At 43.7% G+C, this 144179-nt stretch overlaps 4 gene segments (V, D, J or C); all 4 read left to right on the forward strand.

The window, feature by feature from the left end:
• Nucleotides 1-4992: 4992 nt before the first annotated feature.
• LOC129339982 (Ig mu chain C region secreted form-like) lies at nt 4993-23433 on the forward strand. The segment is given in 6 exon segments: nt 4993-5106; nt 6636-6729; nt 18465-18770; nt 19879-20196; nt 22410-22742; nt 22948-23433. Coding segments are annotated over 6 exon segments (1560 nt in total).
• Nucleotides 23434-30065: 6632 nt separating this feature from the next.
• Nucleotides 30066-63291, forward strand: LOC129339983 (immunoglobulin heavy constant gamma 3-like). The segment is given in 7 exon segments: nt 30066-30179; nt 50252-50486; nt 51224-51550; nt 52264-52596; nt 53284-53613; nt 59205-59341; nt 63259-63291. Coding segments are annotated over 7 exon segments (1509 nt in total).
• Nucleotides 63292-93286: 29995 nt separating this feature from the next.
• LOC129339984 (immunoglobulin heavy constant gamma 3-like) lies at nt 93287-104413 on the forward strand. The segment is given in 7 exon segments: nt 93287-93638; nt 94182-94508; nt 95222-95554; nt 96253-96582; nt 97515-97526; nt 102116-102252; nt 104327-104413. Coding segments are annotated over 7 exon segments (1578 nt in total).
• A 21704-nt stretch (nt 104414-126117) lies between these two features.
• On the forward strand, nt 126118-139526 carry LOC129339986 (immunoglobulin heavy constant gamma 3-like). The segment is given in 8 exon segments: nt 126118-126190; nt 126640-126942; nt 127431-127757; nt 128472-128804; nt 129515-129844; nt 130777-130788; nt 137151-137287; nt 139440-139526. Coding segments are annotated over 8 exon segments (1602 nt in total).
• The last annotated feature ends 4653 nt before the right edge of the window (nt 139527-144179 follow it).

The following is a 144179-nucleotide window of genomic DNA, read 5'->3' on the forward strand; positions in this document are numbered from 1 at the left end:
TAATATAGATTTGGTGTTCCGTACAACGATTCTTCCAGAGCAAATGTATGCCGTATTAAGTGTGGACAGAATTAAGCGTGGACAGCAGCATCTATGTTCACATAGGGGCGTGGTTTGATCCCCCCTCCATGGGGAAGGCACCGCCTGGCGTCAGCCATATGACTGGCGTAATAGCTCCATCTTGCAGGCCCGGCAAAATGCAAGCAAATCTTGCCGGGCCCTAGTCTTGTAAGACAGAGCATTCCACCAGGCGGGGGCCAGGACCGAAAAGGCCCTGGCCCTGGTCAACGCCAGGCGAACCTCCCTAGGGCCGGGAACCCTTAAAAGATGTTTTCCACCAGATCGAAGAGTCCTCCGGGACTCATATGGTGAGAGACGGTCCCGCAGATACGTCGGTCCCAGTCCGCCTAGGGCTTTATAGGTTAACACCAAAACCTTGAACCTGATTCGGTACTCCACTGGTAACCAATGCAGCTGGTGAAGCACTGGCGTAATATGCTCCCACACAGGTGCTCCAGTAATAACCTGCGCCGCTGCATTCTGTACCAGCTGTAACCGCCGGCTCAGGCCCATGGGAAGCCCAGCGTAGAGCACGTTACAGTAGTCCAGCCTAGAGGTGACCATTGCTTGGACCACTGTATTCAGGTCGTGGGGGGACAAATAAGGGGCAAGCTGCCTGGTCTGCAGAAGATAATAAAAGGAAGACCTGGCAACTGCAGCGATCTGGTCCTCCATCTTCAAGGAGGAATCCAGAATCACCCCCAGGCTCCTAACTCTCGGGGCCAGTGTAAGTACTGCCCCATCAAGTGTAGGAAGCCAGGGTCCCGAAGCCATCTCCCCATGGCTCAAGTACAGGATCTCCATCTTCGTGGGATTCAATTTCAGCCGACTTTGTCTCAACCAACCAGCCAAAGCCTCAAAAACACGCTCCAGGACATCAGGGGTCGATCCAGGCCGTCCGTCCAACAACAGATAAAGCTGGGTGTCATCCGCTTATTGGTGATGCCCCAGCCCGAAACTCCGCACCAGCTGGCAAGGGGAGCGCATATAAAGACTAAATAATAATAATTTAATATAAACATAATAAATAATAATAAAAATAATAATTATTTCATATAAACATTAAATAATTATTAGCTTTATATTAGGGAACTGAACAGAAAAAAAGCTCACTTGCTGAAACCGTTAAGACTCGCACAAACAGGCAAACACTTGTGTCTTCTAATGTCTTTGGCCACATTGCAACTTCCACCATCCCTATGGAGAGAACTGCTGATTCAAAGACTCACAGAAAAGATGGATGGAACTCTGAAATGCTGCTACTTTAACTCCCTGTTATAAGCCTGACTGTTATATTCCCAAAATATCCTTGACAGATATATATCAAGAAATTTCTTTTCCATCATCTTGGCCATAGGGCGGTAATCAGAGTTAAAGAACCGTTGAGGTTACTTTGATTCTAGGAGAAGTCATAGAGAGTTGAAAAACTGAGATGCTCAGCTGGAGTATTAAGTCATCCATGTAACATACCTTCTTTCTTCTCTTCCAAACCACAGTCATTTATTACAATAAGTTTGTCAGGCTTTAAGGTACCACAAAACTCTTCTTTGTTTTTCCCAAGGCACATAAAGTTATGTTTGAATAGAACAAAACTAAGCTAGTCCAGCTGTTTTATTGACGAACCATTAACCTTGCTTGAGAAATGATAATAGGCCTAAAAGTGTGACTTTTCTCCTCTACTGTCCTAGCAATGCACTGTGCCAATTCCTAGAGCACCATGGAGCACATACAAAGTTATACCAGCCCTTCTCCTCCTTCTCTTCCAAATCCAGAATCAATCTCCATTTTTATGTTAAAAGCAAACTATAGAAATTAAAGCAAATAATGTGACTCTCGTCTCCACACTCTGCCCAAGCCAATTCACCTGTTCACCCTATTCTTTCTCTCCACCCACACACATTCACACATGATCTGCTGGCATGTTGAAGGGGATAGAGTGCAGGTATAATTAGGGGAATTCCAAGTTCAACTGCCTCCTCAGTCATAAATCTCAGTAACTGGCTTTCAGTAAAACATTATGTTTGTCTTCCTAACCTACCTATGGTGAGGATAAATGAGATACAAGTTCGAACCACCTTGTAAGCTAAAAAGCGAAATTGCTGCCCATGTCTCCTTTTTGCTAGAAAATTCCACTTAAAAACCATGAGTGTGAGAGAAAAGAACTCACACACAAGGAAGTATGAGATATCTTCTCCCTCTCTGAGTCATGATATTGTGAATAGCCACAGAAGGGCCTGATATGGATTGAGGCCATATTTCTGACCTAGGGTTGCCAGTCCCCCACCTGGCACAGGGGATCCCCCGCTTACCTGGCCAGCGGGGGAGGCACGACCTCCTGGAGGCATACTCCCCATAAGAGTAGCACGATCCCGTGGGCCAATCCAGGCTAATTCAGGAACAAATTCACCCAGATTGGGCTGCTAAGGAGCACAGGGTGCTGCCACACTTAGCAGTGGCCCATTCCAGGCTGATTTGGGCCTGATCCAGACCGATTCGGCCTGAATTTGGCCCAAATCAGGCCACTGTGGAGCATAGGAGTGCTCCCACACTCAGCAGTGGCCTGTTTCAGGCTGATTCGGGCCTGATCCAGGCCAATTCGGGCCTGAGTCTCCCCCCACCCCCCACCGCAGAGCACAGGAGTGCTCTTAGGGCTGCCGTGGCCTGTGTAATGATGTCACTTCCCGGAAGTGACATCATCACATGGACCCAGGAGTGCACGTGCACTATGTGTGCGCACAAGTGAGAAGAAAACAAGGTAGGTGCTAGGACCCCCACCTCCCACCTGGAGGACAGGGGTACCTGGAAACCCTATTCTGACCTCTGGAAATTTCTTTAATAGTATTCTGCTGCCAATTATAATTATAAATTTCCCCAAGACACCAACCACAGTGATATAGAAAAATATTAGTTCTATTGTTACACAAAACTCAGACGCATGAGGTTCCTAGAGCCTGGTACGTACTGAGCTACTTTATCCTTATGCCTAAATACTTTAATGCTAAATTGTTTACAGAACAAAATGAATCAAAAGATCAAAATGGTTATTACAAACAGTTCACTTAGGTTTTATTTTAAAAAGAATGATGGTACTATTACTTTGAGTGACAAGATACAATCAAAATAATTAATACTAGTAAGAATCCTTTCTGGCTCAGCCGGAACATAAACAATCTGCAATATGAAGTCTCCAAGGCTAAATATGGAACCCTTATTCTAGGTAAAAATTGCTTATGTATTTACAAAGTTGTGTAATGTCATACCGACCTGCAGCATAGCAACAATCGCAAGAGACATGGAATGTGCTGTTTAGGTATTTTCCATAATTTTTGCTTGCCTGGCAAAGTTTTATGCTCACCAAACTAAAATGGTAGAGGTGTTTATTAAAAATTCCTTAACACCTCTTCTGAAAATACTGAAATAAAGGAATGGAGAGCTGGCACACTTATTCTTTCCAACTCTTCAAAAGACATAAAGCTTCAATTCTCTTGAAGATCAATAAATCTTACATGACCTACTTGTACCCACTGATCAAAATTCCAAAATCTTAGCATCGCCTGCAATCACTTAGCATATATCCAAGTTTTCTAGGGAGAAACATTGGGAGGTTTTAGCGTTTTGCTGCTTGGTATAGCATCTTGCCCCTATTTTCTTAATTCCCTGTAATTGGTGGTTTGCCCTTACCTGCCTCTGCAACCCTGGTCTTCGTTGGAGGTCTTCTATCCAATTAATAACCAAGGCCAAACTTGCTTAACTTCTGAGATCTGATGAGATCAGGCTCACCTGGGCTATCCAGGTCAGGAAGATTAAATAGAGGGAGTAAAACAAAAAAGATTGAAGACAAGCCTGAGAGTGGAAACACACGAGTGCATGCTGGATTCTGCAAAGATCCCTGGGAAATGTAGTGTTGAAAAAAAACAGCCGCTCGATGTGATTCTCAGCCAGGGAGAATCGCAACTGGTGGGACTCTCTCTCTCTCTCTCTCTCTCTCTCTCTCTCTCTCTCTCTCTCTCTCTCTCTCTCTTTCTCTCTTTCAAAAATCCCCTGGGAGCTCAGGATACGGGGGTGGGGAATGTCGTAACAAGAGGCAGGAAAAAACCCAAGGTTTTTTGCAAGCAAGAGAGAAACCCAATCCATTTCAATCTTCATCTCCCAGCATGGAATCGCAGTGTGGATTCCTTGCCCCCCTGGCTGCCCCGTCTCTGAGCTCCTAAAGGAAAATTGAAGTGAGTGGATTTTTGAAAGAATCTCTCCAGTTATGCAGCAGTTCTTTGTAAGAAAATCCACTCGGCTCAGTTTTCCTCCAGGAGCTCGGAAAGAGGTTAGGGTAAGACTGCCGCTCCCAGGGAATGAACTGAAGTTTCTCAGCTCAGAAACTTGGTACACACTTGGTAAACCGCTCTGAGTGGGTGTTAACTTATCTTGAATGGAAGTATATACATTGACTATTATTATTATATTATTAAGAAGCCTGTCTGAGAATGTAAGTAGGGCAAATGAAGATATTGGCAGCATTGAAACAGGTCTGGAAGCTACAAGATTGGAGTGGTGGTGATAAGTATACATTAAATGAATCCAACAGTCCTGTGAGTTGGAAATTGTTAAGATTCTAGTAAATAGATATTATGAACTAGCTGGGTGCCGTGGTATGTTACTGTCTGCTGTTTTCTATGGGTTGGATCCAACCTGTTTTTCAGCAGGCGAAAGAAAGGGGAATCCATTTGAACACCAAAAAAGGCTACTGGAGATCGTGGGAGCTGCATGTCCAAAATCAATGTGGCATGTGGCTCTAGTGAGGATGGGAAATGGGCAAGACTAGGTGAAAAGCCGGCAGGATCCAATGTATGTCAAGCTACAATAAGACCTCTCTTTTTTTTCCCCCAAACTTCTAAAGCAATCGATTGCTGTTTCTCGTCCAAAGTTTACCTTAACGGGATGGTGATGGTTGATGATGACGAAGGACTCCTAAACATTTCATCAATCCTTTCTACCTTCATTGTCCTCTTCCTCGTGAGCATCTTCTACAGTGCCATTGTGACTGTCATCAAGGTAAGATAAATGGGAGGGGAAGGCATGGATATTGAATGAAATAGACAGACACTAGGTCACCTCGTTCAAAACAGAAGTTACCAAAACTAACTCCTAAATCCTCATCTAGAATTTAAAAAAGACTTTTCATACCCTTGGAAAACATATTGTTTTACCAAATGGTGACAGAGATCACAAAAGGGTGGGTAGGTTTTTAACATTTTGCCTTTAAGATCGCACTAATTCTTATTCTTCTTTCCCCATTCAAGGTGAAATAACAAAGACAATGGACTTCAGACAATGGCCAGTGAGCTCCCTAAAGAAGGCAGATTCCACTTTCTATCATTTTCTTTGATCACCAGCTCGATAAAGGAATTAATACCTCTCCGTTCTTTTTTTAAGAGGATTTATTGGACGTGCTACATTATCCACTTTATTTATCACAGTCTTAAGACTCCATTTGTAATTTGATACAGCCGTTTACATTTTAAATCCATTGAGCATATATAGTACTATTGTGTGTATGTGTGTGTGTGTTTCCTGTGCTTCTCTGGCAGACATATTTTATTTCAGTTTTTGTCTTATATCTAGCTTAAAGTCATAAAGAGGATACTTCACATTTAACAATAAACAGAACATCAATGTGCTCAGAAACTAGAGCATTAGTCATATTTATTGTGGTTGCATGTACAATATTGTAGTAAAGTTGTATTCCTAATTAATTCATTTGTTTCCTTGTGAATTCTTACCTTTGCTTGTTACCTGAGGTTCGTTTATTTTATTTATTCCACAGAATAAATATTCTATAGAAAATTCAAGGTCACTCCAAGTCTAAACAGAAGCTATCAAAATTCACTCCTAACTCCAAAATTAACTCCTAACTCCAAAAGTTAGCAAAATTAACTCCAAAATAGGAATGATGCTCAAATTATAGGGAGAAACTCTTCCCCTGTGCTAAGGAACTAGCCTCAATACTCATCAGTAATAGAGCATAGCTCAGTTGATTGTGGCGAGAAACAAATGGGTCAAATGCAGCAGAAGTGTTCACTGAAGGAGTTAGCAGAGTGGATCTTTTCTCACCTTCCCCATCTCCAAGCAGCTCACCATGTAACTTGGAATTCTTCAGAGTAAATGCAGCTCAGGTGTGACTTTTTTAAACAAGAGGAAAGTTTTTAAAAGGCCATTGTTCCATTTATCATCCAAAGCTTACCTCGATTGGATTGTAGTCACTGAAGAAGATGATGAAGGACTCCTAAATATCTCTTCAAATCCAAGCCGGTTCGGTGTTTGTGAACCGGTGGGTCATGGGATGCCTGTTTTCCACGGACCCCATGGACTTTTCACTAGTTCGTTGGTCCGTGGTCCGTTAAAGCCTCCCCGTCCCACTGGCAAGTGGTACCAGGAGCACTGTAACATTTAAATCCCCCCTTACTCCAGCTGACTGACAGGCCCAGGGGGACCAGGGGGGTTAGAGCTCCCACCATTGCTCCCACCATCGCTGGCAAATGGCACCGGGAGCGTTTTAATATTTAAATCCCCCCTTGCTCCAGCTGACTAGCAGGCCTGCTCTCCCAGTGCCAGCCGGACCGATGAACCAGTCCGTTCACGAACTGGCACTGGACTGTGAAAAGTTTGTTGTCTATGGTCCGTGAAATGCCACAGACCACGGACCCACAGCCTGTGGGTTTTTTCCAGTCCGTGCCCACTTCTATTGTGAATAAAGAGGAATAGCCCATTCATCATGGAATTTGCCAACACTGACCCCACCCCCCAACCCCTCACCTGTACTTTATGAATGACTTCTAATGCCACTGGGACCTATTGGCAAAAAGTGACAGTGAGCCAGATGAAAGAGAGGTTGCAAAGAAAATTCTGTAACATTTTCCTTATTAATAGTCTTCTTTCCCAATTCCAGGTGAAATAGTAAATCCAACAATCTTCAAATAATGACCGATCCTAACTAAAGGAGCCAGACTCCATTATCTTTCATTTTCTTTCATCATCAGCCGAGTAAAGACCCTCTTCATTGATTTTTCTGAGAAAATGGATTTTCATTATTCTCTTGCTTCTTTTCATTGCCAAATTCCATAGGAAATAGCAACACTGAAGATCTATGGACAAAGGAATCACATTCTACGCTTACAATTTCTGTCATTGGTGTTGTAATCAAGGCTTATACCTCTCTTTCTTCTACTGTGAGATGATTGGAGAAGTTGCATTATTCATTTGCTTTATCTCTTAGTACTATGAAGCCATTTTGTATAGAAATAGCTTTTGATAGGTATTAACATTTTAAATCCATCCAACTTACATCGTGCAATTTTGCTTCTGTTTTGTTCATTTGTATTTCTCTGTCTCTCTGGTGGTCATATTTTATTCTACCTTTTGGTGTGTGCCTAGTCTAGAGCTATAAAGAAGACATTTCTCTTCTATATTCAGGAACAACCAACGTGGGGTCACTGCACACAGCAACTAGAGGACTGGACATATTTACTGTGATTGAATGTATCATAATAAAGTTGTATTCTTGATTAACACATTACTTCCCTTGTTAATTCTGTTATTTTTAATTGTAACTTTCTTATTACAGCATTTTATATAGCTTTTGGATTCAAATCTCTTGTACATTTCGGCTGAAAGATACATGACCAAGATGTAAATTATAAATGAACGCCAAATTTCTCAAACAGCCAGGGGCAACAATGCCTGTTATTTATGCATCATTATCATTATCATTATCATTATCATTATCATTATTTATAGTTCACCTTTCTCACTGAGGTCCAAGGCAGGTTACAAAGTATGAGTGGAAATATAATACAATCAACAGCTACAACATAATCAAGGCAGGTTACAAAGTGGGTGTGGAAATACAATATAATGAACAGCTACAACATTCATTGAGCAAAATACAAATAATGGACAACAGTCGGGGCATTCAGGGAAACAGATACAACAGGGAACGGTAGCACAAAGTTTTTAAACAAACATAAAGCCAAGCACAGAGATGAAATCTATCTGAAACAAAGCATAACTAATTTCCATGGCATGTTTAGCAGTGTGGAAACTCCCTAGAGGGCACATATCTACATCAGCAGACAGTACCCTATAGCATATCATTTAGTCCCCCTATCTCTACCATGGCATTTCTCTGAGATATTTCTTATGATATAGTCAACAGTGCTGTCCTAAGAACACTTTCCTGTGTAAGACCCATTGAATAGACTTAAGGAGTCTCTCTACATGTTACTAAGTACCTAAGGATGCTCAAGTTCAGCATTGTATGTCTAGTCCTCAATTCATGATCAGGCTGATCATGCTCAATGCACATGAGTGCCGATTTCACGGGAGCTCCCTTTTGTGACTGTATCTGCAATTGATTCCAAAGGGCTAAGTGCCAATTCCACTCTGTTTTTGCTGCGAGAACAAGTAATGTAGGCTCCTTTCAATTGCCAATTTGCATTTCTTTAAGGTGTGAGAAAGTGTCAAGATCTGCATTTCAATGAATGGATGTGGGAGGTGGGGGAAATTGGGGTACATTTAGCAGTTCAGGAGGATCTGATATCAAACATGTGATGCGTAATGTGTAGAGAGACTCAAGTAGACCTGCTTAGAATTGCTGCCCGCTTTGTCTTCATACATGAAGGTTCAAATAGTTTGAGAGTTCCGTGCAGTCTGTTCGTTCATTCGTTCGTTCCTTCCTTCCTCCTTCTGTAAACCTCAGACACACAATGAGTCAATGTGGACTGGTACAAGAAAAGAGCATTTAACCATCTTCCCAAACTGAATGTGTAACAGAGAGCTATTACTTGTCTTGTCTCATTAAGAAAACAATCTTACACTAATACAACCTTACACAAAATTTGTTCTAGGGTTGCCAGCCTCTAGGTAGGGCCTGAAAATCTCCCAGAATAACAACTGTCTTCCAGAGTACAGAGATCAGTTCCCATGGAGAAAATGGCTGCTTTGGAGGATGAGTTCTCTGGCACTCCTCCCCACCATCCAGGCTGTACACCCAAATTTCCAGGAATTTCCATACCTATTTGTTATACTGGGGCCAACAGGAGCTCCACATGGCCATCTCATATCAGGAAGGTGGCATGGAGGGCAAATCTTAATCCTCTTCCCCTCACGCCATGATCCCTATCCAATTTAGGCCCCAACATGCCAAGTTTTGGGGGGAAACAGATACTGAAAGCTCCATTAACAGAACTTGCAGCATCACGATTGTTTTAGACCATTGCCCTGAAGAGCAGAAGATGCGGCCTCCACTGGCTTCCAAACCTGAGGAAGCTAGACTAAATTTCTTTTATAGTCTGGACTTCTCAATGCTTTTATGACCATTGAGTGTCATCGGAAAGAAGTGACAGATACATTTAGAGCACAAACACTAATAAGATAAGCGGTGGGTGTTTGGTCCAACAAATCTCCGCCAACTCTGGTAAGTCCATTCCCTTGTGCATGTGTGCGAATGCATGTGTAGTTTTTTCAAAAACTGATTTTGTGGATTTTGAAATGAAGCAAACAAGTAAAAAAAAAACAACAGGAGAAAAAGAGGAAGTCCAGTGTGGGCACAGGTTGCCCCTTTTGAAGCTCAATTATAGCACCCCTAAAACCTCAGTCAAATCATTCAGACTTTCCCGACAACAATAAGCACATCAAAAACTGCAATCTTCTTTCTTTCAATGCCATTTTTGAGACCACAACGAAGGGTCTCCATAGGTCCCCTTAAAATACAGAAATCTCTACAGACACAGCCAGCAGAGGCCTAGTTTCTTCAGTCGACTACAGCCTTTCGCTTGGTGAGTAAAATAGGATTTCATTTTGTATTTCTTGTGCATTGGGAAGATAGAGACAAAGAGAAGGTGGAGAGGAACAGGTTTCTGTAATAAGCCCCTTTTGCAGAAAGGGAGGGGATGAGACCCACAATTTCTACTTGTGTTCTGGTTTCGTGTCCTGATTTCTGACTTCACAGCATGAGTCTTGGCTTACAAGAGACTTTGGAAGGTGGGGGAAAGTGGGTGTCCTGAGTAAGAACTTGTTCATGTAAGGACTGGAGGAGACAGGGAGATAACTTAGCAGCAGCTTCCCCAGAGAACAACCCCAGCTGAGCTCTTCAGGAAAATGAAGAAGTGAAAAAGCTGGATATCAAATAACTAGTGGACCTCTTTGAAATACTTAGGGAGAGGGGAATCACTTTTAATTAACTGCCTAATTATATGAAGTAAGCTCGTGGCTCAAGAAGACTTGCATCATTGACAGGATAATGATTTTGTTTGTTGTACAGTTCACTGGCTTTTTAACAGTGATAATGTACATCAAATTAATTTTCTGAACCGACAGTACAGTTGATTCCAAAAGTGAGAGGAAGGGCGAAGGTACAAGTGACGAATGACACTTGAACAGCAAGTGTATTTCTCCCTGTTCACTTGCGCTCCACTCAATCCACTTGCTGTTCAAGTGTCATTCGTCACTTGTAGCTTGGCCCGAAGTCTGACACCAAAGGCAGGGAACCTGGGAGGAGAAGCTAGCATGGAGCAGTGGTTAGAATATCAGAGCCTAGGACCTGGGGGACCTAGCTTCAAAGCCCCCGCTTCGCCATGCTAGCTTAACCCTAATGTAGGGGTATGCCACCTTGAGCTCCTTAGAGAAAAGGCAGAATAAATATACATCAAAATAAGTTCCGGACAGCACCCTGCTCAGCTCAGAGGGAGGCAGTCCCTGTCCTTTACAGGTGACGCAGAAGGGATATGCAACATGGATGCCTTGAACATCTTGGGACCCAGAACTCCAAGGAGAGGCACCCATGTCCACAGCAGCAGGATGGTTGAAGGGTCTACTTGAGTACATCCCATCCTAGCCCCACTTGGCATCCACCATTCTACTGGGGAAACTGCACAGCTCTTAGGTGAACTGAATTGTGTGAATGCATTGTTTGTTTCCTTGGAAGGTGATGGAGATTTTAAGCAGAAGCTAGATGGCCATCTGACAACAATGGTGATTTGGTGAACCTAGAGTGATCATGAGAGGGAGGGCAGGAAGGGTTGCATCAGTGCTTAGTTTTCCTGGCCCCTTCTTACATGCCCAGGGTAATGCTGATTGCCACCTTTGGATCAGGTAGCAATTTTCCCCAGGCCAGTTTGGCTAGGGATCCTGACAGTGTTTTGCCATCTTTTGAGCATGGAGCAGGGGGCACTGGGGGAGAGGAGGTATTTGTGATTTTCCTGCATTGTGCAGGGGGTTGGACTAGATGACCCTGGAGGTCCATTCCAGCCCTATGATTCTATGATTTTATTATTGTATGAATGCTGGTTTGGGGTTGGATGGGGACTTTCTCTGTCCCAAGTGTCACCCACCACTCACTCAGATGAGAGCAGGAAGTTTTTCAAGTCTACAGTAACTTTGGGTCACTTATAGTTGAAGCAGAAGGGTTTAGAGACCCTTTGAACCCCAGCGCTGGCACTCGGGCTATTGTCTTTGAAGACCAGCTGGGAAACAAGCTGGCAAATTTCTGGCATCCATCCTAAGTTCTGGACAGCACCCTGCTCAGCTCACAGAGAGGCAGTGTCTGTCCTTTACAGGTGAGGCAGAAGGGACATGCAATGCTCAGACGGGAGGGATGCAAGCTTTTCAAAGCTTTAGATCTATAGCAGCAAGAGATCAGGTGAGAGAAGCGACCACAGCTGTGCTGAAGCCAAGTGCTCAGCTGGGGGAAAACTGGATGGCTTGTTTGTTCCACAAAGCACTTGGCCAACTAGCTCAACATTCAGTTGATAGGGAACCTAATTTGGCATCCAGCCCAAGTTCTTACTTCCCATATGACCAAATCCAGGTGAGTTGGCTGGGAACAAAGGGGTTCCTGAATGCCTGAGCTGAGCCTGGGGCTAAGCTAGGAGGTTCCTCATCTCCTAGATGAGCACCAAGAGTGGGAAAGCTGGTGGGGGGGACTGCCTTAAAGGCTGCATCAAGCCAGGGAGGTTTGCCAACTCATAGATGAGTTGGCAAACTCATATATGACAAGGAGTAAGAGAACTGCTTAAAAGCCGGCTGCAAGTCAGATTTTCTGCTGAGACCCCCTGGTTTACATGCTAAGCAGCAAAATACAGGGAAGCTAGCAGTGAGGTAAGGCAGCACTGCCCACAGCCTGAGAGGTCCCCTCATCACTCAGATAAGCTCAAGGATGCAGTGAAGCTGGAAGGGAGTCTGGGAGCTATCTGAAAGCCCATCCCAAGCCTGGAGCTCTGCTATGAGGTTCCTCACCTCACAGATGAGCAACAAACTCCAGGGGAGCCAGCCTTCAGCAAGGGGGTCCTCAGAGCTTAGTCTGATGCTCAGCTGGGAGGTTTTTCAGCTCACACATGAGAAGAAGCTATAGAAAAGCTAGTAGGAAGTAAGCAGGGCTCCTCGAAGCCTAGGGGCTCCTCATCACCCAGAGAAGCTGCAGGTTATAGAGCAGCTAGCATGGAGAAATGGGGCTGCATAAAAGCCCATCCCAAGGCCAATGCTCTGCTAACAGGTTCCGCAGCTCCCTGTTGAGTAACCAACTCCAGAGGAATTAGCTGGGAACAAGGGGATTTCTGGATGCTTACTCTAAGCCTGGTGCACAGCTAGGGGGTTCTTTATCTCTTAAATAAGCACCAAGCTCCAGGAAAGATGGCAGGGGGCTGCCTGAAAGGCTGCTCCAAGCCTGGGAGGTTTGCCATCTCATAGATTAGCAGATGACTCCAGAAAAACTAACAGAGAGCAAAGCATCTACTTCAAAGTCTGTTCCATGCTAGATTATCTGCTGGAAGCCCCTGGCTTTTCAGCCAAGCAGATCAGAGGAAAGCTAGCAGTGAGCTAAAGGTCCAGTTCAAATCCTGCCTGCAGCCTAGGAGGTCCCCTCATCACTCACATAAGCTACAGGTTGCAGTGGAGCTGGAAGGGAGTCAGGGAGCTATGTGAAAGCCCATCCCAAGCCTGCAGCTCTGCTATGAGGTGAGGTCTCTCTCTCCTCACAGTTGAGCAACAAGCTCCAGGAGAGCTGGCCTGGGGCAAGGGGTTCCTGGTAGCATAGTCTGGTGCTCAGCTGGGTGGTTTTTCAGCTCACACTTGAGCAGAAGTTATAGGAAAACTACTAGGGAGTGAACAGAGCTCCTTAAAGCCTGGTGGCTCCTCACCACCCAGAGAAGCTGCAGGTTACAGGGCAGCTATCAGGGAGAAATGGAGCTGCACGAAAGCCCATCCCACAGCAATGATCTACTAAGAGGTTCCTCACCTCCCAGCTGAGCAACCAACTCCCCAAGAGTTAGCTGGGAATAAGGGGGTTCCTGAATGCTTACTCCAAACCTGCTGCTAAGCTAGGAGGTTCTTCATCTCCTAAATGAGGGGGCTGCCTGAAAGGCTCCTCCAAGTCTGGGAGACTTGCCAGCTCATAGATGAGAAGCAGGCTCCAGAGAAACTAGTGAGGAAAGGGAACTGCTCACCCGCCTGTTCCAAGCCAGATCTTTCTGGTGGGAGACTCTGACTTTCCAGCTGAAAAGCAGACGCCAAGGAAGCTAGCAGAGCATTTTAGAGGCTATCTAAATATTCTTCACTTCCCCAAAGACTGGCAAGCTCCTAGGAAGCTACTGTAAAGCAAAGGAGCCACCTGAAAACCTGTTCCAAGACAGATTTTCTGCTGGGAGCCCTTAGCTTTCCATCTGAGCATCAGGCCACAGCTAGGGAAGATTTCAAATCCTACCCACAGCTGGGGAAGTTCCTCATCAGCCAGATAAGCAGCAAGCAAGCTCTAGGGAGCCAGGAGCTACCTGAACACCTGCTCCAAACCCATCCTCTGCTAAGAAGGTTCCTTGTCTCCTAATAAGCAACAGCCTCTCAGAGTCTCTCTAAACGAGACGCATTACATGAGGATACTCAAGTGAAGGGAGACGCATCGTTAGCCAGGAATTGTAGTGTAAAAAGTCAGATTGGAAGGCTCTGTCATTTGTACCTCTTCAGAGCCAGCAGGGTTTCTTCGTAGAGAGGCTAACATTGCGTCTCCCCTCACTTGAGCATCCTTACATGAGAGGTCTCGTCCAGGGAGACTCTACGAAAGCCAGGGTGGGGCGTGATGCCTGGAAGTACATTCCAGCCTGAATCTCCACCAGGAGCCTCCTGACTGTCAAATCCAAGCTGAGCATGGGGCTCCAGGAAAGCCATTGAGCCAATTTCCAAAGGCAACTTCCAGAGTGGTTGCTTTGAAACTCAGTTGCTGACCTTCTTGTCTCCCAGAGCTGAGTGTCTACCTTTGGGGAAGCTGTTAGGTACCAACATTTCCAAAACTTTGCCGAGGACTGTTAACACTCCTTGGGGGCTTCATATCTGAGACCTGATGCAGTAGGCAGAGATACAAAACAAGCCTCGAAGTGTTTGCAGAACCCAGATTCCTGGGTTCCTTCCTTTTCTTTGAAAGTCAAGAGCAGCAAAAAACCCCTCCATGCTTTGCAAAGGATAGGGGGGAGTAATGGAGGGACAGAGAAAATATGTCAGTAGGGCTAATCAGGGCTTTTTTTTCTGGGAATCTCAGTGGGTTGCCTGCGGAGAAAATGGTCACATGGCTGGTGGCCCCGCCCCCTGATCTCCAGAAGAGGGGAGTTTAGATTGCCCTCTGTGCCGCTTGGCAGCATGGAGGGCAATCTAGACTCCCCTTTGTCTGGAGATCAGGGGGCGGGGCCACCAGCCATGTGACCATTTTCAAGAGGTTCCGGAACTCCTTTCCACCACGTTCCAGCTGAAAAAAAAGCTCTAGGGCTAATCTGGTTAAAGCACCAAGTCCTTAGTCAGATACACGTAGTACGAGATTCTCTGCTGCTTCCAGAAAGACTTCTAGGAAGCTCACTTTTCTGGGTTCTCTTTTCAGCTCAGAAGGATAGTATAGCCTGGAAGCTACTATATGTATTCATCAGTGGAGAAGTGGAGGAATAGGTCTGTTGGATGTCACTTGCTAATTTATATCAGGTTGCTTCTACATGCATAGTAGTTAGACCAGTAGATAAACCTGGCGTTGTACTAATGGTACTTTGTTTCTAGCACCAGGGGATGTGCCTTAGAATATGTGAGAGAATAGGAAAGGACACAGGGCTTTGGTAGGATTGTCAGCTGTCCAGAAAATCTCTCTGGATTTCAGGATTCGACAGGCATGCACCATGGATTCAGTCTAGCAGATTTAGGTTGAGCATTAGTGGTGGATCTGAGATCATTTAAGAGGGGAAAAAAGAGATACCAGCTGCCTGGCTGCATAGGGACGCTATGGGTATGAGGAGACATTAATCTGAGGCCTTGGAAAGTACACCATGTGGTGATAAAGGTATTTATGGACCTGACGTAACAACCAGAGGTCTTGGAAAGTACAGTTATTCTTGCCAGTATGTAATGGCCCTGACACTGGTAATGACGTGCCTAGGTGGGAGGGTTGATGATTTCTTGTGATATGTATGATAATATATCTGACATGTCCTACTTGCACACATTATTATTCTTTCACTCAGTTAATTTCCTCGGTCCAATTTTACAGTCTTATTGTTTAAATCATATTCATACACTAGAGATAATTCCCTGTAACTTTAAGTATGATGTATTATGTAAAATCAAGAGTTTATCATACTGTGACAACAGTCGTGGGGCAGATAAATGAACGCCTATTATACATAGTATGTAATATGTCATACGAGGATGGGGGAAGACTTTGGCTTAGATCTGCAGAAAATTAGCACGTGAAGCATTTCATGGCACGGACATGGGCAATATCACCTGTTAATGCGTGCAGAATATGCTGGTGTTAAGGGCATAACCGCAGGGCCAATTGAAAACTTGAACACCCACTAAACTTTACTATACAAGCATAGACAGAGGCTATCCAAAGACCCTGTTGAACTGAGATGGGCCAACTTGTTCAGAATTTAATTTAATTTATTAGATTTGTATTCCACCCTCCCCACGACAGCAGGCTCAGGGCGGATTACAATTTACACACAAATTAAAATTACAGCAGAATGATGGATAAGAGAACAGAGCTGGAATAGTTCTTGCCAAATTTTTTTGCCTATGTAATTAAATTTAAAGGTTTTTAAGTGTGGTAAACGTTCGGTCATTTTAAAATTGTTTGTTTGTTGCTCTATTTAGGGTGGCATTGCTCAAGGCCCATTGGCCAAATGAGCAATATCATTGAAGTAAAGAGCTGGAATGGTTTGGAGAAGGTATGGTGGGAGAGGGCAATAGATGATAATACTCATGTCTATACTATGTAAAACTTCACTTACTGATAAATGACAAAAGATCCTGTTAAAAGCACAGGAGCAGGCTGGGGTGTTATTTTGGCCAGTTGGCAACCCTGGCTAGGGTAGAAGAATCTGGCGTTTAAGGCCACAGGGCATCAGCAGGGACATGTGAGAACCCACCGTAAGTTAAGACTTAGGGCCAAGCTACACATGACGAATGACACTTGAACGGCAAGTGTATTTCTCCCTGTTCACTTGCCCTCCACTCAATCCACTTGCTGTTCAAGTGTCATTCGTCACTTGGAGCTTGGCCCTTAGAGACCTTGGGAGAACAGTAATCCATGGCACCTACAGACTGAAGGACTGAGGAATTCAGGTGGGCAAAAAAAAAAAACCCCTAAGAATGAAAGAGGGGACATGTGGACTGGAGGTGGACACAAGAGCCAGCATTTTATTGCTCCTAAGCTTTTGGCAGCAGATAGACACTCAGAAATTCAGCAAGTGAAGCTTTTCATTCCCTGGAGGTAAAATGGTAGGAAAAGCTTCTCCTGGCTAATCTTCTCTCTGTCAAGCTGCTTCTCTGTGGGAACTGGGCAGCTGAAGTTTTTATTGGCATAGAGGCAATAACATTCCATTAAGCCTCTGTTAATGGGACACAATGTGCGTGCACATGAGTAAAGGATTTTTGTGCATAGAGGAGCTTTCTAGCCTCTGAGCCCTCCACTGCTGGGTTTACCAACTCTGTGACAGCTACCCTGGTCTCACTTCAGTAGCAGATAGTGTTGCCCACCTTCTCCAGTCCCCTCCTATATCACAGTCTTCCTTCCTCTTTGCCACAAAACCATGCTCCTTTCTGATGTTGCTGTAAGCTCCACCTAACCACCTCATTCATCACTGAGGTTATGGCATGCAAAATAAATAACCTCCTAGGTAAAAAAGGTAAAGGTAGTCCCCTGTGCAAGCACTGAGTCATTACCGACCCATGGGGGGGACATCGCAGCCAAATGTTTTCTTGGTAGACTTTTTACAGAGTGATTTGTCCTTGCCTTTCCCAGTCATCTACACTTTACCCCCAGGAAACGGTACTCATTATACCGACCTTGGAAGGATGGAAGGCTGAGTCACCCTTGAGCCGGCTACCTGAACCTGACTTCTTCCAGAATCAAACTCAGGCCATGAGCAGAGCTTGGGCTGCAGTACTGCAGCTTACAACTCTACGCCACGGGGCTCTTAAATGATCTCCTATCACACTACATTTTCAGTTTCACATGCAAGTACTATCTGATTGATTTGAAATTAATTGAATTAGGATGAAAGGGCAGTTCATGCATAGGAGTAAAGTCAAGAGCTTACGAATTAGACAAAATTCAAAGAGAATCAGTGTGGCAAGAGCTGCCGTGAGGGCCATGGATATTCTGCAGAGAAATCAACGTTGTACAACTATCAGTTGTCACTTTTTTTAAAAAAACCACACACACACAAACATATAAGTTTCTACATCCTTGTGATTGTGATAATAAACCTTTGGGTGATATTTATGTACTTTTAAACTATTCACCTGTCTCATGGAGCCTAACTGATGCCCAATGAAAATGGCCCCTCTATGCCCTTACAATTGCTAAAAGACTTATACTACAGCATTGAGAAGAGACAAGCCCACTTCCCATAATTAATTGGATTGAGAATCTTATAAACTTGTCAGCATTTGAAGGTATTGAGTATAGACGACAATTGCTTATGGACTTATTATTAGATATTAGGAGACCATTTAAAGACACGTAAGTATAGATTTGCCAGCATTGGTGTTTGTTTGTTTGTTTTGCTTGGCACAAATAAATTTTAAAAAAATAAACCTAAAACGTTTGGACGATACTTTGTACAGTTCAGTAGTTTCCATGCACAAGCTACCTCTTTATGAAAAGCAGCAGTGAAAATTTTGCAGTCCTCTTAATTCCAGGTAGATTTGAATGCTTTCGAGCAGAATTCTGCAGCTATTTGTGCATGAAAGTTCTCTCGTTTCAACCTATCCTACAGAGCAGTTGTGGAGATGACAAAATGCTGTCTGGTAAGCTACCTTTAGCTCTTGGAAATGTGTACATACCTATATGGGTAGCACATCGACGCCCTGTCTCTTTCTTTCAGAACCCCCACCAACATCCACAGCCCCATCTGTGTTCCCATTATCCCCATGCTGCCAAGACCCCACCTCAATTAAGACCGTGGGCTGCTTGATAACGGGTTACTTCCCTGAACCAGCCACAGTGCAATGGAATTCAGGAGCTATCACCTCCGGCATTCAGAACTTCCCTGCAGTACGGCAATCATCCAGTGGCACCTACACCTTCACTAGCCAGCTCACCGTCCCAGCCTCCAGCTTGCAGTCCCAGACTTTCCAATGCAATGTTGAACACGCGGCTACCAGCACCAGAATCAACAAACAGATCGAAGGTGAGCCTGGCAGGATCCTTGTCGCTTCCATTCACCTTCTTTTAAGGAGTTATAGATAGGCAAGAAGGAAGATGATTGTATTAATGGTGAGATAGGAAATAGTTACAGTGGAGGGCATCTAAACATCCTCCAAACAGCTGTCCACCGAATTAAGTGACTCTTCCTCAAATAGAAGAGGAACTTAAGTTGGCAGAAGCTCTGTAGACTGGAGGAAGGCTACAAACATGAGCCAAATGGAAAAGTGGGGAGGGTTCCTATTTTAATTAATTAATCACTTGATTTTGCTCAACAGAGTGGTAGAATGGGGTAGGGTCCACCAAACCATTTCAGATAGTGCTACCTAACTGTTGTCTGTTACCAGCAGCAAATTAAGCACTGCAAGCCCAAGTAACGGTCCCTGCCCCATGTGGCTTACAATCTACACGAGGTACTAGATAAGAACGGAAGCATCAGGACTGAGCCTGGAGCCAATTATGTCTGAGTAGTACCAAGAGAGCCATTTCAAATTTCACTGCAGGCGGAAAGTTTCAGTAGTACTCAATGGCTTGAACTGGAATACATTTGAGGTTTAATATTTTTGTCCAGATTTCTTTTGTCTTCTGTTAAGTTTTATAATTCCTATACAGAATTATACTATGCTCACCAATGCACATGCTTGCACTTAACATTGAAGCATTTATACTATTTGAGTCAAACTGATGGACGGCTGTGTTGTGCAGGAGCATTCCTTAGCCCAAATTGTCTTGCATGCAAAATGTGGGGAGCCACTGTCCTGCCCTTCCTTGGGTAGGAGTAAACAAGGTGATGCTTCACTCTTTTAGAGCAAAGGCAGCTTTTGAGGAAAGAGTCACAGCAGAAAAGTGAGTCCGATGAGCACAGATGGTGAGGATGTTCCAGGCTTGAGCAGCATTGTGGCCAAATCAGGAAGACACAGAAGGAGGCATCGTGGCCTCTCAGTCTGGATGTCCCTTGATCCTGATGCCCCCACATATGTCACAATGCTTTTCCTCTGTGATTATATTAAGCTGGAGCTCAGAGAGTCTGAGGTACACCCTAGATCGTCAGAAAGGGAGCACGCGTACTCCTCATGTACCTCCTTTCCTTTCAGCCTGCTCGCAAGAGACCCCGGACGTCCGCCTCCTCCATTCCTCCTGCAACCGCAACTCAGACGATGCCACTATTCAGCTTGTGTGCCTTATCTCGGGCTTCTACCCTAGCACGGTCACAGTGAATTGGCTGGTAGATGGGCAATCCGGGGTGTTGCCTGCACACACTGAGGCCCCCAAGAAAGACGCCAGCGGGGACACCTTCAGCACCACCAGCACAGCCAATATTACCCAACTAGAATGGAAAGAGGGGAAGACATACACCTGCCAGGTGATCCACCAAGGTTCCACAGTGGAAAGAAATGCCACAAAATGCAGAGGTAATAACTGCTTAGCTGGGGTTTGACTGGGTTCATGCTGCTCAGCATGGATTAAGGAGAGAAAAGAGAAAAGTAGGGGAGAGGTCTTTCAGTGTCATGGAGGTTACACCAGGGTTGTTCATCCAGAAATGCACAACCAGTTTCCATTACGGTCCACTGGGCCTAGGAAGGCCTCCCTCCCCTCTCAATCTGCCTCCACACCCATACCGTCTTCTGGTTGATGGATTCCATCTTGGTTGAAGGATTGATTATCTTGGTTCTGAGCTTCTCCCCAGTGCACTCTAATTTCTATGCAGCCACCGTTAGTTGTCCTGTGAGCACAAGTTACCTCCTCAGCTCCACACCTGAGGTGCATCAGTTGACCAGCACCAAGCTACACCCAAGTGCCATAAAAGCCTACTTTCTTCTTTCAGTCAGCATCTGCAAATGTGCTTTCCTTTATTCTACTGTAAGAAACATCTTATTTTTAAATTCACTAGCAACAGAGCCCGTTTTTAAAAAAACAGCCCCTAGAAAACAGTGCTGCCTCTGGAGGGACAGACTGGTTCTCCTGGTCTTCCCGCCACGGCGCCAGTTTCCATAGGGAAGGGACGGCTCACCTGACCATCCCACCACTGCACCAGCCTCTGGAGGACGTATTGGCCATGACGCACTTTTTAGCCTGGTGCTCCTGCATAGGCGCACCAGGATAAAAGGTGCATCGTCGGCAACACAGTTTGCCTTTTATGTTTAGGGTGCTATCTTCTAAGTGTGCGAAGAACTGGGGAGACACTCCAAGGCATTGTTGATCGTCACAGACTCCTACATGTGTTGAGTATTTGTGTTACTCAAATAATGTCTGCTCCTTGACTATTGGAGCATCCCCCTTTTCGGTGACAAGTACAGACAAATTATGGGATCATATTATTATGTATACCAAATACATCAACTTATTTAAACCAGGGTCACAGATCTGGGCAGTGCCTTCTATCAGAGTGCAGTGATTTCCAGATACAAGTACACAGAAGACAGAATGCAATTAGAATCTTTATTATGAAAGAGATAGAACATGGGAATGGCAAGAGGCACACAAGAATCCAAACAAGCTTGTAAACACACACACACAGAGAGAGAGAATAAAAAAGCTAAACTCAACACCTGACACCTAAAAAAAATAAACAAGGGGGGAAATGAAAGCATATGACCTGTCCTGCAGAGACTGGAAATGCTGAGGCGGAGAGCAGAAGAAGAAATGGAGAGACAGAGATCAGCTCGTATCTCCAAGGAACGTGTGCCACACAGGGGCAATAGCTGGAGAAACTGCTGCAAAGTATTGGGAATTTGTGGGGTATGCTTATAGTACAGATGTTCGTGATCTGGAACGTGCTGGACATAATGTGGGGCAATGATAAGAGAACAGAAGACTGGAAGTGACAGGTGTCTGTCTCTGGGAGGAGGATGGGTCTATGACAAGGCTGATCACCTGCTACATCCTGTTCTGCATTGCAGCTATCAGAAAACCTGATTCTGGAGAACCATCCAAGTTTAAAGTGGGGTGGAGGCTGATATTGAAAATGGGTGTTTTCCTGGACTGCATAAAAGTTAAAAATGCTTCCCAGAGGAGGGTTGGAGAGAGACCTAAAGCTGGGTGAATAACAAGAAATCTTCTTGTACAGTCATTAAGACAAGGGGAGGAACCAGCTGGGGTCAGTCCATTGCTTATTATCTTGGAGAACGGGGTAGTTCATGGGTGGTGGAGAGTGCCCTCAAGTCACAGCTGACTCATGGCAACCCCTAGGGGGGTTTCATGGCAAGAGACTAACAAGAGTGGTTTGCCATTGCCTGCCTCTGCAACCTTGGTCTTAGTTGGAGGTCTCCCATCCAATTGGGTAGTTCAGTATGGACAGATTATTCAGAGAGGAAGCTCCAAAGTCCTCGGGAAGAATGGCCCTCCAGTTTAATCAGCCTGAGAAGGGCTTTATGGAGGAGTGGGTCTGCATTCCATGGCTGCTTAAAGACTCACCACCGTGCCCTTGGCATAGCTCACTGCCACTGCTGTTAGCTTAACTTGCAGGCTCCATTTTCTAGCCCTAAGCCCATGTGAGAACCACAGTGGAAGCCCCCCCCCCTTGAGGCAATGTTCTGCAGGCTACAATTTGAAGCAGGTACACGTTCAGTAATACGCATTAATACAGCACCATGTTCTCTTTTCCATGTTCTCCTCCTTTTTTCAGGCTGTGGCAATGCAGTCCATGTGGAGACCATCCCGCCATCCTTCGCTGATATTTTCCTGACCAAGTCGGCCAAGTTGACCTGCAGAATCTCCAATATACCCGATGAGCAGGACCTTGAAGAACTGAACGTCACCTGGATAAGAGCATCTGACAACAAAGAACTGGAGACCGTCATTGGGCAGCCTAAGCAGCAAGAAAACAGTGAGCTCTTATTTGTGGAAGCAACAGCCACCGTTTGCAAAGAAGAGTGGGACAGCGGGGATACCTTCAAGTGCAAAGTGACTCTTCCCCTTCTCCCCACAGCTGTCATAAAAACACTGAAAAAGGTTCATGGTGGGTACCTATTTTCTATCATGCCTCCCCAAAGATGAAAGAATGCTCGGCGTCATTGCTTTAAGCAGTTGTCTTAGCATGGCACCCTCCAGATTAGACTGGAAATGCCAACTGAATCATTATTTATTTCCTTCATGTGAAACTACATTAAAGTTCTAATTTACTCCATTTTGCTGACTAACCCTTTCTTCTTTTCACCATCCAGGCGGCACTCCCAGAGCTCCCGCTGTCTACGTCCTCCCCCCTCCCCCGGAGCAACTGGCATTGCAGGAAACAGCCACCCTCACTTGCCTGTTGAAAGGTTTCTACCCCGATGAATTCTTTGTGAAATGGCTCCGGAATGACGAGCCCGTGGGAGATTCAGAGTTCTTCACCAGCCGTCCCATACAGGAATCCAAGACCCCTGAGCGGTACTTCACCTCCAGCACAATTAATGTCATTGAGCAAGACTGGAACTCTGGAGACCATTACACTTGCGTGGTGGGACACGAGGCGCTTCCCCTCCAGACGACTCAGAAGACCGTAGACAAGAACACGGGTAAACCCACCCTTGTCAACGTCTCCCTGGTACTCTCCGACACCACCACCACTTGCCACTAACCATTGTTGCTATTTTTCCTCCATCCCCTGGTTTCGTCATCTTTTTCTCCCTTCATTACATCTCGCCTGATTAGCTGTTCATTAGTGCAAAGGATAGGTAATTTTGGATATCTAAAAGGATGCATCTTACACTGAGTTTTTGGTTGGTTGCATCTTTTTGAAATTTACAATAAAGTATGTTTTTCAAACCAAGGGAAGGCCAATCTGCCTTGGTGTGAGAAATTATGTTAGAGGGATTACTTTTCCAATGTACAAATATGGAATGAGGCACACAACTCCCTTGGAATTTAGAGGGAAATAAAGCCTCTTGGCAAATCCTATGCATGGAAAGCTTTCATCTATTAACATATTTTCAAAGGATGCTAAAAGCATTCTTTCCTTTCTTTATCCTTCAAAGACATTTATATCTCCACCACTGATTCCTGAGAAAATATACAAATCCTGACACAAAAATACTGGCTCTATAAAAACAATTCAAACATAATAAATTAAATGATAACATGAAAAATCTTTGAAAGAATTCCTAATAACAATGTTAACAAGCAGTTGAAGCATGGGCTGATAAACAAATTAAATACTAGCAGGTAAAACCAATAAAAATGACTTCAAAACCCAGAGTAGAAATAAAAGATGTCAAAATACAAGAGCAACGCTACAAACCCACACATCAACCGAATTCCTGGGTAAAGAAAACCTGTAGTAAGAAGATATAGAGAAGGAGCTTCACAGCCATGGTGCCACTGCAGAAAAGGCCTTGCCTCATCTGGGCCACCCACCTTACATGAAAAAATGGTTACATACAGAACAGGTAGATGACTGGAAGGCAAGCTTATATGGGAGCAGGTGAACTATATTAGTACAATCTTTATTGTGGCCTACAAGCCATATAAACACAAAAACCATCAACAAATAATAATCTACACAAATCCCAGTTGCATTCTCCAACCACATTTTAAACATTAAAAACCTAAGCAATTTGCACACAGGCATTAACTCGGCTCATGTTTTCATCGCAGAAAGCAAAAACAGCTACAGAGGTGATATATAATTGCCCATCATTGCAGGGCTGGTGTTTGAGATGCAAGTACTGACTTTATACTCCTGTCTAATAATTCTCTACTCTTTCTTGGCCTTTTTCTTGTCCTATAGTCTTCCACCATTTACTGCCCATCTCCTTTCACATACACATCAGCATAGCTATCTTTCTAAATGGTTCTAATTCTGGAATGGTAGTGAGTCATTTGGGGAAACTGGAAATCATTCTTTCTTTCATTCCTTCTCATGGATTTTCTGACCCCAGCACTGTAGAATAATTTAGAGTTCTCCAAAAGCATTTGGATGTTAAACTTTCTGTAGCATCCTATGATGCTACTATGAGATCTAGGGACTGGGACTGTGAAAGGGCATTCAGTTCATCTCTTTTTGAAAGTCTGTATAAGAAAGATGGCGTACTCACTTGGTAAGTACTTGGATAGTACTTACCAAGCGTGTGCCATGCTTACATCCTTTTTACACATAGCAAAGATTTCATGGAGACCACTCATTGAGAAACACTCAGAAATTATGACAACGTAGCTAGAGAGAACGGGTTTCTTTTAACATCAACACATGAAAAATGAATAAGTGTATTTCATACACAAAAGTAATGATCATCAATTCAGTTGAGGTTTACTGCCAAAAATTTTTTTCATCTTATCCCTATTATTGCATTCCCAATTAAAAATCAAAGATACCAAACCAAACTAAAGATACCAACAGAATATACATATATTCTGACTTTTGAAAGCTCATACCTTGGAAATCTAGTCAGTCTTTAAAGTGCTACTGGACCTGAATCTTGCTCTTCTAATACAGATCACCGTGGCTACCCCCCTTAAACAATCATGTCACCTAGCTTGCCCACAACAAAGTAGTTCTTCCATGAGCACCAGATGCTGCTGTTTGGGTTCGTTCAAACCGAACTGGTATTTGTCAAGTAACACATGCACAATATTATAATGCCATCAAAGTTGTCTTCCATGTATCAATGGAAGATGTCTTTGCAGTTGCTTTGCAAACTCTCAAGTACATATCCAGCTATAAAAAACATCACAGCACACTAAAAATGATGAAAAAACAGGACAAGTAACATGTATCTAAGATACATATCAAGTTGCAGGTATTTATGCCATCCCCATAGGGCTTTCAAGGGAAGAGATGTACAGAAGAGTTTTGCCATTGGCATAGCACCCCTGGCCTCTTTGCTTGTACTATCCAAGAACTAACTAACCTGCTAGGCTTTCCAAGATCTGATGAGATAAGGCTAGCTTGAGCTATCCGGGTCACGGCCATGTCATCAACTACTAAACCATTAAAAAATGCAATTTCATTACATTCTAATCATTAGCTTTATATTAGGGAACTGAACAGAAAAAAAGCTCACTTGCTGAAACCATTAAGACTCGCACAAACATAGGCAAACACTTGTGTCTTCTAATGTCTTTGGCCACATTGCAACTTCCACCATCCCTATGGAGAGAACTGCTGATTCAAAGACTCACAGAAAAGATGGATGGAACTCTGAAATGCTGCTACTTTAACTCCCTGTTATAAGCCTGACTGTTATATTCCCAAAATATCCTTGACAGATATATATCAAGAAATTTCTTTTCCATCATCTTGCCCATAGGGTGGTAATCAGAGTTAAAGAACCATTGAGGTTACTTTGATTCTAGGAGAAGTCATAGAGAGTTGAAAAACTGAGACGCTCAGCTGGAGTATTAAGTCATCCATGTAACATACCTTCTTTCTTCTCTTCCAAACCACAGTCATTTATTACAATAAGTTTGTCAGGCTTTAAGGTTCCACAAAACTCTTCTTTGTTTTTCCCAAGGCACATAAAGTTATGTTTGAATAGAACAAAACTAAGCTAGTCCAGCTGTTTTATTGACGAACCATTAACCTTGCTTGAGAAATGATAATAGGCCTAAAAGTGTGACTTTTCTCCTCTACTGTCCTAGCAATGCACTGTGCCAATTCCTAGAGCACCACGGAGCACATACTAAGTTATACCAGCCCTTCTCCTCCTTCCCTTCCAAATCCAGAATCAATCTCCATTTTTATGTTAAAAGCAAACTATAGAAATTAAAGCAAATAAAGTGACTCTCGTCTCCACACTCTCCCCAAGCCAATTCACCTGTTCACCCTATTCTTTCTCTCCACCCACACACATTCACACATGATCTGCTGGCATGTTGAAGGGGATAGAGTGCAGGTATAATTAGGGGAATTCCAAGTTCAAATGCCTCCTCAGTCATAAATCTCAGTTACAGGCTTTCAGTAAAACATTATGTTTGTCATCTATGGTGAGGATAAATGAGATAAAAGTTCTAACCACTTTGTAAGCTAAAAGACTAAATTGCTGCCCATGTCTCCTTTTTGCTAGAAAATTCCACTTAAAAACTATGAGTGTGAGAGAAAAGTGCTCACACACAAGGAAGTATGAGATATCTTCTCCCTCTCTGAGTCATGATATTGTGAATAGCCACAGAAGGGCCTGATATGGATTGAGGCCATATTTCTGACCTAGGGTTGTCAGGCCCCCATTGGGGACAGGGGATTCCCCACTTACCTGGCCAGCGGGGGAGGCACGGCCTCCCAGAGGTGTGCACCCCAGTGGAGTAGTGCGCTCCTGTGGGCCCGATCTGGGCCAATTCGGGCCTGAATTCACCCAGATCAGGCTGCTGCGCACAGGGTGCTGCCAAGCTCGGCAGCAGCACATTTCAGGCTGATTCAGGCCCAATCCTGGGATCAGCTGGGATCAGGCCGCTGTGGAGTGCAGCAGTGCTCCCACACTTGGCAGTGGCCTGTTCCAAGCCAATTCAGCCCCAATCCAGGTCAATTTGGGCCTGAATCTCCCCGCCCCGCCCCCGGCAGAGCGCAGGAGCGCTCCTGGAGCTGCCGCGACCTGTGCCATGATGTCACTTCCCAGAAGTGACATCATCACACGAGCCCAGGAGTGCGTGTGCACAAGTAAGAAGAAAACAAGGTATGTGCTAGGACCCCCACCTCCCGCCAGGAGGACAGGGGTACCTGGTAACCCGATTCTGACCTCTGGAAAATTCTGCTACGAATTATAAATTTCCCCAAGACACCAACCACAGTGATACAGAGATATGAGTTTTATTGTTATACAAAACTCAGACGCATGAGGTTCCTAGAGCCTGAAGCGTACTGAGCTACTTTATCCTTATGCCTAAATACTTTAATGCTAAATAGTTTACAGAACAATATGAATCAAAAGATCAAAATGAACAGTTCACTTAGATTTCATCTTACAAAGAATGAAGGCACTATTACTTTCAGTGACAAGATACAATCAAAATAATTAATACTAGTAATTAATACTAGTAATACTAGTAATTCTGGCGCCTTGTGGTAAGGCCAGAACATAACCAATCTGCAATATGAAGTATCCAAGGCTGAATATGGAACCCTTATTCTAGATAAAAATTGCTTATAGTTATGTATTTACAAAGTTGTGTAAAGTCATACTGACCTGCAGCATAGCAACAGTCACAACAAGAGAAATGAACTGTTTAAGCATTTTCCTTAACTTTCGCATGCAAAGTTTTTTGCTCACAAAACTAAAATGGTAGAGGTCTTTATTAAAAATTCCTTAACACCTCATCTGAAAATACTGAAATAAAGGAATGGAGAGCTGGCCAATTCTTCTTTCCAACACATCAAAAAGCATAAAGCTTCCCTTCTCTTGAAGATCAATAAATCTTACATGACCTACTTGTACCCACTGATCAAAATTCCAAAATCTTAGCATCTCCTGCAATCACTTAGCATATATCCAAGTTTCCTAAGGAGAAACATTGGGTGGTTTTAGCCTTTTGCTGCTCAGTATAGCATCTTGCCCCCTATTTTCTTAATTCCCTGTAATTGGTGATTTTCTATTGCCTGCCTTTGCAACTCTGGTCTTCATTGGAGGTCTCCCAACCAATTACTAACCAAGGCCAACCTTGCTTAACTTCTGAGATCTGATAAGATCAGGCTCACCTGGGCTATCCAGTTAAGGAAGATTAGAAAAAGGGAGTAAAACAAAAAAGATTGAAGAGGAGCCTGAGAGTGGAACCACATGAGATGCACGGGTGCATGCTGGATCCTGCAAGGATATCTGGGAAACGTAGTGTTAAAAAAACCCCATCCGCTCAATGTGATTCTCAGCTGGGGAGAATCGCAACTGGAGGGACTCACTCTCTCTCTCTCTCTCTCTCTCTCTCTCTCTCTCTTTCAAAAATCCCCTGGGAGCTCAGGATACGGGGGTGGGGAATGTCGTAACAAGAAGCAGGAAAAACCCCGAGGTTTTTTTTGCAAGCAAGAGAGAAACCCAATCCCTTTCAATCTTCATCTCCTAGCATGGAATCGCAGCGTGGATTCCTTGCCCCCCTGCCTGCCCCGTCTCTGAGCTCCTAAAGGAAAATCGAAGCGAGTGGATTTTTGAAAGAATCTCTCCAGTCATGCAGCTGTTCTTTGTAAGAAAATCCACTCGGCTCAGTTTTCCTCCAGGAGCTTGGAGAAGGGGTAGGGTAAGACTGCCGCTCCCACGGAATGAACTGAAGTTTCTCAGCTCGGAAAGAGTGGTGAGGTTCTTTTCAATGGGAACCTAAATGATACTTGGAAAATGACAATTTGTAAGTGATAGTTGGGGGACACTGAGGGCAGGAAGTTTCGGAACAGGAGAGGGCTTATATTTCTGATACTAAATAAAGTAAAATCTACCACTTAGAATGGTTAGGAAAAAATGGTTTGATTTGTAGTAATGTCAGCTGGAGGACAAAATGTGTTTATCTTCTGCTTACTTTCACAGTGTTTGACCTTTTTGCATCTAAATAGGAAAAGCTCAGCTTGGTTTACTATTAATAACAATGAACAGTCAACACATGGTGATTTGAATTTTAAAAATGTAGAGATCAGTTTATACAATCTCTATACTTAATGCCTTAGCACACTACCAAAGGGCCAGTTTGGTGTAATGGTTAAGAGCAGTGGGACTCTAATCTGGAGAACTGGTTTTGATTCCCACTCCTCCACTTGAAGCCAGCTAGGTGACCTTGGCTCAGACACAGCTCTTTCCGAGCTCTCTTAGCCCCACCCACCCAACAGGGTGATTGTTGTGAGGATAATAATAACACACTTGGTAAACCGCTCTGAGTGGGTGCTAACTTATCTTGAATGGCAGTATATACATTGACTATTATTATTATATTATTAAGAAGGCTGTCTGAGAATGTAAGTAGGGCAAATGAAGATATTGGCCGCATTGAAACAGGTCTGGAAGCTACAAGATTGGAGTGGTGGTGATAAGTATACATTAAATGAACCCAACAGTCCTGTGAGTTGGAAATTGTTAAGATTCTAGTAAATAGATATTATGAACTAACTGGGTGCCCTGGTATGTTACTGTCTGCTGTTTTCTATGGGTTGGATGTTTTTCAGCAGGCAAAAGAAAGGGGAATCCATTTGAACACCAAAAAAGGCTACTGGAGATCGTGGGAGCTGCATGTCCAAAATCAATGTGGCATGTGGCTCTAGTGAGGATGGGAAATGGGCAAGACTAGGTGAAAAGCTGGCTGGCTCCAACGTATGTCAAGCTACAATAAGACCTCTCTTTTTTTTCCCCAAACTTCTAAAGCAATCGATTGCTGTTTTTCATCCAAAGTTTACCTTGACGGGATGGTGATGGTTGATGATGACGAAGGACTCCTAAACGTTTCGTCAATCCTTTCTACCTTCATTGTCCTCTTCCTCGTGAGCATCTTCTACAGCGCCACTGTGACTGTCATCAAGGTAAGATAAATGGGAGGGGAAGGCATGGATGTTGAATGAAATAGACACTAGGTCACCTCGTTCAAAACAGAAGTTGCCAAAACTAACTCCTAAATCCTCGTCTGGAATTTATAAAGGACTTTTCATACCCTTGGAAAACATATTGTTTTACCAAATGGTGACAGAGATCGCAAAAGAGTGGGTAGGTTTTTAACATTTTGCCTTTAAGATCGCACTAATTCTTATTCTTCTTTCCCCATTCAAGGTGAAATAACAAAGACAATGGACTTCAGACAATGGCCAGTGAGCTCCCTAAAGAAGGCAGATTCCACTTTCTATCATTTTCTTTGATCACCAGCTCGATAAAGGAATTAATACCTCTCCATTCTTTTTAAAGAGGATTTATTGGACGTGCTACATTATCCACTTTATTTATCACAGTCTTAAGACTCCATTTGTAAATTGATACAGCCGTTTACATTTTAAATCCATTGAGCATATATAGTACTATTGTGTGTATGTGTGTGTGTTTCCTGTGCCTCTCTGGCAGACATATTTTATTCCAGTTTTTGTCTTATATCTAGCTTAAAGTCATAAAGAGGATACTTCACATTTAACAATAAACAGAACATCAATGTGCTCAGAAACTAGAGCATTAGTCATATTTATTGTAGTTGCATGTACAATATTGTAGTAAAGTTATATTCCTAATTAATTCATCTGTTTCCTTGTGAATTCTTACCTTTGCTTGTTACCTGAGGTTTGTTTATTTATTAAAATGTATATCTCCTACTATTCCATAGAAAATTTAAGGTCATTCCAAACATTCTAAACAGAAGCTACCAAAATTCACTCCTAACTCCAAAAGTTACCAATATTAACTCCAAAATAGGAATGATGCTCAAATTATAGGGAGAAACTCTTCCCCTGTGCTAACTAGCCTCAAGTGGTCTCAGGGCCAAGCTACACATGACGAATGACACTTGAACGGCAAGTGTATTTCTCCCTGTTCACTTGCCCTCCACTGAATCCACTTGCCAGGCAAGTGTCTTTCGTCATGTGTAGCTTGGCCCTCAGTAATAGGGCATAGCTTCTCCGTATATAGTGATGCAGGAACATCGAGTTCGCCTTTACTTTATCATGCCATAAGTATGCGTGCCATCCAAATATTTTTTTATATCCCTCTAGGGCTAGTAATTTCTTATTCTTTAGCGTCATCCACTCCTTCAACCACACCAAGCAAATTGCGTCATGGTAAAGTCTTAGATTGGGCAGTTGCATTCCGCCTCTTTCCTTTGCATCTTGTAAAACTTTCATTTTCACTCGAGGCTTCTTGCCTGCCCATACAAAGTCTGATATTTTCCTCTGCCATTTCTCAAATTGCTTAGAGTCACTGATGATTGGTATTGTCTGTAGCAAAAACATTACTCTTGGTAACACATTCATCTTAACTGCTGCAATCCTTCCCAATCATGACAAATTTAGTCTGTTCCATTTAATCAAATCTCTCTCTATCTGAGTCCATAGTTTTTCATAGTTGTTTTTAAATAAGTCTATATTCTTAGCAGTCAGTTCGATTCCCAAATATTTCACCTTACTTGTTACTTCACAATCCGTTATTTCCGTTAACAATTGTTGTTTCTGCTTAGTCATATTTTTGCATAGTATCTTTGACTTCTTTTTATTAATATAAAAACCTGCCAAGTCTCCGAACTCCTTAATCTTATCTATCACTTTTGGCATGTTCTCCAATGGGTCTTCTACAATTAACATTATGTCATCCGCAAATGCTCTGACCTTATATGAATAGTCCTTTATTTTAATTCCTCGAATTTTTTCATCTTGTCGTATTTGTATCATCAGGATCTCCAATACCAAAATGAACAGCAGTGGAGACAACGGGCAACCTTGTCTTGTTCCTTTACTTATAATCAATTTCTTAGTCGCTTCATCATTCACCACAATTGCTGCAGTCTGGTCTCTGTAAATTTCCTTAATTGCTCTAATGAATCTTTCTCCCAATTGTAGCTTTTCCATAGTGGCAAACATAAAGTCCCAGTTTAAATTATCAAACGCCTTTTCAGCATCAACAAAGAAGAAACCAACCTCTTTGTCACAACGCTTGTCATAATATTCAATAGCATTAATCACTGTCCTTAAATTGTCTCTGATTTGTCTGTCTGGCAAAAAGCCTGCTTGTTCCTCCTCAATGACTTCCGTAAGCCACCCCTTCAGTCTCTCCGCCAGTATCTTCGCAAAGATTTTATAATCATTGTTGAGTAGCGATATAGGTCTGTAGTTTTTCACATTAGTCAAGTCTTGGCCCTCTTTGGGGATCAATGATATATTCGCTTCATTCCAGGTATCTGGAATCCGCTGGTCCTTTAAAACTCCATTGATCACTTCTTTTAGGAATGGTGCCAGTTCATTGGCCATTACCTTATAAAATTTCGCTGTAAGTCCATCTGGCCCTGGCGCCTTTCCTAGATTTGCAGATTGTATTGCCTTGTTTAGTTCCTCATCTGTTACTTCACTGTTCAGTTTATTTCTCCAAGCTTCCGAAATTATTGGAAGTTTCATTTTCTCCAAATATAACGCTATTGACTATTTATTTACCTCTTTCTTATTATACAACTTAGCGTAAAATTTGTAAAAGGCTCTACTAATGGTAGTCTGTTCCAAATACGTTTTATTATCTTCGCAAATTCTATTTATTATTTTCTTTTCCCTTCTCTTCTCGTCTATATATAATCTGGAAGAAGTATAGAATCTATCTGGAAGAAGGAACCCCTTTGTGGGTAGTTCCATATGAGGTGATAGATCCGAGAGCTGTTGATAATGAGCAACAATGTCTAACTTATAAAGAAATAACTAGAACTGAAGAATCTAAACTCAGAATAAAGACTCAGGAGGAACTATCACCTTATTATGACTGGTTCCAGTATAGACAGATTAGAGATTTATATAACTCGGACTCTGTAAAGGGAGGTATACGAACAGAAAACTCGGAACTAGAGCAGACCCTTCTTAAAGAGGACAAGAAAAGAATATCTAAGGTATACCAAGCACTGCTGAAATGGTATACTGAGGATGAAATAGTTAAAGGACAAATGGTGAAATGGGCCATAAATTTCAACAAAGAAATAACAATGGAGGCATGGGAATACTTGTGGAAGACTACAATGAAGACAACGACATGCACTAGTATTAAAGAGAACATTTACAAAATGATTTACCGTTGGTACATGACACCAAAGAAGATTGCGCTAGGGAATTTGAACACTTCTAATAAATGCTGGAAATGCAGGAAGCATGAGGGCTCCCTCTACCACATGTGGTGGACGTGTGAGGTAGCTAGGCAGTACTGGGGGGAAATAATAAGAGAAATGAGTGAGATTTTACAATTTCAAATTAATAAGAACCCAGAACTCCTGCTACTAAACTTGGGAATGGAGGGAATTCCAGCCCATCATAGGACGTTGATATTTTACATGACGGCAGCAGCTAGACTTTTGTATGCGCAAAAATGGAAAATACAAGAAGTGCCAACCATTGAAGATTGGATCCACAAATTGCTGTATATGGCAGAAATGGACAAAATGACAAGAAAATTGAGAAACCTGGACTTAGGACAGTTTAACACAGACTGGGAGAAGCTGAAACAATATTTGGAGAAGAAATGGGAGGTGGGAGGAGAACTGTGGCAGTTTGAGAACTACTGAAGTACAATAAAATGTAGAGGGGGGTGACTTTACCGGGGAGGAGAAGAGGTAAAAGAGAATTTCTAAGCAGTTATGATATTAGATTGATATATATAGAATAATAAATAGAATATTGATAGAAAATAATTAATCATAAGGGTTAACTATAAGGATTGATTAACTAATAATATTTTCTTTTTGATTCCGTACAGTGTACCAAACTGAATATGTTTATTTGAAGTTGTATATGAGTCAAATTGATTGATATCATATATAGACTTATGACTGAAGGGGAATAGAAATACTAATGTAAACAAATATAATTAAAATAGAAAGAAGAAGATAGAATGAATAACATATAGAGTATAAGTTAAACTGGCTGATTTATATGAATGTATGGTTTACATAGTTTATGATATATAGAAATATTTGAAAGTGAAATAATGAAAAATGGGATAAATTGTTTATCCATTATGGAAAAAGGGACTCATAGTCAGGGTACAGAGTATTAAAAATAGTTAAAGAAGTATTGCTTAGAATAAAGGGAGAATATATATTTGTTAGATAGAGGAATATATAAAGAGTAAGGGAAAAGGGATAAAGGGTTGGAAAACTGTTGGAAGTCAACAAAATGGGGGGGGGAAAGGGAGGGGGTTAGAAATTGGGAAATGGGAATATTGACTGTAATGTGTAAACATTTGATCCTAACCCAATAAAAAATTTTTCAAAAAAAAAAAAGTAATAGGGCATAGCTCAGTCAATTGTGGCGAGAAACAAATGGGTCAAATGCAGGTGAAGAGTTCACTGAAGGAGTTAGCAGAGTAGGTCTTTCCCCACCGTCCCCATCTCCACGCAACTCGCCATGTATCTTCGAATTCTTCTCTGGGGACCAGGAAAGCCTTGAGTAAAATCTGCCACGGGACATGGCATTGCACCAACAAGGTGGAATCTCTTCCCCATACAGCCTCCATCAGCAAAGGAAAGAGGTGGATGCTGTTTCACTTCATTCATCATTAATAACAACATACTTGGTAAACCGCTCTGAGTGGGCATTAAGTTGTCCTGAAGGGCGGTATATAAATTGAATGTTGTTGCTGCTGCTGCTGCTGCTGTCATTGTTCCCCCTCCCCAGTACTATCTCAGTTCAAGTAAAAGCGAGTTCAATTTTCAGCCAGGAGATGTCATAGAATGGAAGGAGTATGGTCACCCCTTTAAAACCATAGCCCTAGATGCTGCTTATGTCAGGAAAATGACTCATGGAAATTACATGGAGCATTTATCCCACAGCCTGCAGAGGCGGGCCCGCCCATTAGCCGGCCCTAGAGCACTGGTGCTGCACCTTGCCAGAATTATTAGCAGACCTGGCAACTCTCGAGCCAGCTGGCCTGTGACTTGGGGAGCACCTGGGCCGACTAGCCTAGGGCATGAAAAGACTGACAGCATGCCACAAACTGAGGGGAAGATCATACCAAAAGGTCAACCCATGAAGTGGTACACTGCCAGCTAAGGGCAGCTAAGTGTTTCCTTCTGCACCAGGCACCTTCCTTTAGAGGAAGAGCCCACTCTACCAAGACCAAAGTCTTCTGGTGCCATAGGAAGACTGAATGGAGTGGCTGGATCCAGCCCTTTGTCTCTGAGCTGTATGTGTAGTATGCCAACCTCCAAGTAAGGCATGGAGATCTCCCGGAATTTCAGTTGATCTCCAGATGACAGAGATCAGTTCCCCTGGAGCAAATGGCCACCTTGGAGGGTGAACTCTATGGCATTATACTCCACTGAGGCTCCTCTTCTCTCCAAACCCTACCGTCCCCAGGCTCCACCCATAAAATCTCCAGGTATTTCCCAGAACAGAGTTGGCAATCCTATGTACATGGCATGTGCAACAGTCCCAAGGAGATTTCATCATAACCCTGCTGGTTTGAGCTTTAAGAAATTCCAGGCTGGGGGTCTCAGAAAACATGGAGTTTTTTCAACTACTGCTATGTTTAAACTATTTCAGCCAGCAGTTTATGTATCGCTGGAAAGAAGCCTTACTCTTTGCCAAGGAACACACAATGCCATCCCACACAGAGTTAAATTTATTTATTTGTTTATTTATTATATTTATATTCCGCTTTCCCTGAAAAGCAGGCTGAAAGCGGATCACATCAGGGTATAAAAACAAGGTAGGATAATAAAACAATTCCAGTTAATAAAAACCAAGGCGCACTCACATAAATCCTTCTAAGTCTATTAAAGTTAATGGGTTAAGAAAGCTACAACTTTGCTTAAGGTGGCACTCTAAATGTAGGGAAATCTATGAATTTCTTTGCCAACCCAGCTTGAGCTGTTCCTCCGTTTCTGTCATTGGAAAGGACCATATGTCAACCCCTTTTTACTTCAATGAGTATGCTGTCTATACAAAAATTAATACTACTTTTTGGGGGGGCCAAGCATTGTGAAACTCTTGCATGAAAAAGGCAAAACATGTTATTGCCAAGCTTGTTATTCACCAACAAACCAACAGTTTGGCACCTTTAGCTGAGTCAGAGCCCATAAGGAAATGAGTTTCTATTCAAAGCCTCATACATCACCGGTGACCATCACCATCCGCCCACCAGAAGTAACCTTTGACTCGAACTGCAAGCGTTTATCCACAAGTGTCAGTGTAAACAGGACACATCTGTTCTCAGGTTGACTTACCAAATTTTTGAGTGTCGTCTTTTTGGTCTCAGCCATCTTTTATCAGCAGCAAGTATCAACAGGAAATTCACGCCATGGATTTTAGCCCTGGGGAAATTAATTAACTTATTTCTGCCATGAAAAACGTATCATAAATTAAAGAGGAGGGTCTATTGAACTTCAGGTTACCAATGGCAAAATTTCTCAAGACAGCTGGGATCTTTTTAATAACTGCTGTCCAGAAAAAGGAAGAGCCGGCAGAACTGACGTGTTTTAAAGGGGCCATTGATAGGTATACAGCAATACAAATATTCACCAGATTTTTTCTGTGATTTAACAGAAGCCTAAGAGACACACATGGGAATGTGAAAATGTTCCCATGCACTCAATCTATTTCTGTTTAACTCGGCAAGATTTGTACAACTCAAAATCAATGTTCTTCTTTGAAAGAAAATACTTTTGTTAGGGCCTCTTTTGCGTTACTGTAATTAAAAATTATTATCCCCACTAGTGTTTCTGGGGAGTGGTGAAAACGGCATACATCTCTACAGCATAGTGGGAAAGGAGAGCACACAAAAAGGCAGCAAATGTCAAAACATTTCAACATCAATACATCAAGAATTAAAACAGCATTTAAAATAAAGCATATATAAAACATTTCCACAATTCAGTAACACACATAAACACACATAACTGCTCAACCAGCGAGGAGGGCCAGTACAGTTAATGGGGGGGATACCAAACCAAACAAAAAAAGTCTTCACCCACTGGCAGAAGACAACAATAGAGGCAAGAGATGAATTTCCCTGGGGAGAGAGTTCCAAAGTTTTGGTGCCACAACCAACAAGGTCCTTTCCCAGGCTGCCACCTGTCAGATGGCTTTCAGTACCCCGCTGGGGGTGGGGGATCCCCCACACCTACCCTCCACCCCCTGCCCCCACTTACCTGGCCGGCAAGGGGAAAGGTGAGGGAACATGCACTCCACGCACCGCAGCAGCCCGATTAGGGCCTGAATCGTCCCAAGTCAGGCTGAATCAGGCCACAGCACAGCACAGCAATGCGCCCATGCACTGCAGCAGTCTGATTCAGGTCACTCTGGAGCACAAGAGCACTCCAAGCCTCCTCGCACCACCCCAGCAGTGCCCCTGCACTCCGCAGCAGCCCAGTTCGGGCCCCTGCAGAGTACAGGTGCACTCCAAGGGGCGGCACATGGCCAGTGCAATGACATCACTTCCCAGAAGTGATGTCATCACACAGGATGGGAGCACATGCAAGGGGACATCAAAAGTAAGTGCTAGGCCTCCCACCTCCCGCCCGGGGGAGGGGGGGTTAGGGGGACCTGGCAATCCTAGAGAAGGCACCCAAAGTAGGACATATGACAATGACCAGTGTGGACACAGGTGGGTTGTTATAGTGGTCCATGTCTTGTTATAAAGAGGAAAACCTGGAAAACCTATGTATGAGCAATCACCTGCTTTCTTGTAACAGAAGGCCTCTTTCTGCAAGGAAAGCCGCAGCCTGTTGGTAAAAAATCCAGACATTATTCAGTGTGAGTTAGAGTTGCCAGTTCCATGTTGGCAATCCCTGGAGATTTGAGAGAGGTTCCTGGAGAGGGTGGAGTTTGGGGAGGGACCTCAGCAAGGGGAGGGGAAGGGAGGGGAAGGACCTCAGCAAAGTATAATTCCATAAAGTCCACCCTCCAAAGCAGCCTTTTTGTCCTGGGGAACTGATCTCTTTGCCTGGAGATCAGTAGTAATTCCAGGGGATCTCCAGCCACTGCCTGGAGGTTGGCAACCACTGTGAATTGACAGTTTGTGGTCAGTCCAACATGCTGCAATCTCTCAGGAATACTATGAGGGTCTTCTTAAAAAAAACAATACATTCTTATTCCAAATAAGTAAAGGGAAGAATGCAAGGCCTAATAGAGTCTTTAGCCAGCTTACCAAGGTTGCCAGCTCTGGAATGGGAAATTCCTAGAATTTAGGGGGCAGAGCTTGGGGAGGGGAAGGTTTGGGGAGGGCAGGGAGTTCACTGTCATAGAGTCCTCCCTCCAAAGCAGCCATTTTCTCCAGGGAAATTGATCTCTGTGGCCTGGAGGTAAGTGGTAGTTCTGGGAGATCTCCAGCCCTCTCCTGGAGTTTAGCAACTGTAAAGCTTACCCAGAGCCACAAATAAAATGTGGTCTGGCACTGCTCCAGATTATCCATAATAAAACATGAAATGAACGTCTGAGTATTGCACTTCCCACCCTGTATCTCCAGAAAATTTCACCACAAATTTCTACAAATCATGCAGGCTGCTGCTGCTGAAGGCCTGGTCAACCTGACATGAATAGACCAGACCTGTAGAAGTTACATGGTTACAATAGGTAGCGTCGCCAGGCTTCCCACTATGATGTGGGACCAACTCATGTTGACCACTGCCACTCCCAACGGGCAGCAGGAGAAAAAAAATTTAATGGCAACATCATGCATTATGTGACATCACTTCCAGGGGGAACCCAGAAATGATATCATGTCCCTCTAGGAATTAACAGAAAATCTGTGGTTTACCTTGGGTAAATTGCCTTCTCTCACTTTAACCTTCCCCATAGAACTGTAAGAGATAAGAAAATGTAAAGTATTTGAGGCAGTGAAATGAAATGGTAAAATTATTCGTGATAATGCTTTAGGTGAGATAGATCTGAGTATGAGGCCTAGTCCTGTTCTCAAGCCCAACAGAGCCACTTAAGATGTGTTTTATTATACTCCAGATTGCTTAATAACTTTCTATACTGCTTTCAGTGTCTTTGGACTAAAATTTATTTTATTATAAATAAATACAGAACTAAGCCAAAATAATGGCCCGTTGAATACTAACAAACTCTGGCATGTTTTTCTAAATAACTGAATTTCTGGATTTTGAAAACAAGTAAATGTGTGAACTAAAATTTATTTTATTATAAATAAATACAGAACTAAGCCAAAATAATGGCCCGTTGAATACTAACAAACTCTGGCATGTTTTTCTAAATAACTGAATTTCTGGATTTTGAAAACAAGTAAATGTGTGAACTAAAATTTATTTTATTATAAATAAATACAGAACTAAGCCAAAATAATGGCCCGTTGAATACTAACAAACTCTGGCATGTTTTTCTAAATAACTGAATTTCTGGATTTTGAAAACAAGTAAATGTGTGAAAAAAATAAGCTAAATAAAAAACCAGTAGAAAAAAGGGGAAGTTCGACTTGGCCAAATGTTTCACGTCACATCTGTTGGATCCCAATTATAGCCTTTCAGCTCCCAATTATAACTCCAGATCTCACTCAACCACGATATTTTTTTCACACCAGAATTAAGGTGTGAAATTGCATTTCTTTTTTAAGGAGTTATTGAGAACATGATCAAAGGAAATCTTCACCAAAGGCCCATTACAACAGAGATGACTCCCAAAGAGAGACAGACGTCCGTGACAGAAGCCAGGTTTCTTCGTTCAGCTGTTGCCTTTGGTTTGGTGAGCAGAAGGGGGTTTTCCCCCCATACTTTTTATGCCCTGGGAAAATAGATGAGTGGATCAGCTGGAAGAAAAGGGATTTTCTTGAGATGAAGTCTTTCTCCAGAACAATAAGGGGTGGTGACAGTTTGGGGCAGTAGGATCAGTATGCTCTTTGTGTTCAGGATTCTCATATTGAAGCTCAGGCCTTCTAGCTGATGCTGAACTGCAAGATTGGCTAGCTGTTACCTCCCAGTTCAGTCAATTTTCTGGCAGGGAGATTTGGATGCATATCAACCTACCTGAGGGTCATGTTTAAGAAAGGTGCCAGGAATCCCTGGCTGTCCAAAGAGTGCCATTCACCTGAGAAACACCTTACTTTCCAGCTAGAACTACCTGTCAGCTTGCTCAAATGTAGATTGATCCACAACAGGGAGGTTTTTGAGTTCCCAGATGAGCAGAAGCTGCAGGAAACCTTAGCAGAGCACAGGAGGTACCTCCAAGACTGCCCAAAGCCTGGGTCATCCCCGAGGAGCAACAGAATTCAGGAAAGCCAGGTCAGAGCAAGGACTTCCAGAAAACTTAGCCTAATCCTCAGCAGGGTGGTTTTTCAGCTCCCAGATGAGCAGAAGCAGCAGAAAAGCTTAGCAGAGCAGAGGAGGCACCACTAAGACTGCCCAAAGCCTGAGACATTTCCCAGATGAGCAACAGAATCCAGTAAGCTAGCTCAGAGCAAGGGCTTCCAGAAAGCTTAGCCTGATCCACAGCTGGGAGGTTTTTCAGCTCCCAGGTGAGCAAAAACTGCAGGAAACCTTAGCAGAGCACAGGAGGTACCTCCAAGCATGCCCAAAGCCTGGGTCAGCCCCCAGAGGAGCCACAGAATTCAGGACAGCCAGGTTAGAGCAAGGGCTTCCAGGAAGCCTAGCCTGATGCACAACAGGGAGGTTTTTCAGTTTCCAGATGAGCAGAAGCTGTAGGAAACCTTAGCAGAGCACAGGAGGCACCTCCAAGCATGCCCAAAGCCTGGGTCATTTCCCAGATGAGCAACAGAATCCAGGAAAGCTAGCTCAGAGCAAGGGCTTCCAAAAGCCTAGCCAGATCCACAGCTGGGAGGTTTTTCAGCTCCCAGATGAGCAAAAACTGCAGGAAACCTTAGCAGAGCACAGGAGGCACCTCCAAGCCTGCCCAAAGCCTGGGTCATCCCACAGAGGAGCCACAGAATTCAGGACAGCCAGGTCAGAGCAAGGGCTTCCAGGAAGCCTAGCCTGATGCACAACAGGGAGGTTTTTCAGTTTCCAGATGAGCAGAAGCTGCAGGAAACCTTAGCAGAGCACAGGAGGCACCTCCAAGCCTCCCCAAAGCCTGGGTCATTTCCCAGATGAGCAAGAGAATCCAGGAAAGCTAGCTCAGAGCAAGGGCTTCCAAAAGCCTAGCCAGATCCACAGCTGGGAGGTTTTTCAGCTCCCAGATGAGCAAAAACTGCAGGAAACCTTAGCAGAGCACAGGAGGTACCTCCAAGACTGCCCACAGCCTGGGAGGTTCCCCAGATGAGCAAAGGAATCCAGTGAAGCTAGTTCAGAGCAAGAGCTTCCAGAAGGCCTAGCCTGATCATCAGCTGGGAGGATTTTCAGCTCCCAGATGACCAGAAACTGCAGGAAAACATAGCAGGGCATGAAAGAGGCACCTACAAGCCTGCCTAAATCCTGGGAGGTTCCTCAGATGAGCAACAGGATCTAGGGAAGCTAGCTCAGAGCAAGGGCTTCCAGGAAGCCTTGCCTGCTAGCTGGGAGGTTTTTCAGCTCCCAGATGACCAGAAATGGCAGGAATGGTTGTTGTGGATTTTCCGGGCTGTATTGCCGTGGTCTTGGCATTGTAGTTCCTGACGTTTCGCCAGCAGGCCAGCAGGCGAAACGTCAGGAACTACAATGCCAAGACCACGGCAATACAGCCCGGAAAACCCACAACAACCATCGTTCTCCGGCCGTGAAAGCCTTCGACAATACAATGGCAGGAATGTTAGCAGGACACAAGAGGAACCTCCAAGCATGCCCAAGCCTGAGAGGTTCCTCATCATCCATATCAGCAGCAGGTTCTAGTGAAGCTAGAGGGGAGAAAGGGGGCTATATGAAAGACCATTCCAAACCTGCTACTGAGCTGGAAGGTTTTCCAGCACACACATGATCAGAGGTTCCAGAAATGTTTGCAGGGGAAAATGGAGTGCCTACAACCCAGGGAGGTTCCTCACCTCCCAGAGGAGTAGCAACTTCCCTGAAAGGTCATGGGAAGTGAGGTGGTTACTTGAATACTTATTCTAAGCCGATGCTTAACTAAGAGGTTCCTTCTCCCCCAGAACTGCAATAGGGTTCAGGAAAGCTAGCTTTGAGTGTGGCAGTACTGGAAAGCCTGCTCTGAGCCAGATTTTCTGCAGGGAGCCCCTGTCTTTCCATCCAGGTCAAGCAGCAGACTGTAGTAATGCTGGCAGTGAGCTAAGGGGACACTTTCAATCCTGCCCACCACCTGGGAGGTCCCCTCATCACTCAGATAAGCTCAAGGATGCAGTAAAGCTGGCAGGGAGTCTGGGAGCTATTGGAAAGCCCATCCCAAGCCTGGTGCTCTGGTAGCACACACGAAGCAAGGGGGCTCCCTGAAATCCTGATCCATTGCTGATCTGGGCAGTTTTGCAGCACCTAGATGACCAGCAGACCCAAAGGATCTAGCAGAGCACTTCAAGACCTTCCTAAAGACTCCTCACCTCCCAGATGAGCAGTATGCTCCAGGAAAGCTAGCCTGGAGCAAGGGGGTGCCAGAAAGCTTGTTCCCAGCCAGATTTTCTACTGGAAGCCTGTGCCTTTCCAGCAGAGCAAAGGGCCACAAGGAAGCTAGCAGGGAGCTATGGGGGTCTTGAAATCCAGCCCACAACCTGGGCTGAGCCTCATCACTCAGCTAAACAAGTGCTGAGGAAGGGAGCTCCATGAAAGCCAAACCCAAGCCCGGTGCTCTGCTGAAATGTTCCTCGCCTCCAAGGTGAGCAGCTTCAGGGGAGAACAAGAGGGTTCCTGAGCAACTGTTCCAAGCATGGTGCACAGCTAGGAGGTTCTTCATCTCCTAAATGAGCACCAAACTCCAGGGAGCTGTCTGAAACCCCCTCCCAAGCCTGCTGCTCTGCTATGGGGTGAGGTCTCCCTCTCCTCACAGTTGAGCAACAAGCTCCAGGAGAGCTGGCCTGGGGCAAGGGGTTCCTGGTAGCTTAGTCTGGTGCTCAGCTGGGTGGTTTTTTCAGCTTACACTTGAGCAGAAGTTATAGGAAAACTAGAAGGGAGTGAAAGGGGCTCCTCATCACCCAGAGAAGCTGCAGGTTATAGGGCAGCTAGCAGGGAGAAATGGGGCTACCTAAAAGCCCATCCCAGCTCTGCTAACAGGTTCTGCAGCTCCCTGTTGGGTAACCAACTCCAGAGGAATTAGCTGGGAACAACGGGGTTTCTGGATGCTTGCTTACTCCAAGCCTGGTACACAGCTAGGAGGTTCTTTATCTCTTAAATGAGCACCAAGCTCCAGGAAAGAGGTCAGGGGGCTGCCTGAAAGGCTGCTCCAAGCCTGGGAGTTTTGCCAACTCATAGATTAGCAGAAGGCTCCAGAGAAACTAGCAGGGAGCAACGCTTCTCCTTCAAAGCCTGTTCAAAGCTAGATTATCTCCTGGGAGCTTCTCAATTTCCAGCCAAGCAGCAGGCCACAGGAAAGCTATCAGAGAGCTTCAAATCCTGCCCACACGCTGGGAGGTCCCCTGATAACAGATAAGCTACAGGCTGCAGTGGAGCTGGAAGGGAGTCAGGGAGCTATCTGAAAGCCCATCCCAAGCCTGCTGCTCTGCTATAAGGTTCCTTGCCTCAAAGCTGAGCAACAAGCTCCAGGAGAGCTATCCTGGAGCACGGGGGTCCTGGCAGCTTGATCTGATACTCAGCTGGGAGGTTTTTCAGCTCATGTCTGAGCACAAGTTATAGGAAAACTAGTAGGGAGAGAGCAGGGCTCCTCAAAACCTGGGAGCCCCTCATCACCCAGAGAAGCAGCAGGTTATAGGGAAGCTAGAAGAAATGGGGCTGCATGAAACCCCATCCCAAGGTCAATGCTCTACTAAGAGGTTCTTCTTCACCTCCCTGTTGAGCAACCAGCTCCAGGGAGGTTAGCTGGGAATTAGGGGGTTCCTGAATGCTTACTCCAAACCTGGTGCTCAGCTAGGAGGTTCTTCATCTCCTAAATGAGCACCAAAGTCCAGGAAGGCTGGTGGAGAGGGGCTGCCTGAACAGATGCTCCAAGCCTGGGAGATTTGTTGGCTCCTAGATGAGCAGCAGGCTCCAGAGGAACTAGTGACAAACTTTTTAAAAGCCTGTTGCAGGCCAGATCTTCTGCTAGGAGCCTCTGGATTTCCAGCTGAGTCTCTGGCCACAGGGAAGCTAGCAAGAAGCTAGGGGGACACCTCAAATCCTGCCACAGAGCCTGGGAGGTCGTCATCACCGAGTGTAGCAGCAAGCAACTCCAGGAGAGCTGGGAGGTACCAGAACACTGCCCCGATCCTGCTCTGCTACGGAGGTTCCTTGCCTCCTAATAAGCTATAGCCTCCAAGAAAGTGAGGTCGGGGTGCCTGGAAGTATATTCCAGCCTCAACTTTTCCTGGGAACCTCCTGACTGCCAAATTCAAGCTGAGTATTGGGCTTCAGGAAAGCTGTCAAGCTGTGAACTTTCCAAAGCTCCCAGGGTGGTTTATTTGAGTCTTCACACTCAGGGCCAAGCTACAAGTGATGAATGACACTTGAACGGCAAGTGTATTTCTCCCTGTTCACTTGCCCTCCACTCAATCCACTTGCTGTTCAAGTGTCATTCGTCATGTGTAGCTTGGCCCTCAGTTGCTAAGTTAACTTGCTTTCCAGAGCTGAGAGTCTGCCTTGTTAACTCTGCTTGGGGGGCTTCGTATCTGAGGCCTGACGCAGCATGTGCAGATATAGAACAAACCTGAAAGTGTTTTCAGAGTCCTCCTGATTCCTTTCTGGACTTTGCTCTGAAAATCAGAAACTGGTGCAGAGAGCAGTAACGGATGGAGGATGGTGAGGCAGGGTAAACAGGTCAATAAAGCTGATAAGGTTAGGGAACCCAGGTTAGTTATAACCCAGGAAGACTGCTAGGAAGCTCACTTTTCTGGGTTCTCTTTTCAGCTCAGGATAGTCTAGCTGAATGATTTCTAGGGCAATCCTATGCAGAGTTACTCCAGTCTAAGCCCATTGACTTCAATGGGCTTAGACTGGAGTAACTCTGCATAGGATTGCACTGTTCATTTGGGAGGCTGAATGAGATGCTGGGGGAATAGTTCTCGCAAACATCACTTGCTAATTTATGTCAGATTGCTCTTAAGTACACAGGAGATGATGGTGGAGAGTGCCGTCAAGTCACAGCTGACTTAAGGGTGACACCTGGCAGGGTTTTCATGCCAAGAGACTAACAGAGGTGGTTTGCCACTGCCTGGCTCTGCAGCCCTGGTCTTCGTTGGAGGTCTCCCATCCAATTCCTAACTAAAGCCGAACATGCTTAGCTTCTGAGAGCTGATGAGATCAGGCTCACTTGAGCTATCCAGGTCAGGGAGCACAAAAGTTAGGCCAGTAGAAAAAGTGGCAATCATACCATGATGAGAAATATGAAAGAATGAAGAAAAAAAACCCTTGGGGGGAATGGTTGGGCACAACTGAGAATTTGTTCAGGTTCTAGATGAGGAAGATAGAGCCCGGGATGTGGTACCCTATCCTTAACTGTAGACATTATTTGTAGTGCATCTGGATGTATCTTAGAATATGTGGGAGACAAGGAAAGGACAGAGGGTTTTGATATGATTGCTAGCTGTCTAAAAGCTACCCTTGCCTTCAATGGCAGAAAATTAGCATGTGACACATTGAGAGACAGTTTGGTGTAGTGGTTAAGAATGCGGGACTCTAATCTGGAGACCTGGGTTTGATTCCCCACTCCTCCACTTGAAGCCAGATGGGTGACCTTGGGCGAGTCACGGCTCTCTGGAGCTCTCTCAGCCCCACTCACCTCACAGGGTGTTTTGTTGAGGGGATAATAATGACATACTTTGTAAACTGCTCTGAGCGGGTGTTAAGTCATCCTGAAGGGTGGTATATAAATCGAATGTTGTTGTTGTTGTTATTCATGGCATGGAGATTAGCAATATTACTTGTTAATGCCTACAGAATATGTTGCTGTTAAAGGCAAGGCCACAGGGGCGAACTGGAAAGTTGGACATCCTTTAAAGTTTACCAAACAAGCATAGACATAGGGCCAAGCTACACATGATGAATGACACTTGAACAGCAAGTGTATTTCTCCCTGTTCACTTGCCCTCCACTCAATCCACTTGCCGTTCAAGTGTCATTCGTCATGTGTAGCTTGGCCCAGAGGCTACCCAATGATCCTGTGGAACGAGCGGTGCCAACTTGTTCAGAATAATGGAGAAGAGAACAGAGCGGGGGCTGGGAAGCAGTACATAATAATGCTCTTTTCTATATTCTGTAAAACTTCACTTACTGAATAAAGACAAAAGCACAGGAGCAGGTAAGGCTATTATTTTGGCTAGTTGGCAATCCTGGCTAGGGCAAAGAGTCGGAGGTTTAAGGCCACAGAGCATTAGTACTGGCATCTAAGGGCCAAACTACAAGTGACGAATGACCCTTGAACAGCAAGTGTATTCCTTCCTGTTCACTTGCCCTCCACTTGCTCTCCACTCAATCCACTTGCCATTCGAGTGTCATTCATTACTTGTAAGTTAAGACTGGGAGACCAGTAAGCGATGGCACTTGGAGGAATTCGGGTGGGCAAAAAAAAACCCTGAGAATGAGAGGGGAGACGGGGATTGGAGGTGGACAGGAGAACCAGCATTTTATCGCTCCTAAGCTTTTGGCAGCAGCCAGATATTTAACAGGTGAAGCTTTTCATCACATGAAGGTAAAGATTTGGGGAAAGCTTCTCCAGGCTAATCTTCTTTGTGTCGAGCTGTTCCTAAAGAAACAAGAGCAGGGCTACGAAGAAAACTGGTAACATTGGCCCCATGAATACATGAAGCGGCTTTATACTGAGACAGGCCAATTGCCTACTGTTACTAGAAATGACCCCTGGTTTCTGGAATCCTTCCCTAATAAATCATTCCCTTTTGTCCCCATTTTTGCCTTTGGGAAATCTCTTGCTAAAATTTTGGCAGTAATAGATTTCCATTCTTGGAAGTTCAACTCCGTCTCAAAGGCCTCCAGGTCTTAAATGGCTAGATAGGGAGTGGAAGCATTTTGCCTTGAATGTATGTGCGTGTACATTAAGTTATGCACAGACTATTTCACATGCTGGAGAGATGTTTGTTGAGCTGTTGGTAACATTGCAGAACAATTGTGTTTTTTAATGCATACCTTTACCCTGCGGGGTTAGTAAATAGCAAAGGACAGGTGACTGCAGAATAAAGGAATAGAGCAGTTCAAATGTAGCATTCAGCAGTGTAGAATGGGGAGAGGCAAGGTTCTCAAGAAAAAAGGGGACATGTTGCCTTTTCATTGTGAATAGTTGGAATGTATAGACAGAACGACAAGAGAAGCAGCAGGCAGCCAAGGGAGTTCTGATCCTATGATGGAAAGGGGAGTAAGACACACTACAGCTGTGAACCAACTTAACAGATATACCTTCAGCCACTAAATCCTTGCAGTTGGTTATAGTACCAATGATTCTTTCACAAAGGGCAAACATTACAATTCACGAAATGTACAGTATATGGATTTAAGATTATTAGCACTGCAACTGCAAAGTATACTCTAGTGCTGCATCTTTACTTGTTGAATTTCTGCCTTGCCCCATTTGTTTCTCCTACACTACTATACATACTTGGCTGGGCTTAACAGCACTAAACATGGGTGTTGTCTGTTCTCTTAGGAAGTATATGGATGATGCACAACGCATGTTTCTGGTTGTGCCCTCTTGCTTCTTAAACCAGTTTTGAGAATGTTGGACAGGGCTAAAGGGCATAATTTATTTCCTAGTGAGTGGTGGGGAAACAGATGGTAATTTGTGGGGCAGGCTAGGCCAACAGACTGCCAGTCACTGAGAATGGACAGTGAGTCTTCTGCATTTAGAAATCAGAGCTAACATTTTCTGTGCAAATATATTTGGCTTTATTTCCACCAGCTAATGAGGTCCATAGATTCTCTGGCACAGCTTGCTCATTTATTACCCTGTTTCTTTCAACCACTGCTTGCTCTCTTAGTTAGTTAAATATATAAGAAGGCAGTAAACCTGTAGCAACTAGGGTTGCCAACCACCAGGTGGGCCCTGGAGATCTCCCAGCACCATAATTCTCCGAACTACAAAGATCAGTTCTCCTGAAGAAAATGGTTGCTTTGGTGGATGGACTCTGTGGCATTCTCCCCTGTTGTGGTCCCTCCCCCCTCCAAACCTCACACTTTCTATGATCCACCCACCAGACCTCCAGGAATAGTCAAACCAGGAGCTGGCAACCCTAGTAGCAACAGATGGCAAAGAAATAAGTGGAAGTGAGAACAGAGAAAGTTAAAAGAGGGCAGAGAATTTTAAGACATGTGGCAACACGCTATGTTGCCTGAGACAGTAAGGGACAGTTTTTGACTCCAAACAAAAGTCAAAGACCACAGTTTAGCACAGTAAAAACATTACCCGTTTTTGTGAGTCTGCTCCCAAAACACAAAATTCTTCTTGACAATAAAGGTCTTTGCATGGTTGAGTCTGTGACTTGACGTTTAAGATCTCCCTCCACAGATAAAGGCTGAATTCTTAGAGAGGGCTACATATTATGCAACTTATCTCCCCAATTTTTCTTCTCTTGCAGCGTGCAACCACAGGGGCTGCAATTTTAAGAGGGAAATATGCAGAGGAGGCATTTATCATTCCTCAGATCCAGTCCCATCCCCACCCCCACCCCAAATGCTACCTCTAATGGCTTTTACTCCCACTTGGGAAAAATGTGTCTATAGACTGCAATTTAGATCTCAAAGAAAATCATATAAAAATCCCCTCCACAAAGGAATATGCCATACCCGGAAGAAGTCGAGGCCAAACCATTCTACCCTGAGATCTTTGGTGTAAAGAATTTTTTGCATGGAGCAACTCACAGTCCCCTGAGCCCACCTTTGCAGTGGTAAAGCACAGGTTTACCAACTCAGGGGCAACTACTCATTTCCCTTAGTCCCACTTCAGTAGTAGATAGCCTTGCCCACTATCTCCGAGCCACTATCTAACTTAATGTTCCCTTTGACACAAATCATGCTCCATTCTGATGTGGCTGTAAGCTCCACCCACCCCACCCTATTAATCACTGAGGTATGCAGAAGAAATTCTTTCCCATAGCACCACATGTTCAGTTTCACACACAAACCCTACGTGATCTTTGAATTGGAGTAAAATGCCAATTCACAGACAGGAGTCAAGAAGAGCTTTTAATGTGAACAGTTATATGGCAATTTAGAAACAAGAAGACAAAATTCAGAGAGAATCAGTGTGCCAATGGCTAGTGTCAGAGCTATGAGTATTCTGCTAGAAGTCACCATTATACAATTGTCAGCTTCTATTTTTCCCTCTTAAAGTAAGTTTCTGCTCCTCACGACTGTGACAATAAACTTGAAAGTGTTTGGGCAATACCCAATCTCACTATATGCTATAAGTGGGGGGTATGGTACAATATGGTACAGTACAGTATGGCCTGATCTTGTCAGATCTCAAAAGCTAAGGAGGGTCAATATTCAGATAGGGAACCACTGAGGAAGGCTCTGCAGAGGAAGGTAAAGGTAAACAACCTCTAGTTCTCACTTGCTATCCAAATCCCTTTGTTCGGATTGCCCTACGTCTGTTGCAGCTTAACGGCACATGCATCCATCCATAGTACAGGTAGTTCAGTGGTTCCAATGTGCAAGGCATCTCCTTATGAAAAGCAACACCAAAAATTATGTAATTGCCTTAATTCCAGGATGCTTTTGAGCAGAACCCTAGAAGTATTAGTGCATGGAAGTATCTCTTGGTTTAAGCTATCAAACAGAGTGGTTGGGGGAATGGCAAAATAGTATCTTGTAAGCTACCATTAACCCTTGGAAGGCATGTGTGGGGAGCACATTATCACCCTGTCTCTTTCTTTCTGCCCCCCAGCAACAGCCAGAGCCCCAGCTGTTTTCCCATTGTCACCATGCTACGAAGACCCTTCCTCCGCCTCCCAGGTCACCATGGGCTGCTTGATCCGCGATTACTTCCCTGAGCCAGCCACAGTGCAGTGGAATTCAGGAGCTATCTCCTCCGGCATCCAGAACTTCCCTTCATTATTGCAGTCATCCAGTGGCCACTACATTTTCAGTAGCCAGCTCACCGTTCCAGGCTCCAGCTGGCAATCCCAGAAATTCCAATGCAATGTTCAACACGCAGCTACCAGCACCAGAATCAACAAAGAGATCGAAGGTGAGTCTTTCAGCTTTTTTGTTGCTTCCTTTCTTCTACCTTTAATGGGCAATAGATGGGCAAGAATGAGGGAAAGTTGACTGCGTTCATGGTGAGATCTGGAATAGTTACATTGGAGTGCCTCGGACCATCCTCCAAGTAGCCTTCCACCAAGTGAAGTGTCTCTTCTTCAAAGAAGATCTCAGCATTCCTTAGGCCTAATCATCATGCATGGGAAACAAGGAGAGCTACTGCTCTACCCTCCCTCGTGTAAGGGTAGGCAAAGAGATTAGTCATTGTTTTAGAGAAAAGATACTTTCTGAAGAAAAAATTCACAACAGGGAAGCAAGTCTGATAAGCACAGATGATGAGGTTGTTCCAGGCCTGAGGAGCAGTGTGGCCAAGTCAGAAGGACACAGAATGAGGTATCAGCAGTGGAATCAGCTGCCTAGGGGTGTGGTGGGCTTTCCCTTATTGGCAGTCTTCAAGAAGTGGCTAGACGAATATTTGTCAGGGATGCTTTAAGCTGTTCTTCCATTGGGCAGGGGATTAGACTAGATGGTCTGTAAGACCACTTCCTACTCTATGATTCTTACTATCATGACCACTGGGATTGGGCGGCTCATGTTCATGATGCAGCAAGGCTCTTCCTCATCCCCAGAAATGTTTTAATATGTGTTATATTGAGTTGGGTTTTAGCGAGAGTGCAATACTCGCTAGAAGCATGCATCATTCTCATGTACCTCCTCTCATTTCAGCCTGCCGTAAGAAGGGCCCAGTGCCCCCGGAAGTCCTCCTCCTCCATTCCTCCTGCAACCGCAACACAGATCGTGCCACCATTCAGCTTGTGTGCCTTATCTCGGGCTTCTACCCTGGTGCAGTCACAGTGAACTGGCTGGTAGATGGACAATCTGGGATGTTGCCTGCATACACTGAGAAGCCCAGGAAAGATACCATCGGAGACACCTTCAGCACTACCAGCTCAGCCAATGTTACTCAAGTAGACTGGAAAGAGGGGAAGACATACACCTGCCAGGTGATCCACCAAGATCGCAAAGTGGAAAAACATGCCACAAAATGCAGAGGTAAATTATAACTGCTTAGCCGGGATTCGACTGGGTTCTTGTTGCTCAGCATGGATTAAGGAGAGAAGTAGGGGAGAGATCTTTCAGTGTCAAAAGGATTACCCCGGGGGTTACTCATTCAGAAATGCATAACTAGTTTTATTATGGCCCATTGGGCCTAGGAAGGGCTCCCTCCCCTCTCAATCTGCCTTCACACCCCTACTGTCTTCTGGTTGATGGATTCCAGCCTGGTTGTAGGATTATCTTGGTCCTGAGTGTCTTCCTAGTGCACTCTAATTCCTATGCAGCCACTGTTAGTTGTCCTGTGAGCAGCAATTTATCTGCTTAGCTCCACACCTGAGGTGCATCAGTTGACCAGCATGCCCTAGATGCCTGCTTGCTTCTTTCAGTCATCATCTGCCAACGTGTGTTCCTTAATCTGCTGTAAGGAACACACTTCTTAAATGGATGCTAACTCCTCAAATTGTGAAGATCTGAGGAGACCCTCCATAAGAGAGCCGTTGCTGTTCCCAGATTTGCTGTTTCATAAGGCTGCCATTAGGGAAGGGGGGGAACAAACAAGCTAGGGTTATCCAGAGGTACTCCTGATCTTGCTAAATTGTAGTGGTGATTCAGAAACAGTGGGGAATGGCAGATTAGACCAAGAAATAATTAACAGAGTGAAAAAAGGTAGGGGGAGACTAGGGACTTAACATGGGTTCTTGCATCCCCAGGTGACAGCGGCGAGTCTACAGCCAATGGTGTTAAGGTCTCCATCTTACCCCCAACTCCGGCTGACCTATACATGAATGGAGAACCCAAGCTCACCTGCGTGGTGTCTCATCTTGAAAGCGATGAGGGGCTGAAAGTGCGCTGGTCCAGGGAGAATGTAGGGACCCTGACCCCCGAACCAGAGGTGGTCACACAAGAATCAGATGGCACCTTCACCATTAAGAGCCCCCTGATCATCTCCAAGCAAAGTTGGCTGGCGGGGAACATTTACACTTGCAAAGCTGAACATTCAAGCTTTGTTTCTCCCTACTCTAAGACAATTGCCAAGAAAACAGGTAAGGAAGGAAACGGGTTCTACTACCATGTGTGACTCTTGGCTTTATTTTCTAGTAGCCCCCTAAACAGGGATACCTGAGCAGAATCGGCATACCTTGAAATAGTTGCATTTTCCCATGAGCAAGGAGGATGGTGGCAGATGTGAATTTTCTTCCACATGTAGGAAGTGGCCTCATAGATATATCGGTGCCTGGGGAGGTCTATACAATCATCTCACCATCTCTGATCATAGGATCTTGTAGTTATCCAAAAGTTTTCTTCTCTGAAGAAGGGAGCTTTGACTCTCAAAAACTCATACCCTGAAAACCTTGTTTGCTTTTGAGGTGCCAGAAGATGCAGATCCTGCTTTTTTAAGGTAGAATTTGTACCTTTGTTTCTGGACGTGAACGCAATGAGAGTAGGGCTTGCTTTATTATTTCCCAGAAAGGCTTAGTACTTCAAGGTAAACACAGAATGCAGGAGGAGTCTAGGATGTCATCAGGTAGCTACAGTGAACACACCCCACCTAATGTGGAAAATTACAAGAAATGTTCTCCTGCACATTGTGTGTGTGTGTGTGAAAGAGAGACAGATAATGAAGGCACATAATGTTGTATAGCTCTGTCAAAATTACCTTGGACAGGCCTTTGTCTTAAACTGAATGATGGTTACCTTTCTCTCTGCTACCTTCTGCTTTTCTTCACAAGGCAAACGTACCCAACCCCAAGTGCTCCTCTTCCGCCCCCACAACGAAGAGTTGAAATCTCGCGATCCAAACGTATCCATTACCTGCCTGGTTAAAGGGTTCAATCCTGAGGACATCTCCATCAAATGGCTTGAGAATCACAACGCCGTGGCTGGAAACAACCATGTTACCACCCAGGTCCAGATGGACAGCGATCAAGATTCCTTTTTTGTCTACAGCAAGCTGACAGTCCCCAAGGCTAACTGGAACGATGGCCATTCTTTCACCTGCCACGTAGTCCACGAAGGGTTCAGCATGAAGTATACCCAAAGGACCATTGAGAAAACTCAGGGTAAAAAATGAAGACCGTCTCAGCATTGTTACCTTCCCCCCACCCAATCCACTGAATTGTCTCTAGCATTGTCAGACTTAACCCTGTGTAAATAATTTCCATGCATTCATGTGTGGTTAACTGCCAAATAAAAGAGAAATCACCCAAAGGCTCAAACACAAATATTCTTTATGACCTCTTCCTGGGGCACCAGTGACTTGTGTGGGATGGGTGGACAGGTTCTTGAACTGAGCTGTCTCAAGGTAGATTGCTCAAAAGCAAAGTGTCAGAGGTGAAATGTCTTTTTCGTAGTCCTATGGGTATCCCTTTTTTCCACCTAGGATCTTAAAGCTGAAGTTATCCCCTTTTAATTTCGCAACAACCCTGTGAAGTAAGTCAGAGCAAGAATGGTCTATCCATGGCCACCCAATAAATTTCATGACCATGTATTCATGGTGGTGGGGGGGAGGTATTTGGGAATTTCCTGCATTCTGCAGGGGGGTTGGACTAGATGACCCTAGACATCCCTTCCAACCCTGTGATTCTATGACTCTATGTAGTGAATTGATCTCCATCCATCACTCTGCCCAATATTCCACACAGACTTCTCTCATTACACACTAAGACTCTCTCCATTTTTTTTTGAGTTGAGGGTGTGATATTCAGGAAACTTATGATATGAAGAAGGGATTTTAATTAACAATTAGCTTACAAGTCTCCCCTCAGAGATTCCATCGTGGCTTCAGCTCCCTCTCTCCCCCCTTATCAAACACCTCTCTTTACCCTCTGCCACCAGGCCTTTAAGTATTTAAACCAGTCAATCAAGTAAGAGCTGTAAAATTCTACACCACAAAAGCCAAGTTCACTCCATCATTCTGTGTCTTTTCACATTTTAAAAAACCCTGTTATATAATACAAGGGAAGGCAGCATGGCAGAGCCTGATTGCGTCAGATGTCAGAAGCTAAGCAGGGTCAGTTGGTGGTTTCTTGGGCAACCACCAAGAAAGACTCTGCAGAAGAAGGCCATGGCAAACCACCTCTGCTTCCCACTTGCCTTGAAAGCCCCTTGCTGGGGTCACCATAAGTCGATTGTGACTTGACAGCACATACGCTCACAGACATATAATACAAGACAGGGAAACAGCATCCTGACCTGCCTGAACTCAATTCACGTTATAGTTGTGGAAGCAAAATATAGGTGTTTTTTGAGATATTAAAGTGAGCAAATATGGATATATAATGTCATGTGCACAGATACGCCACAGGATAAAACCAGAGCAAGTTGACATAACTGTAATGGGAAATAACGAAATGCTTTCATGTCACACTCTCCAAAATAAATAAATATAAAATAACCTTGCCTAAATAACATCAATATGCCCATGTATAACATCCTGTCAATAATAGAAAGATGCAGGGAACTCCCTCTTTTCGTGTCTTAATCCTACACAAAGTCCCTAAATATTGATCTGTAAGTACAAGCAACTCAGAGCTGCCTCATAATGAGTCTCATCAATGGTCCATTCAACCCCCTGACAGCGAGGTCATCTTATAGACAACGTTAAAAAGAGATAAGACAAATAGGCCTATAAGCATCACAGCTTGTAACACAGAGCCTCCATGTTCAGCTGCTATACCTCTTAATCAGTTGGTGAAGGACAAAAATCAGAGGAAAGGCTAATGCATTCGTGTTGTGATTATGGGCTTCCCAGAAGCATCTGTGGGACTGTCGATTGCTAGAAAAGATACAGACTTGGTATTATCCAGCAAGGCACATTTTATCTCCTGATCTCGGACAGATGTCTCTCCCAGCCAGGTTTCCTAAGATCATTTTAATTAGAGGAATGGATCTTATGATGGCACAAAATGCACAAGTGTTCTAGCTATGACCACCTAATGGCAAGTAAATACCATGTCAGGTGGACATTTCGGACTCCTTCCCTTTGCATTTAAGATCACTGCAGACAAATCCATATTGCAATTGTGTTCTGCATTTATCAGGGACTTAGTAGTACCACACTAGAGTTTTCCACAAGTAAAAAGTATCTTAATCGAAATGACTGAAATTGGTGAGCCAAGCCAGCATGGACCATGTGCATGGGTAGATCTAGTGAGTGGATGCAATATAAGGAAGATTGATTCGGGAAAATAAAGAATTCATATGTGCCCCAAAGAAGCATTTATCTACTCGGACAGCTCTAACATATAAGGGGTTAAACTTCTCTGTTAAAGGCGGAGAAGAAGGGATTTCCAGGCACATTTGATCCCTTATTTTGTATAGAAGCATAGAACTCTGCCTTTGTTTTTCTCACATCTACATAACAACGGTAAATTAGCTTCACTGTCATTGTTTCCCCCCCCCCCACAAACTTTCCTAGAAATTATACTGAAATAAGAATACTGAGAATACTTTGTGAGAGATCCCTCGCCTCTTCACAGAATGAGTTTACGGGTGACCTTGTGGGATTACGCTCCCTCTGGAATGCTCATTGGTTAACATTCCTAAAAAAAATGCCTAGTTATACTGTGGCGATGCCATTTTCTCTTCTCAAAAGACTTCTCTGACACACAGTGGATGAAGAGAAATAACCAATGAATGAAAGATAACCAGCAGGGACAAACACTCAATAACAAGTGTTGAGAGCACTGAACACTGAGGGCCAAGCTACACATGACGAATGACACTTGAACAGCAAGTGTATTTCTCCCTGTTCACTTGCCCTCCACTCAATCCACTTGCTGTTCAAGTGTCATTCGTCATGTGTAGCTTGGCCCTTATTTATTATTAAAGAAAATGTATATCCTGTCTTTTTGTCCCCACAATGGCCCCCATAGTAGCTAGCTACCAAATTAAAAGCATACATAATAAAATTACATTAAAACCAATCAAAACAACCACAAATCATCATTAAAACAATTAAAACCCGAGTTAAAACATGCGAAGATATAAACGCAAAACATTTAAAACAATTAAAACATTGGGCGTGAAGCAGCGATCACTGAGGGAATGCCAAGTGAAACAAAAGTCTTCCTCCGCTGACAGAAGATGGCAACAGAAGGGGACAAATGAATTTCCCTCAAGAGACGAGTTCCAGAGTTTCGCTTCAACAGCTGAGAGGGTCCTCTCCTGGTTTGCCACCAGCCTAATTTTAGGAAGCAGTGGTATCCAAAGCACAGCCTCCAAAGATGAGCAGAGACATCGGGTGGGCTTAGAAGGAAGTAGGCACTCTTTCAGGAATGATGGTCCCAAACCATATAGGGCTTTGAAGGTCAACATCAACACCTTCTGCCCGGAAACAAATTGAGAGCCAGTGTAGATGGGCCAAGACTGGAGTGATATGATCCCTATGACCCACTCCACTCAACAGTCACTTTGCACAGTGTGATAGACATGTGTTCACATTCATGCCCAAACCTAGAAAGATCTGAAGCATATACAATAATAACAACAACAACACTCAATTTATATACCGGCCTTAAGGACAACTTAATGCCCACTCAGAGCAGTTTACAAAGTATGTTATTATTATCCGTGCAACATTCACCTATGAGGTGGGTGGGGTTAATAGAGCTCTGGAAGAGCTGTGACTGACCCAAAGTGACCCAGTTGGCTTCAAGCGGAAGAGTAAGGAATCAAACCGTGTTCTCCAGATTAGAGTCCTGCTGCTCTTAAGATAGGGTTGCCAGCCTCCAGGTAGTGGCTGGAGATCTCTCAGAATTCCAGCTAATCTCCAGGCCATAGAAATCAGTTCCCCTGGAGAAAATGGGTGCTTTGGAGGGTGGATTCTCCTAGGAATTTAATGAGGCATATTTTCTCTACCCTCCCTTTGTGAAGTTAGGTTCAAGTTAGAAAAGGATGCGGGAGAAAATTGTTTAGAGCTAATGGTGAAAATAAAGATAATGCATGTGGCACAAAAGCATTCCAGAATAAGCTAATACACACATTTTAAAAAGAACACACGCATGAGAACAGAAGTTATGCTCACTTCACACTGAAAAAATACAGTAATCAAAAATTTTGGAGCAGTGTTTTATTAACTTCACTTGAAAAAGATAGTCACCGGATGGTAAAGGTTATGCCATGCAATGATTTTCTTGGCCTCATGTTTGTCCTCTTGCATTTACACACACACACACACACAAATACCAATTCACAGTTTAATCCCTCATTATTCCTTTCTTCAGTTTCCATTTGGCCACTTAATGTAGTGGTTAATGCTAGGCTTGAAGTCTATAGACCCACTCTCTTCCCTGCTTTGTCATGAAGCTCTCTGGGTGGCCTTTCTTAGTAAATCACTTCCTCATAAAATAGACTCGTTACGGCTGAATTAAGACATTTCTACCCACTGCCCAACTACCACGATACGTCTACAGGATTATTTCCAGTTGTTTTCAATTTCTTGTTGACATAGCTCAATATGGCTTGCTTTTGCCGTCTGGTGAATTAGTCCCTCAACTGTTTTCAACACAACTCATTAAGACCTAGACCTCAGTAGTGTTGCAGAAATTACATGGGAAGTCATAGTGTGGAAACCACTGGGAAAAGGTTACCCAACAAAATCGTCACAAGAATTAAACTTAGAAGAACAGTGCTGCAATATGGTGATACAAGAAACCAAGTTTTCTCTGAGTAAAGTTATTCTGTAGGACTAGGCCAAAAGATCAACGGGGGATAAAAAGGCTGGATCCAACCAACATTTCTGCTCATTCTTGCCCAATTCCCTGTCTTACTGCTGTATTCATCCCTCATGGTTTTTGTACCTACAGATCTCATGAGCCCCAACCCAGCCTTTGTGGGTATTCATTACTTTTTCACCAGCAGAAAAGCTGGTTGGATCCCACCCAAGGTCCCAAAAGATCATGCATCAAACCACTATTCTAAAATGCAGATGACAATATTTACTCACAGGAACACTGCATCATGAGTTTTCCACTCTACAGCAGTCTAAAGAAAGAAGAACGAATGATGCAGAACCCATAATGCAGCGTGTATAGTGCACATGTGTGAGCAAGATTATTTGGTACCTTCATGACACTAAAGGAGGGAAGAGAAAACAGCATGAACAGTACCTGTTGACCCAAAGGAAGTTTGCAGGGAAATCAATGACTTTACAAAAGGCAAGCCAGTTTCTTGGTGGAATTTTGCCTCAGGTTATTATTAATCACTTCGTAAGGATATAGTCAAGATGCATGGACAAGGAAGTTCAAAAGGTTATAGGGTTGGTGGAAATCGGTATGGGTCCTATGGAAAGATTTAAAAGATTGTTTATTTTTATTTCATTTATTCATTTTTTATACCACTTCTCTTCAGTTAAGATCTCAAAGTGGTTCACAAAAATTGCAACAGTTAAAAACAATACAAAAATATAATATTTAATAAAATCACAATAAAACAGCCTAATACAAGTCATTAAAAACACCCTAGTCCCAATCCTACCCTATAAAAGCCTGCAAATAATATAAAAATTACAAGTAGATAAAAATGTACAGCAATTTTCTCTGCCTCACAAAAGAATATTAGATTGCAGAGGTATGCCGAAATAGTTCTGCGTTAGATTTTAGTCTGGGGCAATTCACCTCTGTAAATTGACATCTCTTTTCTTCTATCCCAGAATTCTTTGTATCAACTTATGATGATTACAGTGATGAAAAAGTGGAAGAACTGGACAGCCTGTGGACCACCATCTTGATTTTCTTCATCCTCTTCCTCCTCAGCGTCTGCTATAGCGCCACCGTGACCCTGTTCAAAGTGAGTGAGAGGGAAGTTACAGCCCTACATCTACATCTTGCAATGGGAAGGAGGAGAGAGAGGAAAGAGAGAAATGCAGAATATTTTGTGTTGTGATTGTAAATTGGTATGTGGTTTAGTATTGCCACCTTAGAGTTAGCCGTTGGACACAGCTCCGTTTCATAGATCCAGAGGCAGGGCTTTTTTTCAGCTGGAACACGGTGGAATGGAGTTCCAGAACCTTTTAAAAATGGTCACATGGCTGGTGGCCCCGCCCTCTGTGCCACAGAGGACAATCTAAACTCCCATCTGTCTGAAGATCAGGGGGCGGGGCCACTAGCCATGTGACCATTTTCACCGAGGGCAACCCACTGAGTTCCACCACCGCTTAAAGCCCTGTCCAGAGGAGTTAGCTGTGTTAGTCTGTAGTTGCAAAATAGTAGAGTCCAGTAGCACCTTTCAGACTAAGCAACTTTATTGTAGCATAACCTTTCAAGAACTCCACCCCGGTTGTTCTATAGCTCTTTCATGTATGTATATATAAGCTTTTATACCACCTTTCTCCATAACACGTGGACTCAAAACAGTTTAAAGATATACCTATAAAACACTATAACATCACCTCAGAGGCAATTCAGGAAAAAATAAAGTCTGACTGGAAATAAATGACACAGGAGATTCTAGCCATGCGTAGCTGTTCTCGTTTCAGGTGGAAGGCAGGTTTCTCTGACCTCCACACATACTAACCCGAGGCACTTATCTAAGCCCCAAGAAGGTATTCTTCAAAATGAGCCACAGGCTGAGAGCCAAAGGCTAAAGGTTAAATTAACTCCTGATCAGTCCCATTGTCACCTCCAAATTGTACTATTCTCAGAAAGGACGGGCTGGCAGCCAGCACCCAATCTGTGTGTGTTAGCACACCTGGTTCAGCAGCACTCCAAGTTTTAGCACTTCTGTAGTATAGTTGCGCTAAGTCAATTTGCCTCTGCAGCTCGCCCCAAACCTGAACAGTATAGGCTCAGGGGGTATCATTTCCATATCTCCTGGGATCTGATGAAGGGAGCGTTGACTCTCAACCGCTCTCACCCTGGAAATCTAGTTGGTCTCTAAGGTGCTACTGCACTCGAATCTTGCTCTTCTACTACAGGCCAACACAGCTATCCACCTGAAACCATGGGCAATTCCGCACATCCCAGCATAGCGCTATACTCGCACAATGAGGGCATCTTCCTGGAGTGATTGCTGATGTCATTGTGCCTTGAGGCGCAATGACATCAGAAATCGCACCAGGAAAACGCCCCCAGTGCACAAGTATAGCGCTATGCTGGGACGTGCAGAATCACTCCATCTTTCCCTTGACGTTGCTGTATGGGAGAAATTGGGGAGTGGGGCAAGTTTAACCAACACCACCCCTTTAAGCTACTGGGAAGGAAGGAAAGGGGATCATAGGATATGTGCCTCACAGCACATATTCCCGGACTCCAGTTCCTCTGCTACCCACCACAAAATTCTAGCCTGAAGGGAAACAAGAAGTAGGCTGTTTCCTTCACTTAGGGCCAAGCTACAACTGACGAATGACACTTGAACGGCAAGTGTATTTCTCCCTGTTCACTTGTCCTCCACTCAATCCACTTGCTGTTCAAGTGTCATTCGTCACTTGGAGCTTGGCCCATGGTCAGATAGAGAGTTTGCACCTGCCCTCATACAGCTGGGTTTCAATCCCACACACCACCCTCTGTCTCTCCATTTTAAGGGCTTTTCCTCCTTTTGGTGGAAACCTGTATTTTTATGCCTGCCTGGGGTTTCCCCCAGGTATGTAGGACACCACCATAGTCTGTGATAGTCTCCATTTTATTGCCTTTCTGGTTGGGCACAGGGATATTATAGGGAATGCATCCATTAAAATGTTCCGTTAAAAATAAGAAAAATGAGATGAAGAGAGGCAAAGAGATTTGAATGGTTGCTTTATTGACTGGGTTGAGATGCGAAGGAAGAAAGGCCAGTTAGAACAATATACTTGTGATGGAATTTGTCAATCTTGTCTCATATTAACTCTGCTCTGTGTCTCCCACCATTCTCACCCCCCACCCAACAGGTAAAATGGCTTTTCTCCACTGTGATGCACTTGAAGAACAAGCCAGCAGGTCCCGAATACAAGAATGTAATCCAGGGGATACTATAGGCTCGTGTTCCTGGGAACCTCATCCTACAGGCTTCACAAATGGCATAAGAAGAAAGGGGCATTAAAGAAGTTGGTGGTTACACACCAGTTTTCACTCTGAAAACTTCCTGGTCTTATAATGCAACTGGTTTCCCACTGGCACCCATCACATATAACCACTTCTCCCATCCAAGGAGAGAGACATGTACCTACACTGTTGTGAAAAAAGCCTTCTGACTCAGCTACCTCAACTGACCTCCGTTCTAATTTCTATCACAGAACCGGACCATTGCTTTTGTGCACGCACACACACACCACTCTACCGTGTGCTGAGCCTATGTGTCCTTCATCTCCATCAACCCTTCTCACATACACAATCATGCTTCCAGTTGGAGCTAAACTTGGAAAACTCAGACCTTCTGTGTGTTGAATGTGTGTTAAGTGCCATCGGGTTGCTTTTGACTCACTGTGGTATGAAATAGCTCTATTGGTATTCCATCTATTCCAGATAATTTGTTTCTCCCAATTGCTTTGAGTGCAGCTTTCACTTCCTAAGATTTCTGGTTCTTCGTCAAAAGATTCTTCTTTGAAGGAATCTGTCATCCTTCCATCTCTTCTGTACAGTTCTTCAGTGTATTGTTTCCATCTTTTTTATATATTGTCCAGATCAGATACTGGCAGTTTTCACACATCTTACCAGCTCCAGTGTGTCGCATAAAGCTCCTGCAAGGACAGTGTTTTCCTGCCGCAATTTCACGCGAGAACCAGGAAATCGCGGCAGGAAGACATTGGCCTTGCAGGAGCTTTGCGTGCCGTACCAGAGCCGGTAAGACGTGTGAAAATGGCCACTGTATTTCCGTGTTGGTCTTTCAGCATCCCTAAGTGTGGTTTAATTTTCCTTTTGATTTTCTGGCTCTTGTGGAACAAGTCTCCTTTTCTTTTTTTTTTAAATTTTTATTGGAATTAGAAATATTTTGTCATTTATAACAATCAAAATACTCTAATATTCCAGTTCTAACCCCCTCCCTTCCCCCCCCCCCCGTTTGTTGACTTCCAACAGTTTTACAACCCTTTGTCTATTCTTCCCCTACTCATTTCAACTTATTTTGTCAATTAAACATATACTTTCACACTCTTCTAAGCTAATCTATTATAACACAGTGCTAAGTCAGTTTCCCTTCACTTATCAACTAACTAATATATTCCTGGCATATTATTCAATAGTAATAATACTGGTAATATTCTCAATATCCTGTACTCTAACTTATTCATTCTAATGTCATCAATATGGGACAAACAATTTATCCCTCCCTATACATAACTTGAGTACTCATAAGTGATGAATACATTTATAAGTCAACCAATTTAACTTATACTCTATATGTTACTCTTTACTTCCTCTTAGGAACAAGTCTCCTTTTCCTTGTTCTCTTCCAGTTCTTTGCTCTGGTTTATTAGAATAGATTTCTTTGTCTCTGCGTGCACACAAAGTAAATGTCTCTTGTCTCTTTCTTGATGATTAGTATTCCTCATTATTTTTCCTCCCCTCCCCATGTTTTTCAGAATGATGAATGCTACCAAGGGAATTTCTGTTGGCTTCATATGTTGCATTTTTTTATTATAACCATTGTTTTTACTGAACAACAATAAATATGTACAGAAGTAAATTCATCTCCTGAGTTTGATGAAGTCACCTCTTTCTTCCTTCAGAAACTTTTGGGAAGGAATTTCAGACCATTCTGCCCATTCTCCCTCCCTCTCCCTCACTCCCATTTAGGGTGGCAGTTTCTCGCCAGAAGAGTACCTATAGGGGATCTCTTTTCCATGGCTCACCCTTCACTCCTCAGGTGTGACTTACAGTACACCAGAGGCTGGAGACAAACAATAGTAGGTTTTTCAGCAAGGTGAAAGTTTTCTCCTCATGGTTTGTACACACACACACAAACTTCTAGTTTTAATATTGTTTCAAAAACCTTGTGGATCCAATGCCACAAAAGATGTAAGAAACACTGAGACCATTGCTGCACCTCTCTCTTCAGCTTCAGCTTCCTTCAAGCCAATGGTCTCTCTCCAGCTATAGGTACATGTAGCTACACTAATGGATTGGGTGTATTAGACCCATCTGATGGGCTGCCCCATACTCTGGCCATGTTCTGGAATCTTCTGCTTGGACCACCACTTCCTCCCTCTTCTGTTAACTGGGCATTATTTTTTTAACTCACTGAACAAAATTGTCATCTGTTTTCAGCTTTAGGCACAGGTGGGCAGATGGATGAGGGAAAAATACACAATGCTGCTCAAAAGCACAGGATGGATAGGATAGATAAAGGCTGAATCAGGCCAAATCATGCCCAAGTCGACCCCTTGCGAAGTGCAGGTGCACGCCCAGGAGTAGCACATGGCCTGAGCGATGATATCACTTCCTGGAAGTGGTGTCTTTGTGCAGGCCCGGGAGCGAAAGGTAAGTGCCCGGCCTCCCACATCCAGCCTCGGGGTAGGGTAACCTGGCAACCCTATATGGAGGCACCGAAAGCAAGACATATGAAGATGACCAGAGTGGACAAAGGTAGGTTCACATGGTGGTCTGTGCCTTGTTATAAAGAAGAAATACCTGGAAAATATCCTCTCTGTATGAGCAAGCACCTGCTTTCTTGTCAGATGAGTCCTCTTTCTTCAAGGAAAGCCAGTTTGTTGGTCAGAATCCAGTCATTGTTCAGGGTGAGTTAGGGGTGCCAATTCCATGTTGGAAATTCCTGGAGATTTAGGGGAGGAGCCTGGAGAGGGTGTGGTTTGGGGAGGGGAGGGGAGGGACCTAAGCAAGGTATAATTCCATAGAGCCCACCATCCAAAGCAGCCATTTTCTTCAGGGAAACTGATCTATTTGGCCTGGAGATCAGTTGTAATTCCAGAGGATCTCCAGCCGCTGCCTGGAGGTTGGCAAACACTGGGTAATAACAGTTCCTGGTCAGTCCAACATGCTGCAGTCTCTCAGGAATACTCTGAGGGTCTTCTTAAACAAACATAATGTGTCCTCATTCAGAATAAGGAAAGGAAAGAATACAAGGCCTAATAGACTCCTTAGCCAGCTCACCAAGGTTACCAACTCTGGAATGGAAAATTCCTGGAGATTTAGGGAGCAGATCTTGGGAAGAGTGGGGTTTGGGGAGGGCAGGGAGACCATTGGGATATAATGCCAGCGTCTACCCTCCAAAGCAGCCATTTCCTCCAGGAAAATTGATCTCTGTAGTCTGGAAATAAGTGGTATATCTGGGAGATCTTCAGTCTTCACCTGGAGTTTGGCAACCCTAAAGCTTACCTAAAGCTTACCCAGAGACAGAAATAAAACTGGGTCTGGCACTGCTCCAGATTGTCCTGGAATAGGGGCCTGCACGATGACGTCATCTTCGCTCCTGGCCTCCAACCCCGCCCCAGCTTACCTGGCCAGTGCGGGGAATGCACCTTCCAGGGTGCTCTCCCTGGCTGTGTGGTGAGCTCCTGGACCCAATTTTGCCGAAATCAGGGCTGAAGTAGCCAGGATTGTGCTGCTGTGGATAGCAGCAGTGCTCCCACACACCACAGCAGCCCGATCCAGGCCAAATCAGCCAAAATGATGACTTCCTGGAAGTGACGTCATCGCGCCGGCCAGGAGCAAGCATGTGTGTCTTGCTTGCACACGAACACTGTAGAGCAGGTAAGTGCCAGGCCTCCCAGGGGGACTTGGCAACTCTATCCTGGAACCATAAAAAACATGAAATGGCCATCTTGTATTGCAATGCCCACCCTGGATGTCCATGTCAGGAGAAAATTCCAACACAAAGTTCTACAAATCATGCAGGTTGCCCAATTCAGCCCCCTGCAGAGTGCAGGAGCACTCCCAGGGGTGGCATGTGGTCTGTGTAATGACATCACTTCCTGTAAGTGATGTCATCATGCAGGCCAGGATCACATGACAGGGGATCTCAAAATGTAAGTGTCAGGCTTCCAACCTCCCACCTGGGGGAGGGGGTAGAGGGACCTGACAACTCTAGCCAATATCAGGCACTGCATGACATCACTTCCAGGGGGAACCCAGAAGTGATATGTAACTCTAGGAACTACCAGATACTCTGTGGTTTATCTTGGCTAAATTGTCTTCTCTCACTTTAACCATCCCCATAGGACAGTAAGATATAAGAACTGTGAAGTATTTGAGATAGTGAAATCATAGAATCATAGGGTTGAAAGGTACCTCTAGGGTCATCTAGTCCAACCCCCTGCACAATGCAGGACATTCACAACTATTCCCCCCCCCCGACTGCCCCAGTGACCCTTGCTCCATGCCCAGAAGATGGCAAAATACATCCAGGATCCCTAGCCAAACTGGCCTGTGGAAAATTGCTACCCATTCTGCCCTCTCCCTTAAAATCTAACAAGGTTCACAGAATCAGCATTGCTGTCAGATGGCCATCTAGCCTCTGCTTCAAAACCTCCAAAGGAGAGCCCACCACCTCCTGAGAAAGCCTTTTCCACTGAGGGACCGCTCTTACTGTCAAGAAGTAATTCCTAATGTTTAGCCAAAACCTCTTTTGATTTAATTTCAAGCCATTCAAATTGTCGACAAGGTTATTATGTGGAACTTTATCAAAAGCCTTACTGAAATCAAGATAGACTATGTCTACAGCATTCCCCTGACTCAACAAGGTAGTAACTTTCTCAAAAAAAGAGATCAGTTTAGTCTGACATGACTTGTTTGTGAGAAACCCATCCTGGCTCTTAGTAATCACAGACATCCTTTCTAAATGCTCAAGGACTCTGTTTCCTTATTTGTTCTAAGACTTTTCGAGGTATAGCTGTCAACAGTAGTTACCTGGATCCTCCTTTTTCCCTTTCTTGAAGATGGGGACAACATTTGCCCACCTACAATCTTCTGTCACTTCACCTGATCTTAGAGATGGGCATGAACAGGAAAAAAACGAACATGACGTTCGTTGTTCATTGCCATCCATGAACAGGGACTCACGAACAACCATGAACCAAACATGTTCGTGGTTGGCTGTTCATGGGGACCAGCAGGCTCTCCTCCAGCCATCATCCAAGTTAAAATCCCTACTGCACCACTCCCAGAAACCTGACCTGAGCAGGCACTAGGAAAGGTACTAATAATAAATAATAGCTTGGCCCCAAAGCCTGGCAGCAGCCCTGGAATTTGAAGGGGTAGATCCCTACCACACCACTCCCAGAAACCTTACTTGAGCAGACAGCAGGAAAGGTACCAATAATAAATAATAGCTTGGCCCAGAGCCTGGCAGCAGACCTGGAACTTGAAGGGGTAGATCCCTATCCCACCACACACAAATAAAATTCAAGCTCCAATGCACTCTCTCTGTCAAAATGCCAACAACAACTGTCTCTCCCTCTCCACTGTCTGCAAAACCAGAGCCTCCCTTGTAACAAATTTAGAGCTCCACACTTGAAAGGAAGACCTGCCTATCAAGCTGAATTGGGCTTAGATTATGGTTTCCAGGACAACAGCAGGAGTTCAGAAAGAGTTCAGACAATCCCTGCCTAAATTGCCAAGGGAATTGATTGCAGGTGCCAGACTGTCTGGCTTGACGAGCAACAACGAACAGCAATGAACAAGTCTTGCAACAACCACCTGTTCGCTTAGAATGGGGCCTTACGAACAGCTTGTTTGAGAACAGCACATTGGGCTGTTCGTGTCTTTTTTTTGGTCGTATTGCTGTTCATGCCCATATCTACCGGATCTCCAAGAATTCTCAAAAATAATGGACGGAGGCTCAGAAATTACATCTGCGAGTTCTCTTGGGTGCAATTCATCAGGCCCTGAGGATTTAGTTCCATTTAAAGAAACCAGGTGTTTACGTACTACCTGTATGCTGTTCCTAGACTGTAACTCCCTTCCCCCATCACATGTTCTATTATTGCCATGTTGAGCACCATCTCCCTCAGAGGAGGAGACTGAGGAAAAGTAGGAATTGAGCAGTTCTGCCCTCTCTTCATTGCCTGTTACAATTTCACTTCCCTTTCCCTGCAATGGGCCATGTCCTTGCTCTTTTTCTTACTTTGAACATAAGCAAAGAACCCTTTTTTGTTGTTTTTAGAATCTCTTGCTAGCCTCAGCTCATCCTGAGCTTTAGCTTTTCTAACACTCTCCCTACAAACATTAGTCATGTGGTTATATTCATTCTTGGTTATAAGGCCCTCCTTCCATTTTATTTCTCAATTCATTAGAAAGCTGTTTATGAAGCCACGTTGGCTTCTTTAAGCCCGTCTCATTTTTCCTTCTCAAAGGAATAATTTGTGATTGTGCTTTCAATATTTTGTTTTTTAAAACTCCCACCCCTCTTCAACTCCCTTCTCCTTAAGTATTTCTGATCATGTGATTTTACCCAGCATAGCTTTCAGTTTGTTAAAATTTGCTTTCCTTTTTTTTCAAGAAATTTTTATTTTATTAATAGAATTAAGAGCCCAGTAAAAAGGGCAAAGAAATAAAAGAAAAAAAAAGAAAAGAACAAACAAAAAAAGAAAAGACAGAAATTAAAAATAACAGAAAACAATAATACATGTTTCTTTTTCCATTTTTCTCTTCAACACCTATCATATTTTAACAAACATCATACTTTAAATTTTAATCTCTCCAAAATTTCCTTTTCCACTACTGCCCCTCTTCTATTTATATTTTCCCAAATTTGTCTACTTAAAAATCAAAACCACAAATCGTCAAATCATTTTTCCTTGTTTCACACTGAAGGTCAATAAAGGGTTTCCAGTTATTCATAAAAATAGACAATGTTTTATCTCTGATCAAAGCTGTAAGTTTAGCCATTTCGGCTAACTCCATCATTTTCATAATCCAGTCCTCGACTGAAGGCAATTCTATACTTTCCCATTTTTGTGCATATAAAAGCCTAGCTGCCATAGTCTTATATAAAAATAAAATACCATATTGATTTTTGAATTAATTGAATTAATGAATTAATTGAATTAATTGAGTTAATGATTGAATTAATGGACAAAGTTGTTTGTCCATTAATTCCAACAAAAAGGCTTCTTGTTTGAACTGTAGTAATCTTCAACATTTTTTGTATTATCATATGAATTGGAGACCAAATTTTTAGCTTTATGGCAAGTCCACCAAACATGATAAAATGTTCCTTCTTGTTGTTGCTCACATTTCCAACATTTATTTGACATAACTTTACTCATTTTTGCTAATTTGTCAGGAGACATACCCTGATATATCATTTTGTAGACATGAGGCAGCATAGTATGCTTTCAAGTCCGGTAAGCCAAGGCCACCTCTCTCCTTCGCATCCTGTAGAATTTTATATCTAACTCTTGGTTTTTCCCTTTCCATATAAATGTTGAAATGTCTTTCTGCCACTGTTTAAATGGTACATCTGAAGTTAACACAGGTACTATCTGGAAGAGGAATAACATTCTAGGTAAAACGTTAATCTTAATAACTGATATTCTCCCCAACAAGGATGACTGTACTCCATCCCATCTTAACATATCTTTTTTGATTGCTTTCCATGTCTTAACATAATTATTTTGAAATAGCATACAGTTCATCCTCGTCAGTGTGATACCTAAATATTTTACCTTTTTTCAACCTTAAAACCTGTTATTTTCATCAATTCTTCCTGGTTTTTAATATCTGTATATTTGTTAACATTTTTGTTTTCTGTTAATTTATTATGAAAACTGCCAGAGTACCAAACTCTCTCAACTTCTCCATCAGTATTTCAATTCTGTCTAATGGGTCTTCCAGGATCAAAACCAAGTCATCTGTGATAAAGTATAAATTGATTTCACCAATTTTATAAAGTTCTCCCCAAAAGTAATCTTTTCTAAGATTTCAAACAAGAAAATCCAATTCAAATTATCAAAGACCTTTTCAGTATCTGAGAAAATTAGAGCTGCTTGTTTTTCATTATGTTTATCCAAATATTCCAATATATTTAATACAATTGTGACATCATCTTTCAACTGATTTTGGGAAAAAATCCACTTTGATCCTCATGAATAAAGTTTTTGAGAACATACTTAAGTCTTTCAGCTAAAAGACTGGTAAATAGTTTATAATTATTATTCAGCAATGATATAGGTCTATAATTTTTTGCCATTGTCAAATTTTGCCCTTCTTTAGGTATCAATGTAATATTAGCATCTTTCCAAGTCTCTGGCATCTTTCCTCCCAATAAAATTGACTTCATTGTATTTTGCAAGGATACTAAAATCTCATCTTCTTTTTTTTAAATATTTTTTTTATTGGATGGGTTAATATACAGTCAAATTAAAGACAAATACAATCCCTTTCATTTCTCATAAGTATATATTCCCCACCCCCTCCACTCACACTTTCCAATATTGACTTCCAACAGCACTCCCACCCCCTGTTATTATTATCCCTCTATCTCTATACTATATTTGTTCTTGTATTGTTATTGGTAAAGATCTCAACTATATCTTATCTTACTTAATATCCTTAATACCCTTCCAAAGACCATAATTGTCCTTTAATAGCCCATTTCTTTTCCATACATTTTTTCAGTTTTTTCCAATCTTCGAAAAATGTCTTTGGATCTTGATCTTTCAAATTTCTTGTTAGTTTGTCCATTTCAGCCATGTACAACAATTTTCTTGTCCATTCTTCAATTTCAGGTGTTTCTTCCTTCTTCCAGTATTGTGCATATAATTTTCTTGCTGCTGTTATCATATAATATAATAATATCTTATCCTTTCTATTAACATCCTCCAAATGCAAATATAATAACAACATTTCTGGATTTTTAGCAACATTATAATGAAGTATTAAAGACATCTCAGTACATATTTTAGCCCAAAAGTCTCTAGCCTTGCTACAAATCCACCACGTATGAAACAGAGAATCTTCATGTTCCTTACATTTCCAACACTTATTAGATAGCTGTTTATAAGCTATGGCTAACTTTTTCGGTGTTAGATACCATCTATATAACATTTTATAGCCATTCTCTCTAATACTGGTACGTGTTAATATTTTTAAGGTATTTTTCCATCATTGTTCCCATGCTTCCATCGTTATTTCGTTATTACAATTTATCACCCACTTTACTATTTGTACCTTGACTGCTTCATCTTCTGTAAACCACTTCAATAACAATTTATACATTTTAGAAATTGCTTTATAATTAACGCCTAACGAAAGTTCTTCAAGTTCTAAGTTTTTAACTCTATAACCTGTCTTCCTTTGATCTGAATCAAATAAGTCTTTAATTTGTCTATATTGTAACCAACCATACTTGAATGGCAACTCCTCATTCAGTTTGAGTTTCAACTCTTTATCTGCTACATCTGTTAAGTCTTTGCAGGTAAGCCATTCTCTTCCTTTATATTCTAAATTTGGATTGATCCCCTAAGCTGGTACAATCCACAGTGGTTTCTTTTGATCTATAAATTTTTTATACTTTAGCCAAGTTGACAATAAATTTCTTCTCACATAGTGGTGTTGAAACATTGCATCCATTTTATATTTGTCGTACCACATATATGCATGCCATCCAAAAAGCTTGTTGTAGCCTTCCAGAGTTAACAATTTATGATTGGATAAAGACTACCATTCTTTCAGCCATACCAAACATATTGCTTCATGGTAGAGTCAAAGATCAGGTAACTGCATTCCACCTCTTTCCTTAGCATCACAGAGTACTTTCATCTTTACTCTAGGTTTCTTTCCTGCCCATACAAATTCCTATATTTTCTTCTGCCATTTTTCAAATTGTTTTTTATCTTTAATAATTGGTATTGTTTAAATTAGGAACATAATTCTAGGCAACACGTTCATTTTAACTGTGGCAATCCGACCGAACCACGATAAGTTTAATTTAATTCATTTAATCATATCCCTTTCAATTTGTGTCCAGAGCTTTTCATAATTATTCTTAAATAAATCAATATTTTTTGCTGTCAGCTCTATTCCCAAATACTTAGTAATGTGTACCACTTCACATTTTGTTATTTCACTCAGTTCCTGTTGTTTCTTCTTGGTCATATTTTTGGTTATTATTTTTGACTTTTCTTTATTTATAAAAAAACCTGCCAAGTCTCCAAATTCCTTGATTTTGTCTAATAATAATGGCAGAGTTTGTAGTGGGTCTTCCACTATAAACATTACGTCATCTGCAAAAGCTCTTAACTTGTATGAAAATCCCTTTATTTTTATTCCTTTTATATTGTCATCTTCTCTAATCTGCCTTAATAATATTTCTAAGACCATAACAAATAACAATGGTGATAGTGGACATCCTTGTCTTGTTCCTTTTCTTATTTCAAACTTCTCTGTTAGATCATCATTGACACAGATTGTTGCTCTTTGTTCCTTGTATATTAATTTCACTGCATCTATAAATTCTTTACCTAAGTCCATCTTCTCCATCGATGCAAGCATAAAGTCCCAGTTCAAATTGTCAAAGGCCTTCTCTGCATCCGCAAAGAAAAAGCCAACTTCTTTATCTGGTCGTTTATCAAAGTACTCGATGGCATTTATAACCACTCTCAAGTTGTCTTTTACAGCGCAATCCTATGGCCAGCCCCAACGCCGGCGTGCCTGCACAGACGGAGCAGTGGCGCCACCAGGCCGTATCCTGTGCCAGCGAAGTGCAGCGGCGCCAGCCCCGGCAGCAGCGCAGAGATGCAAATTGGGAGAACCAGAAAGCGTTGTGGGCAGGCTTGATGCGCGGCCACCGCCGGGCACAGCCAAAGGGCGCTGTTCCCCACAAGCAGCAGGGGGAGGGGCCAGGATAGGCGCAGCCAATGGGCAGCACGCGATCCCGGCCAGGCCCCAGAGCAGCAGGCAAATCGCGCCCATGCCGGCAGACCACCCCGGCTCGTGCGTTGGGTGGGGCTCGCAGTCGGGAAGGAGAGGGGTGGGCGTGGTCCGAGGAGCCTTTCCACCGTTTGCCCAACGCAGCGCCAAGTCCATGGTGGCCGTGTCCAGAGAGGTTGGCATGGGACTGGCAGGTGCCCTGCCATGAGGAATCCAGGGCAGCAGCCAGTCCCGGCAGTAGGGAACAGCCACCAAGTCACGCCCAAGGGGAGGGTGGGCCTGAGGCCGCCACCAAGAGGCAGAAACAGCGGGCCCGCCCCATCCCCGTCCCAAGCCAAAGACCACAGACACCCGTTGCACAGAAATCAGCCTTTATTATTATACCATCCCACCTCCCCCAGCAGATGTGAGGAAGGGGAGGCGTGTAGGAGAGGGTGGGTGTCAAGGGACCATGGGGAGGCAGGGCTGGGCAGAGCCCATTTGGAAGGACAGGCAGCCAGGGGCCCATGACCAGGCCCGCGCTGACAGCGCATCCCTTCCAAAAGGGAGGGGGGGAAAGAGAAGGATGCACAAGGACTGGCCAGGGGCCGCTCTGGCATGTCTTCCATATCGCCCTGATGCACCTGCCCTGCCTGGCATGCCGCCCTGAGTTGGGGTGCTCGCGCAACTTGCCATTGGGTGGGCCCTCCCCCTCCCCCTCCCCCTCCCCCTCCCCCTCCCCCTCACGGGGTCTGGGGTGGCCACTCAGCTTGCATGGCCCGGGCGGGGGGGGGAAGCACTGTGGTAGCCAGCCAGGGGACCCCGGGCTTCTGCGTTTCGGCCACTTTGTGCGGGTGGCGTACTCCTCCACTGCCCCTGTGGGCGGGGCCAGCGGCCTGCCCTGCAGGATTGGTGGGGCTGTCAGCCTAGGAGTGGGTCCCCCCCCCCGCAAGGCAACGCAAGCGGCCACGGATGCTGAAAGCAGGAGACGGCGCCGGGCCAGGGCGGAGCCACGGGCAGCCTCGGACACACTCCACCCCTCCCAACAACCATGGCATGTTGGCGTGGGAGGCTGGCAACTGCCCCGCAGGATTGGATGTGAGGCGGGACACCGCGGGGTGGAGGGTGTTAGAATGACCAATGGGGCTGCCGCAGACACCTGAGGGGCTGGACCCACTTTGGGAGGCAGCCGCTCATGGGACTTTGTTGCTGTGGCTGCAGCTGCAACGGGAGCGACCCTCCCCAGGCGCACGAGACCTCCTGCCTGGGATATGGCATCTGTCTGCCGCTACCCTAGTTTCTTCACTGATAGGGCTAGGGATCCAGTGAGCGGACTGTTTCCCGTGCCATCTCCCTCCCCCTTGCAGCAGCACCCCCGGCCACCCTCTCCCTGGCTTATTGGGTGCCAGCTGCTCGCCCTACCAGGGATCGAGTGCCCTCGGTGACTCCCCCCTCCCCGCTGACATGCCCTGCCCCAACCCTCTACCTGACGTTACTGTGAGGGGAGGGAGGGGGCGGGGAGGCAGAACGGGGTCTGTCAGATACATTTGTGGCAATGTGCAGGTGGGGAGATGTGACGGGAGTGTTGGGGGAGGGGCAGAGGATGAAGTCAGGCTCGCAGACACAGAAAGCAGTTGTTTTACGACTCGTTTTATTGCACTGGAACAAGTGGGCTTGTTTTTAGGCTAGCAAGGGAGCCGGGGAATTCTGCACAGCCCTCCTTCCCACTCGGCGGGGCAGGGCTGAGATGCAGGCCGCGGCGCGAAAGTGCTTCCTGGGCTGCAGCCAACCCTCCATCAGAGATGTTTGGGGAGGGAGGGATGCGGGGGAGCAGCCCTGCCCTGGACGTGCCTGCGGGAAAAAAAGACACATGTGGGCTTTGCCTCGTTCCACTGGCAAGGCAAGCCCCACACTCCGCCATCCGGGAGGATGCACATAGTCGAGGGAAACAGCAACCAGCTGATGCACGGCAGTCTGGCGAGGATGCACTCGGCCTTGGCAAGCCTTTACCTTTAAGGGAGGAGTGAGCTGGTCATAACAAACACCTGGTCGCATGTGGTTTCTGGGGCGCCTGCCTCTGAGGCGGCCAGGGGCGGCCATGGTCGCCCCCCCACCCCTGCTGGGCCTCCCCGGAAGCGGCAAGTGAGCGGGTGGGGTCAGGTGAATGGGCGGTTTGCACTAATCCCCCCTCCCCTACCTCCACCTCACCTGTCAGCGCTCTGTCAGTCAACACCAGGCGGGAATACCGGAGTCAGGGTACCTGCAAGGAAACGGGAGAGGCTGCTGTAAATTCGCCAAGTGTCACTCCCTTCTCTCACGGAAGGGTTAATTTGTTTGTGCTTAGTTGGAAGCAACTAGCTTGCATGAGTCCAGTTAGATGTTGAGTTGTTCTTCCTGTCGGGGTAAAAAGGGGGTTAAGCCAGACATTTGCACTTCTTCCCTTTTATGGGAAGTGCGCCCACTTTTTCGCAAAGTCCCCCGAGTGCATTCTGTGCCTGCCACCGTGAATGCCCTCACCCCCGTTCGGTGTTCAAAGGGGCAACGCCATGCAGCACACGGACAGAGCCTCCGGCGACGTGCTCACTTACCTGAGGGTTTTGGCCGGCGCTGGCCGGATGTTTTGTAGGGCGCGGTCGCAGGTGATTGGGTGCGGAGAGGGGGGCTCGTCTACGCCGGGCGCGCACGCTGATTGGTCCCCGGGATAGTTCGCATCCTATGCTCCTTCGGGCCATGGAGGCGGGGCTGGGCGCTCGGAGAGGGGGCCGGTTTTTCGCCGTTCCATGAGTGCCTATGGGCTACGCCTTCTTTTTCCGTGGCGTAGCTTTTTTGCGCCGCTGTGGGCGTTCCCGCTTCTGGAGGGGCTTAGGGAGCGGACTAACTCCGGCCCCACCCTCCCCCCACACCGGCGCAGGGCTCTACGCCACTCCTACGCCGCTGCCCGGGCGCCTGAGGCTTGCGCCAGTGCAAGCCCGCCGGCAGGCCAGCGCCGCGTCCCAGTGCGGGCGGAGGGCGACTTACGCGGGCGTAAAGCCCAGATACGCGGTCGCAAGCCTTAGTTCGGTTCCTATTCACTTTCCCCGCCCTTCTTAGGATTGGGCTGCCAGTTGTCTATTTGGTAGAAATCCAGCCTGGTCCTCTCCTACAAAGTCCATTAGCCATATCTTTAGCCTGTCTGCTAATATTCTTGCAATTATTTTGTAGTCATTGTTTATCAGTGAAATTGGTCTATAGTTTTTGACGTTGGTCAAGTCCTGTAGTTCCTTCAGGATCAAAGCAATACTTGCTTCATTCCATGTATCTGGAAGACCTTTTCCTTGAAGCATATCATTCGTTATAATTTTTAATATTGGTAGAAGATCTTCCTTCATTACTTTATAAAATTTAGCTGTGATTCCATCTGGTCCTGGTGCTTTCCCAATCTTTGTTGCATCAGTTGCTTGTATTATCTCTTCTTCTGTTATTGGAGCATTTAGTCTCTGCTTCATATTCACTGACATCTTTGGTAAGTCTATTTTCTGTAAATATTGATCTATTTTTCCCGGAATTACTGCCTTCCTTTGAAATAGTTTCGCATAATATTTGTAAAAGACATGTTTAATTGTTTGTTGTTCTTTTAATTCTTTCCCTTCTTCAATTATTCTGTTAATTATTTTCTTGTATTGTCGAAGGCTTTCACAGCCGGAGAATGGTGGTTGTTGTGGGTTTTCCGGGCTGTATCACTGAGAGATCTCTGTCTTTTGGTGCTACACCTCTGAAGATGCCAGCCACAGCTGCTGGCAAAATGTCAGGAACTACAATGCTAAGACCACGGCAATACAGCCCGGAAAACCCACAACAACCATCAATTATTTTCTTCTCTTTTTTTTCTTCAGTTGCCAGGCTAGGTACTTTCCTGGTTTATTTGCTCCTTCAAATGACTTCTGCTGAAGTGTTCTTAATTTCCATTCTAATTCCTTATTTCCAATGGCTTTTACTTGTTCCTGCAGTATTTTAATTTCTTGTCTTATTGATTTCCCCCCCGGTTTTTTCTTTAGTTCCTGTTCTTTTTTATATAGTTTCTCCTGTATCTCTTGCCATTTCTCTTGTTTTCTTTTCTTGTCCTTATTGTTTAATGTAATTAAAATTCCTCTTATTACTGCCTTGTATGTGTCCCATACCATCAGGGTTGAAACTTCATTGTTATTGTTAATTCGAAAGAATTGATTTGTTTCTTCTTTTATATAATTCATATTTTCCTGATCTTGCAATAAATCTTCATTTATTCTCCATTGTAGTTTTTTCTGGACCATTGTAGCTTTCCATAATACTGGGTTATGGTCTGAACTCACCCTTGGCAAAATTTCCACTTTTTTTTGTCCATAAAGCTAATTCCTTTGTTGTCCAAATCATATCAATTCTTGAAAATGATAAATGTCTCGCGGAGTAGTATGTATAATCTTTACCTCTGGGGTTTTCCTTCCTCCATACATCTTCCAGTTTTTCCTGATGTATTAATTCAAAAATGCTTTTGGTAATTTTCCAGATTTCTGTTTACCTCCCTTTATCTTTCTATCCATTTGTAAGTCCACAACTCCATTAAAGTCTCCTACCATTATCATCTGGTCATATGAATCTTGATCCAAATATAGGAACTGACCCAAAGACTAAGAGAGAAGAATATCAGATACAGATGGGAACTACCAGAAGGATTAAGTTTCTATTTTAATGGCTTAAGAGTTATAATCAAGACAAGAGATCAAATGGAAAAGTTTTTTGAAGAAAACTCAGGGGACTTTCCCAGATTATTAAGAAAGTAACGAAATGGAGTACAAATTAATATCATGGAATGTAAATGGATTAAACTCAGCCCAAAAGAGAAGAACAATTTTTCATTGGTTAAAGAAACAAAAATGCAACATAATTTGTTTACAAGAAACACATATTAAGGATCAAGATATCAAATATTTAAAAAATAAAAAAGTAGGAAAAGAATATATAACATCATCAAAACAAAAGAAAAAAGGAGTAGTAATTTATATTAAAGAGGACATGGACTCTAAATTAATTTTTCAAGACCAAAATGGACAGTATCTGGCTGTAAAAATTAATGTAAATGTCAAAAAAACATTGATATTAGGTCTGTACGCACCTAATGGCGCAAAGGAGCAATTTTATAGGGAAATAACAGATAAAATCTCATCTTCAATGCATTTATAATATTGGCCAGATAGTCCATCCATTTTCCCCATTTTCCATTTTCCCCATTTTCATCTTTTTAATTGCTTCCACCACTTTTTGAATCATTATTGGGCTGTTCATCAACTGATGTTGTTCCTCCATAATTTGCTTTCCTGAAATCCAACCTATATGTCTGACTATGTACAGCTTTTCCCTTCCCCAAGACTGTAAATGCCACAATTACATGCTCACTGCTACTCAGGGTGCCCACCTCTTTCACCTCATCAACCAGTTCTTCCTTGTTGGTGAGAAGTCCAAGATAGCAGAACCCCTTTGTTTCCCTCTCTACTTTCTGAAAAATGAAGTTATCAGCAAGACAAGTAAGGAATTTATTTGAACTTTCATTTTTAGCAGAGTTAAATGAAATAAAATTGTAAAATTATTCATGATAATGCTTTAGGTGAGGGAGATCTGAGAACGAGGCCTAGTCCAGTTCTCAATCCCGATTCAGCCACGTAAGATGAGTTTCATTATACTCAAGAAAGATTGCTTAATGACTTGCTATACTACTTTCAGTGTCTTTGGACTAGAATTTATTTTATTATGAATAAATATAGAACTAAGCCAAAATAATGGCCCGTTGAATACTAACAAACTCTGGCATGTTTTTCTAAATAACTAAATTTCTGGATTTTGAAAACAAGTAAATGTGTGAAAAAAATAAAGCCAAATTAAAAAAAACCAACAGAAAAAAGGGGAAGTTCTACTTGGCCAAATGTTTCACGGCACACCTGTTGATTCCCAATTATAGCCTTTCAGCTCCCAATTATAACTCCAGATCTCACTCAACCATGATTTTATTTTTTTCACACCAGTATCAAGGTGTGAAATTGCATTTCTTTTTAAGGAGTTATTGAGAACATGACCAAAGGAAATCTTCACCAAGGGCCCATTACAACAGAGATGACTCCCAAAGAGAGACAGACGTAGGTCCGCGACAGAAACCAGATTTCTTTGTTCGTTTGCGATCTTCAGTTTGGTGAGTAGAAGGGTTTTTTCCCCCCCATACTTTCTACGCTCTGGGAAGATAGATGAGTGGATCAGCTGGAAGAAAAGGGATTTTCCTGAGATAAAGTCTTTCTCTAGAACAATAATGGGTGCGACAGCTAACAGGCTTTGGCATTAGGATCAGTATGTCTCTTTGTGTTCAGGATTCTCATATTGAAACTCACGTCTCCTAACTGATGCTGAACTGCAAGACTGGCTAGCTGTTACCTCCCAGTTGAATTAATTTTCTGGCAGGAAGATTTGGATGCATATCAGCCTACCTGGGGGGTTACACTTAGAAAAGGTGCCAGTATTTCCTGATTGTCCAAAGAGTACCACTCACCTGGGAAACACCTTACTTTCCAGCTAGGACTACCTGTCAGCTTGCTCAACTCTAGATGGGTTTAAAGCTGTTTAAAGCTAAAGATCAAACTTCATGGAAACGTGAGGGGAGTAAGGAGGTACCTGAAAGCTTCTCTCAAGGCTGATGCTCAACTAGGAAGGTTTTCCCTGCTGAAATGGGCAGCAGGCTATAAAGTTACGACCTGAAAGCCTGCCTCAAGATGAATTTTCTGCTGCAGTCTCCTGGCATCTGAGCAGAACAGCAGGTTGCAGGAAAAATGGCAGGGAGCAAAGCTCCAAGCAAGGGAAGTACCAGAAAGCCTGCTCATCAACTGGGAGGTTCCTCACCACCCAGATGAACCACAAACTCAAGGGAAGCTAGTGGGGAGGAGAAGGGCTACCTGAAGCCTTCTGCTCACCTCTCAGGTTATTCATCTCCCAGAAGATCAGCGTGTTCCCGGAAAGCTAGCCTGGAGCAAGGCAGTATCTGAAAGTGTGTTCCAAGCCAGATTTCCTGCTGGGAGCCCCTGACTTGCCAGCTGAGAAACAGACCACAGAGAAGATGGCAGGGAGCTAGGAGGGAGCAACTGAATCCAGGAAAGCTAACTCAGACCTGGGGCTTCCAGAAAGCCCAGACTGATACTCAACTAGGTGGCTTTTCAGCCCCCAGATGAGCAGAAGCTGCAGGAAAGCTTAGCAGGGCACAAAAGGCACCTCCAAGCCTGACCAAAGCCTGGGAGGTTCTAGAGATGAGCAACAAGATCCAGGGAAGCTAGCTCAGAGCAAGGGCATCCAGAAAGCCTATCCTGATCCTGAACTGGGAGATTTGTCAGCTTCCAGTTGAGCAGAAGCTGCAGGAAAGCTTAGCAGATCACGAGAGGCTCCTCCAAGCCTGACCGAAGCCTGAGAGGTTCCTCATCACCCATATCAGCAGCAGGTTCTAGTGAAGCTAGTGGGGAGAAAGGGGGCTAAATGAAAGACCATCCCGAAACTGCTACTGAGCTGGAAGGTTTTCCAGCAAATAGAGGATCAGAGGATCCAGAACTGTTAGCAGGGAAAAATGGAGTGCCTACAACCTTGGAAGGTTCCTCACTTCCCAAGGGAGTAGTAACTTCAAAGAAAGGTTGTGGGAAGGGGGGGGGGTACTTGAATACATGTTCTAAGCCTGATATTCTACTAGGAGGTTTCTTCTCTCCCAGAACTGCAGTAGGGTCCAGGCAAGCTAGCTTTGAGCATGATAATACTGGAAAGCCTGCTCTGAGCCAATTTGTCTGCTGGGAGCCCCTGTCTTTCCATCCAGCCAAGCAGCAGACCGTAGGGAAGTTGGCAATCAGCTAAGGGGACACTTCCAATCCTGCCCACCACCTGGGAGGTCCCCTCATCACTCAGATAAGCTCAAGGATGCAGCAAAGCTGGAGGGGAGTCTGGGGACCCATCCCAAGCCTGGTGCCTTGGTAGTTCACATGAAGCAATGGGGCTCCTGAAAAGCTGGTCCCTTACTGATCAGGACAGTTTTGCAGCACCTAGGTGACCAGCAGACCCAAGGGGGCTAGCAGGGCACTTCAAGACCGACCTCCCAGATGAGCAGTATGCTCCAGGAAAGCTAGCCTGGAGCAAGGGGGTGCCAGAAAGCTTGTTCCCAGCCAGATTTTCTACTGGAAGCCTCAGCAGAGCAGAGGGCCACAGGGAAGCTAGCAGGGAGCTATGGGGGACTTGAAATCCAGCCCAAAACCAGGGCTGAGCCTCATCACTCAGCTAAACGAGTGCTGAGGAAGGGGGCTACATGAAAGCCAAACCCAAGCCTGGTGCTGTGCTGAAATTTTCCCTACCTCCCAGGTGAGCAAGCAGCTTCAGGGGAGTTAGTCAGAAACAAGAGGGTTCCTGAACACCTGTTCCAAACCTGGTGCTCAGCTAGGAGGTTCTTCATCTCCTAAAGGAGCACCAAGCTCCAGGAAAGAGGTCAGGGGGCTGCCTGAAAGGCTGCTCCAAGCCGGGGAGTTTTGCCATCTCATAGATTAGCAGAAGGCTGCAGAGAAAATAGCTCAGAGCAAAGCAGCTCCTTCAAAACCTGCTCCAAGCCAGATTTTCTAGTTGGGAGGCCCTGGCTTTCCAGCCAAGCAGCGGGTCACAGGAAAGCTAGCAGAGAGCTAAGGGGCACTTCAAATCCTTCCCACATGCTGGGAGGTCCCCTGATAACTCAGATAAGCTACAGGCTGCAGTGGAGCTGGAAGGGAGTCAGGGAGCTATCTGAAAGTCCATCCCAAGCTTGCTGCTCTGCTATGAAGTTCCTTGCCTCAAAGCTGAGCAACAAGCTCCAGGAGAGCTAGCCTGGAGCACGGGGGTCCTGGCAGCTTGATCTGATGCTCAGCTGGGAGATTTTTGAGCTCACATCTGAGCACAAGTTATAGGAAAAGGAGTAGAGAGTGTTCAGGGCTCCTCATCACCCAGAGAAGCAGCAGATTACAGGGCAGCCAGCAGGGAGAAATGGTACTGCACAAAAGCCTGTCCCGAAGCCAATGCTCCACTAAGATATTCTTCACCTCTCTGTTGAGCAACTAACTCTAGGGAAGTTAGCAGGGAACAAGGGGGTTCCTGAATGCTTACTCCGAGCCTGGTGCACAGCTAGGAGGTTCTTTGTCTCCTAAATGACTACCACGCGCCAGGGAACCTGGTGGAGAGGGACTGCGTGAAAAGATGCTGCAAGCCTGGGAGACTGGTCAGCTCATAGATAAGCAGCAGACCCCAAAGGAACTAGCAGTAGAACTGCTTAAAAGTCTTTTGCAAGCCAGATCTTCTGCTAGGAGCCTCTGGATTTCCAGCTGAACATCTGGCCACAGGAAAGCTAGCTTTTGTGGGTTCTCTTTTCAGCTTAGGATAGTCTTGCTGAATGATTTCATTCTGGAGCCTGAATGAGATGCTGGGGAAATAGTTCTCTCAGACATCACTTGCCAATTTGTGTCAAATTGCTCTTAAATACACAAGGGATTGTGGTGGATAGTGCTGTCAAGTCATAGCTAACTTATGGCAACCCCTGGTGGGGTTTTCATGGCAAGAGACTAACAGAGGTGGTTTTCCATTGCCTGCCTCTACAGCCAGAATGTGGTACCTTGACTATAATCCTAGACGTTGTTTCTAGTACCAGGGGATATGTCTTAGAATATGTGAGAGACTAGGAAAGGACAGAAGGCTTTGATAGGATTGCTAGCTGTCTAAAAGCTACCCTTGCCTTCAATAGCAGTTTGATTGGCAGAAAATTAGCATGTGAGGCATTTCATGGCATGGAGATTAGCAATATTACATGTCAATGCCTGCAGAATATGTTGCTGTTAAAGGCAAGGCCACAGGGGCCAACCGGAAAGTTGGACATCCTTTAAGATTTACTGAACAAGCATAGACAGAGGCTACCCAGTGACCCTGTGGAACAAGCAGTGCCAACTTGTTCAGAATAATGGAGAAGAGAACAGAGCTGGAATGGTTTGGGGAAGATATGGTTGTGGGGGGAGCAGTAGATAATAATGCTCTTTTCTATATTCTGTAAAACTTCACTTACTGAATAAAGACAAAAGCACAGGAGCAGGCCAGGCTATTATTTTGGCCAGTTGGCAATCTTGGCTAGGGCAAAGAGTTGGAGGTTGAAGGCCACAGAGCATTCACACTGGCATCTAAGAATCCACCCTGTAAGTTAAGACTGGGTGACCAGTAAGCAATGGCACTTCGAGGAATTCGGGTGGGCAAAAAAACCCTGAGAATGAGAGTCTTGGATATTGGAGGTGGACAGGAGAGCCAGCGTTTTATTGCTCCTAAGCTTTTGGCAGCAGCCAGAAATTTAACAGGTGAAGCTTTTCATCACATGAAGGTAAAGAGGTGGGAAAAGTTTCTCCTGGCTAATCTTTGCTGTGCTGAGCCGTTCTTAAAGAAACAAGGGCAGAGCCCACAAGATAACTGGTGGCATTGTTTACTTAAGAACATGAAACTGTCTTATGCTAAATCAAAAAGAGTCCAGTAGCACCGTTAAGACTAACCAATTTTATTGTAGCATAAGCTTTCGAGAATCAAGTTCTCTTCGTCAGATGCCTGATACAGAGACTGGTCAAATATAGAAGAGGAGGGAGGAGAAGGGGAGGAGAGAGAAGAGGCAATTAGGGGGGGAGGGGGAGGGTGCAACCAAAACATTCCTTTGCTAGTATATGTAAACATCTCCTTTTAGTGTGTGTATCAGTTGGCTTCAAAGGAGTTTGCCCTGTTAGTTTGTAGCAGCCAAACAGCTAGACCATCCAGTTCCGATGCAGTATGAGCCTTCGATAACCACAGCTCTCCCTGCCAGATGCATCTGACAAAGAGATCTGTGGTTCCCGAAAGCCCACGCCAGGTGCCACTGAGCTCCCCCAGACGCCACCTCTGTAAAGGAAATCTGTTACCTGTGGTAATGTGATAACCATTCATAGTCCCTATTCAGTCCCAGCTTGACAGAGTCAAATTTGCATATGAATTCCAGTTCAGCAGCCTCCCATTGGATTTTGTTTTTGAAAGGTTTCTGTTGAACTACAGCGACCTTTAAGTCTTTGATGGAATGTCCTGGTAGATTGAAATGTTCTCCCACTGGTTTCTGGACGTTTCCATTTCTAATGTCAGATTTGTGTCCATTTATTCTTTTGCGTAGAGGTTGGCTGGTTTGTCCAATGTACAGAGCAGAAGGACATTGTTGGCACATGAGGGCATATATCAGATTGGAGGATGAGCAGCTGTAAGAGCCAGAGACAGTGTAGTTGATGCCATTGGGTCTTCTCTCTCCTCCTCTTCTGTATTTGACCAGTCTCTGTATCAGGCATCTGACGAAGAGAACTTGATTCTCGAAAGCTTATGCTACAATAAAATTGGTTAGTCTTAAAGGTGCTACTGGACTCTTTTTGATTTTGCTACCACAGACTGACACGGCTAACTCCTCTGCATCTATGTCTTATGCTAAGTCAGTCCTGTGGTTGGTATTGTTAACTCTTATCAGCAGTGACTCTCCAGGGATTTTCACATCTACCACAGCTAAGCCTGCATGTGGGGAGAGCGGGTTACGCATGTGATGAAATAAAATAAATACATAAAATTTTAATTGAAGATCCAACCACCTCTGCTCATTGGCAGTAGGGAAGAGTAGATGATGAGAACCTGTCATTCCAGTGGAATGAAGGTGTTCAGGCTTCACAAGAGTAAACTATCCTGTCTCTTTAGTAGAGGCTTAATGTTGGGAAATGGTCCGCTGAAGTGTTTAATGGCATGGTGGTAATAATATCATCCCATTAAGCCTCTGTTAAAAGGACAGAACATTTTTTTCCTCCAGGCAGTTGTCCCCCACATATAGAATCATAGAATCACAGGGTCATCTAGTTCAACCCCCTGCACAATGCAGGAAATTCACAACTACTCCCCCCCCCGACTGCCCCAGTGACCCCTGCTCCATGCCCACAAGATGGCAAAATGCCTCCAGGATCCCTAGCCAATCTGGCTTGTGGTAAACTGCTTCCTGACCCCAGGTGGCAATTGGCATTACCCTGGGCATGTAAGAAGGGCCACGAGAACTTAGCATTGATGTAACCCATTCTGCTATCCAATGGAGAGCCCACCACTTGCCTGCTGGTACTAGAAATGGCCCCCGGTTTCTGGGATCCTTCTCTAGTAAATCATCCCTTTTGTCCCTATTATCACTTTGGGGTAATCTCTTGTTAAATCTTTGGTAGTGTAGATTGCCATTCTTTGGGATTAAACATACGTTCAATGGCTTCTAGAAGTTAAATGGCTGGGTGGGAGTGGAAGCATGTACTTTACCTAATCAAGTGTAGCCTATTTCACAGGCTAGAGAGGCATTTGCTGAGCTGTTGGTAACATTTTAGGGCAATTACGTTTTTTTTACCACATATCTTTACTTGGTTGGCTTGTTAAATAGTGCAGGACAGGTTAACTGCAGAATGAAGGAACAGAGCAGTTCAAATGTAGCATTCAGTCATGTAGAATGGGGAGAGGCAAGGTTAGCAAGAGAAAGGGGAGATGTTGCCTTTTCATTGTGTATAGTTGGAGTGTATAGAAGGAACGACAAGAGAAGCAGCAGGCAGCCAAGGCAATTCTGATCCTATGATGAAAAGCAGAGTAAGACACACTACAGTTCTGAACCGGCTTAACAGATATTACTTCAACCACTAAATCCTTGCCGTTGGTTAGAGTACCAATGATTCTCTTTCATAAAGAGCACACATTACAATTCAGGAAATGTACAGTATTTGGATTTAACATGATTAGCACTGCAACTGCACAGTAAACTTCAGTGCTGCATCTTCATCTGTTGAATTTCTGCCTTGCCCCATTTGTTTCTCTTATACTTCTACACATAGTTAGCTGGGCTTAACAGCACTAAACATGGGTGTTGTCTGTCCTCTTAGGAAGTATATGGATGATGCACAACACATGTTTCCGGTTGTGTTCTCTTGCTTCTTAAACCAGTTTTGAGAATGTTGGACAGGGCTAAAGGGTATAATTTAGGTGCAGGGCCAATAAAAAGGAGAGGGGATGGGATCATAAGTAAAAACATTACTCGTTTTTGTGAGTCTGCTCCCAAAGCACAAAATTATTCTTGACAATAAAGGTCTTTGCATGGTTGAGTCCATGACTTTTTTTTTTAATTTTATTGGTGAGTATACCTTTCAGATTGAATACATATATTCCCTTAATATCTAATTAACCCTATCCCCCACCCTTTTCCTCCCCCCTCCCTATCGACTTCCAACAGCTTTCCAACCCTTAACCCCTCTTATTACATAATAGTATCCCTTACTCTAAGCACATTCTAATTTTTTTCATATATTCTATCATATATATCAAATATACTATCAATATAGTATACATCTATCGGTTATACTATCAATATAGCATAGTATACATCTTATACCCCTCAATATAGCAGACCAGTATAATATAATATAATATAATATAATATAATATAATATAATATAATATAATATAATATATAACAAGAATCTTAGTTTAAACATATTCTATTTCTTTTAAACATATATTCTATCAAATATACTACTATCAATATAATATGTATTATAAAACCCCTACTGTGTGCCATGCCACCAATGTGGCACAGCACACAACACAATATTACACAGTCACATTATATAATATACAGTCTGATCCACTAACGTAATATATTATATATAGTATACCCCATTAGTATATTTATCTAACTATACTCTTATTCATATACTCTGAAAAAAAATTCCCCTAACCCTTATACTGGCTCAGATTATAGTTACATTTCCCCTATATGGTAAGATCCCCTCTCTCTCTCTTATCCTTATTTTTCTTTAAAAATTCTCAAACTGCCACAGTTCTCCTTTTACATCCCATTTTTTTTCCAAAAATTGTTTCAATTTCCCCCAATCAGTAATATATTGCCCTAGGTCAAGATCTTTAAGTTTCCTTGTCATTTTGTCCATTTCTGCCATGTACAGCAATTTATAAATCCAATCTTCCACAGTTGGTATTTCTTGTGACTTCCATTTCTGCGCATACAAAAGTCTTGCCGCTGCAGTCATGTAAAATAACAATGTTCTATACTGCACTGGAACAGTCTCCATTCCAAGGTGCAGTAGCAACAGTTCTGGGTTCTTATTAATTTGGATTTGCAAAATCTCATTAATTGCTTCAATTATTTCTCCCCAGTACTGCTTAGCTACTTCACAAGTCCACCACATATGATATAGTGATCCTTCATGCTTTCTGCATTTCCAGCATTTATCCGACATATTGGTGTTTCCTAGCGCAATTTTCTTTGGTGTTAAATACCATCTGTAGATCATTTTGTACATATTCTCTTTAATGTTCGTACAAGTTGAAATCTTCAATGTGTTTTTCCATAGATGCTCCCACGCCTCCATCGTTATCTCTTTATGAAAGTTTATTGCCCACTTCACCATCTGGACTTTTACTGTTTCATCCTCTGTATGCCATTTCAGAAGTAATTTATAGATTTTAGATATTTCTTTCTTGCCTTCTTGTAATAACACTTCCTCCAGCTCCGATTTTTCCAATCTTATACCTCCTCTCAGGCAGTCCGCATTATAAAGATCTCTGATCTGTCTGTACTGAAACCATCCATAACAAGGAGACAATTCTTCTTCTGTCTTTATTCTCAGCTTTAAATGTTGTATTTGTGTAATCTCCTTGTACGTTAAACATTGCTGTTCATTATCAACAGTTCTTGGATCTATTACTTCATACGGAACCACCCATGAAGGAATTCCATCCTCCATATACGCCTTGTATTTCTTCCAGACCGTGAAGAGGCTTCTTCGAATGTAATGGTGCAAAAACATAGAGTCCGCTTTTACTTTATCATACCACATGTATGCATGCCATCCGAATATTTTTTTATGTCCTTCCAAGGCCAGAAGCTTACGTTTTTTTTAGCATTATCCAGTCTTTCAGCCATACCAGACATATTGCTTCGTGGTATAACCTTATGTTGGGCAGTTGCAGACCACCTCTTTCCTTCGCATCTTGTAGTACCTTCATTTTCACTCGAGGTTTCTTGCCTGCCCACACAAAGTCTGAAATTTTCCTTTGCCATTTGTCAAATTGTTTGGAGTCTCGGATGATTGGAATAGTTTGCAACAAGAACATTACTCGTGGTAAAACATTCATTTTTACTGCTGCTATTCTTCCCAACCAAGATAAGTTCAGTTTGTTCAATTTTATTAAATTCTCTATTTGTATCCACAGTTTCTCATAATTATTTTTGAACAGATCTATATTTTTCGCAGTCAGTTCAATGCCCAAATATTTTACTTTATTAGTTACCTCACAGTCTGTTATCTCCATTAGCTCTTGCTGCTTCTGCTTAGTCATGTTCTTGCATAAAATCTTTGACTTCTTTTTATTCACATAAAATCCAGCCAGGTCTCCAAACTGTTTTATTTTCTCAATTACCTTTGGCATGTTTTCAATTGGGTCCTCTACTATTAACATTATATCATCCGCAAAGGCCCTAACCTTGTAGGAGAACTCTTTTATTTTCATACCTCGAATTGTATCGTCCTCTCGTATTTGAATCATCAGTATTTCCAAAATCAAGATAAATAGCAATGGTGACAAAGGGCACCCCTGTCTCGTTCCTTTACTTATTTTCAATTTTTTAGTCAAGTCCTCATTCACTATGATTGCTGCACTTTGGTCTCTATAAATTTCCTTAACCGCTTGTATGAACTTTTCTCCCATTTGCAGCTTTTCCATAGTGGCAAACATAAAGTCCCAGTTCAGATTGTCAAATGCTTTTTCCGCGTCCACGAAGAAAAAACCAACCTCTCTGTCACAGTGCATGTCATAATATTCAATAGCGTTTAACACTGTCCTCAGATTGTCTTTAATTTGTCTGTTGGGTAAAAAACCCGCCTGTTCCTCAGCAATGAATTCCGACATCCATCCTTTCAATCTCTATGCCAACACCTTTGCAAATATTTTATAGTCATTATTCAACAAGGAGATTGGTCTATAATTCTTAACATTTGTCAAATCTTGACCCTCCTTCGGAATCAGTGATATGTTGGCTTCATTCCATGAATCGGGAACTCTTTGGTCTTGCATTGCTCCATTCATTGCCTCTTTCAGGAAGGGCGCCAGTTCATTAACCATCACCGTGTAAAACTTTGCCGTTAGGCCATCTGGTCCTGGCGCCTTCCCTAATTTGGTTGATTGTATAGTGTCCCTTATTTCTTCTTCTGTCACTTCCTTATTTAGTTTCTCTTTCCATTTTTCGGAGATTGTCGGAATTTTCATCTTCTCTAAATATTCCGCTATTGAACTCTTATTCACTTCTTTTTTTTGGTACAGTTTTGCATAAAATTTAAAGAAGGCTCTACTAATGGCAGCTTGATCCATCAACACCTTATCGTCTTCCAAAATTTTACTTATAATTTTCTTCTCCTTCCTTTTTTTTAATTGCCACGCCAAATACTTCCCGGGCTTGTTAGCACCTTCAAACGACCTCTGGTTCATCCTCTTAAGATTCCATTCTAATTCTTTATTATCCATTGCCGTCAATTGCTCCTGCAAAATTTTAATGTCCTGATATATTTTCTTCTTCCCCGGTCTTTTCTTAAGCTGTATCTCTTTGGCTTTTATTTTATCCAGAATTTCAGATCTCTTTTCCTCCTTTTTCCTCCTGCTCCTTGCATTCAAGTCCATTAGTACGCCTCTTATCACTGCTTTATAGGTGTCCCATACCTTATTAGTCGGCACTTCTTTATTCAAGTTGTATTGTATAAAAAATTTGGTCTCTCTTCGCAGCAACGCAATGTTTTCTTCTATTTGTAACAAATCTTCATTTATTCTCCATCCTTTCCTTTTGAGATTTTTCCCGAATCTCCACATAATTGGATTGTGGTCTGAGCCTACCTTAGGCATTATCTCCACGTCTCTGGTCCATAGTGCCAAATCTTTGGAGGCCCAGATCATGACAATTCTTGATAGTGTAAAATGTCTAGCAGAGTAAAATGTGTATTGTCTATTTTTAGGGTATTGTCTCCTCCATACATCCTCTAGGTTTTCTTGTTCTTTAAGTGCAAAAAAAGTCTTTGGCAATAGTCCTCTTTTTTGTGAGCTGCTTTAGACTGCTTATCCTCTTCCAAGTTTGTAACTCCATTGAAGTCATCTGCCAAAATTATGTGATCATAGGACAGGTCATCTAATTGTTTCTCTAAATCCTTGAAAAAATTCTCTTTTGCACCGTTAGGTGCGTAGATCCGAATCATCAATGTCTTCTTAGAATTCCATATAATTTCCACTGCTACATACCTGGCTTCTGCATCGTTTAACACTAGTCTGGGCTGCAATTCATCTTTTACATATAATACAACACCTCTCTTTTTCTTTTTAGAAGCGGCAACAAATTCTTTTCCCAATTTAGCAAGTTTCAAGTATTTTACGTCTTGCTTTCTAATATGTGTCTCCTGCAGACAGACTATGTTACATTTTTGTTTTAACAGCCAGTGGAAAGTAGCTTTACGTTTACAAGGTGAATCCATTAACATTCCAAGATATGATTTTACACTCCATGATCACTTTCTTGTGCTTTTTGGTAAGTCCTTTTCATTTTCCCTAATAAAAGTCTCCATCTCCTGACCAGAACTGATGCTCTTTCTTGCTCCACCGAACTCAAATGTCAGTCCTTCTGGTATTTCCCATCTGTATCTAATTTTCAGCTCCTTTACCATCTGAACCAGTTCTCTATATTTTTTCCGCTCCAACAGCACCGATCTGGGCAGCTCTTTCATGATTCTCATCTCTTTTCCATCGACTTCTAATGGATCCTGAAATTGTTTGCTCACAATTAATTCTCTTGTATTTCTGGTCGTGAATTGCACAATCATGTCCCTTGGTAGTTTCCTCTGGGCTGCAAATCTGGAATTGATTCTGTACACCACGTCCAGAAGAGCTGCAATCTCTTCCTCCTCCTTTCCCAGGTAGTCTGCCAAAATCTCTGTAATCTGATCTTTGGGTGTTTTTCCCTCAACTTCTGGGATCACACGAAATCTTAATTGCTTTTCCATCTGTTTATATTCTGCAGCGGCCATTCTCCCTCTCATTCCCCTCATCTCAGTCTTATGCACTTCTGCCAGCGTTTCTACTGTTTCCTCAACTACATTAACTCTCTGCTGTGTAACTTGTAGGTCGTTCTGTATTTTATCCATACCTTTCGTCAGTTCTGCCATTTCCGATTTAAGTGTCTCTTTAAAATCTTTTAGTTCTTTCGCCATCTCTAACATCATGTCTTTAAGCTCTTTATTCCCCTCTGAAACTTTTTTGTCCAAATTCTCCATCGTAGTTTGCCACTCTTTCTTCGACATCGTGGGGCTTGCTCTGCTTCGGTCCCACGAGTCTGCCCATTTCCTTAACTCCGTGGCGCTAGTTTATTACTTTCTAATGTTTTTAAAAGTCCAAATCCAATTTATTTTTGTCAAACACTGTTTTAAAGTGTTCAAAATGTCGGGCGTTTTTTCTCTATGGTTTTATGCTGAAGTATTCTCCCTTACCTTCTTCAAAGATGGTCTACTTCCGTTTTAATTGAAGTCTTCCCTTGCCCTATTCCAAAATGGCATCGCCCTACTTCCAGCGTTCCGACAAACACCCTTCTCACCAGTCTCTTTATGGTTTTGACGTACTTCCTGTTCCCCTACGTTGCACAGCAGTTCTTGCGATTTTTAAACTTTCTCACAGTCCATTATCTCTTCCTCGCCGCAGGTATGTAAACAATAGTCCAATTTCCGCGCTAACTTCTCTTACAAAATTACTTTTTCAAAAAATTTCTTGCTGGAATCTTCCCCCTTATGTACCCAATCTGTAGCAGTTCTTTAATCCGCTTTAACCACTTAATTCTTTTTAAAATCTGTCCCATACTGAGAGATAGCGATCTTTGCCTTCTTAGGCGTTTTGCTTGGGTTGTAATCACTGCTTCTTTTGTTCAATTAAATCCAAAACCCTTTGCTGTTTCACTGAAGCTTGGGCATGAAGGTCTTATGCCAGAAATTTGACTCCAGAGCCACTGCAGAGATCTAGGCAACCTTTCTTCGGGTGGGACCTCAAGGGTGGGTGGGAGTTCGTTGCATGGAACCCCCCCTCACCCGAGATCAATGCTCCCTCAGGTGCACGAGCGTACTCACCTGTTCTCCGCCTGAGAACAGGTGGCTATGGGCTTTTTGCGCCCCTCCAGCCTTCCAAACAGCAGCACGGACAGCTCAGCTCTTAGAGCTGCGTTAGACCTCCATGGATCCCAAACCGGAAGTCCAGTTGAGTCCATGACTTGACGGTTAAGATCTCCCTCCACAGCTAAGGGCCGAATTCTCAGAGAGGGCTACATATTATGCAACTTATCTCCCCAATTTTTCTTCTCCTTTTATAGAATGCAACCACAAGGGTTGCAATTTTAAGAGGGAAACATGCAGAAGAGACATTTATCATTCCTCAGATCCAGTCCCATACCCCACCTCCACCCCAAATGCTACCTCTAATGGCTTTTACTCCCACTTGGGGAAAATGTGTCTATAGACTGCAATTCAGATCTCAAAGGAAAACATATAAAAAATCCCTTCCACAAAGGAATATGTCTTGCCAGGAAGATGTTGAGGCCAAAACATTCCACCCTGATATCTTTGGTGTAAAAAATTTTTTGCATGGAGCAGCTCACAGTCCCCTGAGCCCACCTCTGCTGTGGTACAGCACAGGTTTACCAACTCAGGGGCACCCACTCATTTCCCTTAGTCCAGCTTCAACCTTGCCCACTGTCTTCAAGCCCCTCCCATACCTTAATGTTCCCTCCCCTTTGACACAAAAGCAATGCTCCTTTCTGATGTGGCTGTAAGCTCCACCCACTCCATTAATCACTGAGGTATGCAGAAGAAATGCTTTCCCATAGCATCACATGTTCAGTTTCACACGCAAACCCGACTTGATCAAAGTGAAATTAATTGAATTGGAGTGAAATGCCAATTCACAGGCAGAAGTCAAGAGTTTTTAATGTGAACAATTTAAAAACAACAAGTCAAAATTCAGAGGGAATCAATGTGCCAAATGGCTGGTGTCAGAGCCATGGGTACTCTGCTAGAAGTCACCAGTATACAACTGTCAGCTACTATTTTTTTTCCCCTTAAAATAAGTTTCTCCTCTTCACAACTGTGACAATAAACTTGAAAGTAAAGGTAAAGGTGTAAGCACCGAGACATTACTGACCCATGGGGGGATGTCGCATCGCAGGGGAACGTTTTCTTCACAGACTTTTTACAGGGTGGTTTGCCATTGCCTTCCCCAGTCATCTACACTGACCTCGAAAGGATGGAAGGCTGAGTCAACCTTGAGCTGGCTACCTGAACCCGGCTTCCACCAGGATTGAACTCAGGTCATGAGCAGAGCTTGGGCTACAGTACTGCAGCTTACGACTCTGCGCCATGGAGCTTGATGTTGGGCAATATCCAATCTCACTATGAGCTGTAAGCCGGGGGTGGTGGTGCGATGGTACGATACGGTACAGTATGGTATGGCCTGATCTTGTCCGATCTCAAAAGCTAAGGAGGGTCAATACTCAGATAGGGAACCACTGAGGAAGACTGCAGAGGAAGGTAAAGGTAAATAACCTCTGCTTCTCACTCGCTATCCAAATCTCTTTGTTGGGGTTGCCCTACGTCAGTTGCGACTTAATGGCACATGCATACATCCATAGTACAGGTAGTACAGTGGTTCCAATGCACAAGGCATCTCCTTATGAAAAGCAACACCAAAAAATCTGTAATTGTCTTAATTCCAGATGCTTTTGAGGAGAACCCTAGAAGTATTAGTGCATGGAAGTATTTCTTGGTTTAAGCTATCAAACAGAGTGGTTGGGGGAACAACAAAACAGTATCTTGTAAGCTACCATTAACCCTTGGAAGGCATGTGTGGGGAGCACATTATCACCCTGTCTCTTTCTTTCTGCCCCCCAGCAACAGCCACAGCCCCAGCTGTGTTCCCATTGTCACCATGCTACGAAGACCCTTCCTCCGCCTCCCAGGTCACCATGGGCTGCTTGATCCGCGATTACTTCCCTGAGCCAGCCACAGTGCAGTGGAATTCAGGAGCTATCTCCTCCGGCATCCAGAACTTCCCTTCATTATTGCAGTCATCCAGTGGCCACTACATTTTCAGTAGCCAGCTCACCGTTCCAGGCTCCAGCTGGCAATCCCAGAAATTCCAATGCAATGTTGAACACGCAGCTACCAGCACCAGAATCAACAAAGAGATCGAAGGTGAGTCTTTCAGCTTTTTTGTTGCTTCCTTTCTTCTACCTTTAATGGGCAATAGATGGGCAAGAATGAGGGAAAGTTGACTGTGTTCATGATGAGATTTAGAATAGTTACATTGGAGTGCCTCGGACCATCCTCCAAGGAGTCTTCCACCAAGTGAAGCGCCTCTTCTTCAAACAGAAAAGGCACGTAAGTTGGAAGAAGCTTTGGAAGAAGCTTTCAAAAATAAGTCTAAAGGAAAGATATGGGAACAATATTTTAATTAATAAATAAATACACGTTGTTCCATTAAGTAGTAGAACAGGAGTAGGATCCAGCCCACCATCTTTGATACTATTACCTGCTGCCTCTTGCCAATTAAGTAGCAAATTAAGTACTTCCCTTTCCTATGTGGCTTACAATGTACATAAGAAGTACTAGATAAGAATGGAAGAAAAGGGTCCTCATTACCATATTTTTGTATGAGCTATGTTGAGTTGGAACTCAGAGAGAGCGCAGTGCGCCCTAGAAGCATGCATACTTCCCATGTACCTCCTCTCCATTCAGCCTGCCTTATGCATGAGCCAGTGGCCCCGGACGTCCTCCTCCTCCATTCCTCCTGCAACCGCAACACAGATCGTGCCACCATTCAGCTTGTGTGCCTTATCTCGGGCTTCTACCCTGGTGCAGTCACAGTGAACTGGCTTGTAGATGGACAGTCTGGGATGTTGCCTGCATACACCGAGAAGCCCAGGAAGGACGCCAGCGGAGACACCTTCAGCACTACCAGCTCAGCCAATGTTACTCAAGTAGACTGGAAAGAGGGGAAAACATACACCTGCCAGGTGATCCACCAAGGTCACAAAGTGGAAAAACATGCCACAAAATGCAGAGGTAAATTATAACTGCTTAGCCGGGATTCGACTGGGTTCTTGTTGCTCAGCATGGATTAAGGAGAGAAGTAGGGGAGAGATCTTTCGGTGTCAAAAGGATTACCCCAGGGGTTACTCATTCAGAAATACATAACTAGTTTTATTATGGCCCATTGGGCCTAGGAAGGGCTCCCTCCCCTCTCAATCTGCCTCCACACCCCTACTGTCTTCTGGTTGATGGATTCCAGCCTGGTTGAAGGATTATCTTGGACCTGAGTGTCTCCCTAGTGCACTCTAATTCCTATGCAGCCACTGTTAGTTGTCCTGTGAGCAGCAATTTATCTGCTTAGCTCCACACATGAGGTGCATCAGTTGACCAGCATGCCCTAGATGCCTGCTTGCTTCTTTCAGTCATCATCTGCCAACGTGTGTTCCTTAATCTGCTGTAAGGAACACACTTCTTAAATGGATGCTAACTCCTGAAATTGTGAAGAACTGAGGAGACCCTCCATGAGAGAGCCGTTGCTGTTCCCAGATTTGCTGTTTCATAAGGCTGCCATTAGGGAAGGGAGGGAATAAACAAGCTAGGGTGATGCAGAGCTGCTCCTAATCTTGCTAAATTGTAGTGGTGATTCAGAAACAGTAGGGAATGGCAGATTAGACCAAGAAACAATTAACAGAGTGAAAAAAGGTAGGGGGAGACTAGGGACTTAACATGGGTTCTTGCATCCCCAGGTGACAGTGGCGAGTCTACAGCCAATGGCGTTAAGGTCTCCATCACACCCCCAACTCCGGCTGACCTATACATGAATGGAGAACCCAAGCTCACCTGCGTGGTGTCTCATCTTGAAAGCGATGAGGGGCTGAAAGTGCGCTGGTCCGGGGAGAATGTAGGGACCCTGACCCCTGAACCAGAGGTGGTCACACAAGAATCAGATGGCACCTTCACCATTAAGAGCCCCCTGATCATCTCCAAGCAAAGTTGGCTGGCAGGTGACATTTACACTTGCATAGCCGAACATTCAAGTGGCATTGCTCCCTACTCTAAGACAATTGCTAAGAAAACAGGTAAGGAAGGAAACGGGTTCTTCTACCATGTGTGACTCTTGGCTTTATTTTCTAGTAGCCCCCTAAACAGGGATACCTGAGCAGAATCAGCATACCTTGAAATAGTTGCATTTTCCCATGAGCAAGGAGGATGGTGGCAGATGTGAATTTTCTTCTGCATGTAGAAAGTGGCCTCACAGATATATCGGTGCCTGGGGAGGTCTATACAATCATCTCACCATCTCTGATCATAGGATCTTGTAGTTATCCAAAAGTTTTCTTCCCTGAAGAAGGGAGCTTTGACTCTCAAAAATTCATACCCTGAAAACTTTGTTTGGTTTTGAGGTACCAGAAGATGCAGATCCTGCTTTTTTAAAGTAGAATTTGTACCTTTGTTACTGGATGTGAATGCAATGAGAGTAGGGCCTGCTTTATTATTTCCCAGAAAGGCTTAGTACTTCCAGCAGGAGGAGTCTAGGATGTCATCAGGTAGCTACAGTGAACACACCCCACTTAATGTGGAAAATTACAAGAAATGTTCTCCTGCACATTGTGTGTGTGAGAGAGAGACAGAGAGAGACAGTGAGACAGAGAGAAGAAGATAATGAAGGCATGTTATGTTGTATAACCCTGTCAAAATTACCTTGGACAAGTCTTTGTCTTAAACTGAATGACGGTTACCTTTCTCTCTGCTACCTTCTGCTTTTCTTCACAACAAGGCAAACGTACCCAACCCCAAGTGTACCTCTTCCGCCCCCACAACGAAGAGTTGAAATCTCACGATCCAAATGTATCCATTACCTGCCTGGTTAAAGGGTTCAATCCTGAGGACATCTCCATCAAATGGCTTGAGAATCACAACGCTGTGACTGGAAACAACTATGTTACCACCCAGGTCCAGATGGACAGCGATCAAGATTCCTTTTTTGTCTACAGCAAGCTGACAGTCCCCAAGGCTAACTGGAACAATGGCCATATTTACACCTGCCACGTAGTCCATGAAGGGTTCAACATGAAGTATACCCAGAGGAGCGTTGAGAAAACTCAGGGTAAAAAATGAAGACCGTCTCACCATTGTTACCCTCCCCCCCACGCCAATCCACTGAATTGTCTCTAGCATTGTCAGACTTAACCCTGTGTAAATAATTTCCATGCATTCATTTGTGGTTAACTGCCAAATAAAAAAAAAATCACCCAAAGGCTCAAACACAAATATTCTTTATGACCTCTTCTTGGGGCACCAGTGACTTGTGTGGGATGGGTGGACGGGTTCTTGAATTGAGCTGTCTCAAGGTAGATTGCTCAAAAGCAAAGTGTCAGAGGTGAAATGTCTTTTTCGTAGTCCTATGGGTATCCCATTTTTCCACTTAGGATCTTAAAGCTGAAGTTATCCCCTTTTAACTTCGCAAGAACCCTGTGAAGTAAGTCAGAGCAAGAATGGTCCATCCATGGCCACCCAATAAATTTCATGACCATGTATTCATGGTGGTGGGGCTAAGGTATTTGGGAATTTCCTGCATTCTGCAGGGGGTTGGACTAGATGACCCTAGACATCCCTTCCAACCCTGTGATTCTATGACTCTATGTAGTGAATCCATCCATCACTCTGCCCAATATTCCACACAGACTTCTCTCATTACACACTAAGACTCTCTCCATTTTTTTTGAGTTGAGGGTGTGAAATTCAGGAAACTTATGATATGAAGAAGGGATTTTAATTAATAATTAGCTTACAAGTCTCCCCTCAGAGATTCCATCGTGGCTTCAGCTCCTTCTCTCCCCCCTCACCAAACACCACCCTTGATCCACTGCCGCCATGCCTTTAAGTATTTAAACCAGTCAATCAAGTAAGAGCTGTAAAATTCTACACCACAAAAGCCAAGTTCACTCCATCATTCTGTGTCTTTTCACATTTTAAAAAACCCTGTTATATAATACAAGGGAAGGCGGCATGGTATAGCCTGATCGCGTCAGATGTCAGAAGCTAAGCAGGGTCAGTACTTGGACGGGCAACCACCAAGAAAGACTCTGCAGAAGAAGGCCATGGCAAACCACCTCTGCTTCCCACTTACCTTGAAAGCCCCTTGCTGGGGTCACCATAAGTCGATTGTGACTTGACAGCACATACGCTCACAGACATATAATACAAGACAGGGAAACAGCATCCTGACCTGCCTGAACTCAATTCACGTTATAGTTGTGGAAGCAAAATATAGGTGTTTTTTGAGATATTAAAGTGAGCAAATATGGATATATAATGTCACATGTACAGATACGCCACAGGATAAAACCAGAGCAAGTTGACATAACTGTAATGGGAAATAACGAAATGCTTTCATGTCACACTCTCCAAAATAAATAATACCCCATCTTATAAAATAACCTTGCCTAAATAACATCAATATGCCCATGTCAATAATAGAAAGATGCAGGGAACTCCCTCTTTCCGTTTCTTAATCCTACACAAAGTCCCTAAATATTGATCTGTAAGTACAAGCAATTCAGAGCTGCCTCATAATGAGTCACATCAATGGTCCATTCAACCCCCTGACAGTGAGGTCATCTTATAGATAACGTTAAAAAGAGATAAGACAAATAGGCCTATAAGCATCACAGCTTGTAACACAGAGCCTCCATGTTCAGCTGCTATACCTCTTAATCAGTTGGTGAAGGACAAAAATCAGAGGAAAGGCTAATGCATTCGTGTTGTGATTATGGGCTTCCCAGAAGCATCTGTGGGACTGTAGCATGCTGGAAAAGATACAGACTTAATATTATCCAGCAAGGCACATTTTATCTCCTGATCTCAGGCAGATGTCTCTCCCAGCCAGGTTTCCTAAGATCATTTTAATTAGAGGAATGGATCTTATGATGGCACAAAATGCACAAGTGTTCTAGCTATGACCACCTAATGGCAAGTAAATACCATGTCAGGTGGGCATTTCGGACTCCTTCCCTTTGCATTTAAGTTCACTGCAAACAAATCCATATTGCAATTGTGTTCTCCATTTATCAGGGACTTAGTAGTACCACACTAGAGTTTCCCACAAGTAAAAAGTATCTTAATCGAAATGACTGAAATTGGTGTGCCAAGCCAGCATGGACCATGTGCACAGGTAGATCTAGTGAGTGGATGCATGATAAGGAAGATTGATTGGCGAAAATAAAGAATTCATACGTGCCCCAAAGGAGCATTTATCTACTCGGACAGCTCTAACATATAAGGAGTTAAACTTCTGTGTTAAAGGCGGAGAAGAAGGGATTTCCAGGCACATTTGATCCCTTATTTTGTATAGAAGCATAGAACTCTGCCTTTGTTTTTCTCATATCTACATAACAACAGTAAATTAGCTTCACTGTCATTGTTTCCCCCCCCCAAATTTTCCTAGAAATTATACTGAAATAAGAATACTGAGAATACTTTGTGAGAGATCCCTCGCCTTGTCACAGAATGAGTTTACGCGTGACCTTGTGGGATTATGCTCCCTCTGGAATGCTCATTGGTTAACATTCCTAAAAATAAATGCGTAGTTATACTGTGGCGATGCCATTTTCTCTTCTCAAAAGACTTCTCTGACACACAGTGGATGAAGAGAAATAACCAATGAATGAAAGATAACCAGCAGGGACAAACACTCAATAACGAGTGTTGAGAGCACTGAACACTTATTTATTATTAAAGAAAATGTATATCCTGTCTTTCTGTCCCCACAATGGCCCCCAGAGTAGCTAGCTACCAAATTAAAAGCATACATAATAAAATTACATTAAAACCAATCAAAACAACAACAAATCATCATTAAAACAATTAAAACCAGAGTTAAAACATGCGAAGATTTAAATGCAAAATAATTAAAACAATTAAAACATTGGGAGTGAAGCAGTGATCACTGAGGGAATGCCAAGTGAAACAAAAAAGTCTTCCTCCGCTGACAGAAGATGGCAACAGAAGGGGACAAATGAATTTCCCTCAAGAGACGAGTTCCAGAGTTTCGCTTCAACAGCTGAGAGGGTCCTGTCCTGGTTTGCCTCCAGCCTAATTTTAGGAAGCAGTGGTATCCAAAGCACAGCCTCCAAAGATGAGCACAGACATCGGTTGGGTTTAGAAGGAAGTAGGCACTCTTTCAGGAATGTTGGTCCCAAACCATATAGGGCTTTGAAGGTCAACATCAACACCCTATGCCCGGAAACAAATTGAGAGACAGTGTAGATGGGCCAAGACTGGAGTGATATGATCCCTATCACCCACTCCACTCAACAGTCACTTTGCACAGTGAGATAGACGTGTTCAAATTCAAGCCCAAACCTAGAAAGATCTGAAGCATATACAATAATAATAACAACAACAACACTCAATTTATATACCAGCCTTCAGGACAACTTAATGCCCACTCAGAGAAGTTTACAAAGTATGTTATTATTATCCGCACAACATTCACCCTGTGAGGAGGGTGGGGTTAAGAGAGCTCTGGAAGAGCTGTGACTGACCCAAAGTGACCCAGTTGGCTTCAAGCGGAGGAGTGGGGAATCAAACCCTGTTCTCCAGATTAGAGTCCTGCTGCTCTTAAGATAGGGTTGCCAGCCTCCAGGTAGTGGCTGGAGATCTCCCAGAATTCCAGCTAATCTCCAGGCCATAGAAATCAGTTCCCCTGAAGAAAATGGGTGCTTTGGAGGGTGGATTCTCCTAGGAATTTAATGAGGCATATTTTCTCTACCCTGCCTCTGTGAAGTCAGTTTCAAGTTAGAAAAGGATGTGGGAGATAATTGTTTAGAGCTAATGGTGAAAATAAAGATAATGCTTGTGGCACAAAAGCATTCCAGAATAAGCTAATACACACATTTTAAAAAGGACACACGCATGAGAACAGAAGTTATGCTCACTTCACACTGAAAAAATACAGTAATCAAAAATTTCGGAGCAGTGTTTTATTAACTTCACTTGAAAAAGATAGTCACCGGATGGTAAAGGTTATGCCATGCAATGATTTTCTTGGCCTCATGTTTGTCCTCTTGCATTTACACACACACACAAATATCAATTCACAGTTTAATCCCTCATTATTCCTTTCTTCAGTTTCCATTTGGCCACTTAATGTAGAGGTTAATGCTAGGCTTGAAGTCTATAGACCCACTCTCTTCCCTGCTTTGTCATGAAGTTCTCTGGGTGGCCTTTCTTAGTAAATCACTTCCTCATTAAATAGACTCGTTAAGGCTGAATTAAGACATTTCTACCCACTGCCCAACTACCACGATACGTCTGCAGGATTATTTCCAGTTGTTTTCAACTTCTTGTTGACATAGCTCAATATGGCTTGCTTTTGCCGTCTGGTGAATTAGGGCCAAGCTACACATGACGAATGACACTTGAACGGCAAGTGGATTGAGTGGAGGGCAAGTGAACAGGGAGAAATACACTTGCCATTCAAGTGTCATTCGTCATGTGTAGCTTGGCCCCCAGTCCCTCAACTGTTTTCAACACAACTCATTAAGACCTCAGTAGTGTTGCAGAAATTACATGGGAAGTCATAGTGTGGAAACCACTGGGAAAAGGATACCCAACAAAATCATCACATAAGAATTAAACTTAGAAGAACAGTGCTGCAATATGGTGATACAAGAAACCAAGTTTTCTCCGAGTAAAGTTATTCTGTAGGATTAGGCCAAAAGATCAATGGGGGATGAAAAGGCTGGACCCAACCAACATTTCTGCTCATTCTTGCCCAATTCCCTGTCTTGCTGCTGTACTCATCCCTCATGGTTTTTGTACTTACAGATCTCATGAGCCCCAACCCAGCCTTTGTGGGTATTCATTACTTTTTCACCAGCAGAAAAGCTGGTTGGATCCCACCCAAGGTCCCAAAAGATCATGCATCAAACCACTATTCTAAAATGCAGGTGACAATATTTACTCACAGGAACACTGCATCATGAGTTTTCCACTCTACAACAGTCTAAAGAAAGAAGAACTTATAATGCAGAAGCCATAATGCAACGTGTAGAGTGCACATGTGTGAGCAAGATTATTTGGTATCTTCATGACACTAAAGGAGGGAAGAGAAAACAGCATGAACAGTACCTGTTGAGCCAAAGGAAGTTTGCAGGGAAATCAATGACTTTACAAAAGGCAAACCAGTTTCTTGGTGGAATTTTGCCTCAGGTTATTATTAAACTCTTCATAAGGGTGCATGGACAAGGACGTTCAAAAGGTTATAGGGTTGGTGGAAATCGGATTTAAAAGATTGTTTATTTTTATTTCATTTATTCATTTTTTATACCACTTCAGTTAAGATCTCAAAGTCGTTCACAACAATTGCAACAGTTAAAAACAATACAAAAATATAATACTTAAAAAATCACAATAAAACAGCCTAATACAAGTCATTAAAAACACCCTAGTCCCAATCCTTCCCTATAAAAGCCTGCAAATAATATAAAAATTACAAGTAGATAAAAATGTACAGCAATTTTCTCTTCCTCACTAAAGAATATTAGATTGCAGAGGTATGCCGAAATAGTTCTGCCTTAGATTTTAGTCTGGGGCAATTAACCTCTGTAAATTGACATCTCTTTCTTCTATCCCAGAATTCTTTGTTTCAAATGATGATGAATACAGTGATGAAAAAGCGGAAGAACTGGACAGCCTGTGGACCACCATCTTGATTTTCTTCATCCTCTTCCTCCTCAGCATCAGTTATAGTGCCACCGTGACCCTGTTCAAAGTGAGTGAGAGGGAAGTTACAGCCCTACATCTACATCTTGCAATGGGAAGGAGGAGAGAGCAAAGAGAAAATGCAGAATATTTTGTGTTGTGATTGTAAATTGGTATGTGGTTTAGTATTGCCACCTTAGAGTTAGTCGTTGGACACAGCTCCTGTTCATAGATCCAGAGGCAGGGCTTTTTTTCAGCTGGAACACGGTGGAATGGAGTTCCGGAACCTTTTGAAAATGGTCACATGGCTGGTGGCCCCGCCCTCTGTGCCACAGAGGACAATCTAAACTCCCATCTGTCTGAAGATCAGGGGGCGGGGCCACCAGCCATGTGACCATTTTCGCCAAGGGCAACCCACTGAGTTCCACCACCGCTTAAAGCCCTGTCCAGAGGAGTTAGCTGTGTTAGTTTGTAGCTGCAAAATAGTAGAGTCCAGTAGCACCTTTCAGACTAAGCAACTTTATTGTAGCATAACCTTTCGAGAACTCCACCCCAGTTGTTCTATAGCTCTTTCATGTATGTAGTATATATAAGCTTTTATACCCCCTTTCTCCATAACATGTGGACTCAAACCAGTTTAAAGATATACCTATAAAACACTATAACATCACCTCAGAGGCAATTCAGGAAAAAATAAAGTCTGACTGGAAATAAATGACACAGGAGAGTCTAGCCATGCGTAGCTGTTCTCGTTTCAGGTGGAAGGCAGGTTTCTCTGACCTCCACACATACTAACCCGAGGCACTTATCTAAGCCCCAAGAAGGTATTCTTCAAAATGAGCCGCAGGCTGAGAGCCAAAGGCTAAAGGTTAAATTAACTCCTGATCAGCCCCATAGTCGCCTCCAAATTGTACTATTCTCAGAAAGGATGGGCTGGCAGCCAACACCAAATCTGTGTGTGTTAGCACACCTGGGTCAGCAGCACTCCTAGTTTTAGCACTTCTGTAGTATAGTTGCGCTGTCAATTTGCCTCTGCAGCTAGCCCCAAACCTGAACAGTATAGGTTCCGGGGGTATGAATTTCCATCTCTCCTGGGATCTGATGAAGGGAGCTTTGACTCTCAACCGCTCTCACCCTGGAAATCTAGTTGGTCTCTAAGGTGCTACTGCACTCGAATCTTGCTCTTCTACTACAGGCCAACACAGCTATCCACCTGAAACCATGGGCAATTCCGCACATCCCAGCATAGTGCTATACTCGCACAATGAGGGCATCTTCCTGGAGTGATTTCTGATGTCATTGTGCCTTGAGGCGCAATGACATCAGAAATCGCACCAGGAAAACGCCCCCATTGCACAAGTATAGCGCTATGCTGGGACGTGCAGAATCACTCCATCTTTCCCTTGACATTGCTGTATGGGAGAAATTGGGGAGTGGGGCAAGTTTAACCAACACCACCCCTTTAAGCTACTGGGAAGGAAGGAAAGGGGATCATAGGATATGTGCCTCACAGCACATATTCCCGGACTCCAGTTCCTCTGCTACCCACCACGAAACTCTAGCCTGAAGGGAAACAAGAAGTAGGCTGTTTCCTTCACTTAGGGCCAAGCTAAAAGTGACGAATGACACTTGAACGGCAAGTGTATTTCTCCCTGTTCACTTGTCCTCCACTCAATCCACTTGCCGTTCAAGTGTCATTTGTCACTTGGAGCTTGGCCCATGGTCAGATAGAGAGTTTGCACCTGCCCTCATACAGCTGGGTTTCAATCCCACACACCACCCTCTGTCTCTCCATTTTAAGGGCTTTTCCTCCTTTTGGTGGAAACCTGTATTTTTATGCCTGCCTGGGGTTTCCCCCAGGTATGTAGGACACCACCATTGTCTGTGATAGTCTCCATTTTATTGCCTTTCTGGTTGGGCACAGGGATATTATAGGGAATGCATCCATTAAAATGTTCCGTTAAAAATAAGAAAAATGAGATGAAGAGAGGCAAAGAGATTTGAATGGTTGCTTTATTGACTGGGTTGAGATGCGAAGGAAGAAAGGACAATTAGAACAATATCCTTTTGATGGAATTTGTCAGTCTTGTCTCATGTTCAACTCTGCTCTGTGTCTTCCACCATTCTCACCCCACACCCAACAGGTAAAATGGCTTTTCTCCACTGTGATGCACTTGAAGAACAAGCCAGCAGGTCCCGAATACAAGAATGTAATCCAGGGGATACTATAGGCTCGTGTTCCTGGGAACCTCATCCTACAGGCTTCACAAATGGCATAAGAAGAAAGGGGCATTAAAGAAGTTGATGGTTATGCATCAGTTTTCACTCTGAATGCTCCAAGCCTTCTCCCTGTGCTCTGCTCTTTCAACTGTCCTAACTCTTTCGTAACAGATGAATATGAGCCTGTATCAGTCCAGGGTTTTTTCACTGGGAGCAGACAATTTTGCTGGAATCTAGAGCAGGACTTCAGCCATTTGCTAAGACAGACACCATGAGAGAGAAAACTTCCTGGTCTTATATGCAACTGGTTTCCCCACTGGCACCCATCACATATAACCACTTCTCCTGTCCAAGGAGAGAGACATGTTCCTACACTGTTGGGAAAAAAGCCTTCTGACTCAGCTACCTCAACTGACCTCCGTTCTAATTTCTATCACAGAACCGGACCATTTCTTTTGCACGTGCACACACACACCACTCTACCGTGTGCTGAGCCTACGTGTCCATCTGCACCAACCCTTCTCACATACACAATTATGCTTCCAGTTGGAGCTAAACTTGGAAAACTCAGACCTTCTGTGTGTTGAATGTGTGTTAAGTGCCATCGGGTTGCTTTTGACTCACTGTGGCATGAAATAGCTCTATTGGTATTCCATCTATTCCAGATAATTTGTTTCTCCCAATTGCTTTGAGTGCAGCTTTCACTTCCTAAGATTTCTGGTTCTTCGTCAAAAGATTCTTCTTTGAAGGAATCTGTCATCCTTCCATCTCTTCTGTACAGTTCTTCAGTGTATGGTTTCCATCTTTTTTATATATTGTCCAGATCAGATACTGGCAGTTTTCACACATCTTACCGGCTCCGGTATGTCACACAAAGCTCCTGCAAGGACAGTGTTTTCCTGCCGCAATTTCGCACGAGAACCAGGAAATCACGGCAGGAAGACGCTGGACTTGCAGGAGCTTTGCGTGCTGTACCAGAGCCGGTAAGATGTGTGAAAATGGCCACTGTATTTCTGTGTTGATCTTTCAACATCCCTAAGTGTAGTTTAATTTTCCTTTTGATTTACTAGCTCTTGTGGAACAAGACTCCTGTTCCTCCTTTTTTCTTGTTCTCTTCCATTTCTTTGCTCTGGTTTATTAGAATAGATTTCTTTGTCTCTGCGTGCACACAAGGTAAATGTCTCTTGTCTCTTTCTTGATGATTAGTATTCCTCATTATTTTTCCTCCCCTCCCCATGTTTTTCAGAATGATGAATGCTACCAAGGGCATTTCTGTTGGCTTCATATGTTGCATTTTTTATTATAACCATTGTTTTTACTGAACAACAATAAATATGTACAGAAGTAAATTCGTCTCCTGAGTTTGATGAAGTCACCTCTTTCTTCCTTCAGAAACTCTCGGGAAGGAATTTCAGACCATTCTGCCCATTCTCCCTCCCTCTCCCTCACTCCCATTTAGGGTGGCAGTTTCTCGCCAGAAGAGTACCTATAGGGGATCTCTTTTCCATGGCTCACCCTTCACTCCTCAGGTGTGACTTACAGTACACCAGAGGCTGGAGACAAACAATAGTAGGTTTTTCAACAAGGTGAAAGTTTTCTCCTCGTGGTTTGTACACACACACACACAAACTTCTGGTTTTAATATTGTTTCAAAAACCTTGTGGATCCGATGCCACAAAAGATGTAAGAAACACTGAGACCATTGCTGCACCTCTCTCTTCAGCTTCAGCTTCCTTCAAGCCAATGGTCTCTCTCCAGCTATCGGTACATTTAGCTACACTTATGGACTGGGTGTGTTAGACCCATCTGATGGGCTGCCCCATACTCTGGCCATGTTCCGGAATCTTCTGCTTGGACCACCACTTCCCTCCTGCTCTGTTAACTGGGCATCATTTTTTTAACTCACTGAACAAAATTGTCATCTGTTTTCAGCCTTAGGCACAGGTGGGCAGATGGATGAGGGAAAAGACACAATGCTGCTCAAAAGCACAGGATGGATAGGATAGATAAAGGCTGAATCGGGCCAAATCATGCCCAATTCGACCCCCTGCGAACCGCAGGTGCACTCCCAGAAGTGGCACATGGCCTGGGCGATGATATCACTTCCTGGAAGTGGTGTCATTGCACAGGCCCGGGAGCGAAAGGTAAGTGCCCGGCCTCCCACATCCAGCCCGGGGGTAGGGTAACCTGGCAACCTTATATGGAGGCATCCAAAGCAATACATATGAAGATGACCAGAGTGGACAAAGGTAGGTTCACATGGTGGTCTGTGCCTTGTTATAAAGAAGAAATACCTGGAAAATATCCTCTCTGTATGAGCAAGCACCTGCTTTCTTGTCAGATGAGTCCTCTTTCTTCAAGGAAAGCCAGTTTGTTGGTCAAAATCCAGTCAGGGTTCAGGGTGAGTTAGGGGTGCCAGTTCCATGGTGGAAATTCCTGGAGATTTAGGGGAGGAGCCTGGAGAGGGTGGGGTTTGGGGAAGGGAGGGACCTAAGCAAGGTATAATTCCATAGAGCCCACCATCCAAAGCAGCCATTTTCTTCAGGGAAACTGATCTATTTGGCCTGGAGATCAGTTGTAATTCCAGAGGATCTCCAGCCACTGCCTGGAGGTTGGCAAACACTGGGTAATAACAGTTCCTGGTCAGTCCAACATGCTGCAGTCTCTCAGGAATACTCTGAGGGTCTTCTTAAACAAACATAATGTGTCCTCATTCAGAATAAGGAAAGGAAAGAATACAAGGCCTAATAGACTCCTTAGCCAGCTCACCAAGGTTGCCAACTCTGGAATGGAAAATTCCTGGAGATTTAGGGAGCAGATCTTGGGAAGAGTGGGGTTTGGGGAGGGCAGGGAGACCAGTGGGATATAATGCCATAGAGTCTACCCTCCAAAGCAGCCATTTTCTGCAGGAAAATTGATCTCTGTGGTCTGGAAATAAGTGGTAGATCTGGGAGATCTTCAGTCTCCACCTGGAGTTTGGCAACCCTAAAGCTTACCTAAAGCTTACCCAGAGCCGGAAATAAAACTGGGTCTGGCACTGGTCCAGATTCTCCTGGAATAGGGACCTGCACGATGACCTCACTTCCAGGACGTCATCCTCGCTCCTGGCCTCCAACCCCGCCCCAGCTTACCTGGCCAGTGGGGGGGAATGCACCTTCCAGGGTGCTCTCCCTGGCTGCATGGTGGGCTCCCGGACCAAAATTGGCCCAAATCAGGGCTGAAGTAGCCAGGATTGTGCTGCTGTGGATAGCAGCAGTGCTCCCACACACCACAGCAGCCCGATCCAGGCCAAATCGGCCAACATGATGACTTCCTGGAAGTGACATCATCACGCCGGCCAGGAGCAAGCATGTGTGCCTTGCTTGCACACGAACACTGTAGAGGAGGTAAGTGCCAGGCCTCCCAGGGGGACTTGGCAACTCTATCCTGGAACCATAATAAAACATGAAATGGTAATCTTGTATTGCAATGCCCACCCTGGATGTCCATGTCAGGAGAAAATTCCAACACAAAGTTCTACAAATCATGAAAGTTGCCCAATTCAGCCCCCTGCAGAGTGCAGGAGCACTCCCAGGGGTGGCATGTGGTCTGCATAATGACATCACTTCCCATAAGTGATGTCATCGTGCAGGCCAGGATCATGTGACGGGGACCTCAAAATGTGACAGGCTTCCAACCTCCCACCTGGGGGGATAGAGGGACCTGACAACTCTAGCCAATATCAGGCACTGCATGACATCACTTCCAGGGGGGAACCCAGAAGTGATATCATGTAACTAGGAATTACCAGAAACTCTGTGGTTTTATCTTGGGTAAATTGCCTTCTTTCACTTTAACCATCCCCATAGGACTGTAAGAGATAAGAACTGTAAAGTATTTGAGATAGTGAAATTATAGAATCATAGAATCATAGAGGTTGAAAGGTACCTCTAGGGTCATCTAGTCCAACCCTCTGCACAATGCAGGACATTCACAACTACCCCCCACCCCGACTGCCCCAGTGACCCTTGCTCCATGCCCAGAAGATGGCAAAATACATCCAGGATCCCTAGCCAAACTGGCCTGTGGAAAATTGCTACCTGACCCCAAGGTGGCGATCAGCATGTACGAAAGTCCATGAGAACTCAGCACTGATGTAACCCATTCTGCCCTCTCCCTTAAAATCTGACCAGGTTCACAGAATCAGCATTGCTGTCAGATGGCCATCTAGCCTCTGCTTTAAAACCTCCAAAGGAGAGCCCACCACCTCCTGAGAAAGCCTTTTCCACTGAGGGACCGCTCTTACTGTCAAGAAGTAATTCCTAATGTTTAGCCAAAACCTCTTTTGATTTAATTTCAAGCCATTCAAATTGTCGACAAGGTTATTATGTGGAACTTTATCAAAAGCCTTACTGAAATCGAGATAGACTATGTCTACAGCATTCCCTTGACTCAACAAGGTAGTAACTTTCTCAAAAAAAGAGATCACTTTAGTCTGACATGACTTGTTTGTGAGAAACCCATCCTGGCTCTTAGTAATCACTGACATCCTTTCTAAATGCTCAAGGACTGACTGTTTCATTATTTGTTCTAAGACTTTTCCAGGTATAGCTGTGAAAAGTAGTTACCTGGATCCTCCTTTTTCCCCTTCTTGAAGATGGGGACAACATTTGCCCACCTACAATCTTCTGTCACTTCACCTGATCTTAGAGATGGGCATGAACAGGAAAAAAACAAACATGATGTTCGTTGTTCGTTGCCATCCATGAACAGGGACTCACAAACAACCACGAACACGGCCCTGTTCACAAACATGTTCGTGGTTGGCTGTTCGTAGGGACCAGCAGGCTCTCCTCCAGCCATCATCCAAGTTAAAATCCCTACTGCACCACTCCCAGAAACCTGACCTGAGCAACCACCAGGAAAGGTACTAATAATAAATAATAGCTTGGCCCAGAGCCTGGCAGCAGCCCTGGAATTTGAAGGGGTAGATCCCTACCACACCACTCCCAGAAACTTTACTTGAGCAGGCAGCAGGAAACGTACCAATAATAAATAATAGCTTGGCCCAGAGCCTGGCAGCAGACCTGGAACTTGAAGGGGTAGATCCCTATCCCACCACACACAAATAAAATTCAAGGGCCAATGCACTCTCTCTGTCAAAATGCCAACAGCAACTGTCTCTCCCTCTCCACTGTCTGCAAAACCAGAGCCTCCCTTGTAACAAATTTAGAGCTCCACACTTGAAAGGAAGACCTGCCTATCAAGCTAAATTGGGCTTAGATTGGGGTTTCCAGGACAACAGCAGGAGTTCAGAAAGAGTTCAAACAATCCCTACCTAAATTGCCAAGGGAATTGATTGCAGGTGCCAGACTGTCCGGCTTGACGAACAACAACGAACAGCAATGAACAAGGCTTGCAACAACCACCTGTTCGTTTAGAATGGGGCCTTACGAACAGCTTGTTTGCAAACAGCACATTGGGCTGTTGGTGTCTTTTTTTTTGGTCGTATTGCTGTTCATGCCTGTATCTACCAGATCTCCAAGAATTCTCAAAAATAATGAGGCTCAGAAATTACATCTGCGAGTTCTTTTAATACTCTTGGGTGCAATTCATCTGGCCCTGAGGATTTAGTTCCATTTAAAGAAACCAGGTGTTTACGTACTACCTGTATGCTGTTCCTAGACTGTAACTCCCTTCCCCCATCACGTGTTCTATTATTGCCATGTTGAGCACCATCTCCCTCAGAGGAGGAGACTGAGGAAAAGTAGGAATTGAGCAGTTCTGCCCTCTCTTCATTGCCTGTTACAATTTCACTTTCCTTTCCCTGCAATGGGCCATGTCCTTGCTCTTTTTCTTACTTTGAACATAAGCAAAGAACCCTTTTTGTTGTTTTTAGAATCTCTTGCTAGTCTCAGCTCATACTGAGCTTTAGCTTTTCTAACACTCTTTCTACAAACATTAGTCATGTGGTTATATTCATTCTTGGTTATAAGGCCTTCCTTCCATTTTATTTCTCAATTCATTAGAAAGCTGTTTATGAAGCCACGTTGGCTTCTTTAAGCCCTTCTCATTTTTCCTTCTCAAAGGAATAATTTGTGATTGTGCTTTCAATATTTTGTTTTTAAAAACTCCCACCCCTCTTCAACTCCCTTCTCCTTAAGTATTTCTGACCATGTGATTTTACCCAGCATAGCTTTCAGTTTGTTAAAATTTGCTTTCCTTTTTTTTCAAGAAATTTTTATTTTATTAATAGAATTAAGAGCCCAGTAAAAAGGGCAAAGAAATAAAAGAAAGAAAAAGAAAAGAACAAACAAAAAAAGAAAAGACAGAAATTAAAAATAACAGAAAACAATAATACATGTTTCTTTTTCCATTTTTCTCTTCAACACCTACTTAAAAATCAAAACCACAAATCGTCAAATCATTTTTCCATGTTTCACACTGAAAGTCAATAAAGGGTTTCCAGTTATTCATAAAAATAGACAATGTTTATCTCTGATCAAAGCTGTAAGTCTAGCCATTTCTGCTAACTCCATCATTTTCATAATCCAGTCCTCAACTGAAGGCAATTCTATACTTTTCCATTTTTGTGCATATAAAAGCCTAGCTGCCATAGTCATATATAATAATAAAAAACCATGTTGATTTTCCAACTGTTTGTCCATTAATTCCAACAAAGAGTCTTCTGGTTTAAACTGTATAGTAATCTTCAACATTTTATGTATTATCATATGAATTTGAGACCAAATTTTTAGCTTTACGGCTAAAATGTTCCTTCTTGTTGCTCACATTTCCAACATTTATTTGATATAACTTTACTCATTTTTGCTAATTTGTCAGGAGACATACCATGATACATCATTTTGTTAAAAAATTCTTTAAGTATGGAACTCAAAGTACATTTGAGCCCCTTTACCCTCATATTTTCCCACTGATCCATCGGTATGTTATACCCAAAATTTTTAGCCCATTTTACCATTCAATCTTTCACAGATTCTTCTTCCATTTCAAATTTCAATAACAGCTTATACATTTGGGAAGTAACATGTCCATCATTTCAACAAAGCTCTTTTTCAAACTCAGTCTTTTCATAATCACAGCCACATACTTTTATCTAATTTAAACCTTTCTAGAAGTTGAGCATAGAAAAGCCATTGATATTTACAACCTTTAGCTATTAAATCCTCCCTTGTCTTCAATTTACAATCTCCTTGTGAGAATTCTAGTAAGTCTCCGTAAGTCAATCATCCCTGTTTGGAAATCTTCTCCCTTCTATAAAACACTTCCTGTGCTGAAATCCAAAGCAGTGTCTTCTGTGATAATCTCAGTTTCTATTTATTCCAAAATTCTCAGAATGGCTCTCCTAATATAATGATTTTTAAAGTCTATATTGACCTGTATTTTATCATACCACAAATAAGCAAGCCATCCAAATCTCAGGTCATGACCTTCCAATGTCAAGAGCCTCTAATTTCTCAGAAGTATCCATTCCTTCAGCCTCATTAGACATGTGGCAGCATAGTACGCTTTCAAGTCCGGTAAGCCAAGGCCACCTCTCTCCTTCACATCCTGGTTTTTTCCCTTTCCATATAAATGTTGAAATGTCTTTCTGCCACTGTTTAAATGGTACATCTGAAGTTAACACAGGTACTGTCTGGAAGAGGAATAACATTCTAGGTAAAATGTTCATCTTAATAACTGATATTCTCCCCAACAAGGATAACCGTGCTCCATCTCATCTTAACATATCTTTTTTTATTGCTTTCCATGTCTTAACATAATTATTTTGAAATGGCGTACAGTTCATCCTCGTCAGTGTGATACCTAAATATTTTACCTTTTTTCATCCTTAAAACCTGTTATTTTCATCAATTCTTCCTGATTTTTAATATCTGTATATTTGTTAACATTTTTATTTTCTGTTCCTTTTTTTAAAAAAACTGCCAGAGTACCAAACTCTCTCAACTTCTCCATCAGTATTTCAATTCTGTCTAATGGGTCTTCCAGGATCAAAACCAAGTTATCTGCAATAAAGTATAAATTGATTTCACCCATTTTATAAAGTTCTCCCCAAAAGTCATCTTTTCTAAGATTTCAAACAAGAACATCCAATTCAAATTATCAAAGTCCTTTTTAGTATGCAAGAATATTAGAGCTGCTTGTTTTTAGTTATGTTTATCCAAATATTCCACTATATCTAATACAGTTCTGACATTATCTATCAACTGTCTTTTGGGTAAAAAAACCACTTTGATCCTTGTGAATAAAGTTTTTGAGAACATACTTAAGTCTTTCTGCTACAAGATCGGTAAATAATTTATAATTATTATTCAGCAATGATATAGGTCTATAATTTTTTGCCAATGTCAAATCTTGCCCTTCTGTGGTATCAATGTAATATTAGCATCTTTTCAAGTCTCTGGCATCTTTCCTCCCAATAAAATTGAGTTCATTGTATTTTGCAAGGGTACTAAAATCTCAGCTTCAAAGCATTTATAATATTGGCCAGATAGTCCATCCAGGCCAGGTAACTTCCCCATTTTCATCTTTTTAATTGCTTCTACCACTGCTTGAATCATTATTGGGCTGTTCATCAACTGATGTTGTTCCTCCATAATTTGCTTTCCTGAAATCCAACCTATATGTCTGACTATGTACGGCTTTTCCCTTCCCCAAGTCTGTAAATTCCAAAATTACATGGTCACTGCTACCCAGGGTGCCCACTACTTTCACCTCATCAACCAATTCTTCCTTGTTGGTGAGAAGTCCAAGATAGCAGAACTCCTTTGTTTCCCTCTCTACTTTCTGAAAAATGAAGTTATCAGCAAGACAAGTAAGGAATTTATTTGAACTTTCATTTTTAGCAGAGTTAAATGAAATGAAATTGTAAAATTATTCATGATAATGCTTTAGGTGAGGGAGATCAGAGAATGAGGCCTAGTCCTGTTCTCAACCCCGATTCAGCCACGTAAGATGTGTTTCATTATACTCAAGATTACTTAATGACTTGCTATACCACTTTTAGTATTTTTGGACTAAAATTTATTTTATTATGAATAAATACAGAACTAAGCCAAAATAACGGCCCGTTGAATACTAACAAACTCTGGCATGTTTTTCTAAATAACTGAATTTCTGGATTTTGAAAACAAGTAAATGTGTGAAAAAAATAAAACCAAATAAAAAAACCAACAGAAAAAAAGGGGAAGTTCTACTTGGCCAAATGTTTCACGTCACACCTGTTGATTCCCAATTATAGCCTTTCAGCTCCCAATTATAACTCCAGATCTCACTCAACCATGATTTTATTTTTTTCACACCAGTATCAAGGTGTGAAATTGCATTTCTTTTTTAAGGGAGTTATTGAGAACATGATCAAAGGAAATCTTCACCAAAGGCCCATTACAACAGAGATGACTCCCAAAGAGAGACAGACGTAGGTCCGCGACAGAAACCAGATTTCTTTGTTCGGTTGCGACCTTCAGTTTGGTGAGTAGAAGGGGTTTTTTCCCCCATACTTTCTATGCTCTGGGAAGCTAGATGAGTGGATCAGCTGGAAGAAAAGGGATTTTCCTGAGATAAAGTCTTTCTCTAGAACAATAATGGGTGCCACTTTTTTTTTTTAATTTTTATTGGTGAGTTTGAATTTTCCAATTTGATACATACATTCCCTTCATATCTAATTAGTTCTGTTCCCCACCCTTTTCCTCCCCCCTCCCTATTGACTTCCAACAGCTTTCCAATCCTTACCCCCTTTTATTGCTTAATTCTATTTCACTTATATTTCCGTACAACACGTAGATCATAATATCTCTTACTCTAAGCATATTCTTAGGGCCAAGCTACACATGACGAATGACACTTGAACAGCAAGTGGATTGAGTGGAGGGCAAGTGAACAGGGAGAAATACACTTGCCGTTCAAGTGTCATTCGTCATGTGTAGCTTGGCCCTAATTCTTTTATGCATATAATCTATCAAATATACTATCAATATAGTATTTATTATATACTATACCATACAATATAGCATAGCATGCATTATAATATAGCATATCACAACATCCCAATATAGTATGCAATGTGATATACTAACACCATACATCATACATCATAATATATTATATATAGTACATAGTATAAATTTTCTAATGTATCAATTTTACTTTTACTTTGTTAAACTGTATATTCTAAATCAAATTTTCTTAATCATAAAATTAGCTTAGATTGTTGTAATTAAATTTCCCCCTTAATGGTAAAGTCACTTCTCTCCTCCATTTACAGCACCACCCTTTAAAAATTCTCAAAATTCTCAAAATGGGTGCGACTTCTAACAGGCTTTGGCATTAGGATCAGTATGTCTCTTTGTGTTCAGGATTCTCATATTGAAACTCAGGTCTCCTAACTGATGCTGAACTGCAAGACTGGCTAGCTGTTACCTCCCAGTTGAGTTAATTTTCTGACAGTGAGATTTGGATGCACATCAGCCTCCCTGGGGGAGGGGGGGCACACTTAGAAAAGGTGCCAGTATTTCCTGACTGCCCAAAGAGTACCACTCACCTAGGAAACACCTTACGTTCCAGCTAGGACTACCAGTCGGCTTGCTCAACCCTAGATGGGTTTAAAGCTGTTTAAAGCTAAATATCAAACTTCATGGAAACGTGAGGGGAGTAAGGAGGTACCTGAAAGCTTCTCTCAAGGCTGATGCTCAACTAGGAAGGTTTTCCCTGCTGAAATGGGCAGCAGGCTATAAAGTTACGACCTGAAAGCCTGCCTCAAGATAAATTTTCTGTTGCAGTCTCCTGGCATCTGAGCAGAACAGCAGGTTGCAGGAAAAATGGCAGGGAACAAAGCTCCAAGCAAGGGAAGTACCAGAAAGCCTGCTCATCAACTGGGAGGTTCCTCACCACCCAGATGAACAACAAACTCAAGGGAAGCTAGTGGGGAGGAGAAGGGCTACCTGAAGCCTTCTGCTCACCTCTCAGGTTATTCATCTCCCATAAGATCAGCGTGCTCCCGGAAAGCTAGCCTGGAACAAGGGGATATCTTAAAGTGTGTTCGAAGCCAGATTTCCTGCTAAGAGCCCCTGGCTTGCCAGCTGAGCAATAGGCCACGGAGAAGCTAGCAGGGAGCTAGGAGGGAGCAACAGAATCCAGGAAAGCTAACTCAGACCTAGGGCTTCCAGAAAGCTTCCAGGATGCATATCAACCTACCTGAGGGTCACATTTAAGAAAGGTGCCAGGAATCCCTGACTGTCCAAAGAGTGTTTCACCTGAGAAACACCTTACTTTCCAGATAGGACAACCTGTCAGCTTGCTCAAACGTAGATTGATCCACAACAGGGAGGTTTTTGAGTTCCCAGATGAGCAGAAGCTGCAGGAAAACTTAGCAGAGCACAAGAGGCACCTCCAAGCCTGCCCAAAGCCTGGGTCATCCCCCAGAGGAGCAACAGAATTCAGGAAAGCCAGCTCAGAGCAAGGGCTTCCAGAAAACTTAGCCTAATACTCAGTGGGGTGGTTTTTCAGCTCCCAGATGAGCAAAAACAGCAGAAAAGCTTAGCAGAGCAGAGGAGGCACCACTAAGAGAACCCAAAGCCTGAGATATTTCCCAGATGAGCAACAGAATCCAGTAAGCTAGCTCAGAGCAAGGGCTTCCAGGAAGCCTAGCCTGACCCACAGCTGGGAGGTTTTTCAGTTCTCAGATGAGCAGAAGCAGCAGAAAAGCTTAGCAAAGCACAGGAGGCACCCCCAAGACTGTCCAAAGCCTGAGACATTTCCCAGATGAGCAACAGAATCCAGGAAAGCTAGCTCAGACCAAGGGCTTCCAAAAGCCTAGCCTGATCCACAGCTGGGAGGTTTTTCAGCTCCCAGATGAGCAAAAACTGCAGGAAACCTTAGCAGAGCACAGGATGCACCCCCAAGCATGCCCAAAGCCTGGGTCATCCCACAGAGGAGCCACAGAATTCAGGACAGCCAGGGTAGAGCAAGGGCTTCCAGGAAGCCTAGCCTGATGCATGACAGGGAGGTTTTTCAGTTCCCAGATGAGCAGAAGCTGCAGGAAATCTTAGCAGAGCATAGGAGGCACCTCCAAGCCTGCCCAAAGCCTGGATCATCCCCCAGAGGAGCAATGGAATTCAGGAAAGCCAACTCAGAGCAAGGGCTTCCCGAAAGCTTAGCCTAAGCCTCAGCTGGAAGGTTTTTCAGCTCCCAGATGAGCAAAAACTGCAAGAAACCTTAGCAGAGCACATGAGGCACTTCCAAGCATGCCCAAAGCCTGGGTTATCCCACAGAGAAGCCACAGAATTCAAGACAGCCAGGTTAGAGCAAGGGCTTCCAGGAAGCCTAGCCTGATGCATGACAGGGAGGTTTTTCATTTCCCAGATGAGCAAAAGCTGCAGAAAAGCTTAGCAGAGCACAGGAGGCACCTCCAAGACTGCACAGAGCCTGAGACATTCCCCAGATGAGCAACAGAATCCAGTGAAACTAGTTCAGAGCAAGGGCTTCCAGAAAGCCTAGCCTGATCATCAGCTGGGAGGTTTTTCAGCTCCCAGATGATCAGAAACTGCAAGAAAACATAGCAGGGCATAAAAGAGGCCCCTACAAGCCTGCCCAAAGCCTGGGAGATTCATCAGAAAAGCTTAGCAGAGCACAGGAGGCACCTCCAAGACTGCCCAGAGCCTGGGATGTTCCCCAGATGAGCAACAGGATCCAGGGAAGCTAGCTCAGAGCAAGGGCTTCCAGGAAGCCTTGCCTGCTAGCTGGGAGGTTTTTCAGCTCTCAGGGCCAAGCTACACATGATGAATGACACTTGAACAGCAAGTGTATTTCTCCCTGTTCACTTGCCCTCCACTCAATCCACTTGCCATTCAAGTGTCATTCGTCATGTGTAGCTTGGCCCTCAGATGACCAGAAATGGCAGGAATGTTAGCAGGACACAAGAGGAACCTCCAAGCATGCCCAAGCCTGAGAGGTTCCTCATCATCCATATCAGCAGCAGGTTCTAGTGAAGCTAGAGGGGAGAAAGGGGGCTATATGAAAGACCATTCCAAACCTGCTACTGAGCTGGAAGGTTTTCCAGCACACACATGATCAGAGGCTCCAGAAATGTTTGCAGGGGGAAATGGAGTGCCTACAACCCAGGGAAGTCCCTCACCTCCCAAAGGATTAGCAACTTCCAAGAAAGGTCATGGAAAGTGAGATGGTTACTTGAATACTTATTCTAAGCCGATACTTAACTAGGAGGTTCCTTCTCTCCCAGAACTGCAATAGGGTCCAGGCAAGGTAGCTTTGAGCGTTGCAGTACTGGAAAGCCTACTCTGAGACAGATTTTCTGCTGGGAGCCCCTGTCTTTCCATCCAGCCAAACAGCAGACCGTAGGGAATTTGGCAATCAGCTAAGGGGACACTTCCAATCCTGCCCACCACCTGGGAGGTCCCCTCATCACTCAGATATGCTCAAGGATGCAGCAAAGCTGGAGGGGAGTCTGGGGGCCCATCCCAAGCCTGGTGCCTTGGTAGTTCACATGAAGCAATGGGGCTTCTGAAAAGCTGGTCCCTTACTGATCAGGACAGTTTTGCAGCACCTAGATGACCAGCAGACCCAAGGGAGCTAGCAGGGCACTTCAAGACCGACCTCCCAGATGAGCAATATTCTCCAGGAAAGTTAGCCTGGAGCAAGGGTGTGCCAGAAAGTTTGTTCCCAGCCAGATTTTCTACTGGAAGCCTCTGGCTTTCCAGCAAAGCAGAGGGCCATGGGGAAGCTAGCAGGGAGCTATGGGGGACTTGAAATCCAGCCCAAAACCAGGGCTGAGCCTCATCACTCAGCTAAACAAGTGCTGAGGAAGGGGGCTACATGAGAGCCAAACCCAAGCCTGGTGCTGTGCTGAAATTTTCCCCACCTCCCAGGTGAGCAAGCAACTTCAGGGGAGTTAGTCAGAAACAAGAGGGTTCCTGAACACCTGTTCTAAACCTGGTGTTCAGCTAGGAGGTTCTTCATCTCCTAAAGGAGCACCAAGCTCCAGGAAAGAGGTCAGGGGGCTGCCTGAAAGGCTGCTCCAAGCCGGGGAGTTTTGCCATCTCATAGATTAGCAGAAGGCTCCAGAGAAACTAGCAGGGAACAAAGCATTTCCTTCAAAACCTGCTCCAAGCTAGATTTTCTGCTGGGAAGCCCTGGCTTTCCAGCCAAGCAGCAGGCCACAGAAAAGCTAGCAGAGAGCTAAGGGGCACTTCACATCCTTCCCACATGCTGGGAGGTCCCCTGATAACTTAGATAAGCTACAGGCTGCAGTGGAGCTGGAAGGGAGTCGCGGAGCTATCTGAAAGCCCATTCCAAGCCTGGACTTTGTTATGAGGTCTCTCACCTCCCAGTTAACCAACAAGCTCCAGAAGAGTGAGCCTGAAACAAGGAGTTTCCTGGCAGCTTGATCTGATACTCAACTGGGAGGTTTTTCTGCTCACGTCTGAACAGAAGTTATAGGAAAACTGGAAGGGAGTGAGCCTGGGGGCTCCTCATCACCCAGAGAAGCAGCAGGTTACGGGGCAGCTAGCAGGGAGAAATGGGGCTGCATGAAAGACTGCCCCAAGGCCAATGCTCTACTAAGAGGTTCCTCATCTCCCTGTTGAGCAACCAGCTCCAAGGGAGTTAGGAGGAACAAGGGGGTTTCTGAACGCTTACTTCAAACCTGGTCCTCAGCTAGGAGATTCTTCATCTCCTAAATGAGCACCAAGCTCCAGAAAAGACGGCAGGGGAATATCTGAAAGGCTTCTCCAAGCCTGGGAGATTTTCCAACTCATAGATTAGCAGCAGGCTCCAGAGAAACTAGCAGGGAGCAAAGTATCTCCTTCAAAGCGTGTTCCATGCTCGATTATTTGCTGGGAGCCCCTGAATTTCCAGCCGAGCAGCAGGCCACAAGAAAGCTAGCAGAGAGCTTCAAATCCTGCCCACACACTGGGAGGTCCCCTGATAACAGATAAGCTACAGGCTGCAGTGGCGCTGGAAGGGAGTCAGGGAGCTATCTGAACGCCTGATCATCATCAGCAGCAGCAGGCTATCTGAAAGCCTGCTGCTCTGCTATAAGGTTCCTTGCCTCAAAGCTGAGCAACAAGCTCCAGGAGAGCTAGCCTGGCGCACGGGGGTCCTGGCAGCTTGATCTGATGCTCAGCTGAGAGGTTTTTCAGCTCATGTCCAGGGGTGGCGCAAGGGTTTGCAGCGCTCGCAGCCAGCTGGATGCCCCCAGCATGCGCGCACCAGCCTGCGTGATGACGTCACGTGTGACGTCATCACAGGAGTGCACGCGCTGCCGCCAGCCTGATCGCTGTGGTGGGCGGCCTCCGAGCTCTCCCGCTCGGTTGCCTGTGCCGCCGCAGATGCCTGCCCGTGGCGGCTGCGCCCAGCCGGGGCTTGTGCTGGCGGCGGCGGTGTGGGGCAGGAGGGATAGGAGGCTGCTGCTTTGTGGCATGCGCTCCCGCCCCCCGCGCCGCCTCTGGCGCTCCCTCCGGCACCCCACGCCAGAGGCCACCACCTACCTGTCCTCAATGGGCCCGCCGGCCCTGCTCATGTCTGAGCAAGAGTTATAGGAAAACTAGTAGAGAGTGTTCAAGGCTCCTCATCACCCAGAGAAGCCGCAGGTTACAGGGCAGCTAGCAGGGAGAAGTGGTTCTGCACGAAAGCCTGTCCCAAAGCCAATGCTCTACTAAGACGTTCTTCACCTCTCTGTTGAGCAACTAACTCTAGGGAAGTTAGCAGGGAACAAGGGGGTTCCTGAATGCTTACTCCGAGCCTGGTGCACAGCTAGGAGGTTCTTTGTCTCCTAAATGAGCACCAAGCACCAGGAAAACTGGTGGAGAGGGGCTGCCTGAAAGGATGCTGCAAGCCTGGGAGAGTGGTCAGCTCATAGATAAGCAGCAGGCCCCAAAGGATCTAGCAGCAGAACTGCTTGAAAGTCTTTTGCAAGCCAGATCTTCTGCTAGGAGCCTCTGGATTTCCAGCTCAGCATCTGGCCACAGGAAAGCTAGCAAGGAGCTAGGGGGACATTTCTAATCCTGCCACAGTTCCTGGGAAGTTGCCATCACCAAGTGTAGCAGTTGCTAACCAACCTGTCTTCCAGAGCTGAGAATCTGCCTTGTTAACACAGTGTGTGTGTGGGGGGGGGGGAAGGCTTCATATCTGAGGCCTGATGCAGCATGTGCAGATATAGAACAAACCTGAAAGTGTTTGCAGAGTCCTCCTGATTCCTTTCTGGACTTTACTCTGAAAATCAGAAACTGGTGCATAGAGCGGTAAAAGATGGAGGGTGGTGACTAGGCAGGGTAAACAGGTCAATAAGGCTGATAAGGTTAGGGAACCCAGGTTAGTTAGAACCCAGGAAGACTGCTAGGAAGCTCGCTTTTCTTGGTTCTCTTTTCAGCTCAGAAAGGATAGTCTAGCTGAATGATTTCATTCTGCGACCTGAATGAGATGCTGGGGAAATAGTTCTCTCAAACATCACTTGCCAATTTGTGTCAAATTGCTCTTAAATACACAAGGGATTGTGGTGGATAGTGCTGTCAAGTCATAGCTAACTTATGGTGACCCCTGGTGGGGTTTTCATGGCAAGAGACTAACAGAGGTGGTTTGCCATTGCCTGCCTATGCAACTCTGGTCTTCATTGGAAGTCTCCCATCCAATTACTAACCAAGGCCAACCCTGCTTAGCTTCTAAAATCCAATGAGATCGGGCTTGCCTGGGATATCCAGGTCAGGGAGTATAGGAGTTAGGCCAGTAGAAAATGTGACAATCATACTGTGCAATAAAAAAAGTGAAAGAATGGAGCCAAAAAAGGGGGAGAGAATGGGGCGGGGGGTACAACTGAGAATTTTTGCAGGTTCTGGGTGGGAAAGATAGAGGCCAGGATGTGGTACCCTGACTATAATCCTAGACGTTGTTTCTAGTACCAGGGGATATGTCTTTGAATATGTGAGAGACTAGGAAAGGACGGAAGGCTTTGATAGGATTGCTAGCTTTCTAAAAGCTACCCTTGCCTTCAATAGCAGTTTGATTGGCAGAAAATTAGCATATGAGGCATTTCATGGCATGGAGATTAGCAATATTACTTGTTAATGCCTGCAGAATATGTTGCTGTTAAAGGCAAGGCCACAGGGGCCAACCAGAAAGTTGGACATCCTTTAAGATTTACTGAACAAGCATAGACAGAGGCTACCCAGTGGCCCTGTGGAACAAGCAGTGCCAGCTTGTTCAGAATAATGGAGAAGAGAACAGAGTTGGAATGGTTTGGGGAAGATATGGTTGTGGGGGGAGCAGTAGATAATAATGCTCTTTTCTATATTCTGTAAAACTTTACTTACTGAATAAAGACAAAAGCACAGGAGCAGGCCAGGCTATTATTTTGGCCAGTTGGCAATCCTGGCTAGGGCAAAGAGTTGGAGGTTGAAGGCCACAGAGCATTCGCACTGGCATCTGAGGGCCAAGCTACACATGACGAATGACACTTGAACAGCAAGTGTATTTCTCCCTGTTCACTTGCCCTACACTCAATCCACTTGCCGTTCAAGTGTCATTCGTCATGTGTAGCTTGGCCCTAAGAATCCACCCTGTAAATTAAGACTGAGGGCCAAGCTACAAGTGACAAATGACACTTGAATGGCAAGTGTATTTCTCCCTGTTTACTTGCCCACACAATCCACTTGCCATTCAAGTGTCATTCGTCACTTGTAGCTTGGCCCTGGGAGACCAGTAAGCAATGGCACTTGGAGGAATTCGGGTGGGCAAAAAAACCCCTGAGAATGAGAGTCTTGGAGATTGGAGGTGGACAGGCGAGCCAGCGTTTTATTGCTCCTAAACTTTTGGCAGCAGCCAGAAATTTAACAGGTGAAGCTTTTCATCACATGAAGGTAAAGAGGTGGGAAACGTTTCTCCTGGCTAATCTTTGCTGTGCTGAGCAGTTCTTAAAGGAACAAGGGCAGAGCCCACAAGATAACTGGTGGCATTGTTTACTTAAGAACATGAAGTTCTCTTATGCTAAGTCAGTCCTGTGGTTGGTATTGTTAACTCTTATCGGCAGTGACTCTCCAGGGATTTTCACATCTACCACAGCTAAGCCTGCATGTGGGGAGAGCGGGTTACGCAGTAGGGAAGAGTAGATGATAGGAACCTGTCATTCCAGTGGAATGAAGGTGTTCAGGCTTCACAAGAGTAAACTATCCTGTCTCTTTAGTAGAGGCTTAATGTTGGGAGATGGTCAGCTGAAGTGTCTAATGGCATGGTGGTGGTAATAATAACATCCCATTAAGCCTGTTAAAAGGACAGAACATTTTTTTCCTCCAGGCAGTTGTCCCCCACATATAGAATCATAGAATCACAGGGTTGGAAGGGACCTCCCGGGTCATCTAGTTCAACCCCCTGCACAATGTAGGAAATTCACAACTACTTCCCCCCACCCCGACTGCCCCAGTGACCCCTGCTCCATGCCCACAAGATGGCAAAATGCCTCCAGGATCCCTAGCCAATCTGGCTTGTGGAAAATTGCTTCCTGACCCCAGGTGGTGATCGGCATTATCCTGGGCATGTAAGAAGGGCCACGAGAACTTAGCATTGATGTAACCCATTCTGCTATCCAATGGAGAGCCCACCACTTGCCTGCTGGTACTAGAAATGGCCCCCAGTTTCTGGGATCCTTCTCTAGAAAATCATCCCTTTTGTCCCTATTATCACTTTGGGGTAATCTCTTGTTAAATCTTTGGTAGTGTAGATTGCCATTCTTTGGGATTAAACTTACTTTCAATGGCTTCTAGAAGTTAAATGGCTGGGTGGGAGTGGAAGCATGTACTTTACCTAATCAAGTGTAGCCTATTTTACAGGCTAGAGAGGCATTTGCTGAGCTGTTGGTAACATTGTAGGGCAATTACGTTTTTTTTACCACATATCTTTACTTGGTTGGCTTGTTAAATAGTGCAGGACAGGTTAACTGCAGAATGAAGGAACAGAGCAGTTCAAATGTAGCATTCAGTCATGTAGAATGGGGAGAGGCAAGGTTAGCAAGAGAAAGGGGAGATGTTGCCTTTTCATTGTGTATAGTTGGAGTGTATAGAAGGAACGACAAGAGAAGCAGCAGGCAGCCAAGGCAATTCTGATCCTATGATGGAAAGCAGAGTAAGACACACTACAGTTCTGAACCGGCTTAACAGATATTACTTCAGCCACTAAATCCTTGCCGTTGGTTAGAGTACCAATGATTCTCTTTCATAAAGAGCACACATTACAATTCAGGAAATGTACAGTATTTGGATTTAAGATGATTAGCACTGCAACTGCAAAGTACGCTCTAGTGCTTCATCTTTACCTGTTGAATTTCTGCCTCACCCTATTTGTTTCTCCTACACTACTACACATATTTGGCTGGGTTTTACAACAGTAAACATGGATGTTGTCTGTCCTCTTCGGAAGTATATGGATGATGCACAACTCAAGTTTCTGCTTGTGCGTCCTCTTGCTTGTTAAGCCAGTTTTGAGAATGTTGGCCAGGGCTAAAAGGCATAATTTATTCCTTAGGGAGTGGTGGGGTAAGAGATGGTAATTGGGGGGGGCAGTCTAGGCCAACAGACTTTTGAGAAATCAGAGCTGAAATTTTCAGTGTAGATTTATTCGGTGTAGATTTATTTGGTTTTATTGCAGCCAGCTAATAAGGTCCACGGATTCTCTGCCAGTTTGCTCGTCTGTTACCCTGGTTTTTTTCAACCACTGCTTGCGCTCTTGGCTAACTAAATACATAAGAAGGCAGTAAACCTGAAGCAACTAGGGTTGCCAACCTCCAGGTGGGGCCTGCAGATCTCCCAGAACCATAATTCTCCAGACTACAAAAATCAGTTCCCCTGAAGCAAATGGTTGCTTTGGTGGATGGACTCTGGCATTCTACCTTGCTGTGGTCCCTCCCGTCTCCAAACCTCTCGCTCTCCATGATCCACCCACCAAACCTCCAGGAATAGTCAAACCCAGTAGCAAGGAAAAGAAATAAGTGGAACTGAGAACAGAAAAAGTTAAAAGAGGGCAGAGAATTTTAAGACATTTGGCAACATACTGTTGCCTGATACAGTAAGGGACAGGTCTTGACTCCAAAAAAAAAAGTCAAAGACCACAATTTAACAGCCCCATTCCCTCGGTTTTAGCCAGAGGAAACATGAAGGCTAAATAGTATGACTGCTAGGCTGGGTAAAAAGTTAAAGCTGTCGCCTTTTCCCTGAGGTTCTGGGCCAAGCTACAAGTGACGAATGACACTTGAACAGCAAGTGTATTTCTCCCTGTTCACTTGCCCTCCACTCAATCCACTTGCCGTTCAAGTGTCATTCGTCATGTGTAGCTTGGCCCAAGGTGCCTCTCATGCCTTTCCCATTGTTTTTATCTTCATGCTAGGAAAAAACCCATCTGCTAAATGTCTGATTATCAGGCACAGGTGCAGGGCCAATAAAAAGGAGAGGGGATGGGATCATAAGTAAAAACATTACCCGTTTTTGTGAGTCTGCTCCCAAAACACAAAATTATTCTTGACAATAAAGGTCTTTGCATGGCTGAGTCCATGACTTGACGGTTAAGATCTCCCTCCACAGCTAAAGGCTGAATTCTCAGAGAGGGCTATGTATTATGCTACTTATCTCCTCAATTTTTCTTCTCCTTTTATAGAATGCAACCACAAGGGTTGCAATTTTAAGAATGAAATATGCAGAAGAGACATTTATCATTCCGCAGATCCAGTCCCATCCCCAACCCCACCACAAATGCTACCTCTAATGGCTTTTACTCTCACTTGGGAAATTTGTGTCTATAGACTGCAATTTAGATCTCAAAGAAAATCATATAAAAATCCCCTCCATAAAGGAATATGTCATGCCAGGAAGAAGTCAAGGCCAAAACGTTCCACCCCGATATCTTTGGTGTAAAAATTTTTTTGCATGGAGCAGCTCACAGTCCCCTGAGCCCACCTCTGCTGTGGTACAACACAGGTTTACCAACTCAGGGGCACCCACTCATTTCCCTTAGTCCAGCTTCAACCTTGCCCACTGTCTTCAAGCCCCTCCCATACCTTTGACACAAAAGCAATGCTCCTTTCTGATGTGGCTGTAAGCTCCACCCACTCCATTAATCACTGAGATATGCAGAAGAAATGCTTTCCCATAGCATCACATGTTCAGTTTCACACACAAACCCGACTTGATCAAAGTGAAATTAATTGAATTGGAGTGAAATGCCAATTCACAGGCAGAAGTCAAGAGCTTTTAATGTGAACAGTCATATGGCAATTTAAAAACAAGAAGACAAAATTCAGAGAGAATCAGTGTGCCAATGGCTGGTGTCAGAGCCATGAGTATTCTGCTAGAAGTCACCATTATACAACTGTCAGCTTCTATTTTTTTCCCCTTAAAATACATTTCTCCTCTTCACGACTGTGACAATAAACTTGCAAGTAAAGGTAAAGGTAAAAGTGCAAGCACCGAGTCATTACTGATCCATGGGGGAACATCACATCACGACATTTTCTTGGCAAACTTTTTACAGGGTGGTTTGCCATTGCCTTCCCCAGTCATCTACACTTTACCCCCAGGAAACTGGGTACACATTTTACTGACCTCGGAAGGATGGAAGGCTGAGTCAACCTTGAGCCGGCTACCTGAACCCGGCTTCCACCAGGACTGAACTCAGGTCTTGAGCAGAGCTTGGGCTGCAGTACTGCAGCTTACGACTCTGCGACATGGGGCTTGATGTTGGACAATATCCAATCTCGCTACGAGCTGTAAACCGGGGGTGGGGGATGGTACGATACAGTACGGTACGGTATGGCCTGATCTTGTCAGATCTCAAAAGCTAAGGAGGGTCAATACTCAGATAGGGAACCACTGAGGAAGACTCTGCAGAGGAAGGCAAAGGTAAACAACCTCTACTTCTCACTCGCTATCCAAATCTCTTTGTTGGTGTTGCCCTAGGTCAGTTACGACTTAACGGCACACACATAAATACATAGTACAGATAGTTCAGTGGTTCCAATGCGCAAGGCATCTCCCTATGAAAAGAAGCACCAAAAATTCTGTAATTGTCTTAATTCCAGGTGCTTTTGAGTAGAACCCTAGAAGTATTAGTGCATGGAAGTATCTCTTGGTTTAAGCTATCAAACAGAGTGGTTGGGGGGATAATATCTTGTAAGCTATCATTAACCCTTGGAAGGCAGGTGGGGAGAGCACATCATCACCCTGTCTCTTTCTTTCTGCCCCCCCAGCAACAGCCACAGCCCCAGCTGTGTTCCCATTGTCACCATGCTGCGAAGACACTTCCTCTGCCTCCCAGGTCACCATGGGCTGCTTGATCTCCGGTTACTTCCCTGAGCCAGCCACAGTGCAGTGGAATTCAGGAGCTATCTCCTCCGGCATCCAGAACTTCCCTTCATTATTGCAGTCATCCAGTGGCCACTACATTTTCAGTAGCCAGCTCACCGTCCCAGGCTCCAGCTGGCAATCCCAGAATTTCGAATGCAATGTTGAACACGCGTCTACCAACACCACAATCAGCAAAGAGATCGAAGGTGAGTCTTTCAGCTTTTTTGTTGCTTCCTTTCTTCTACCTTTAATGGGCAATAGATGGGCAAGAATGAGGGAAAGTTGACTGTGTTCATGATGAGATTTAGAATAGTTACATTGGAGTGCCTTGGACCATCCTCCAAGGAGTCTTCCACCAAGTGAAGCGCCTCTTCTTCAAACAGAAAAGGCACGTAAGTTGGAAGAAGGTTTGGAAGAAGCTTTCAAAAATAAGTCTAAAGGAAAGATATGGGAACAATATTTTAATTAATAAATAAATACACTTTAATAAATAAATACCAATTAAGTAGCAAATTAAGTACTTCCCTTTCCTATATGGCTTACAGTGTACATAAGAGGTACTAGATAAGAATGGAAGAAAAGGGTCCTCATCACCAGACATATTTTTGTATGAGCTATGTTGAGTTGGAACTCAGAGAGAGTGCAGTGCGCCCTAGAAGCATGCATACTTCCCATGTACCTCCTCTTATTTCAGCCTGCCTTATGCATGAGCCAGTGACCCCGGAAGTCCTCCTCCTCCATTCCTCCTGCAACCGCAATACGGACAATGCCACCATTCAGCTTGTGTGCCTTATCTCGGGCTTCTACCCTCGCACAGTCAAAGTGAATTGGCTGGTAAACAGGCAATTGGCAATTTTGCCAGCACACACCGAGAACCCAAGGAAAGATGCCACCGGAGACACCTTCAGCACTACCAGCACAGCCAATGTTACCCAAATTGATTGGAAAGAGGGGAAGACATACACCTGCCAGGTGATCCACCAAGGTCACAAAGTGGAAAAACATGCCACAAAATGCAGAGGTAAATTATAACTGCTTAGTCGGGATTTGACTGAGTTCCTGTTGCTCAGCATGGATTAAGGAGAAAAGCAGGGGAGAGATCTTTCAGTGTCAAAAGGATTACCCCAGGGGTTGCTCATTCAGAAATGCATAACTAGTCTTGTTATGGCCCATGGGGCCTAGGAAGGGCTCCCTCCCCTCTCAATCTGCCTTCACACCCGTACTTCTGTCTTCTGGTTGATGGATTCCAGCCTGGTTGAAGGATCATCTGGGTCCTGAGTGTCTCCCTGTGCACTCTAATTCCTATGCAGCTACTCTTAGTTATCCTGTGAGCAGCAATTTATCTGCTTAGCTCCACACCTAAGGTGCATCAGTTGACCAGCATGCCCTAGATGCCTGCTTGCTTGTTCTTTCAGTCAACATCTGCAGATGTGCTTTTCTTTATTCTGCTGTAAGGAACACAGACATATTAAATGGATTCTCTCCCTCCTCAAATTTTGAAGAACTGGAGATGCTCTCCATGGGAGAGCTGGGGCTGTTCCCAGATTTGCTGTTTCATAATTTGGGAAGGGGGTGAACAAACAAGCTATGATGATCTAGAGCTACTCCTGACATTAAGTTGTAATGGTGATTCAGAAAGAGTGGGGAATGGCAGATTAGACCATGAGGCAATTAACAGAGTGTAAGAAATGGTAGGATGAGTCTAGGGGCTTAACATGGGTTCTTGCATCCCCAGGGGACAGTGGCAATTGTACAGCCAATGGCATTAAGGTCTCCATCTTACCCCCAACTCCGGCTGACCTATACATGAATGGAGAACCCAGGCTTATCTGCGTGGTGACTGGTCTTGAAAGTAATGTGGGCATGAAAGTGCGCTGGTCCAAGGAGAAACCAGGGACCCTGAACCCTGAACCACTGGAGCCCGCACAAGACTCAGATGGAACCTTCACCCTTAAGAGCCCCCTGATCATCTCCAAGCAAGACTGGCTGGCAGGTGACATTTACACTTGCACACTTGAACATTCAAGCGGCATTGCTCCCTACTCTAAGACAATTGCTAAGAAAACAGGTAAGGAAGGAAACGGGTTCTTCTACCATGTGTGACTCTTGGCTTTATTTTCTAGTAGCCCCCTAAACAGGGATACCTGAGCAGAATCAGCATACCTTGAAATAGTTGCATTTTCCCATGAGCAAGGAGGATGGTGGCAGATGTGAATTTTCTTCTGCTTGTAGAAAGTGGCCTCATAAATATATCGGTGTCTGGGGAGGTCTAAATAATCATCTCACCATCTCTGATCATAGGATCTTGTAGTTATCCAAAAGTTTTCTTCTCTGAAGAAGGGAGCTTTGACTCTCAAAAACTCATACCCTGAAAACCTTGTTGGCATTTGAGGTGCCAGAAGATGCAGATCCTGCTTTTTTAAGGTAGAATTTGTACCTTTGTTTCTGGATGTGAATGTAATGAGAGTAGGGCCTGCTTTATTATTTCCCAGAAAGGCTTAGTACTTCCAGGTAAATAGCAGAATGCAGGACGAGTCTAGGATGTCATCAGGTAGCTACAGAGAACACACCGCACCTAATGTGGAAAATTACAAGAAATGTTCTCCTGCACATTGTGTATGCGTGAGAGAGAGAGAGAGAGAGAGAGAGAGAGAGAGAGGTAGATAATGAAGGCACATAATGTTGTATAGCCCTGTCTAAATTACCTTTGACAGGCCTTTGTCTTAAACTGAATGATGGTTACCTTTCTCTCTGCTACCCTCTGCTTTTCTTCACAAGGCAAACGGACCCAAGCCCAAGTGTATCTCTTCCGTCCCCACAACGAAGAGTTGAAATCTCGCGATCCAAATGTATCCATTACCTGCCTGGTTAAAGGGTTCAATCCTGAGGACATCTCCATCAAATGGCTTGAGAATCACAATGCCATGACTGGAAACTACTATGTTACCACCCCGGTCCAGATGGACAGCAGTCATGATTCCTATTTTGTCTACAGCAAGCTGACAGTCACCAAGACTAACTGGAACAATGGCCATATTTACACCTGCCACGTAGTCCACGAAGGATTCAGCATGAAGTATACCCAGAGGAGCGTTGAGAAAACTCAGGGTAAAAAATGAAAACCGTCTCAGCATTGTTACCCTCCCCACCCACCCTAATCCACTGAATTGTCTCTAGCATTGTCAGACTTAACCCTGTGTAAATAATTTCCATGCATTCATTTGTGGTTAACTGCCAAATAAAAGAGAAATCACCCAAAGGCTCAAACACAAATATTCTTTATGACCTCTTCCTGGGGCATCAGTGACTTGTGTGGGATGGGTGGACGGGTTCTTGAATTGAGCTGTCTCAAGGTAGATTGCTCAAAAGCAAAGTGTCAGGGGTGAAATGTCTTTTTCGTAGTCCTATGGGTATCCCATTTTTCCACCTAGGATCTTAAAGCTGAAGTTATCCCCTTTTAACTTTGCAACAACCCTGTGAAGTAAGTCAGAGCAAGAATGGTTCATCCATAGCCACCCAGTAAACTTCATGGCCATGTATTCACTTGGGGGGGAAGTATTTGGGGATTTCCTGCATTCTGCAGGGGGATAGACTAGATGACCCTAGAGATCCCTTCCAACCCTGTGATTCTATGATTCTATGCAGTGATTTGATCTCCATCCATCCCTCTGCCCAGTATTCCACACAGACTTCTCTCATTACACACTAAGACTCTCTCCATTGTATTTGAGGGTGTGAAATTCAGGAAACTTATGATATGAGGAAGAGATTTTTATTTATAAGTAGCTTAACAGTCTCCCCACAGAGATTCCATTGTGGCTTCAGCTCTTTCTCTCTGCTCCCTCACCAGACACCACTCTTGATCCACTGCCGCCAGGCTTTTAAGTATTTAAACCAGTCAATCAAGTAAGAGCTGTAAAATTCTACACCACAAAAGCCAAGTTCACTCCATCATTCTGTGTCTTTTCACGTTTTAAAAAACCCTGTTATATAATACAAGGGAAGGCGGCATGGCATAGCCTGATCGCGTCAGATGTCAGAAGCTAAGCAGGGTCAGTACTTGGATGGGCAACCACCAAGAAAGACTCTGCAGAAGAAGGCCATGGCAAACCACCTCTGCTTCCCACTTGCCTTGAACGCCCCTTGCTGGGGTCACCATAAGTCGATTGTGACTTGACAGCACATACGACACAGACATATAATACAAGACAGGGAAACAGCATCCTGACCTGCCTGAACTCAATTCACGTTATAGTTGTGGAAGCAAAATATAGGTGTTCTTTGAGATATTAAAGTGAGCAAATATGGATATATAATGTCACATGTACAGATACGCCACAGGATAAAACCAAAGCAAGTTGACATAACAGTAATGGGAAATAACTAAAATGCATTCATATCACATTCTCCAAAATAAATAATACCCCATCTTATAAAATAATCTTGCTTAAATAACATCAATACATCCATGCATAACATTCCAATCTATTCTGTCAATAATAGAAAGATGGAGGGAACTCCCTCTTTCCGTGTCCTAATCCTACACAAAGTCCCTAAATATTGATCTTTAAATACAAGCTATTCGGAGCTGCCTCATAATGAGTCACATCAATGGGCCATTCACCCCCTGGCAGTGAGGTCATCTTATAGACGATTTTAAAAAGAGATAAGACAAATAGGTCTATAAGCATCATAGCTAGTTACACAGAGCCCCCATGTTCAGCTGCTATACGTCTCAATCAGTTGGTGAAGGACAAAAATCAGAGGAAAAACTGATGTATTCATGTTGTGATTATGGGCTTCCCAGAAGCATCTGTGGGACTGTAGCATGCTAGAAAAGATACAGACTTGGTATTATCCAAGCAAGGCACATTTTATCTCTTGATCTCAGACAGATGTCTTTCCCAGCCAAGGTTTCCTAAGATCATTTTAATTAGACATTTAATTAAACATTTTAATTAGAGGGATAGATCTTATAAATGTACAAGATGTGGTCTAGCTATGACCTCCTAAAGGCAAGTAAATACAATGTCAGGTGGGCATTTTGGACTCCTTCCCTTTGCATTTAAGTTCGCTGCAAACAAATCCATATTGCAATTGTGTTCTCCATTGATCAGGAAGGAGTTGGGACGTGATGCCACACTAGAGTTGCCCACAACTAAAGGGTATCGGGTTCCAACCTCACCGCGTGCCAAGGACAAAGCTAGAGTGCGCGCTGGCAGCTGGCTCTCCTAGTCTAGGCGTGTCGGTCGCCACGTTGGGCTGTTGAAACCATTCCAGTAAACGACATGGCTGTGGTATAAGTTTCGATTAGGAGCAACCGAATTTTTAAAACAAGCCTTTGAATAATTCAGAACTCTTCCTCAGGGTAAGTGTTCGCAGTGCAAAAAAAAAGCCACCCCCTAATTTCATTATGTTAACAACACCTTCTGGTGTCCCTTTCAAGAAAACTATAAACAACCGAGCTTGGATCTTCCTTGACCACTTTTTTTTTTTTTACTGAACATTCAGATTGATGAAGAGCTCGGGGGCGGGGGGGCTTGTAAGTTTGCTGATTGTTTTGTAACAATTTGATTGAGTCTGTTAGGAAGGTATCAAAGGTGACACTTATTTTAAGTTTTGGGTAGGTAGCCATGTTGGTCTGCAATAGAACTGCAGTATTTGAGTCCAGTGGCACCTTAGAGGCCAATAAGATTTCCAGGGTGTAAGCTTTCAGAAGTCAAAGCTCCCTTCTTCAGATGGCGCCACTGTACTCAAAATCCTTATTTTAAGAATTCAGGGCAGTATACATGGTTCTTTCTTCCTCTCTTTTACCTGCAAGCAAAACAGTGAAATACATTAGTTTAGATATGGTGACGACCCCAAAGTCATCATCCCCTGAACTTCATGGAGGAGTGGGAACTTCACCTAAGGCTCCAAAGTTACATTCCTAATGCAAACCACAACACCACATTGGGTCTCCGACATGCATCTGAGCAACAGCTCCACCATCACCACCTTCTGGAACTGGGCGATCCAGTAAGAGCAGAAGAACCAAAGCAAAGTGCCCCATAATCCCAATCCAGCCAGCCGCTCCAGAAGGATAATAAATCCAAGAAAATCAGCAGGGATGCACTCCCCTGTTATTTACCAGGGGCAGATAATCTACTAGAGAAACCAAGGCAGATCTGAACAAAACCTAAGCCTGATTAAAATGGGCCTAAATACTCTATCTCCTCCAAGACATCCTGAAGCTGCATAGCCACCATCCCCTTGAGCTCTTTGCCACTAGGTGGTAGATGTTTAGGTCATTGGGATGCAGGATGCCTTCTGGAGGACAAAGTATCATGACTGCCTCTTTCAAGGAAGTTGGAATTTCACCTTCCCACAAGGAGGCATTTGTAGCCTGGGCCCATTTACCAACCTAGCCTGGCTTGATTCCAACTAAAGGGTATATTAATCAAAATGACGGAAATGGGTAAGCCAAGCCAGTGTGGACCATGCGCGTGGGTAGATCTAGCAAGTGGATGCAATATAAGGAAAATTGATTGGGGAAAATAAAGAATTCATACGTACCCAAAAGGAGCATGTATCTACTTTGACATCTCTAACATATAAAGAGTTAAACTTCTCTGTTAAAGAAGGAGAAGAAGGGATTTCCAGGCACATTTGATCCCTTATTTTGTGTAGAAGCATAGTACGCTCTGCTTTTGCTTTTCTCACATCTACATAACTGTAAATTAGCTTCACTGTCATTGTTTTCCCTCCAAATTTTCCTAGAAATTATACTTAAGAATACCAAGAATACTTTGTGAGAGATCCCTTGCCTCTTCACAGAATGATGGTTCACAGGTGACCTTGTGGGATTATTCTCCCTCTGGCGTGCTCGTTGGTTAACATTCCTTAAAAAAACCATGCCCTAGTTATGATGAGGGGGTGCCATTTTCTCTTCACAAAAGACTTCTCTGACACACAGTGGATGAAGGGAAATAATCAATGAATGAAAGATAACTAGCAGGCAGGGACAAACAATCAATGGTGGGTGTTGAGAGAGTACTGAACACTTCTTTATTATTAAATAAAATGTATATCCTGCCTTTCTGTCCCCAAAATTGCCCCCATGATAGCTACCAAATTAAAAACATACATAATAAAATTACATTAAAACCAATCAAAACAACAAATCATCATTAAAACAGTTAAAACCAGATTTAAAATATGCGAAGACATTGTCGTCGTCATCATCATCATTATTATTTAATTTTCAGCCCACCCTCCCCGCAAGTGGGCTCAGAATAGGTTACAGCAATACATAAACACAAATTATTTAAAACAATTAAAACATTGGGAGTGAAGAGGGAATGCCAAGTGAAACAAAAAAGTCTTCATCCACTGACAGAACATGGCAACAGAAGGGGACAAATGAATTTCCCTGGAGAGAGAGTTCCAGAGTTTTGGTGCAACAACTGAGAGCGGAACCACAAGTGACAAAAGGCACAGGTTGGACACTTGTCAGCTTCCCTCAAGTTTTGATGGGAAATGTAGGCATCCTGGTCTCGCAGCTTCGCTCTCTGACTGCTGTCCAATGGACTTTTCAACTGTCACTTGTCCAACATTCCGCCAAGCTGCCTACATTTCCCATCAAAACTTGAGGGAAGCAGACAAGTGTCCAATCTGTGCCTTTTGTCACTTGTGATTCTGGTCTGAGAGGGGCTTCTCCTGGGTTGCCACCAGCTTAATTTTAGGAATCAGTGGCATCCAAAGCAGAGCCTCTGAAGATGAGCACAGATGGCATAGAAGGAAGTAGGCACAGAAGGAAGTAGGCAGTCTTTCAGGAATGTTGGTCCCAAACCATATAGGGCTTTGAAGGGCACCATCAACACCTTGAATTATGCCCGGAAACAAATGGAGAGTCAGTGTAGATAGGCCAAGACTGGAGTGATATGACCCCTATGATCCACCCCACTCAACAGTCACTTTGCACAGAGTGATAGACATGTGCCCCCATTCAAGCACAAACCTAGAAAGATCTGAAGCATATGCAATAATAATAACAACAACATTCAATTTATAGACCACCCTTCAAGACAACTTAATGCCCACTCAAAGCAGTTTAAAAGTATGTTATTACTATCCCCATGACAATCACCCTGTGAGGTGGGTGGGGCTGACAGAACTCTGGAAGAGCCCGTGACTGACCCAAATGACCCAGCTGACTTCAAGCGGAGGAGTAGGGAAACAAACCCAGCTCTCTGGATTAGAGTCCTGCCACTCTTAAGCACTATACCAAACTGGCTCTTATGACACTGGCCGATAAAAACAAACATAAACATTTGATGCTGGCAACAGTCATAGCTCGGTTCCAGGCTCCTTGGAATGTAATTAGGCATATTTTCTCTACCCTCCCTTTGTGAAGTCAGGTTCAAATTAGAAAGGGATGTGGGAGTAAACAGTTTAGAGCTAATGGTGAAAATAAAGATAATGCTTGTGGCAGAAAAGCATTCCAGAATAAGCTTGTTCAAACATTTTAAAAAGGACTCACAATTTTACACTGGTGAGCATGAGAACTGAAGTTCATTATGCTCACTTCATACTGAAAAAATATGGTCATCGAAATTTTCGGAGCTGTGTTTTAGAAACTACACTTGAAAAAGATAAAATCAAGGGATGGTAGAGGTTATGCCATGCAATGATTTTCTTGGCTTCATGTTTGTCCTCTTGTATTTACACTCACACAGGGCTTTTTTTCGGGGAAAGGAGGTGGTGGAACTCAGTGGGTTGCCCTCGGAGAAAATGGCCACATGGCTGGTGGCCCTGCCCCCTGATCTCCAGACAGAGGGGAGTTTAGATTGCCCTCCACGCTGCTCCAGCAGTGCGGAGGGCAATCTAAACTCCCCTCTGTCTGGAGATCAGGGGGCGGGGCCACCAGCCATGTGATGATTTTCAAGAGGTTCCGGAACTCCATTCCACCGCGTTCCTGCTGAAAAAAAGCCCTGCACACATACAAATATCAGTACACAGTTTAATCCCTCATTATTCCTTTTTACAGTTTCCGTTTGGCCCTTAATGTAGTGGTTAATGCTAGGCTTGGAGACTAGATGTACTCTCTTCCCCCCTTAGTCATGAAACTCACTAGGTGGCCTTTCTTAGTAAATCACTTCCTTGTAAAATAGACTCATTAAGGCTGAATTAGGACATTTCCACCCACTGCCCAACTACCACGACACGTCTGCAGGATTATTTCCAGGTTTTTTTCAACTTCTTGTTGACATAGCCCAATATGGCTTGCCTTTGCTGTCTGGCGAATTAGTCCCTCAACTGTTTTCAACTCAACTCATTAAGACCTAGACCTCAGTAGTGTTGCAGAAATTACATAGGAAGTCATAGTCTGGAAATGAGCGGGAAAAGGTTGCTTAACAGGCTCATCACATAAGAATTAAGAAGAACAGTGCTGGGATATGATGATACAAGTTTTCTCAGAGTGAAGTTATTCTGTAGGACTAGGCCAAAAGATCAACAGGGGATAAAAAGGCTGGATCCAACCAACATTTCTGCTCATTCTTGCCCAATTCCCTGTCTTACTGCTGTATTCATCCCTCATGGTTTTTGTACTTACAGATCTCATGAGCCCCAACCCAGCCTTTGTGGGTATTCATTACTTTCTCACCAGCAGAAAAGCTGGTTGGATCCCACCCAAGGTCCCAAAAGATCATGCATCCAACCGCTATTACAAAATGCAGATGACAATATTTGGCGTTATAGTTCCAGGTATCCTCTTTACTCACAGGAACACTACATCATGGGTTTTGCCCTCTACAACAGTCTAGAGAAAAAAGAAATAATAATGCAGAATCCAAAGTGCAGAGTGACTGTGAGTAAAGTGCACGTGTGACGTGAGCAAGATTATGTGGTACCTACATAACATTAAAGAATGGAAGAGAAACCAGCATGAACAGTATCTATTGGGCCAAGGGAAGTTTGCAGGGAAATCAATGACTTTACTAAAGGCAAGTTAATCACTTCATGAGGGTAGAGGAAGTTCAAAAGGTTACAGGGTTGGTGGAAATTGATACATGTTCTATGGAAAGATTAGAAAGATTGTGTTTATTTTTATTTTATTTATTCAACTTTTATACTGCTTCTCTTCAGTAAAGTTCTTGAAGCAGGTCATAACAATTAACAAGGGTTAAAAACAGTACAAAAATATAATATTCAATAAAACAGCCTAATACAAGTAATTAAAAACCGCCCCAACCCTAGCCTATAAAAACCTGCAAATAACATAAAAATTGCAGGTAGATAAAAATGTGCAGCGATTTGCTCTGCATCATAAAAGAATATTAGATAGCAGAGGTATGCCAGGATAGTTCTGCCTTAGATTTTAGTCTGGGGCTATTAACCTCTGTGAACTGACATCTCTTTTCTTCTATCGCAGAATTCTTTGTTTCAACTGATGATGATTACAGTGATGAAAAAGAGGAAGAACTGGACAGCCTGTGGACCACCATCTTGATTTTCTTCCTCCTCTTCCTCCTCAGCATCTGCTATAGCGCCACCGTGACACTGTTCAAAGTGAGTGGGAGGGAAGTTACAGCCCTACATCTACATCTTGCAATGGGAAGGAGGAGAGAGCAAAGAGAGAAATGCAGAACATTTTGTGTTGTGATTGCAAATTGGTATGTGGTTTAGTGTTGCCACCTTAGAGTTAGTAATTGGACACTGCCTCGAACACAAATGCTAGTGTGTGCTGACTGTATCGTATTTCTGGTCCTTGCAGCCTCTTTAGCATTGTTCGCTCTCGAGTCTGGGGAGATAAGGTGGGATATAAATTTATTTATTTTGTCATTTATAGTCTACCTTTCTCTCTGAGACTCAGTGCGGATTACACAGTATGAGATTAGTACAAGGCTATGCCTCCCCACCCCAGTTGGCCCCTATGGCTCTTTCATGCATGTATATATAAACTTTTATACCACCTTTCTCCATAACATGTGAACTCAAATCAGTTTAAAGGTATACATATAAAACACTATAACATCACTTCAGAGGCAGTTCAGGAAAAAATAGAAGAAAATCTTATTGGAAATAGATGGGCAGGACAGTCTAGCCACCCTTAGCTGTTCTATTTTCAGGTGGAAGATGGGTTTCTCAGGCCTCCACATATACAGGGCTGTATTATTCACAAGGCTGACTAGGCCAAAACCTAGGGTCCCCTCAGGGACTAGGGGCCCAGCATTTTTTTTTTTTGCTGAGGCACACTCCCACATAAATTACAATAACTGCTTCCCTATTGAAGTGAAACAAATTGTCTCTTATATTAAAACAATTATCCATAAATTATATATATATATATATATATATTAATAAATAATAAAAATGATATTCACTTCAACATATTACAGTATTGAACAATTATACCCCCAAAATATGCTTTTCTGAAGAGGTCTACCCGTGCAATAAAAATATTTTTAAAAATTGTGAATAGAATGTTTCAGGAGACCTTCAAAGTAGATATAGGGCTATGTACTCCGGCCTAGTACCTACTGTACCAGAGTCAGGCTGTCAGCTGTAGTGGGGTGAAAGATTAAAGTGCCAGAGGGGGCCCAAAATACCTGAAAGCTTAGGGCCCCGGGCATGGGTTAATATGTCCCTGCACACATACAAATCCAAAGCACGGATCTAAGTCCCAAGAAGGTCTTCTGAGCTGCAGGCTGAGAGCCAAAGGCTAAAGGTTAAATTAACTCCCAATAGCACCATTGACATCTCCGAACTGTGCTATTCTCAGAGCTAAACCACACAAAACGAATTATATGGGGACACTCAAGTGAAGGGAGACGCAATGTTAGCAGGCAAATGTAGTTTGAATTTCACCTCTCTCTACAGAGATGGCAAAAAAGTTCCTCAAAGGGTTTGTTAATAATTGACAGAGCCTTTGGGGAGGCAAAGAGGAAATTAACAATTTCCAATCTTTGCCTGCTCTGTAGAGAGAGGTGAAATTCAAACTACGCTTCCCTGCTAACATTGCAACTCCCTTCACTTGAGCGCCCTCGTATAATCCATGTCGTATGATTTAGCTCTCAGAAAGGGTGAGCTGGCAGCCAGCACCAAATCTGAGCGTGTTAGCACTCCTGGTTCAGCACTCCGAGTTTTAGCACTACTGTAATATAGTTGCACTAAGTAAATTTGCCTCCTCAACTAGCCCCAAACCTGGAGTCCCTGACTCCAGTTCCTCTGCTACCCACCACAAAACTCTAGCCTGAAGGGAAACAAGAAGAAGGCTGTTTCCTTCACTTAGATAGAGGGTTTACACCTGCCCTCATACAGCTGGGTTTCAATTCCACACCCAACCCTCTGTCTCCAAATTTTAAGGGCATTTCCTCCTTTTGGTGGAAACCTGTATTTTCATGCCTGCTTGGGGTTTCCCCCCAGGTATGTAGAACATCTTCACCTTGTCTGTGATAGTCTCCATTTCACTGCCATTCTGGTTGGGTGCAGGGACACACATGCACTATGACAGAGAATGCATCCATTAAAATGTTCTGTTAAAAATAAGAAAAATGAGATGAAGAGAGAGAATAATTTGAATGGTGGTTTTACTGATTGGGTTGAGATGTGAAGGAAAAAAGTTAGAACCATCTTCTTGTGAGGAAATTTGTCAGAGTCTTGTCTCATGTTCAACTCTGCTCTGTGTCTCCCACCATCCTCCCCAACCCCCCGCCAACAGGTCAAATGGCTTGTCTCCGCTGTGATGCATTTGAAGAACAAACCAGCTGGTCCCGAATACAGGAATGTAATCCAGGGGATACTATAGGCTCCTGTCCCTGGGAACTTCATCCTACAGGCTTCAGAAATGACATAAGAAGAAAGTGGCATTAAAGAAGAAGTTGGTGGTTATGCATCAGTTTTCACTCTGAATGCTCCAAGCCTTCTCCCCGTGCTCTGCTCTTTCAACTGTCCTAACTTTTCCGTTAGAGATTAATATGAGTTTGTATCAGGCCAGGATTGTATCACTGGGAGCAGACCATTTTGCTGGAATCTAGAGCAGGACTTAAGCCATTTGCTAAGACAGACCATGAGAGAGAAAACTTCTGGGTCTTATATGCAACTGGTTTCCCACCGCCACACATCACATCTAACCAGTTCTCCTATCCAAGGAGAAAGATATGCACCTGCACTGTTGGTTAAAAAAAGCCTTCTGGCTCAGCTACCTCAACTGACCTCCGTTCTAATTTCCACCACACAACCAAACCATTTCTTTTGCACACACACACACACACACACACTCTAACATGTGCTGGGCCTACCCATCCATCAACTGCACCAACCCTTCTCACATTCACAATTCTGCTTCCAGTTGGAGCTAAACATGGAAAACTCTGATCTTCTGTGTGTTGAGTGTGTGTTAAGTGTCATCAGGTTGCTTCCGACTCACTGTAGCAATAGATAGCTGTATTGGTATTCCGTCTACTCCAGGTGATTTGTTTCTCCCAATTGCTTGGAGTGTAGCTTCACTTCCTAACATTTCCAGTTCTTTGTCAAAAGATTCTTCTTTTGATTTTAACAATCCATGTAGCACACAGTTGTATATTTGTCTTGGTCGTCCCCCTTCCCCCGCCTTTTTTTCTGTATTTCCTTTTCGTTTTAATTCTTTTAAAAACATTAATTTTTTTTAAAAAAAAATCTTCTTTGAAGGAATCTGTCCTCCTTCCATCTCTTCTATATAGTTCTTCAGTGCATTGTTTCCATCTTTTTTATATATTGTCCTAATCATAATCTGTATTTCTGTGTTGATCTTTCAGCAACCCTAGGTGTGGTTTGAATATCCTTTGGATTTTCTGGCTTTTGTGGAACAAATCTCTTGTTCCTTTTTTGGTTTTGTTCTCTTCTATTTCTTTGCACTGGTTTATTATAATAGATTTCTTTGTCTTTGCGTGCACACAAAGTAAATGTTCCTTATCTCCTTCCCAATGATGAGTATTCCCCATTATTTTTCCTCACCTCACCATGTTTTTCAGAATGATGAATGCTACCAAGGGCATTTCTGTTGGCTTCATATGTTGCATTTTTGTGATAATCACCATTTTTGTTGGACAATAATAAATATGTACAAAAATAAATTCATCTCCTGTGTTTAATGAAGTCACCTCTTTCCTTCCTCAGAAACTCTCAGGAAGTAATTTCAGACAACTCTGCCCATTCCCCCTCCCTCTCCCGCACTCCCATTTATGGTTGTAGTTTCTCCGCAGAAGAGCACCTATAGGGTACCTCATTCTTCTCTTCCTCCAAAGGCCTTTTCTGTGGCTTACTGTTCACTTCTCAGATGTGACTGAGAGTACTCCAGAGTTTGAAGATAAACAATAGTAGGTTTTTCAGCAAGGTAAAATTTTCTCCTCATAGTTTGTACACACACACACACAAACTTCTGATTTTGGGAAACAGGGTTGGTTTTAACATTGTTTCAAAAACTTTGTGGATCCGATGCCACAAAAGATGTAAGAAACACTGAGAGCATTGCTGCATCTCTCTCTTCAAGCCAATGGTCTGTCTCCAGCTATAGGTACACGTAGCTACATTTATGGATTGGGTGTGTTAGGCCCATCTGATGGGCTGCCCCATACTCTGGCCATGTTCCAGAATCTTCTGCTTGGACCACCACTTCCCTCCTGCTCTGTTAACTGGGCATCATTTTTTTAACTCACTGAACAAAATTGTCCTCTGTTTTCAGCCTTAGGCCTAGGTGGGCAGATGGACGAGGGGAAAAGACACACTGCTGCTCAAAAGACAAGAAGAAAGGCTAGCGTGTCTGCCCCTCTAGCAGAAAGAGGTAGGAACATGATGGTAAAATACACAGCATCACATCAGATTGAGGGTAAAGGGTAACGGTTTTAATTTTAAAATTATGTAAAAACATTGAAAGTAGAAAACTGGTTGTAAAACATAAAAAAAATAAAAAGGAAGGAAAAAAGAAGATAAGAATATACATATATAAATTGGAAGAGATACCAATTTTCCATTTGAAAAGTTCCAACATTAATATATATTATATACTAACTCTAAAATAGCCATAAATAGCTACTTTTCCTTTCCTCTATACAATTTTTTTCCATTCCCTAATCTTTAAAAGCAGAGATCATTATTTCATCTCTTTCTGTTTCTTGCAAAAAGTCTATAAGGGGCTTCCAGATAATGCTTATTTAATGTCTTTTCCCTGATCAGAGATGTCAATTTAGGCATCTCGGCAGTCCATCATTTTCTCCAGCCACTTTTCTACTGTAGGTAATGTTGTAGCTTTCCATTTTTATTTTCTAAAACTTTAATAAAACACTATTTAAAAAATAAAGTAGAAAACTGGTAGATCAGGGAGAAATATGAGCCCAGCCATGTCATTATTTTAGTTTTCTTCTTACAAAGACCATAAATGTAAGGGCTGTTCAAAAAGGTCTGAACTCTGAAGGTACGTGACTGTGTGCATTTCACCATTAGGCCAGGCCCTGATACCTATGAGGAGGGGGAAACTTTTAGATGCATTAGGATTGTCAACTGCCTGTAGAAAAAATTTCCTCTCCCTTTAACAGAGGCTTAATGGGATAATTACCAGGTGGAGTTAGCCAATTTGGTGTAGTGGTTAAGAGCGTGGGACTCTAATCTGGAGAACCAGGTTCGATTCCTTACTCCTCCACTTGAAGCCAGCTGGGTGACCTTGGGTCAGTCACAGCTTCTAGGAGCTCTCTCAGCCCCACCTAACTCACAGGGTGTTTTGTTATGGGGATAATAATGACAAACTTTGTAAACTGCTCTTAGGGCCAAGCTACACATGACGAATGACACTTGAACAGCAAGTGTATTTCTCCCTGTTCACTTGCCCTCCACTCAATCCACTTGCTGTTCACGTGTCATTCGTCATGTGTAGCTTGGCCCTGAGTGGGCGTCAAGTTATCCTGAAGGGCAGTATATAAATTGAATGTTGTTGTTGTTGTTGTTGACCTGCATGCCATGAAAAGCTTCCGTGGCCATTTCCACACATTAAAGGGACTCTATTAAAGGGACAGGACATTTTTCGCCAGGCAGTTGGCAAACTTAGGATGGATAGAACGTAGCTCGCAATGGAAAGGGCAGGAAACCATGAGAAGCAAGAGACAGCAGCTTCAGTGAGCCATTCTTGCTGGGTGTTTCTCTGGTACAGCTCTTGGTTCCTCTAGATTTCTAACCCCACCAACACAAGGCTATAATTAGCCCAGATCATGAGACTGCTAGGGGCAGAGCTAGGTCCAGGTGTTGGGCAGAGTAAACACCCCCAAGGCAGTATAGGGCGGGATATTTGCATAACAAGCCCGTCCATCCGTCAAGGAGTCAGTAGTGTGCAAAGCAACAAAGGATTCTGGTAACTCCAGTAAGAGTTTCCAATAATGGGATTTCCCCAAAATGTCCCATAAGGAGATTAGTACAAACATTTTGTCAAGAGTTGGAGAATTCATAGCCTTTAGAGAACACATTCGTCCTTACATTCACAACTGATGGGTGCTCCTCATATTTGTCCCAAGCAGGAGATGAAAGGATATTGGGTTCTCAAAGTCTTTTTTTTTTAAATAGAGACATCTTAGTCCCAAACATTTGAAAACTAACATGCAATGCATAGTGCAGTTATGTCATATCATGCATAAAGTTTGTTTAATTATACCTTCTAAGCAGGGCTTTTTTTCTGGGAAAAGAGGTGGTGGAACTCAGTGGGTTGCCCTTGGAAAAAATGGTCACATGGCTGGTGGCCCTGCCCCCTGATCTCCAGACAGAGGGGAATTTAGATTGCCCTCCGTGCTGCGGTGTGGAGGGCAATCTAGACTCCCCTCTGTCTGGAGATCAGGGGGCGGGGCCACCAGCCATGTGACCATTTTCAAGAGTTCCGGAACTCCGTTCCACCGTGTTCCAGCTGAAAAAAAGCCCTGTTTCTAAGACAAAAGGGGAAATGACAATCAGGAGTGCTAAATCTCTTATGTCTAGTCAAACCAGATGAGATTCATGCTTGTCACTACCCAGCAGTGGTTATAATGTTTGCAACTTCAAAACTTATAGATTGATGCCACAGGCATATGAAACAACACATTTACCTGATGTAACTCTTATCTCAAAGAGATACATTAAATTAAAATTAAATCAAATCAAATTCCAGAAGGTTAGCCACATTAGTCTGACACAACCAAAATTACAACGATCCCGGTGTCACCTTAAAGACTTACATGCTTCTTATGACATTTGTGAGGCGGAGAACACAAAAGCTTATGCCACAATAATCATGTTGATCCTTAGGGTGCCCCAAGACACTCTGTCATTTCTCAATTCCCAAAAAGCACTTTGTACCATGAAACCACTTATGAAATACTGTGATTCCTGCTTTCATCACGAAAGGATTTGTTGGTATTTGGCCCTGTCCAGTTTCTGCATGTCTCTTGAGTCCTTTTACTTACAAAAA

The sequence above is a fragment of the Eublepharis macularius genome, chromosome 12 (genome assembly GCF_028583425.1).
Source record: "Eublepharis macularius isolate TG4126 chromosome 12, MPM_Emac_v1.0, whole genome shotgun sequence".
Taxonomy (NCBI): Eukaryota; Metazoa; Chordata; class Lepidosauria; order Squamata; family Eublepharidae; genus Eublepharis; species Eublepharis macularius.